The sequence below is a fragment of the Eretmochelys imbricata genome, chromosome 15 (assembly GCF_965152235.1).
Source record: "Eretmochelys imbricata isolate rEreImb1 chromosome 15, rEreImb1.hap1, whole genome shotgun sequence".
In the NCBI taxonomy this organism is placed as follows: Eukaryota; Metazoa; Chordata; order Testudines; family Cheloniidae; genus Eretmochelys; species Eretmochelys imbricata.
Window position 1 is genome coordinate 30,163,145 of NC_135586.1, and position 106,093 is coordinate 30,269,237.

The window sequence follows — 106,093 nt, forward strand, 5'->3', positions numbered from 1 at the left end:
GAGCCGCATTAAGCTAAGGAGCCAGGGACCTGGGTGAGCAAAAAGGGCACGAAGTTAAGGATATTTTACCCTCCTCGTAGTTCTTGCGGTTTTCCAAGTGTTTCCCTCGCCCCCGTGGTAACAAGAGAGTCTGAGAGGGCAGAAGCAAAATGTGACTTACCTCGGACCGATCCGAGCCAGGGCCCCTGTTCTAATTTGTAAAAGAATCCACACCCGCTTAACAAACCCACCCTCTCCCCATCCCCAAATACAAGAGCTTGTGATCTCCCTCCATCGCTCTCAAACCAGCTAAGCAGTCACGAATCCGCCTGGGCACAAATGTAAAGCTAGCTGAGCACCCACAAGCAATTTCTTCTTTATTATCAGGAGATGAATGGGGAGCCATTATGGTGTCTTCAGGCTCTGGGCAGTCTGCTCAGAGGAATGGTCTGTCCCGTCCCCCCCCACCCCCACCCCCATCCTCACCCCACCCTCTGCCCAGGTCCCATCACAGGAACATTCTGAATTCTAAGATTTCCAAGGTTGTGGTTTTTTTGGTTTGGTTTTTTTTTTTTTTTTTTTTTTATACTGTCAATTATACCTTTGTTCTGTTGTAGAGGCAACTTGCAGGTGAAGAGAAGTAGAATCACATTTAATGCATCTAGCCATTGTACCAGGTTGTAATTTGCATACTTTATTTTCTTTTTTAAACAGTTCAAAAATGTTCATTATGGTCTGTTATTCAGTATGTGTAATTATGTGTTTAATAGATTTATTCATTTTTAAAAAAGCGGTTCTACATTACAGAAAATACAAAGTTTTTTGATGTTTAAAGGAAAAAAAAAAAACCCCACCCCAACGAAACCCAATGTGATTGTGCTCAGAAAAGAGGTACTGTATCCTTAAAAGGCCTGTTCAAGCACTAAGTGCATTTACAAATCTCTGAGAATGTTTTTTTATACTAAAATTGACCATTATATTCTACTGTGAGAAGTGCTGTCTGCACTATATTGTTTTAAAAATGAGAGAAAACGGAAAAAAAAACAAAACAAAACCCACAAGCTGTGTGTCCGAATGTTGTTTTCCCAAAGTAAAACCAGGATATCATCGGCTGTGTGCTCTGGATTTTGTTCGCTGGCTGCGGCTTCTCCTGGATCATGTCAGCCCATCTGCAGGGGTGGGGGCAGGAATGGCGAAGGCGGAGAGCGTCAACGAAGGTTCCCGGGCACCCACTCCACTGCGTGCTCAGGATTTTGGCACTTGCGGCAAGTAAGACAAGGAATTTCCTGACTCTTGGCGGGGGCGGGCATGAGAACAATCTGCAGCCAGCAGGGTGGGTCTTGGGCAGCATGAAACTAGCCTTTTACTGATTATTACCTGACCCTTCAGCCTTGACCGGACAGTTGCATTGGGTCCAGTTACTGCCCGGCTGTGTCCTAACCAGCTGATAACACTGTTTGGTTAGACCTGTGCTGACTGGCCTCATGCCGAAGGGAGTCATACTGAGTCTGGGTCTTTCCAAAGTTAGGACAACTGGCTGGAACTGTAGGGAAGTCAGCTCCCAGGTCCATTCGCATATTCCCTCTGGCGCGTTGTCTGTTTGGTGACCTGCTTCCCCTCCCAGTGCCAGTGAGTGTTTGGACTGTTATATCTTTAATTCACACCCCGCTCCATTCCCCTCTCACAGGGCAGCATGTGCGTTACTGACAGGACTTTACACAATGCAAGAACATAGAAAGACAGGCTCCTGGGCCACTATGCTTAGGGCCAATTCTCCTGTTGGGTCAGCAGAATCAATTCCTCCCTTTGTGCATGTCTGTGCCCCTAAAAGATGGAAGGTACCTGCTCCTGCCGTCCGCTCCCCCAGCTTTAAGCAGAGCAGGTGCTCACTCTCGATTTTCTGTATTGGAATTTTCAGGCCAAGATGTATCTTGCTCATAACCGCCGTCACCCTGCAGAATTCCAAATTGGATGCAGTACCACCTGGATAACTATCAATCATTTTGACTTGCCCTAGGAATTCCCCTGGAACCGAGACATAAAAACTGTCAAAGCCAGGATGGTGGTGCTGGGAACTGCGGCTTTTAGAAGAAAAGGCAAAGAGAAACAAAGAGAAGGGGCAAGGAGGTGCCAGGATATATAGTGCTACACCATGGCCTGTTGTCAGTCGCCTGCGTCTCAAGTGGTGGGTTGCAGGCTTAGCTGGAGGAGCTGAACAGGCTGGTGGCTGGGGGTTTTCAGCTATGGGACAGAGCCAGGTTAAGAGAGCTTGTCCTTGGTGCTGCCCAGGCACCAGGGTGGGAGAACAGTGCCCACTGCAGCTTGTCCTTGGGACATATTCGCTCTGGGCTGTCCCCACAAAGGGAAGCACTGCATTGTACCCTTTCGTGGGTGTGGAGGCGATGGTCCAAGAGGTCTTTTCTATGTAGGCCGCTCAGATTTTTAGGGTGCTTGGGCATCAAAGAAATGTCTGTAAATAAATGTCTAATGCTGGTGAGCCATTAATCCAGCCTCGGTTCCAGCATCTGTGTCTCACCCAAACCAGTGCATTAAACCAAACCGGGATACACCCCCCACGCCCACATACGTATATTGCACTTAATGTTTTTACCGCCGCTTGCTGCCAGACACCTGGCTCTCTTGCAAAGCACGTGCGCCTAGCAAGATGCTGAAACATGGCACTCTCTGAGCCCAGCTAACAGTGGCAGTGTGGAAGGGAGAGCTGTGCTGGACAGCTCAGACTACGGGGGAGGGAGGGAAGAAGGGAGCACAACCTGGACTATGGTTTATCAAAAACCAATCGCTCTCCCGGAGGCTTGGATTTCTTGCGCAAGTTCTGTGGCCAAAGCTGCCTTTGGCTTCCCCAGCAGCGTGCCTGGGTTGTTGGAGCTGATGGGGTGGGGACGGGTTTGGCAAAGGCGGGTTAGGGTGAACACAGCCTGAGCAGTGAGGTTTGCAGGCCCCTGTGCGGCTCCTGGCATGTGGTTAATGGGGGGAATGGCTGGGAGGGCGGGGACCAGCTGCCTGGGCTGGTCTGAAATGGAAATCTCCCTGGGGTTCTGTTCAAGGCCCCTGCATGGCATCTAGCTGCAGAGGCAGCCGGGCTAGGGCAATCCTCGCTTGCCCTGCAGACCTCAACTGGCTCCATGGGGGCCCTGGGCCCTGACAAGGCTCTGAAGGCTACAAACTGTCCTGCCCAGCGTGCCATGTGCTCTCCCCACCCTGCCCTGGAGCAGTAGTATATTCAAACTGCCCCAGCTGAGAAATCAGCTGCGTTTTTCCTCCCCTTTTCCAGGCAAAGCCCCCTGGTTTTCCCGTCTCAGGGGAATGTTCTCACCTCTTTAGGGGGCTGTGGGAGGCAAGGGGCTTTGTGTGAAAGGAAGGCAGGCTCCACTCTATTTGTGAATCCACTGTCTCTGCTAACTCCACTCAGTTCCACCTACGGTGACCCTCTCCACTCTGGCAGCGGCAGCAGATTCCTGGCCCAAACAATGAGCCGCTTGCATTAGGATAATAGTATTAAATTCCAAATAGATTTCAACTCCAGGCTGCTATCACTCGGCCCCTTGTCTCCCTCAGCTGTGGAGACAGTGCGACATATGGTGTTCCATTATCTGAGCCTACGGCCTAGCAAAAAGGCCTTAATGCTTAAACAAACAGGGAGGCGGCCTTCGAAGGCTCTGCGTGTTCACTTGAGGATAGCATTTGATCACAAATCTGAAAGGAATTTTGTTTTCACTTGCTCACCCCGCAGTGCTCAGCACCGCAGAAAGAGGTGGCTTTGTTCTTCCTGTCGCCCAATAACGGGAAAGAAACAGCCTAATAACAATGCTGATTGTGCCAAATGGTTGGATGTTTATGCATTGAGCCCGGCTCCCATTCAAGGGCAAAAATTCAGCACGGAGACCTAGGAAGGATTTGTTTGTAATTCTGCACAATACACAGAGGAAATCCTGGAAAAATATGGGTTGGTTCCATATTTCACATCTTGTTACTGCTATTTTGTTAACCAAATGAGATTTGGCCTAGCGGAGAGGGGGCTTAGCAAACAGGGCTGCTGTGTATTTGAGGATACAGTTCGGTCGGGGAGGGGGAGCTGTGTTTTCATCGCAGAGCATGAGATAATTTCCAGCGCCGTGAGCTCAGCCCTTGTGACTCCAGTGCTGCCTTCGCTTGATCTAGGGGAAAATGGTTCTTGCCTGAGCCCTACTTTGCATTTTGCCAAACTGCCTCCATTTGTTTCTCCCTGGCGCATGCGGCAGGGAGGAGGGAGCCTCAGGACACACGGTTTGATTCCCTCTGCTGGTGGAAAGCTGCTTCTAAAACCAACTAATAACAACCCCCCTGGCCTAGCAGGTTCCTCGAAAGCAGCTGGGTGTAACCTGGGAGGAGAGCAGCAGCAAGGAGCTGAGCAGGAGTTTAAATCACATCTGCCCAACCACAGATGCAATAACCAGTAACGGGTGGACTATTGCAGTGCTCAGCCTGGTCCTAGTGCTCTTGAGAGCATTGAATGCTGTCGCCCTTCAATAGCTGCGTGCATGGGGGGGTTCGGAAGCTTCCCCCAGATTCCAGGGCTGTTTGCAGTGAGGTTTGATGGCCCCAGCCAGCGGCCACCTGGGACAGACTGAGAGCAGGAGACCTGCCGAAGCCGCCTGGGGACGGTCAATGGAAATAAGACCCTGGCCTCAGGGAACCTCCAGCTTCCTCACATGGGCTGGGGGCAAGCTCCTGTCAACCCAGGAAGCACCTGAGAAGGCATCCAAGGCGTCCCTTGCTTAGCGAGGCCTCTGGCTGTTTGGAATAGCGCCCCCAGACCCCTATGGGTCCCTGCCCGCAGCACCAGCCAGCTGCTCTCCCAGGGCTGCCCATTCTTGTCTTGATATCAGCGTTTCAAGGGCATCCTGGAGAGCGGCTAATCCTTGAGGGGCGGAGGCAGCAGGCCGGATTCGTTCCTCTCTCCAGCACTGCTGGGGGGCATCAGGAGATCGGCTTCTTCCTATCGGCTTCCATCTGCTGATTTTGACTGGAAAAACGCTCCCATCCCGCTGCACCCAGGGGACGCTGTGATGCTGAGGAGCTCCCTGCCCGCCACATAAGTCAGTCACGCTGCAGTCCTTTGCCCTGTGGCTTTTGCTGATCTCCCTGGCCCCAGTTCTAGCCTGGCTGTACATAAGAACGGCCACACTGGGTCAGACCAAAGGTCAATCTAGCCCGGTATCCTGTCTTCCCACAGTGGCCAAGGCCAGGTGCCCCAGAAGGAATGAACAGAACAGGGAATCATTGAGTGATCCATCCCCTGTCGTCCATGCCCAGCATCTGGCAAACAGAGGTGAGGGACACTCAGCATGATGTTTCATCCCTGCCCAATCCTCTAGCAAAGGAAATCAGCAGGACTACTCACATGAGTAAAGTTACACAGGTATGTCAGCCTCGACAGGGTTTGCAGCCTCCCAGCATTCGAGAAAGTTGATCTAGCTTTTGCCTCTCAGGGTTACATGATCAGCGGCAAATGTGATCTATGTATGAAGCATGCATAGATGATGAATGCATTTCTGTAACACACTCATCAGAGCTGGATGGAAAGCAGAACAGCGGAGAGCAACGCGCTTGTGTTCCAGTCTGGTATTGATTTATTCAGAACACGTGGAGAGCGATATTGCACCACAGTTCTGCTTTGCTGGTTTGTCTCAAGGAAACCTCTCTGTGTTTGATTCCAGCCACTGACGAACTGGAATTCACACGCTCCTAAACCAGCAAACACCCACCCCCTCCCTCCTGAAACGCCCCAGCCGAGTTAGATCCGGGGTGGCTGGGTTCCTGGCGGCCAGTGAGTACAGCAGGTTGGGAAAAAGCTGATCAGTTTCAGTTCAGTCAAATGAAATTAAAAAATTGCACGAGCCTTTTAAGAATATGGCTCTTTCTGCCATGTCAAACGTTAATAGCCCGCGAGGCCAGTGTCACGTGCTCGCTTTCTCTTTGGGTAGCGCCAGGTAATTGAATTAGTCTAACAGGAGCTAGTGGGGGTAGCTGTGACGTGATCATAGCGGAAATACTGCTGCTGTGAGACCCAATCCTGTACCGGAATCAATTCAGCCTTCTCTGTGCTAGGGACTTTTTGCAAGAAGTCTCCCGCTGTTTCTAGCACCCGTTCACCTGCATTAGTGACCCCAGGAGTTGCAGCTTAGACAGGCTGCTCATGTGTCCTCTCACCCTCCTCTGAGCAGGTCTAATCAATCCAGTGCTTAAAACAGCAGCTGCAGCCTGCCCACACTGGGACCCATGACATCGCTTAGCCTGGTGGAGCTCAATAACTGTTGTAGAGGAGGCTCTGTGGAATGCATTGATAACTGAGCACGTTCAGTATTGTGCTGGATCCAGGTTCCAGTGATGAGCACAGCACAGGGATTTAGTGCTGAGATAAATCCACCCATTTGCATTAATTTCCCACCTTGAGTTTGTTTTTAAAAGCCTGTTTCCTGTCTTATTGCAGGGGTTGGGTTTGGTTGTTTTTAAGGAAGCTCCAAGAACTCCAGAGCCTGATTATTTTTTGTTTTCACTGAAATTGCTGCAGCCTTTGGACTAACTCTTCTCAAACCTTCCTACAATTCCTTCTTCCCATTTGACTGCTCTTATCTCGGAGTCTGAAATACGTGCATCTCTGCTGCTGCCGTTGTTGTAAACGGGTCTGAAGCAGAGCAGCCCTTTGCGTGTTGTCAGTCTCGATGTTGTGTAGCTCTTTAATTTAGCCTTCCATAATTGTTCGACTTGTAACAAATAACAATAATAAAGTGACCCCATCTCTCAGGCCACGTCTACGCTCACGAGCTTCCAGGGGCACTGCTGCGTCGATAGAACGCTCGAGGAGCCGCGCTGTGCCGACGGGAGACAGCTCTGCTGTCAACATAATAAAACAAGCTCACCGAGCGGTGGGAGAGCGTCTCCCAGCGACACAGCACTGTGCACGCTCGCTCTTATGCCGGCAAAGCTTTTGTCGCTCAGAAGTGTGGAAAAACCACCCTCCTGCGTGACATACGTTTTGCTGACATAAGTGCTAGTGTAGACAAGGCCTGAGTCTGCATCTTTGCATCTGTCTCCTTCCTTTCACCCAGACAAGAGGCTGTTCTGAGTTGTATCACCTGTGTCCCTTTGACACTCCCAGAGAACTTTCCATCAGAGCATCTCTAGACACTTCACTCGGAAGTTCCCCAGTTAAAACCCTCAAAGGGAAACCGTGAAATCAGAATCATACATAGAAAAATATTCTTTGCCTGTGTTGTTAACCCTTTGCACAATCGATGCTATTTGATTGCATTTCCCCTTCGACTGGTCAGTTTCGTTATAGAACCGTAGCATCTAGCCACCCCAGTCATGGATCAGGACCCCAGCTTGCTAGGCGCAGTGTGTAAACGTAGAACAATGGCCTGGCCTCAGGCACTAAGGCCAGGTTTCCAGCAGTGTGGGGAGATAGTCAAATGATGAAAGAGGTGCCTTGTCTGCCCCTTTTGCAGGTACTCTGATGTCTCCCGGTTGCCTGAAGGGATTGGAGAGCGTTCCTTCCAGAATGGTAAACCAGTGACATTTGTCTTATTTGTTCCCTTACCATAACTGCGAACATGTTTCTCCTGATATTTATTGCATGCTAGGAGGGGAGCTCTCTGTCACATGCAGTGTAACTAGCAGGACAGCCAATCAAGGGAACAAAGAGAAATTGGGACACAGAGGTTAATGCTACTTGGGGAAAGGGACCGAAATTGCCTGCCTGGCACGTTAAAATTAAACTGTCGGCAGGAAAACCTTTGCTTAGATCTTTGCTATTCAAAAATGCCGCGTTAAAAGAAATGTGACGATGCAGCACATTCGTGCCTTCGAAAGGGACTCTGGAAAGTTGTGCCTGTTCTCTTGAAGCGCGTGAGAGAGCACGAGCGTGAGCGTGCGAGCGTGTGAGAGAGAGCGAGCGAGCACTCTGGCTGCTGGAATAGGGTTGTTGGCTTGGAGCTGAACATCTCACACCCTGGTGACATGGGTTTCCACGGCAATGCCATTTGTGTGCCTGGCCGGATACCGTTAGCACAGTGGAGCAATCGTTCTCCTTTCAGGGCATATTGCTTTTATCCTGCTGCCTGATCCGCGTCACTAGAACGATGCTGAAAGGAACATGGCTCAGCCTTACGAGCGTGTCACTGCCTACGGAGAGGGAAATGGGAATCTCTCAGCCTGTGGACAGATTAAAACCTAAGGGTGTACAATACAGCCTGGGCCATGATTTACCACACACCAGAGTGAGCAAATCTCACCTTCCTTCTGCTAAAGGGACTGAGTGGTCCGCTCAGGGAAGTAAGGAGCACACGCTATAGTGAGAGAGATTTTGGTTTCATTTTGTATGCTTCATTTTCCTCTTGATGAATTATGTGAGATGTGCCGGGGACTGGGGAGAATGGTTTTCACACAATGCAGAGCACATAGGTGTCGTCACACCTCTTTTGGCCTCCTGGGCGAGTTACTTGCTGTTCAGTAGATACGACGCACTGTCATGAAACCAAATGTCCCCCGCTTCCCAGAGAGTGATTCAGATTTTAACAAAAAAAAAAAGAGAGATTTGTATTATGCAAGTAATGCAGCTGTGCATTGGAGAGCCAGACTTCTCTGGAACCAGCTCCCTGCCCCAACACACCACATGGTGGGTGGGTTGTGCTTGCAAAGCATGCAGTTAACATGGACCCATTTCACACTGTGTTATGTTCAAGTGCATTAGAGAATGTTTTGTACTTGCCAGGAGAGGCCATGTGAAGCAGTTAGTCCCCAACACACTGGTGCACGCTAGCATTTACACGCCTTTTATGCAAACAAAAGTGTCATGGAGAGAAGCCCCAGGTGAGCCTCAGACCCCAGAGTCCTGCTCCTAGTTCTTCCCTGCTCAAACCACTAGATTAGGTCCCCGTATTTTAAAAAAAGTAAACACACCATGTAGTGAGCGCCAGGAGAATCTCACTGTTTCAGATTAGTAATAGAGGTCACTCAACATGTGCCAAAAGGTTACAAATATTCTTATCAAAACTGAAATGAGCGATCAGGCTTTATCTCCTGCCCAGCAAGCTTTAGGCTGCCTGATCTCCCAAGCATGGCTGGAATGGACAGAAAACAATTTTCTACGAGTCCTCTGAAATATTATTGCCAGGTGACACCTGATTTACTGTTAATCTCGTAAGAACAGCATCTGACCCTGGTTGCCTCTTTCCTTTTCTTGGGTCTCATTTCTGAAGGACATAGCAGGGAGAGGTGGATGTGGAAGTAATGAATACAATTGAAAGAGGCAAATTGGTGATCCATGTATGATAAAGCTATCCACTGACCCCATAAATCAAGCCGGGCCCATATTTCATTCCTCAGAGACAGAACTGAGGGACTTAAGAAACCAGAGCCTTCCCAGCTTCTCTCAACCCTGATGACTCAGGAGAGTGCACCATGTCCCCAGAGAAATCGAAGACCAGTGCTGCAATCCAGCAGCTTCTGTGAGTTGGACCAAATGGGCGACGTTGCATCAAGTGCTTGATTATCGGTGATTCAAGGTGGCCGGGCAGCGCGCGCTGACCTCTGGGTAGGATCCAGCCTGGTGAGAGCTCAGTGAGACACATCAACTGAAGTTTAGACAAGTGAGCAGGGAGACAATCTTGGCCACTGATTGGGTGAGACCTGCCAGAGGTGAAAATCTACCTCCCACCAGTGCTAAAACCTGGAGTTAATTTCACTGGCAAAAATGCCCTTGGACTTGCCTGCAGGACAATATGAATGAGAGGGTCCAAGCTGCTGAATTTGAGACAATACTGTGAGTGTTCGGATAGCATGGCGATGGGCTCCAAGGACCCGGAGAGAGGAGTGAGTAGTGAACAGTGTCAGAGCAAAGAACACAGGAGCTAACCTCTGCTCCCATTACCAGTGGGCATTGCTTAGAGATTGCCCCACACCTGCGCATTGCCTCTCAAATACTCGGCTCCCCAGGAGCGGGGGAGAGGCTGCAGTCGGGGCTCATCTGCTCATTGGCAAAGCCAAGAGATGGACTTGGAAGAAACTCTGGAGAGGAGGCTGTTTCTCTGCTCTGGTTGGCCTCCTGCACCCTGGCAGAGGAGACGCGGAAGGAGGGAGGAATGGATGGCAGCAGCGCTGCTGTGACGGTTCTCACCGATGCAGGGGGAGCAGCTGTATTGCTGAGACTCTGTGATTCGGTGCCTCTCCACGTCCGACAGAAGGCCCTGAAGAAAGGTGGGGGTGCAGGCAGCTAGGGCAGAGTTGCTGCAGGAAGGTGAGGGTGCAGGTGTGTAAGGGGGGCTGGCATTTGATGGTGTAATGATGGCAGTGTAATGCTATGCACAGCTTGGGGAAGGCAGCTAGGCTGGATGGAGTCGAGCAGGGAGGGGGAAGCTAGACTGGGCTACTTCACCTGTGTTTATAGTCCCTGTTACTTGGTTCCCCCGGGCCAGCGCTGGGCTGGGCTGGGCTCTGGAACCACCAGCCCGGAGGGGTTAGATCACATGACTGGGGGGAGCCAGGCACTGGGTTTCCAGATCTTGGGACCAATGGCGCTTTCTTTGAAAGAGTGAAACCGTTTCAGCACCTCCCCCTGAGCCCTGGGGGCCAGCCCCAGGCCAAGCTCAGTGACCAGCCACGGGCTGAACTCAGGGCGAGATCGGAGGCTCCAAAGGCCTGAGCCGTGGCCTGGCGGAAAGGCCCCCATTTACTCAGCTGGCATGGGATCAGCCCCCAGGGCTTCATTATGCGGGCTTGGTTTGTAACGAGCCGTTTGAGAAGGGCTGCCACGACCCCTTCCCGAGACGCCATCTGCACGAGATGGGCAGCAGCTTCTGGAGACGCTAGCAGAGGAGAGGCCCAGTCAGGCGTGGGGAGCCATACCCGAGCGAAGTGTACCAGTGCCCGGCAGACACGGGCCCACTAGGAAAGCGCGTGCTGGGCCGCCCAGCCTGAATTCCCTCACTGCGCTCTATCCCCTCCAGATTTCCATGGGGCGACTCGGTGCTGGAACAGGGCCGGGAGCGAGCAGGGTTCCCTCGGCCACCAGCTCTGCCACAATTGATGCCGCTCTGAACAAAGGTCTCCCAGCCGGGCCCGTTCCTCACACCACCCTTCATTCCGGGATTAGCCTTCCACTGCCCTGCCTGTGACACTCCTGCGACGACCACTCAGCTAGAGAGACTCCTTTCCCTCCGCGGGGCAGCTGTGCTGCTTGAGCCCCCCCTCCCAGACCCCCAGGAGGCTCCAGGTGCATTCACCGGCTTCCTCAGCGGGCAAATCTCCACTGGCATGGACAGCTGGTAAAGCACCATGGGGCGCTGGCTCCTAAGGCCTGTCAGGGGAGCAGCTTGTGAGGCAGGAAAGCCAGGTGCTGCCAGCTTCCCATGCTGGCTGGAGGATGCGGTTGTCGTCCCCCAGTCTCCTGACCCCTTGTTTGCCTGCAGGATGAGAAGAAATGTCGGCCTGCTCGGACCTGGCCTTGGCAGCGCCCGACGCTTTGTTTCTTTTCTCCCTGGAGTTCTGCTCCTCTTCCACCACCCTGGCCGTTAATGAGCCGTATTAAACCACAGCGGCTGACGGGGAGCAGCCGGCCCAGCAAAATGGATAGCAGCCACTGCCCTTCATGGGGATTAGAGCAGCGAGCGTGCAGAGAGATCCAGCCTCCGTTCTGTTAAAGGGAAGTGGAGGAGCCAGGCACTGTGCCGGTGAAAGGAACCAAGGCTAGAACAGTGGAGTATTCAGCTGATCTGGGCAACTTCTCATTTGAAAATTCTCCTGGCAAAGCAAGCCAAACGGCGAACCCAGCTCTACATGCTGCTAGCAGGACTCAGGTTTGAGTCAAGTGGGAATCAGTAATGCGACCTGCCTATCTAGGTGACTGCTTTGAACCGGACTTGGGTCAGTCTCCAGGGTGCTCGGTCCAGCCCCTCACGTCAATAGTAAATTCACATCGAATGGGCTAGAGCCGCAACTGGTGTGAATCAGTGTTACCCCATTGACTCCAGTACAGTTACGCCTGATTGACACCAGCTGGGGATCTGGCCCTTTTGACTCCAACAGACTCTACGACCAGTTTGCACCACCTCAGGGTTTCCCTCATTGACACCAGGGGAGCTATGGATGATATACTCCTGCTGGGATCCCGTCTCCTAGACAGCCTGGGCAGGTGCAAGGACCAGGCTTTGCTGCAGAACTACGGCCTGATGGTCTCATTCCTCACCAACATCAAGCTGGAGCGCAGCTTCTCAGTGGTGCATGCAGGATTCGCATGAATGACAGGTCGTAGCGATCGCAATGCCATTTATTGGCATACATGGGCACTAAAGCCCTTTCTGGCTGCCCTGCGGAGAAATTTCCATTAGGCTTTCATTTGATCTCTAAGGCCAAACATGAAGAGAATGAAGCTTCCTCCCTCGGAGAATGGAAATCCCCTGTGCGTGGGAAGAAGACCTGGATTCCAGTGGCTCAGTTCAGATCGCGGGGGAACTCCACTGCATGGTGTCATCTTTGACTGGGGACGTGAGCCAGTTATCCCGTGTTGCAGTGTTACTCCAGCCCAGTCCAATTTTCCAGTCCCTGCTTTGTGTGTGCTGGCGTTAAATAGCTGCACGGTCTCAGCATGGTTCAGCTTTTAGACTAAAGGGTGTTGTTAGTAACACGGGGGAGGAGACAACTTAAGAATAGAGGAGTCTTCAAAACAATGTCCCTTGAGATGGTTCTTGGGCAGGCTCTCTCCCAGCAGGGCTCTGACAAGAGTGCATGTGTGCCACCCGCATATCCACACGCTCTGGGTCTCTAGCCCCAGCTTCGTGTGTCCCCCTTTCCACCCAATCCACAGAGGCTAGTATGGATCCATTACAAGCCCTAGCTACAGAGCCTGCTCTTCAGCTTAAGCTGTAGAGATTGTTTCCCGCTGTAGACGTTGCAATTGCAATCACTGATGGCAGCTGTACCCTTGTAGCCTGTGTTGTCATTTCCACCTGTGCAGATGCAAATGGCTACCCATGTCCACGGCAATGGAGAATCCGCCTGTCTCCCCAGAACACAAACTTTCCCTTCCTCAGCAGCTCGCTGTTGCCTGGCACCTGGTCACTGCCTGACAGACAGCTCCAGCTTCGTGACATTTCTAAATACTTCACATATTTCAAGTTGACAAGGCAGAAGGACAATGAAATCAAACTGCACTTGTGGCCACGGAGTGTCCGATCTTGTTTGCGGGTATGTAAATCTCTGGCTCTCTTCCCCTTGGTGCTAACGGCGGGTGCTGTTCTTAGTGGCTGGGCTGACGCGATGCCGTCCGGCTCAGAGATGCCTGCGTGGAAGGCTCTCAAAGAAACGCTTATGTTATTCTGTCCTGAACTAACCACACGGGCCTCTCGCAATCTGTCCAGCTGCCACGTGGGCAGGAAAAGGACCATGTGATTTCTGGAGCTCTCGTTGGAAGCCTGCGCACTAGAGGGAGAACACGAGGCCACAAAGCAGGTGAGAGCGAGAAGAAGACACGCATGAGAGTCTTTCGTTCAGCCGGCAGAGAGATGATATCCATGCATCTCCCCAGCCTGGCCGCTGCAGGGGGGCATATGGTTGCAGAAGAGCAAGGAAGCCCCATCCCACTTCGCGTCGGCACCGTGCTGTCTGAGCGTTAGAGAAAGAGCATGGGAGGATGGTGCGTACTAATCTCCTTTCACAGATGGGAAAACTGAAACCCAGGGAGGTTAAGCAACTTCACCAAGGCACAGTGGACAGTGTCAGAGCCAGGAGAAGAGCCCAGGAGTTCCTGGCTCCCAGCCCCCTGCTAAAACACTGTGCACGGAGGTGCATTCCCTGCCCATCCATAGTGATAGCATGCCCAGTGCAGAGTGGTGAGGAGAGGTTGGCAGCGCATGTTGCTGACCCTGGATCCCAGGAGGTGTCTACACCAGCCTTTTGTCCCTCACACCCCCTCCCACTGCTGGTGCAGCCCTACTGTGACAGCAGCGGGGAGAGCACTAGTGTAGACAGGGCACCAGCAAGCACCGTTTTCTGAAGACCTGCTCTGGGCGCGGGGTAGGGCACCAGTAGCTGCCTGGGTCCTGTCTGTGCTGTTGCTACCCCAGGTGGAGTTGCACCAAGGTTGGAGGATTTTAGAGGGCGAAGGCTAGCGCCAACCCAGGCTAGGAGTTTGAGCCCCAGGAGCCCTGGCACTTTGCGGACTGGGAAGGAATGAGGTTAGCCCCTGGAGCTGCTCTCTCACTCCCACTCACTGCCCACTCCAGGGGGCATTCTTCCCAGCTCTTCAATTTCCCATTTTCTCCAGCCCCTCCAGGAAATCTGCAACCCAGCCAGGGTTGACAGATCTCAGGCCTCCAGCTGCTCAGGATCCTGCCTGCCAGACTGGGGAGATGTGCTCACAGAATCTCTCTGCAGTGTGCTCCTGCCCCTCGTTGGAGCAGATCCTGGGGAAAGCAAATGTTGGCTTCCTTTATCACTTTTCTGGATAGCTCTGTCATTCTGAATGGCCGTGCAGGCCCCATCCCACTTTCCTGATCTCCGCCGCTCGGCAGCAGACAGAAAAGGCTGCATCTCTGTTTGGTCTCTCTCCGGCTGTGCTCTCCGAAGGGGTGTCAGTTACAGGAAGTGGGATCAGCGGCTGCTCTCAGAAACACGGCACCATACACCGATCTGGACACCAGCTGCTCCGCGTTCAGAGGGCAGCCTCAGCGCGGGAGGAGTGATACAGGCTGAGCTTTATCTGCTGTCGCTGCGAACTGGCTCTGAGGGCACCTTGGTTACCCTGCCCATTCCCAGATGTTACCAGCGTCCATGACCACAGTGACTGGTCCAGATCGGAGCACGCTAGGCGGGCACTCTCTAGAGCAGTTTTGTTTCCGGGATTATGGTTTTTTAATGCTGAGCGCTCTCTGATAAGCACTTGGGACAGAGAGAGCAGGGAAGGAGGGAAAAGCAGTGAAAGAAGAAGAGCCAGTAAATTATTTGAAGGGAACTTGCTGATCAAAAGCTGGCCTGATAATTAGCACATTTTCACGGTACTTATGAAGGGTTTTTTTTTTTTTTTTTTTAGTATTATGCAAAGCATTAATCAAAGATTGTACATTAATAACCAGCCTGTATACACACTGTATCTCATCTGCTTAATGATCCACATGGATCATATGCAAAGGGGCTGCCATGCTCCGTTTCCTCTCCACTACAAACGGACTGAGGTCAGGGCATTTTGTCGTGTGAACGAGCACACACGTATGGCACTGCCCACAACTTCTGCTAAGGAACCTGGCCTGGTTTCCACCCTGCCGTACGCCCGGGCCTTGCCTACTGACTTCCCGTGAGTCAGACCTGCTTTGGCCGGGGCTGACTTTGGACACCCAGTTCCAAACTGATTGCAGCTTGAAGTGTCCTGACCAGGACTTTGGAGAGACCAGGCCCCAGGGAATCCACCCCAGGATGTACAGAGCCCCATGTATCGGGGAGCAGGACTGGGGCGCTGTTGGCGTATGTGAATGCCCACGCAGCGCAGACCTGATCAATAGGGCTGGTGGCGAAGTGCCGCGTTATGGAGGTTCAGAGTGCCCCGCTGGACGGAGCTCCTTGGAACTGGGACCCAACGTGGCGGAGTGATGTGGGATGAAAGAGACTGGTTCCCCTGCCATGTTCCAAAGAGCGAGGGACACGCGCACTGCACCCTCGCACACAGGGACTGTCAACCACTCGTGTGATTTCCTGCTAGCCAGGAAGCACAGGGCAGCTACGACCCAGTCAGCACAGAAAGCCTTGCAAGCGCCAGCAGGGTGCGCTTCGTGTTCCTAAAGCGAGGTGCTGGGTGAGCTTTGTCCTGCGGCGTTGGGTCTGGTGACAGCAGAGCCAGCATGCAGGGAGCAAACCAGGAGCGAGCAGGAAAGCTACACCCTGTTTAGACTCCAGCAGGGAAAGGGATCAGAATGGGGCTCGACTTTGGCACTGTGCTGGCCTCAGCGGCAGCTTTGAGGGGCCTGCAGGACGTGGAGAGACCCTGGGGTTCTCCCTGCCTCGTTAGCTAACTGACGACATGTCTAGGTTCTCTTCCTGTCTCTGCCACTTGCTGGCTCTGTGCCCTTGAACAAGTCAGTTACCTTCTCTGTGCCTCAGTTTCCCCATCTCTGAAAAGGGGATCATTACACTTCCCCACCTTTGAGATAGAGGGGTGGCAATAACTGTGCTGGGGAAGCTGTTCTGCTTGGCTACCTACCTTCCACTGACCCTCCCTGCGTAAGGTCCCCGATGGAGCAGCTGGCTCCCCGTGCTGCAGGGTGCCGGGGCTGCTCTGTCTGATGCTGCCCTGCATAATCTCTGTGCACAGAGAGGATTGAAAGAAGACAAAAAAAAATTGACTTTCAGTCAAAAGAGAGATCTGAGCTCCTCCTGAGCCAGCCTGGACACTGCAGCAAGCACCACGGCGAGGCAGATCTATCTGTATGAACAGGCTGCGTTGACTGCAGACTTTCACCTCCACCAAAAGAGTCCCTAAATTCTACATCCCTGCGTCCTGGCGTTTCATTCCTTGAGTGGGGTCCTTCTCCCCGCTGGAGCAGACTTTGCAGCGAGCCACTCTCTGCAGAGAGGAATCCCTTTGGCCAGGATTGGAGGATGATTACAATTAATATTGCTAGCTTGCATCTGGCATCTGCATAGTGCCATTCATCCCAAAGGATTACAGGGTGCTTTCCATAGAGCAATCATGTCATCCACCACTGAAATGCAGCCATCTATGGAGTGGAGCATGGCAGCTCTCCTAGAGCTTAGGGGTAGGAAAGCTCCCATTCCCGTCTCCCAGCAGCTAGCACTGGATTTTCTCCAGTCTCCCCTCTAGGGCTTCATCCAGTTTCAGCAGAGAGAGGCGTGAACCAACCCCCTTCTGTCCCCCCAACTTCAGCTAAGTTTCTATCTAGATGCAGACCCATGTGGGTCTAGATGCTGTTGCAGCCAGCCATCCTCTAAAGCCTGGCTCTGACCCCAGACCTGAGCTCTGCAGCTTGGGCCTGTCGCGAGCTGTAAATCTCCCATGTGATGCAGCTGCTGCTCTTTCCTTTGGGAGGATGAGATTAACGCAGCTTTCGCTGGCAGGTGGTGACTGTGGTGTCCCCGTGGCCAGCCCCAGGGCTTGGTTTCTGGAAGGGGAGGAGGAGGTGATCTGGGTTGGGAGGGCAAAGTTGCGGCTTCAGAGGAAACAGCGGTGAAGGGAGAGAGGGTTGAAGAGAAATGCGAGTAGCTCTTGAAGATGTGTGGGGTGAAGACTTCAGGCTCCCCGTTCGAAAGTGGCTGTGATGGGGAAGGTCTCTGCCTGGTGTTGCCGTTGCTGCTGGCTCTAGGGGATGGAGGGATCGCTTGATGCTTTGCGCACCAACCCAGAGCTTTCTGCTTGTCCCCACTAAGAGTCTTTCAAGTCTCTGCTACCCTTTTGCAAATATTTCCTTCAGGGAACTGAGGGCTTGTGCCAAGTTCTGGGCGCTGGACTGCTCTGCTCAGCCACAGGATGGAGAGGAGCCATGTAAGCTCTGGAGGACGCCCCCTGAAGATACGAGTTCCTCCTTCTCCTACCCCATCCTCTCCTTGACCTTTCTGCTGCAGGGCCCGCCGGCAAGGGGCTGCGTTGGTGGCGCTGGGCCTTCCAGACACAGACACCTGTCTGCTTCCAACTCCTTTCACAGGGGATCGGCATGACTTTGGGTGGCTAGTGTCCCTGGCAGAATTAGTGGAGAGACAGAGCTGTCTGCTGTCCTCGTCTCCTCCCCAGGAAGCCACCAAGCACCTGGCTGCCATGGCACTGGGTGGGTTAGCGAGCGGAAAGATGTCCCTGTAAAAAGCTGCTCCCCAGCTGCCGTCACCGGACGCTGGTGCCCGAGATGCTACGATTTCCACCCCTCCTCGGAGGGGAAGCGAATGCGGCCTCTCAGCGCTAGAGTGTGGCCAGTGGCATCTCACGGGGGCCATTGTGTGGGGGAAGGTGGGTTATATACCTACAGGGATTGATTTGCTTTTATGGGGGCCTGGGCCTTCCCCCTGGAAGCCTCGGCTGCCCTAGTGACAGCATCACGGAGCGGCTGGGGCGTGGGGCTCGTGTGTGTTGCTTTCTCCGGTTCAGACTGAAACAGGCACTGCCTGGCTGGCGGGATTGAGGATCACGTGGCCTATGCATCCGCCACTGTCTCTGGCTCCCAGCCTTTGCCCGGGTGATTGATTTCCATGGAGCCGAGCGCTGCCTGGCCGTTCTCTAACCGCGCAACCTGCCCAGGAATGCCCGTGGCGGAGCTGGCTTGGAGCGGGATGGTGTGGCTGGCGCGGGCATGCGGTTATGGGGGGATCTGGTTAGCAGCACAGGAGTGGCCAGCCTGGGGCAGAGCCAAGGCCTGTCTAGGGGTCCCCCTGTGACATGCTTGCATGCTTTGCTCGGCATCAAGCGCAGGGAGCTGGTCCATAAGCCACAGGGCGCTCAACCCGCTGCTCGGCTTCCTTCCACACCCGGAAATCTGATTAGTGGCGTTCGAGGGGTTAGTAGCAGGAGGGCTAAAAACAGGCAGCCCGTCCTGACACCTGTGGACCCCAGCGCAGTCGCTGTCCTACATTACAGCCTGCGGGCGGCAAGGTGTCGGCCCCAGCTAACGCGCAGGGATTACCAGCTTCGCTTGAGCCCAGCAAAGCCGCTTACCTCCCCGAGGAGGTGGAGACAGAAGGGCAGGTGCCCTTCGCGCTGTAATACCCTGAAACCCAGCTCCAGCTGCAGAGAGAAACCGAAGCCTCTTGGCTTGTGCCAACCCTTGTGACTATTGGGAGGGCTGGGTGTTTATATTGACATCAGGGCAAAGCCGTTAGGCTCTGACTCCCCATGCCAAGTGACCAGGAGGAGTTTACTGAGCCTCAGAAAGGGCTTCCCCTGGCCCAGAAACCATTCCCACCGCCTCTCGTGCTCTGCCTGGGCCCCCCCAGGCTGCCACTTTGCTTTGCTTCAGATGAGAAGATGGGTCCAGCAACCAGAGGGGGGCGGGAAGCAGCTCCAAACTCTGTTCCATCTGGGCCATTATGGGGATTTGTGTATCTACTGTGTGGGTTTTAAATAGATCTGTAATGTGGGGGGGGGGGCGGGGGTGAGATAAAATGCAGGGGTGTGTGTATTTTCTATTAACCCCCCCCCGCTCTCAAATTGGCACACACCAAGGGTGAAGTAGCCTGGGGCCCCTTAACTCTGCCCCTTGCATCGCTATGACTCAGTGCACAGGGAACGTCTCAGTGCTGGGAGCCTTGACTCTCTAGGCAATACCTGTGATTACTCAGCATCTCTCAGCACCATGTGCAGGGAGCCCTGGAAAGGCTCTTGTCCGGCCAGGACCCAAGCAGCCAGTGCGGCACGGCAGACCACAATACGGAAAGGCGCCACCCACGTGGCCTGCGCAGGGGCTGAGATGCTCATCCGGCTGCCAGGGAATTGTACTCATGCCCCATGAGCCCCCAGGATGCCCTGATTTGTGCAATGCCCTGCGACTAGCTCTCGGTGGCTGGCGCAGGTATTTCGGCAGGCAGAGGCTGATGGCTCGGCCACACTGGTAGCAGGAGCCTGGAGAAAAGGAATCAGTGTTTGCCATTTGGGGAGTCATGTGGAGGTTTCTAAGAGGGTCTTGCAAACATGAGACAGAGCAGAGGCTCTGGGAGCTGACCAAGCCATCCCACTGGGGCACCCATGGGGCACCTTTTTGCCCCTTTCAGCCAGCTGAGCTTCCTCGGAAGGTCTCGGCGTCCCCTTTGGGTGCCAATCTTTGGAAACAAAGCTGTGTGTCCAGAATAGGAGGCCAGTTTTTCAGTCTCCATCTCGGCAGCGCCTGTCCTGCGGGGTCCTGAGCTCTGACGCGGCTCCTTCTGTGCAAACCGGCATCGGTTTCGACTCCTTGCACAACAATCTCTGGGGTCAAGTCCGAGAGGAGTCAAAGTAGAGCCAGAGATGTGGGCTGGGGCTGGGGTAGTAATTGGGATGGAATAGGTGGGCGAAAGGCATTAACAGAACCCTGTCACTGTCCATCGTTAAACAGTGTTACCCAAGGTCTACGGTGTGGCTTGCAGAGACCGCAGCCTGCTTTGTACCACGGCAAACACCCCATTAAAAGCCCTTTTAATCTTTTATTAAACACAGAAAAGAAGGGGGAATGGTGAAAGCATTTGAAATGTCAGGTATTAAATACACCTTTCATTCAAACAGCGTCAGTGGATCCCTGTCCCTTTAGCTGGAGGCAGTTTTTAGTAGGAAAAAGATCTCTCTGACAGGCTTTTCGATGGTATCAAAGCTGGCAACAACTGTCATCCCCGGTGGCGTCTGGGATTCAGATGGAGCTGGTAGGGTGGCGATGTCATCTGAGTCCCTCTCTCTGGCCCGTTCTGGTCAGGAGCCCTCTGAGGCCTGTGGTCCCAGGAGCCTCTTGGAGTGGCAGACGCTCACTCCAGTTGCCTGAGTCTGTTCTTTCTCTCTGTTCTTCTTTTGTTCCCCACAAAAATCTCTCAGACGTGAAGGCCAGAAGGGACCATCATGATCCTCTAGTCTGAGCTCCAGCACATCGCAGCCCGCCGAACCTTACCTGCCCGCTCCTGTAACAGACCCCGGACCTCTGGCTGAGCTGCTGACATCTCATTTCTAAGGGCCCAGAATGGCAGGACCGGGGGGAAATAGCCCATCCCCTCATTATTTTGTCCACCAATTCAGCCAAATATCCAACATGCCAATTTTGGCTCATTAACTTCTGGCTCCACATCTCCTGTTTTTAACCAGCCTGATTTCAACATAGCCCTGGAATTGTGTCTCGGGGCCTTTTTGTCTACGCTGACCGGGTTAGTCCGTCTCCCTTGGCTACCTGTCCCCATCAGCACTTGTCATTGTAGGTGACTGGAACGGCTTGGGAGCGTGGACATGCTTTCCCCAGCTGAGCTCACGAGTCGGGTGACTCCCTAGGCCCAGCGCTCACAACAGGCCTCGGGCCGGGTCTGGGCCTGAGCGAACAGTGCTCCCAAGCAGGGCTGCCTTGGCGCCCCTGCTTCATCCCTAGCCCCTGCCCAGATCTGCTCCCATTCGGTTTCACTGGGCATAGGACCAAGCCCCAGTTCTGCAGGCACTAGGTCAGTCATAAATGCCAGCGCCATGACACCTTTGTGGGCTTTTCTCTGCTTTGCTCGATGGATCCAACCTGCTGCTTGTTACCCGTCATGAGCAGCAGAAGCCGGCTTTCCCCTCATCCCAGGGGAACCGCCGCTGCCAGCTGCACGTGGGGCTCCTGCACTGCAGCCCCCAGAGAATCTGCTCCCAGTGACCCCGAGGGGGGACAGATGAGATGGGCGAGAGCATACGGAACAGGACACCCTGCTCCCCCAGTCATGCTCCTCGCCTTCGGCCTCCCCCGGGGATCTGCCCTGCTCTCCCTTCCTCTTCAGTGGCTCCATTACCCCCGGGAGAGGTGGTGAGATGCTGGCAGGGCAGCCCCTGGCAGCACACAGATGATGCCCAGCTGTACAGCTCCTTTGATGCAGACACACCGCGCACCCTTGCCAGGAGAGCAGTGTGTGGCTCAAGTGGAACGTGGGCATGCTCAATGGGGTGCTAGCCAGGAGGGGAAAGGTTTCAAAGGGCTCGGTGGGGCACTGACCTCCTCTCCCAGCAAAGGCATCTGCTCTGTGCCCAAATCCTGGCAAAGTGATGTGATGCATCAGGGGCTTGCTGGCCTGCTCATTAAGCCTGCATGTCCCAGGAGGGTCAGCATTTCCAGCCCCAACTAACAACACAACTTCTCTCCTGCCCCGGACTAACTCCCTCCTCCAGTGGGGCAGGACCCAGGTACGTCAGTGGCTGCACCCTTCCAGGCCAGTGAAACTCCCAGCCAGCTACTGGTGGACTGGCCCTCTGGGAGCAGGAGAGAGTCTCCCATGGGGAAAGGCCATAAAGGGTGACGAATGGATTCTTTGGCTTGTTTCTCACGGAGGACTGGGGCTGGGGCTCGCGGTGCCAGGATCAGCAGCGTGCCGTCTGCGTATGCAAGGCATACATTTCATGCTCCAGGACTGACTAGGCCCCCGGGACCATTCCATCCAGCCCCCAAATGCACACGGAGGGCGGCAGTTTTGTAGAACAAACTGGCATCCTCCACACAGTGTGACCTCACGCGCACAATACATACGAGGTCACGCCACATGGAGGGCACCACTTTGCATGAAGGTGTACAATTGCATGCCTGACTAAAATGTCCCAGCATGCTACTGGTCAGGATTCAGTGTAATAAAAGTCTCCATCCTGCAGGGACCCCGTGGGAAGGGTGGGCACAGCGGGAACTTTACTTTGGTATCAGTTTCCCTCGATAAAAGGAATTCAGTGAAGAGGCCTCTACCATATTTACCACCACATGATAAATCAGGGGCTAGCAGCTCTAAGGAGCAGTGTGATTCATCTTGCAGGTCTAAAAGTCATTACATTTCATTATGAGGTGCACTGGGTTTTTATTATTTAGCAGTTTAATTCTCCCCTCAGATATATCCATCTTGGCAGATTTCACTGTACATGGGAAGATTTCAAATGTATAATGCACAATGGCCGTGTTGCTCTTTAACAGGTGCCTGCCTCTATCAAGTATTCATTTAACACAAGCTCCGGCAGATATCTGAGAATCAGACTGCGCCAAATCAGGTAAGTAAGTCGACACTCACAATGAATACAGACATCTCAGCTAGGAAACAGCAGCTGGCAATGCAAAAAGAAACACTCTTCAGAGAGCCCAATGCAGGCATGTTCTGAGTACCAGGGCAGTGTGTCTGTGTGTGCCTGGAGTCCTTGTACGGACTCATAAATCCCAGTCATCACCAGATGGCACTTTTGTGGCCATCAGTAACTCATGGTATGTGTCTGAACTCTTATCAGAAGCAGTTGCTAGGAGGCTTCCTATGGGCTCATTTTAATCTCTTTGACCTGATCCTTCTTCCAGGAAGAGCTCAAAGCACTTTGTAAATGTCACATTACCCATCACTGAAAGGCAGCCACCACTGGCATGGGAGGCCGTAGCTTTCTGACAGCTCACATCCAAGGCTCTGTGACAGCTTAGAAGAAGAGGTGGCTAAGGATTTGATACCATATTGAAACTGGAGTATGGTAGATTCTGAGAGATGCAGACTCCGAGCGCTCCACGTGGAATGGCAGCGACAAAAGAACTAACCCACTCTTGGAGAAGGGAATGTCTGCCAGTGGTCAGAAAACCAAGTGTCACATCTCACCCAAAAGGGGGAACCGCCATGAGCGTAGCACCCCTTTACCCTACACAGAAAAGGGCTCCCTGCACTGCATTGCCACACGTGGGTTTTCTTTGGAGGTCTCCCCTCCTAGCAGGGCTGGGGAAGTTCAGTGCTTAGCAGGTGAGATCCCCACTCTCAGGGTACAGCCTGTTTCTGAGAATTAATCAGCTGCTGCAGTTAAGGAGCGATGCCATCCAGGGGCCTGCATCACGCTCTTCTAGCATGCGCTAGCAGGCTCTCTGCGAGGCTAGGACATGCACAATGAGCAGTTTAATAACGTGTCAATGGAAAAATAATGACATTTCTGGTCTGCAAATATCTTTCTATTAAAATAATAATAATAATAATTTTAAGGAAGGAGCCGATGAAGCTGATATTAAACTTTGAGTCTACGTGGACTCCTTGAGAGTGAGGAGACAGGCAATATAAATTGCACTGCTGCAAAAGGACTTTAAAAAAAACAACCCATCTCTCATTTTGATTGATATTAGCTTCACAAATTAAGCTTTAAATTTATCTAAAAATAAATTTGCTTCCGCACTCTGCATTCCTGATGACAAGTGCTTTTCTCTTCTCTTTGTTGCACTCTGGCAGGTTTGTCATCACGGTATCAGCTTCCTAGGAAGAGAAGCTCTTAAATGAGTTCTGAGGGCCGTGCGTGCGGTGGGGTGGGGGCCCGGTGAAATGCTCAAGGGCTGCATCAGATCTTCAAGGAGACGCCCTGGGCTGAGAGGTCTCATTAGGGGGGCTGCCTGGAGGCTTTTTCTCTCCCCCCTCAGAACTACAAACCCAGCTCCACACAGTGGGAATACGCTGTAGTCGGCGACTCCCTGGCACAGACTGGTCCTTATAGGCCTGTTGGTCTTTGGGTGTATAGCGTGAGCTCTCCACCATGCATATATCGACTGCTTTTTCAATCCTCGCTTTGTTTCAGTTAATGTGGACCTCAGAGGTCAATTTGCTTTGAAATTGACCTTAAAAGACATCAATCTGTGTTTATTACCCAGTCGGTGTTCCTGCAGCATCCGATTTGTGGCTAATGCAAGGTTCAGGAATAATTGACAAACTATTGAGTACAGGCTGAAATACATTTCATGGCCTGACCCCGTATCTGCATGCATCGTTACTGTGCTGCTACCTGGCCACGGCACAATCGGTTGTCCTGAGCGACAGAAACCAGCGCTAGTATTCCAGAGGAACTCCTCCTTTGCTGCCCAAGCTTGCAGTGACCTTTGGGCATACGGCTTGTCATCTCCGCAACTCTCCCCCTTGTCTCCAGCAAGCCAGGATCCCTCCCTAAAACAGCTGCACCCAGCCCCTGAGCCAACCCACTCCGCAGTCAGTCCAGTGCAGAGAGTTTGGGGAAATGGCGCCTGCAGAAAGAGTCCATGGGAGACCCCCAGCTTCTTCAGAATCTGGACCTGAGCCTCAGTATCAATGTGAAGAGCATGCAGGTGTGTTAGATACCTCAAGTGCAGTCAGTAGCCAGCCATGGACTTGGGCTGGCCCATAGCAGGGATCTGCCTGAGCCTTCTGTCCCCATGTTTATGGGTGGAGTCTGCGCTCCCCAAGGTGCCTGTCTCTCTAATGTAGCTAGCTCAGATGTGTGTTTGTTGCAGGGGCCTGGGGAGAAGGTAACATCTGCTCCTTATGCATCCCAAACCATTTTGAAAACTACGCACATCCGTTCCCTCAGCTTTGGGACATTTAAATCTTCATGGAGAAAAATAGGATTTTTCAGTTTAATTGAAAATAAACCAATCTCCTGAGCTTTAGCTCGAGGCACCCACTATGGTGACAGCGATGAGGCAAGGAGGAACTGCAGGATCAGTGCATCAGATTTGCTGTGGCAGGGGGTATTCTCAGCAAGGCCCTAAAAGGTCCCTTTGCATGTGCACAGCTCTAGGCCGGGGCCGCCTCTGCCTCATGCACAGGGTGCTAGCTGGCCAGGGGACTAGCAAGTGTCCTCCACAGTAGGGTGGGAACCTGACTCAAAAACAAAGTTGATCATTGTCAGATATTATCTTGCCTGAAATCTGCAGCCGGCACAGCTCCTCATTTGATTATGCAGCCTGAGCTCAGAGCTGAAACCATCAGCCTTTCCTAAGTAGTGATAATGAAACTTATTCATTCCCTTGCCCTGGGGACATAGTGACACCACACTATGAGAGCGCTGTGTAAATCACATTTAAACAGAGCCAGCACAGTTAATGCTAGGGGCTAGTAATCAAGTTTGAAGATGAAGTGTCCCCTTTTTTGCAATCTAATGTGCTTAGCAGCTTGGGTTTTCTCCTTCCCCAGCACTGGTGAATGGCGACCTTTGCTATCAGGCACCAACAGGGTCACAGTCAAGTCAGGGGACATCTTCACGCTGACAAGAGGTTCGGGTGCAAAAGGGCCTGTCTGAGAGCTGAGGTTTTGCAGGCGGTTCTGGTGGGAACCTAAGAAGAGGGAATGTGAGTCTAGGGAAACAGCAGGCCTGTGTAATGTGGACAAAGGGGTCTGGTTTCACTGGGGCTAGGAGCTTGTTGCTGTAAATGGAGCCAGCTCGCAGGCGCTCATGGTGATATTTTTTTTCCTGTGTAAGATGCGGGTATTTATTTCATCTGCAACGTGGGTCCAATCCAGGCGGGACAGGTCCTCAATGGGCCACGCTCCAAGATGGCCAATGAAGGGCTTCCCAATGAGGCCAGATGAGCGCAGCTCCTAACCCTCGGCCCACCCTGGTTCACTCTGCCACCGTTCTGTTGGCTCCCTGTACGTTATCCACGCCCCAAGCGCACACTTTAGTTAACCCCCGTGTCTCTCTCCATCCTGCATCGCTCTCTGGAGAACCGTGCTCTCCTTGCAGGACCAGCTCTGACTTTGGCTACGTCTACACTTGGAGCTGGGAGAACGATTCCCAGCTCGCACAGACGGACTCACGCTAGCTCTCGTCGAGTGAGCGCGCTAAAACGAGGAGCGTAGCCGCAGCAGCAAGCCGCCGCGCTGTGTGACCACCCCGTGGGCCCCGGGAGGGTTTGGATTTGGGGTGGCTGCCGCTCGCTGCTATCCCTGCTACTGCAGCTACACGAGTACGGTTAGCGGGCTGGCTTGCTGAGAGCTAGCGCAAGCATGTCTATGCGAGCAGGGAATCCCACCCCCAGCTCCAACGGTAGGAGCAGCCTCTGGGGGTGACCCTCAAAGGCCTTGGAAGTGCTGGGGTCACCTACGGCAGCAGTTCCTTCCTGCTTCCCAGTCCTGGGACCCTTGCACTTGCTGCCTGAGTGTTTACGACAGCAGGCGTGACCAGCAGCAGCACTGGACGCTCGTGGGGGCAGGCCTTGTAGCTGCCTGAGCGTTCAGCACCGAGGGGTGGGAGCTTCCAGGCTGGTTTAACCGCTGGAAAAGCCACGGATAGGGGCGAGCTTGCACTCTGCTGGGGGCCAGGCAACCCGGCCTTATTCCAGCTGGGCTCAGGAGGCCAGTAGGTAACAGCAGCAATGATCAGCTGGGCTGCCCCATTTCACCTGCCAGGAACCGTGCATCCCCTGCGGCCCCTCTGCGAGGCGGAAGCATGAAACAGGAGCATCAGCGAGAGGAGGGCGGGGGAATCTCTCCCACCCCCGAGACGAGCACGTTTGGTGGAACGGGCCCAGGAGCTCTCTCTGCTCTCCGACAGCCGTATTGGGGGCCCAGCATCTCCTGCAGTAGCTTGGCTACAACTTTTTGCCCCCAGGAAATGCACTGTGCAAAGGCCAGGGCTGGCCCTCTGCACGGACCCTGGCGGGTGTCTGGGACTCACAAGCTCTGCTCCACAGGCCGCCTCCCATCCCTGGCTCCCTGTGCTGCTTCCTTAGCTACCCCAACCCTTCCACCTCTGCTGGGTTTGTCTTCCTTCCTGTGGGCATGAGACCCAATGACACGGGCAGGCCAGCTCCCTCCAGGCCCTCGCTGGAGCACACCGCCCCCCGGCGCCCGCCCAACCCCAGCCAACCACACGCCCTTGTTTTTCAGGAATTACATTTGTAACAACAGCATTGCAAGTATTGCCTCTACTTCCACATCTCCCTTCCAGAACTGCCCCCCCCCCCCCAGCCACTTTCATCAGCCCCGCTGCATTGGGCCCTAAGCCCAGTCTGCCGGCCCTTTGCCCCAGTTCTGTGCAGCTGGCGCCCCTCTTTGTGGGCACCGCATCGCCGAGGCCCCACTGCCTCACTGGAGGGCTGCTTCAGTCTCCAAGGTCTCTCGCCAGGAGCAAGTTTTCCTTTAATCTAGGCGTGTCCTCCTTTCAGTTTAGGACCCCGGCTTCGCATACCATGTCTTTGGCCAGCCCTTAATCAGCCTCCCCTGCCTTTATGCTGTTTCCTCTCCAGTATTTTGCACAGCGCTCCTAGCCCACCCAACCCCCTTTCTTTAAACTGTGCCTTCCTTCACCTCTTCCGCCGGCCAGTCTTACCTGCCAGCCGTCTTAGCATCTTCGGTCTAGGCCTGGGCGCCAGTAAACACAGGGGCTTTATAAAGACTACGCCAAACTCTCCGGATAGTGGGGTAATTTCTGAGAGCAAAAAAATTACAAGCCAGAGATCACTCAGCCTGCTAAACCAAGAGCAACTGATATACGTGCAACTCAGTCGAGTTTAACATGCACAAAATGAGTTGGTTGGTGGGGGGAGGGGGAATCACATGTTATGAAGCCAGAAAACATTGTTTTAAGGGCTGGGGGGGGGGGGCAATTAGCAGTTTTGGGTTTGAAATGGCTTTTAATTAAAAAAAAATCTCCCACTATTCATCTTCAAACAATAACCACAGCTAATAATAAGGGGAGCGGCAGTAATGCACTGTTCATAGCCATAAGAGGTAATTGTTCAGTTAAGATTTTACTGAAGTCAAAAAACAAAAGCCAGCATATTAGAAGAGACAGCCCAGAAAGTCTCAGACTAATTCCTTCCACTTGTACTTCAGACTGAGGGCTGGGGGGTGGGACCTTTCCTGTCAGCCATGCCTTGGCGTTACAAAATGCAGGGGAAAGCTAAGGGGTGTCTTATGCCAACAGAAGCAGGTGGGCCAGCACCAGGGGTTGCAGAAACTGAACTGTGTCTTACGTGCTTCAGGGCCACGGCTTTGTGCCCCAAGGGAGTGGGGGACGCGGGCCTAGCTACCTGACTGTCCGTGTGCTCGCTCACCCTTCGCCTCAGCCACCGCGCACTCGGTACGCTCCCTTGTTGTGCCCTGCGTGGGAGAAGGGCCAAGTCTGTCACTCGTTTGTGCAGCACCCAGCCTGGGGGGCCAGTCCTTTCTTCAGGCATGGGACACGATAGGACTAGCTCGTTCAAGCTGCCCCGCTCTGCCCCCCTGCCTGTCTCAAGTGGATGTTGGGCAGCATGTTCACCACCCCGCCCCACACATGCTGCCGCCAGCAAGCTCCAGCGTGCCCCACTAGCCCCCTGCAGAGTGGGGTCCCAGTCGGAGAGCGCTGAGCTGTGTGCCTGGAAGGTTGCAGGCCAGCTGTGTGCTGAAGGAGCAGCCCTGAACGCAGATGGAGAAAGCGGGACCTGCAGAGCTTGGATAGCACAGGCACTGGCTTGGCCCCAGTCCCCTGTCATTGACCCCTGAGCTGCAGGGACCCCAGGAGGGCATCTCCCAGGCCTGTTAAAGCCTAGACTCTCTGTTGAGGCTGACTGCACAAGAGCCCATCAGTGCCAGCAGCATCTCCCGCCATCATGCTGGCATTGCGTGACATCAGACGCAGGCTGATGGGCACGAGGGGAGGGGCCTGGCACAGCGGGGGCACGGCCAGGCAGTAGCTGCAGACTTGCCAAGCATAGAGTTATAGACAGGTTGGCTGGAAGGACCCTCGAGGGGTCAGCAAATCCAGCTGCCCAGGACTGAGTCAACCTGGCCCAGCCCTGACGGGTTTGTCCAACCTGGTCTTAAAAACCTCCCATGGCAGGGATCCCACAACCTCCCTCGGAGGCCTGTAACCTTGAGAGTTAGACAGTTTTGCCTAATATCTGACCTAAATTGCCCTTGCTGCAGATTAAGCCCATCTCCTCTTGTCCCACCTTCAGTGGACAGGGAGAAGAATCCATCACTCTCCTCTGTATACCAGCCCTTGACATAGGTGAAGACTGTTCTCAGGTGTCTCCCGTCCCCTCTGCTTTTCTCAAGGCTAAACAGGCCCAGGATTCTTAACCTTTCCTCAGGCATCGGGTTTGTTTCGTTTTCTCACTGCTGCTGCTCTCCTCTGGACTCTCCGTATCTCACACCCTCCCACCGCTGGGGAGAATCCGCCCGGCTCTGAAAGGCTGAGGCCATTTTCCGCAGCGGCACTGCGGGTTTCATGGCAGCTTCAGCCCACCAGCTTGGCATTTGGAAAGTAAAGGGCTGGGCTGGCTGAAGGCAGCTGACAGCTCTGCTCTTTGTACTCCATTGCTGTCTGCTAGACAATGCCACCAGTGCCGGGCTTGAATGAACTGACTTTCGCATTTCTAGTACCGATGACTGACACCACCTCAGTACCAGCGTCTGCAGCCTCCCTGCTGGCGTCTCCTCGGAGTGTGAGTGTTTGACTTGCCATTCAGAGCCAGCAGCTCGGGTTTGCGGGCAGAGGGGAGGGAAATCAGACCTCTCCTGGGCCGTTTCCAGCCTGACGCGAGCTGGCCCTGCGGAGCCCTGGCTGTATGGCACGAGAAGTGAGATTCAGTCTCCGTTGTCTGGCTGTCATGCAGTGTGTCAGAGCACCAGTGCCAGCCAGAAGTGTCTTCTTGTGACAGGCCCCAGGTATTCAGGAGTCGCCACGGCCCGTTGCCTGGCTAGGATGTCCCTGTCCTGCGTGAGGGCACTTAGGGGCGTGACATGGGCACCGACACATGAGGGACCATGGCTGGAGCTGTACGAGGCTGGCGGTGTTGACCCTGTGCCAGTTTGAATGGCCCCGGAGCAGCCCGCAGCTGAAGGCGAGCTCCATTCCTGGCCCTGTTGGAGTGACGCCCTGTCACCGTTGTGGCCAGGAAGCTTTCTGGTGAGCTCAGTGGTGCAGCATGGCTCTTCAAACCCTGCCCCATGCCAGGCTTTGGCCCAGCCCAGAGACGCAGCTCTCCACCCACAAGGGAAAAGCAAGAGTCGAGCAGGGGTCAGAGACAGGGACCAACCAGCTCCCTGGCCCAGTGGGAGTCAGCGTGCCTGGGCCATGCAGCCAGACCCCCAGCTTTCCTACCAATGCGGTCTGGAACCAGTGCAGACTGCCTCTGTCTCACTGCTAAACCTCCCCTGTGCTATCCCCTCCGGCCCACCTGCCATCTCCCTGGGAATGCCTGAGGGAGGCAGCTTGACCTGGCACCATCCCCATGGGCTCGAGCTTTCCCTGGCCCTTAGAAGGGGGCTGGGTTGCCAGTCCGGGGCCCTCCCTGCTCTTGGGAATGCTGGCACGCTGGCAGGAGGTTCCCCGGCCACTCGGCCAGCCGTGGAGACGCTGGTAACGGGGACGGGGCAGGGGCGTTCAGCCTCCATGGCCCATTTTGTTCTTGGCCTCCTGGCTCAGCCTCGCCAGGAGGGGTGGGCGATTCCTGTCAGGAGGACATAGTCCCCTGGGAATTGATGGGGCTGACCCAGCAAGGCCACCCGCGTAGATTTCAGCGTAGGCCCCTCGCTCTCATTGCCAGCTCCTTTGCTGATCTCAAGAGCCCTAACGCCATCGTCTAGGTCCAGCGCACACGCAAGCATCCCAGGAGGCAGAGCCCCACAGGGGGAGGCCGGCATTAAAGGTAAGCTTAGAAAGCTATTGGAGGGAGACGGGAGAGGATGGAGCTGCCTTCCCCTGTGGCTTAGCGGCCTCCACAGTATAAACATGGGGCTTGAGAAGATAATTACACCTCAGAGAGCGGGGGTGACCTCCAGAGACTTTCATTAGCGCCAGCAGCCTATTGGATTTTCCTTCTCCGAGCGGTAAATCTTCCTGGCTTAAATGAGGATTTATAGACATCTTGTTTGCTTTAAATAAGAATTATATTTTTAAAGGCAGATAATTAACAGGTGAGGCTGTGACTTTATCATTCAAAATTCAAAAGCAATTAGGGTAAGTGGCACCTGCTCCTCTTGGATGGCGCAGGGCTCAATGAAACACCTGGGCAGGAGCCCAGCGGCTGGGGAGAGGCTGGGAAAGGCCAAACCTGGCTTGTGAAATGGCTCTGCGTTCAGGGAACGCTGCTTCAGGCCTCAGGCGTCAGTGCTAGAGCAGGGGCCCGGGGCTCAGGCCTCCTGCGTGGCAGCTCTGACCCCTGCCACTCACGCACTGTGTGCCCTCAGGCAAGTCACCTGAGTCCGTGAGTTTCAGAGGCGCTGAGCCCCCATGGCCCTGGCTGATGTCAGCCCCTCTGAAAATCACGCCCTTCGGCCTCTCTGCAGTTCAGCTGTAGAATGGGGACGCTACGCCCTGTCTCATCCTGGGAAGACAAACCCTGCATGGGCCCAGGCGAGGAGGTGGGTGAAGGTCTAGCCCTGGAGACAGGGCTTAAACCAGGCTTCCCTGCAACACCAGCCTGCAATATCAGGCCTGGAGGAAGGCCCCTGCGGCCAAGGACATAGGAGAGTGTGAGCAAGCTTTGGAGCAAGGCTGCCTGGGCTGAGGGATTGGGGGCTGAGGCAGAGAGGAGCCCATGGGTAGGCTGAGCAGCCAGAATGAGGAGCCCTAGGAGACACCAAGGCTGGACATCTTGTCTTCTTGTTCCTGTTACTTTAAGGTGGGGTGAGTTTTGACCCACATAGGGCATTTGTGGAGAGTAGCTTGGGGCTGGCGGGAGGGTCAGTGGCTCAAAGGGTGAGGGTGAGGCTTTGCCAGTGAGTGACCATCAGGCCTGTTACTCCTATGAGAAGTGTGCAGCTTTCCTCGGCGGCTTGTCATACCCTTTTGGCTGCCGTTGCCATTTTCCTGGATGCGGCTGTCGCAAAGACTGCCTGGGTGTTTCAAGGACATTAGCACACCTGTTAGATGGAACTGCTCCAGCTCCCGGGCTGGGTGGGAAGCAGCTATTCATCACACAGTCCTCCCCCACCCCTCTGGTTTAGAATCAAGCTCTGCCACGCAGGGTCTGGGGCTTTGAACACACAGCCGGGACGCCATGGCGCTCAGCTTGCTCCTGGTAGCTATATTTCAAACAGAGTCATTAAACAATGCCGGGCCAGTAAGCCGGGCGCCCCGCTACCCTCTGTCCATGCCTAGGAGTCACCCCGTGCTCATGCCACCAGCCTCCCCCTCCTGTTTGATACACTGCCATATTACAGCTGGTCACTAACGGGGATCTAAGCCCTTCTGGATGTTTTCCTGCCTAGCGTGGTGCCACAAGGTATCCCTGAGGCCAAGCTCTTAACAGGTTCAAAAAATACACCTGCCTACATGTCACAACAGTAGGCTCCACCGGTCCCTGCCCCTGGACCACACGCGGGGTGAAGCAACTAGCTTACGCTGTGTTTTAAGTGCCGCATCACAGAGCGTTGGTGAGATGAGATTTAACTAATAGAAGTCCTGTGCAGCCAAACAGTCCTTCCAAAACTGGAATTACAGCAGGGAGGGTAGCGCTGTAACCAACTCGCCCAGGATGGGAATAAAAACCAGGCAAATGAGGGAGCACATTGCAATAAAAACGCAATGAGCTTCTCTCGGTCTTGTAAAGTGAATTGTGCAATTTACGACCGAAATCCCTTATTCTAGAAACATTTATCAACCTCATCTTCTTTTTACTGCCCAAAGGCAGCGGTGTCATTCAGAAATATGATGTGGGGGGGGTGAGTGACCTTGGGAGTGCACGGAAGATCTGGAAGCAGAATCTTAAGAAGCGAAGTCAGGGCCTCTCTCAAAGAAAAGCTGCATCGGTGTCAAAAGCAGGTCGGCTTCGGGGCTGAGGACCCAGCAGGCATGACCCCATTTCTAATCCCCTGCTCAAACAAGTTGCGGGCTGGCTGAGTGGTAGAAGGAATCCACTTACAGTATTTACCCTTAAAGTTCACCTCACTTGGTTAGTTCATTTCCACTGTGCTCGTCTGACGTGCACAATTTATGCTGCATTCCATCACGACCCACGTGCCTGTCATGCTCAAGTATGACAAAATGATATTATGACCCCCCGCTGTAATTGAGTTTCCCTGGTGCCAGTAGGTGCAGCAGGCAGCCTTTGTTTAGACGTATTTATTGCCTCTGGATCACCCACTGGAAGCTGATTTCCCAGTGCAGAGTCATTACGGCCATGTGTTTGTTTTGCCTCTTTTTCCCTGCTGGCACATCTGTCACTGCCAAATCCCAAGCGCCCACAATGCCCACAAGGGAAGGGGGCTGCCTACAAAATGTGGCTCACAAGCACTGTCCCAGAACCCACCTTCCAGCCTCTACCTCTGCCAACCCATCACAAACCCAAGGCCGCCAAGATGTGAACATAAGAACGGCCATATTGGGTCAGACCAAAGGTCCATCTAGCCCAGTATCCTGTCTTCCGACAGCGACCAATGCCAGATGCCCCAGAGGGAATGAACAGAACAGGTAATCATCGAGTGATTCATCCCCTATTGCCCATTCCCAGCTTCTGGCAAACAGAGGCTAGGAACACCATCCCTGCCCATCTTGGCTAACAGCCATTGATGGACCTATCCTCCATGAATGTATCTCGTTCTTTTTTGAATCCTGTTATAGTCTTGGCCTTCACAACAGCCTCTGGCAAAGTGTTCCACAGGTTGCCTGTGCGTTGTGTGAAAAAATACTGCCTTTTGTTTGTTTTAAACCTGCTGCCTGTTAATTTCATTTGGTGGCCCCCTACTTCTTGTGTTATGTGAAGGAGTAAATAACACGTCTTTATTTACTTTCTCCACACCAGTCATGCTTTTATAGACCGCTATCATATCCCCCCTTAGTCATCTCTTTTCCAAGATGAAAAGTCCCAGTCTTATTAATCTCTCCTCTTACGGCTACCGTTCCATACCCCTAATCATTTTAGTTGCCCTTTTCGGAACCTTTTTCCAAGTCCAATACATCTTTTTTGAGATGGGCCGACCACATCTGCATGCAGTATTCAAGATGTGGGCATACCATGGATTTATATAGAGACAATATATTTTCTGTCTTATCATCTATCTGTGCCGTAGGGGGATCTTCCTTCAGCAAGGTGAGAGCTAACGAGAGCTGGGCTCCAATTGCAAGCCCTGATCTGGAACTAAACACACACGTGCGTTAGCCAAGAATCTTCAGCTCTGAACCTGCCTCGCTGGTTCTGGGGGGAAGCTGCAGCGAGAAGGGACCTAGTGCTTGGATGCAGCCCACAGGGGTAGAAACCTTGCAGAATAACCCATGTCACACATCCAAGATGGCGAAAATCTCACAAGATCTGACGGCCCACTGAGCTTGCCAACATTTTGGGATGAACTCTGATGAAAACAGGTCCCCAGATTCCAATGCCCCCCCCCAAAGCACTCATGAAGTATAATGAAACGGATTGCAAGCAAGGCGATTTTGGTGGGGATTCCACAAGCCCTGCCATCTTGGGTCATTGCTGAGCACGCCCTTTCCATCTCTTATGCCTCACTTCTACGCAGCAATGGCTCTGCCATGTCTGGCGAGCAGGGAGACCTGCTTGTGGCTGCACAGGTCAGCTGGAAATACTTGACTGTGAGGATGTGAATAAACTCTGCTCATCTCCTTGGCCAGAGTGGGAAATTAAATGTCTGCATCCATGTATGTCCTGCACTGACAGGGAGTACAGAGATGTCAAGGGCAAGCCCTAGCATCAGGGACTCCCTGCGTTCCGTCACCCTCCCAGGCAAAGAGAGCCTGGCCATGTACGTGTTGTAGCTCACAGCGTTAGTTCTTCATGCCCTGAACCCAGAGCTTTTGCATTCTGCTTGCAAGTTGTATAGGAGCCTTACAGTGGTCCTGGTGCTGAGGACCATGAATTAAGCTGACAGCATGAATGGGCAAGAAATGACTCTTTAGTTCCAGCCGTAAGTGGTACTTCGATGTGAGCAGGAAGGGTCATGCACAGAGCTCCCAGCTGCAAAGCCATCAATGGAAGGTCTGGTGGTGTAGGGTTTGCCTGGCCATGTCTCCAGGGAGGCAGGGATTGCTCCTTTGGACCATGCCTGGAAGTGCTATTGGTGTGGCTAGGTTATGATTGGTCTGCATGCGAGGCTGGGCTCTATATTACAAACTATTTGATTCCCTCATTTCTGTTGTATTAGGTTGTATTCCCAGCCAACCAGCCTACCCGCCGGAGGTCTGGGCCACATGACAACTTAACCTGATGCAAACAACTCTGGGCAGAAATCACCCTTGTAAACAGATCTCCCCTCCTCCACCCAATTCATCCCCAGCGTCTCCTTCGAGACCCGCTGCAAACCCCACTCAGAACAACCCCAGCCAGGCCTCTCTGGCCCAACCCAGAACAAGGATGTGATGGCACCAAACTGCAGTCCCACTTGTGTCAGATGGTGCAAATCCCAGGCCAGGCTCCCAAGCCATGAACGGACTTGCCGCCTGGAGGAATAGGCATTCTTAGCCCTCTGCACACATTACCTAATTAATCCTCCCTGCCCCTACCCAGGCTGGTCAGGTTGTCATTGACACCACGTGTCACCACCCCAGGTTCTTCTCCCCATCATACAGATGGGCAAACTAAAGCAGAGCCACTTGTCCCAGGCCAGGTCACAGCTGGGCTTAGACCCTGGCCAAGGGGCTGTGGTCACAGAGGCGAGCCACCCCCACTCCCCACTCACACAGCGTCATCTGGGCTCGGGGACACTCGTCATGCCCACAGCTGGTTTCAGCCATGGCGCCCAGCAGCTGGCAAGCCAGTACTGGCATGTCTCTGCTATGGGCTGCTGCAGAGAGAGGCGTCCAGAGGGGCCATCCAGCGTGGCTGAGCCGTGCTGTCGCCAAGCCATTTCTGTGGTGCAACCGTCGGGTCAGCAGGGAGGCAACCAAGCAGCTCCCGAAGCGGGTCAGCCCAGGGCTGGTACGGGACCAACACAGCAAACCCAGCTGTCTATCCCTACTCAGCGCTTCTCCCACCATGGCCCAGCGAGCTTGGGACAAGCCCATCACAGACCAGCTGAGGGTGCCGGGGGGGGGGCCAGGGTGACAGGGTTGAACGTCCCAGGAGGTGTCCGGCGAGCTGGCTCCATCATGGTGCGAAGGCAGCCCGTCAGAGGCAGCCAGCCTGGAGAGTCATTCCGTGGGGGGCCTTTGCTTTGCCCATGGGTTCATTACTGCAGTGGGGGGGGGTATCACTCCGAGCCCCCACAAACCATGATTGGCACTGGCATGACAATCTGGCCACTTGATCCGTAACAGGCATTGCTGCGCCCTGGCTCAAAAGAAGTAACAAGTCGCCATGCCAACAGATGAAGCAAGTGAGGCCCATGCGAGGGATGGGCCTTCCTTCGATGCCATGGTGCCCCTTGGGGAGCATGGGACAGGGGGAGCCCTGCTCACAGAGCCATAGGGCTGGTGAGCATGGAAGGTATCCGGATGGGACCCTCCCCGGTCACTTCCACGAGCATCTTTGGCCCCTGGCCTCAGACGGACTGAAGGGGTCTGTGGTTCCCTACATACTGCCCCCCCCCCCCACCTGCCTTCCCCTCTACAGACACCAACATCCGCTCAGCAGGGAAAGCCCCATGGCCGCCACGTCCTGGGCCCAGCTCAGGAGGCGGTTTGTGCAAATTGACCCTGGGTTTGGCCAGAGGGTGGGGGAGGGGGCACACACCACCGCGCCCCCCCCCCCCCACCGCCCCGTTCCCCTCCACCCCCCGGCCAGGCCTTCTTTGAACATTCTCGTTTGACCAAACCCAGAGCGCAGCTCACTGAGACCCACATTGTGCCACGCGACTCCCCGGTGCAATGTGACCCAGCCTGGCCACCCCAAAACAGAGACACCCCCCCACCCCATGTAACTCAGGTCACGTAACACAGCTGGACACCACCCCTCCCCTCCCCCCAATTCCCTGGGCGAGGACAGGGACGTGGCAGAGCATCCCGGAGAGCTGATGGGAGCCAAAGGCCTGAGCCGCACGCTGGGCCGGGGAAACGTGGCCAGACAGTGTTTGGCTGAGGGACCCCAGGGAGTGCAGGAACCCCACCCGTGGGCACAGAGACACATGGCAGGGCCAAGGAGCCCAACTCTTTTCCGCTCATTCCCGCAAACTGTGAACTGGGCCCAGCCTGCTGTTGTGTGGTGTGTGGTGCCCTCCAGTGGCATCAGGTGCCAAGCACCGCTCTGCCTTTCCCTGCTTCCAACGCTGCGGGCTGGGAGCTTTGTGGCTGTGTAGCTGAGCACCTCGTCGGAGCCGCAGCAAGGCTGGCGCCATGAGGGCCAGGCTGCTCACTCCAGTTTATTCCTGCGTTTCTGCAGCTGGCAGGGAACGCCCCAGCCTGGGACGTGCCCCGCCACCCCCAGTCCCATAAAGCCGGCTCTGCCCACCAAATCGCCTGCAGGAGACATGCTTTCTTGTGGGCTGTCGCCCCTTCCCTGGCTGCTGGGGGCGGTCAGGAGAGATTTGCACCCTTCTTCCAAGCTACACAAGCCCCTGGGTTTGTCACTTTTTACTGGAGGAAACCAGACATGTTCCCAAACCAGCAAGGTGACCGACACACACTTTTTCACACCAGCCCAAGGTGCTTGTCACGGGCCGGGACAAGCCAGAGAGGTTTGCCCCAGGTTTTCAATGAGCCAATGCCACACGCTGCTCCACTGACCCACTGTGTGTGCTATTCCAGCCCTCTGAGTGGGGCACCAGCCCAATCACTTGCTCCCTGCCCATCTGTCCCCTGCTCACGGGGATGGGCTTGCTGGGGCCAGCAGGGCAGCCTGGTGCTATGGGCCCAGCTACAGGCTGCAGTGCTTTGCGATCCACTCGCAGACAGCACCAAATCAGCACATAGAGTTTATTGTAACCTCCGCTGAGAAACAGCGAGTTCAGCCTGCGGGAAGGGGTTAATTTCCTCCCTGCACACAGCGCACTTTTAATTAAAGTATCCATCAACACCAGCACTCCTTGCTGCAGACTGTAACCCAGGGCGCCCTGCTGCAATCACCGTCTCCAGGACCCCAGCTTGAATTAAAGAGTCGAAACTTGCCCTGTCAATAAACTTGAATGAGATTGTGAACAAGTTTCACCCACGTAACACAATTTACAGCTGATGGGGAAGAAAAGCCCTGAGCGCTAGCTCAGCCAGGCAGCTGGCTATAGGGAAAGACTCACACACTGAGAGCCTTGAGAGGTCATTTCAACAGTGCAGTAGATTCAAAATCATCATGTTTATTGCTGATTATCTACTTATCCTCGGCTTGATGCTGCTGCCATTCCCACTGATGGGAAAATGCCCATTGCCTTAAATAGTGCAGGATTGAACCCAACGGGGTGGGGGGGGGTGTTACATTCCTTTTTTACACTCAATTCCCCTGATAACTTCCTCAAGCCCAATTTAAAAACCCTGAAGTTCTCATCCCAACTCAGGGAGCTGTCTGTTCTGAGGACAGGCAGCGCTAGGCCAGGCAGGAGGCGATCCCCACACGTCTCTGGTGCACCCAGCAAACCATGACCCCAATTTCCTGCTGCGCCATCAAAGCCGCCATCAGAATTCTACCCTGAGGATGGTAGATTTTCACCCTGTTCCCCACAACCCCTGAGGTAAGATAGGTCTTGGACTCACCGTGGATAGTGTTCTGAAAACACCCGCTCAACGTGCAGTGGCCGTCAAAAAAGCAAACAGAACATTAGGAACCATCAAGAAAGGGCTAGATAATAAGACAGAAAATATCATAATGCCTCTATATCAAACCATGGCACGCCCACGCCTGGAATAGTGCGTGCAGCGCCGGTCCCCCACCTCAGTAAAGATGGATTTGAATTGGGAAAGGTGCAGAGAAGGGGAACAAAGCTAATTATGGGGTGGAACAGCTGCCGTATGAGGGGCTGTTCATCTCCAACAAGCGACAAGGAAGGGGGTTGTGACACAGGGCGAGTGAAGCGGGAAGGGTTATTTACTCCTTCTCATAACACAAAAACATGGGACCCAATGAACTTAATGATTGGGTGGCTCAGCCTGTGACCGCCAGATGCTGGGACTAGATAATGGGATGGATCACTCAATAACTGCCCTGTTCTCTTTGTTCCCTCTGAACCACCTGGCACTGGCCGCTGTCGGAAGATGGGATCCTGGGCTAGATGGACCCTTGGACTGATCTAGTGTGGCCATTCTTAGGCTCTTAAGCAGTAGGTTTAAAACAAACAGAAGGAAGTATTTCTTCACCCAACGCAGTGTCAAGCTGTGGAACTCATTGCCAGGGGATGTTGTGAAGGCCAAAAGTAGAAGGGGGTTCAAAAGAGACTTGGTAAGTTCATGGAGGAAAGGTCCATCAATGGCTATTAGCTAAGGTAGTCAGGGACACAATCCCATGGTCTGGGTGTCCCTAAGCCTCTGACTGCCAGAAGCTGGGACTGGATGACAGGGGATGGATCACTCGATAATCACCCTGTTCTGTTCATTCCCTCTGAAGCACCTGGCACAGGCCACTGTCAGAAGACAGGATCCTAGGCTCGATGGACCATTGATCTGACCCAGTGTGGCCGTTCTTAAGGATGCGAGAAGCTACCTGACCAGAAGTGTTGGATTGCAAAAAGGCCACACGCACCACAGCACAGGCCTCCGTAGCAACCTCGCCTTGGGGCACCAATGCCCTGGGCCACACGATCTTCTCAGCCATGCCTGAAGAGCGACTTTCAGATGGCTCAGCTTACAGCAGGCGCCCATCCCCTTCGCCATTGCTTTTCACAATGCTAGTGGCTGCAGCTACCCACGTGCACACCATCGCTCCCTCCTCCTCCTGCTGCTGCAGCGGTGTGACATCACGGGCCCAGCAGATGGTGGGTATGTCATAGCTACAGAGATGCAGCATCAGGGCACAGGCAGGGAGCAGACAGGCTGTGAGGAAGGATGTTCATGCTGAAAACACTAAGGCCCAGTCTCTGGCAACTTTCTGTGCACAGAGGAGAGCAATGAGCTCCAGCCTGCGGGACTGGGCCCTACGGGCAGCCAACAGAGCCAGTGGGGGTGAGGAAGCGCCGGGCCAGGAACAGCCCCTTGTTTTGATCCCATGGAAAAGCGCCTCTAATGCCCAACTGGAAGAATTTTGCCTGCCAAGGCATGAGCTGGGCATTTCCCTGGCACCTAACAGTGTAAGTAAGGAACGCAGTGCTGTGCTCTGCCCTGGGGCCCATCAGCGGCACAGGGAACCACAGAGCCCTAAATGCAGACGTCTCAGCAGGTAATGCGAGCACCAATGATCCTGTCTGCAACTGTATTTGTTGGTTGTAAATCTGCCCCTTAGCATGAGCATGATTTGTGGATTGCTGGAGGCACGGTGCCACACAAGACGCAGGAGAAGAGACAGCCCCTAAGGAGCTTCTAATCTACAAAGAGAATGAGACAGACACCAAATGCCCTGGGTGCCCGTGGACGGATTTAACACAGGGCACTGCCTAGACGTTCTCTGGATGAGCTGCAATCTTATTTTGCCATTTCTAAACCACAAGCTCTCCAGTTCCCCTCTGTATGACACAGCCTGCAGGGTCTCTCCCGTGCACTCGTCAGAGGAGACCACAGCTACAACTGGTAGAAAATGAAGCCCTATTCGCGTGAAAAAAAAAGTCAAGGTTGGGTTCACTGTGACAAGGTCAAAACAGACCCATTTTCCCTCGGTTTCCAAACATTTTCACCATCCTCCCCGCCTGCCCCAATTTTTTTCTGAAAAAAAAAAAAAAAGGAAAATGTCGCCAATACTTAGTCCTGCCTGAGTGCCGGGGACTGGAGCAGATGACCTCTCGAGGGCGCCTCCAGTCCTATGATTCTGATTCTATGATTTTTTGATTTTCTCTTTTTTGGCCATTTTTCGAAACAAAAAGTTTTCATTTGCAAAATTTCAACCCGTTCTAGTCCCAGCCCTGTGCCGGGACAGGAAAACACCTCGTTCCAGAGGAGAAAAGCCTCACCGGGAGTGGGATCATCACGTCCTTTACCACCTCAAAGGAATATTGGATCATGGACACAGGGAACTGATGCACATAGCCGGACAAGCAGACCGTATAGAACATTATATCTGAGCCAGTAAAAGGCCCGTGAATACTGGAATAAGACTTCCCCTCACACCGTCCAACAGCACAAGCAGAACCCATTCCATGTGAGCGCCTGAAGAGATGGGTCTACAACAAGGAACCAATATCTGAAACCCTTAGAGCTGCAGAAGCTCCCAGTCTTTGCCCTCTGAGGGCCACATTGCCCAGAGCCTGAGACACAATCCTACTTCATCTTTAATATGACGGGGCGGCCCATGAGAACTACAGCCTCCCCGTATGCACTGCTCCAGGGTCAGGCTACCTGCAGCAAGATGGTGCATTGCAGGATGAAACCTGCTGCCTTCTGCTCTGTATTAAAGATGCGTGGCCAAGGGCCAACATCATAGAATCTGTGATGGCCACTCACAGATTAGAGCGTTCAGCTAACAGAAGGGATTCTTGGCCAGTAAACCAGCACCTCCCATTCACAGCTGATAGTCAAACAACAGGCTCACCTGGCCACAGAGAGGAACCTGAGCTGGCATCTCTTGGACACTGACCCTTGGGATTAGCCCTTCAGCAGATTTCTACATCTGCCACCAGGGAGCCTGGGACACACTCTCAGAGCTGGATCAGCAAATAAAACACGGAGGCAGAGGGCGTGGTTTGGTTTTTATTACTAAATAAATAGTTGTATAAATCTTGTGCAAAAATGTATATGGCGCAACCACTGGCCTGTTGGATGTAATGGATGTAATGGATAATGCTCTCATCTCTCCTGCTCCCTTTCGGACTAGCAAAATATTCCTCCCCACGGATGGTACAGTCGTCTCCCGATAGCTAGCGAGAGGGCAGTGCTTAGCAGCTACTTTATCACTCCCTGGTGAAACTACTCTCAGGTTAGGTGGGTCACTCTCCCGGTGTCACAGATACCAGCTGGAAAGTCAGTGCTGCAGAATACTGGCTCTTCCACTCTCCTACCTGAACCATCAAGACTAGTTCTCGTGGCTTCTTTAAAACTTGACTCCCATCTCTCTTGTTAAGGCTGGAAACTTGGCTAGAGCTGGCCTGGGGAGAGCTACCAGTCTGGAGACTAACGTCTCAAGGGGAGTCCATCACGAGACGGTTACAACGAGGCTGGACAAATCCCTGAGGCAGCAAGGAACAATCCTGCATTGGCAGTGGAAAGCAAAGGGAAAGGAACGGGGCTACCAAGCCTTCTCCATCACGAACGCCTGTGGTTTTTACCAGATGGGATTTGGAACTGAATGGAATGCCCCACCGTTCAGTAGAAAGGGGCCCAAACTCCAGTTGCCTGCGTCTCTAGTACAGTGGGGCAAAGGCTGGCAAATGGCAGTGACAAACATTCGTTTGAGTAAACATCAGGATTGTGCTTTGCCTCTCCACGGCCCCCCCGCTGTACTCCTCTTGAACATTCTCACAAGTGACATTTTGGTCCCAAGCACCTCCAAAGAGAAGAAATGGGACACAAGTACTTATGCACAGATGGCTTTGCACGCTGACTGCATGGCACGAATTTGCACAGGCATTCACCCCCTGAATATTCAAGGACCAACTTGGAAGATTTCCGTGGGCGTGGGAACCATCCGGTCAGGGAGCAGAAACAACGCCATGTGACTTAAGTGACCAGTCACAGAGGAGGAATTCCAAAGAGCACGTAGCGGACACAGTGGGCACAGGGCAGAGCCAGCGAGCAGCCTTAAGGCTGAGGAATGGTGGCCGGGGCCATGCCTCAGCTGATTGCAAACAAAGTTGTAAAACCTGTGTCTGTTGGCAGCTAATTCACTGGCTCTTCACCCAGCTTCGGTGGCCTTAGCTTCTGGACAGCTGGCATCACTGCCCCAGCACATACCTTCAGGCCCTTTGTCAGCACAGAACTCAGTGCCAGGGGAGACCGTGGACGGATGAGCCCCTTGGTGCTAACAGAGCCGATGCCCTGTGGGTAACAGCAGCGATTCCACCGCACGGAGCCCTGTCCCACCAAGGCAGGGAGGGAAACGGGGCAGCTCTAACTCCAGCTCTGTCAGGAAGGAGCACTGGAAATGATCACTGATTAACATACTTTGTGCAGGGAAACGGGCAGCCGTGCCATTAGCCTGCAAGGTACCTGTGGCACAGAGCAGGGTGAAGGAGGGAGCTGCCTGAGACAGAGAATCATAAAATCTCCAGATTGGAAGGGACCTCAGGAGGTCATCTAGTCCAACCCCCTGCTCAAAGCAGGACCAATCCCCAATTTTTTTGCCCCAGATCTCTAAATGGCCCCCTCAAGGACTGAACTCACAACCCTGGGTTTAGCAGGCCAATGCTCAAACCACTGAGCTATCCCTCCCTCATTCAGGAGGTGAATGACCCTCGGTCCAGGTCTGCTCTTCAGAGAGCCACGTTAAGGTGAAAGCAACCTCTGCAGGGAGAGAGAGGGAGCCCCGTTGCCCAGGGTATTGGAAACAGGCTGATCTACGGCCTGGAGAACACGCTGTAAGGAACATCCCTGCATTGAGCAGGTTGATTTCTAGGCTCTCCCGCAGCTTGTGCAGGGCAGGCTGGATCCCTGGCTGTGGTTCTTACCCATCTCTGTTCTCTAGCCACTCTCAAGAGGGCTGGCTAGGAAAGGGCTGGGGAATCTGCACTAGGCCCTGGGACCAGGGTGTGCCACTGGGCAGGGCGTGTGCTTTGGCTTTGCCGGGGCACCCTTGGGGTCGGGTTTGCCAGCACTGACATTTGCAGAAAGCAAAGGTCAGGCTTGAACGCCGGCTCCTGGGAGGAGGCAGCTCAGACAGATTTCCTGTCCGTCGGCTGGACAATGGTGTCCCCTTCCCCAGCCGATTGTTGGGGGAGCTCGTGCAAATGCCGGCGCCCCTGGAGATCCGCGCATGGCTGAGGCTGGGAGTGGGGTTCCTTGTGCACAACACGCTCACTGGTGACACTCACTAGGCACATGAGCTCGTTCCCCAGGGGACACTGGGCAGTTCCCCGTCCAGCTGGAATCCTGGTGCCAAGGGCATGGGTATGCACGGCGTTCCCACTGAGACGCTCTGCACGCCGACTGGCTGCTGCCCAGCCAGGGGAGTGCATACCAAGGGCAGCCCAGGCACGGTGCCCGGGAAGTGACATCTCAGCACCGGCCGGTCTCTCCACCAGGGCCCCCGCACACACACACCAGCATGTGCAGGATGAGAGCCGGGCATGGGCACACCGTAGGGCTTGGGGGTGGCAGAGTTAGATGCTGCCCCGTGAGCATCTCATGAACATTCCCTGCAAATCCCTCTTCTCTCTACAGCCCTGCTCTGCACGTCACGACGGTCAGGCTCAAAGGGTTTGGAGCCAGAGGCTTGGCGCTTGGAAATAACAATAGCAAAATGATTATTTCACCACTGCTGTGTCTGAGGCAGCCAGGGCCCTGCTGGACGAGCCCTTTCAGACCCAAGGGCTGCGCGCAGGGCTCCAGGAGAGAGCCGGGGGCTCCGGCGATGCGCTGCATGCCGCTGGCAGGAGGGAGGCTGTTTCAGAAGCTCCGTTGCTGGTTGGTTCCTGCCTGCGTTGTGCACGTCAGCCCCGCTGCCCCACGCCGGGGTCTGTGCATGGTGGGCAGCAGAGGACAGAGCCGGCGCTGGCTTCTCCCTTCATGCCTGAGCCCACTGTTAGATGTAGGAGTCCTCTTTCCGCCAGCCTGAGGGATGCCCTTGCTTCCACTCGTGCCCATCGGACATCCCCCTGTTCTCCAGCGGGACCACCACCTCCTCCGGCTGCGAGCTCTTATTCAGCTCCACCACCCGGGGCACCACGCTCGACCAGCGATCTGCTGGATGGGGATGGGGAGAGGCCATTTAGTGGGAGTTACCCTGGCCCGGTAACTCCAACTCCCTCCACCCCCCAGTCTGGATCCTGTGGGCTCGTCCCATCCCACCACACAGCCCTCATCTCTCCCCCTGCCTCTGCTCCTGCGCTGGCTTCCTCAGCCCTCTCGCTCACTGCTGGGATGCAGCTTTGCCTGCCGTGATCTCCGCGCCCGTTTCAGAAGCACGGCCAGCACTGCTGAGCCCAGCCAGCCCCCGGCCAGAGTCCTTCACGCCTGCTGGGACGCAGGGAGGCCTCTGCCCCAATGTCCCCATTTGCCAACACCCCCGCTTAGAGATCAGCCAAAGGAGGCTCCCCCAAGGGCACACAGCAGGTTACACTGGGGGAACATGCACATGGTACTCCTTAACTCCCATGAGATCCCAAAGGCGCCACCAAGGGGCAACTCCCCCCTCCACCCCCGGACCCCAGATCCCTCCCATAGAGCAGTGCCTTGGGTCCCCCTGTCCCACCGCTCACCTCTGCGCAGCCGGCCCACGGTGTGGGAGAACCCGTAATACTGATCGGTGTCGTTCTTGCCTGGATCCTCATTGATGATGCCCAGATTCTGGTTCCAGTGAGACCAGTTCACCTCATCGACCCTGTGGGAGAACGAAGGCACTCCTGGGGCAATGGCAATTAATTGAAGTGGGGCGACAAGCCCTGGAGCCCAGCCCCGCGCCCTGCAGCGGGAATTCCTCTGGGTTCTGTCCTGCCCTGGTCAGGCTCTTACGCGGGCCCATCGCCACGGTATCTAGGCAGCAGGATAAGAGTGGGTGCCCCTGGACAGTGGAGCTGCGGAAGGGTAGGTGCATGGTCCATGCAATGACCAGCAGGAGACTCAGTCATTGCGTTTCCCTCTCCCAGGCTGCTGGCATCTGCTGTGGGGGAGGCGGCAGGGACGAGAGCAGCCCCCTGGAGCAGCCCGCTGAGGCACAGGGCAGCCTATGCACTGGCAGACCCTTTAGCAAATGGCAGGGCTCAGCCTACGTCCAGCAAATGGGGCCTGGCACTGGGGGAGGGGCTGGGGTGTAACCAGAGCCAGGAATCTCTCGCACCAGGTGTCCCCACTCCCCAGTGATCTCGAGAGAGCCCATGAACACTGGGTGACATACCAATGCCAGCAAGCTGGCTGCATGAGAGTCCCCAGCCATGGCACAGGCCTGTCACAACTCATTTAGCACAGCCTTGCACCGCGGCTCTTCCCAATGCAGCCCCCTGCCCCAGGGTTCACCCAAAGCACCATGACCTGGAGCCTTCCCATGCAGCACGTCGGGGTGAGATAGGCTGGGGGCGCCCGTCCGGTTAAGCGGCACCAGGTAGCGCCTTTGGGAGACCAGCTCCCGAGCTCTGGACAAGTCGGGCCCTGGCTTTTGTCTTCCCTACAGGTCCCCCAGGACTCACTCTGCCCACTCGCTCCGCCAGAGGCACCCGTGTCATGGGACGGCCCCGATACTCGCAGCCGAGCCGCAGCGACACCGTATCGTCCATTGAAAGACAACCAGTGATTCAGCCCCACAGAGAATGGCAGAGGCCAGTCTGCCTGGCTCCTGGTTAGTACAAACTACTCGGCTCTAACGAGGCCTAATTATGAATCAATGGAGACAGTCCATGAAACACTGTCACACCTGGCAGTGAGAGTCCCTCCTTCATATTTACTTGGCTGCTTAAATACTGACTGGCCCCCGCTGGGAGCCGAGCCGGCCTCATGCCTTCATTGCTATGCAAAGGACCACACCCTTCATTAACAGTGCAGCCGCAGGAGCCCATCAGCTTGCAGCACGTTTGGAGCTGGGGCGGCCTCAGGATGGAGGTTAACTAGCCCGATGGTTCGGTTTGTTTATGGGTGTTGTGGGGATGGGCCCAAGGCTGGGGTGGGTCTGGGCTTCCCAGGGGGTTTGGGTCTGAGCCTAGGTCGAAGGCACTTGGCGAGGCACAAACCCAAAGGGCTTGTAGTCCTCTGAGCTACTGGCCAGCTGATTCCCTGCTGGCCCCCCAAGCTTACCTGAAACACCATCTCCGGTCCGGCGTGCCATCGGTGCCCTTCCCCACGGTGACCATCTCCCCCGAGCGGAAGGCTTTCCTCAGGAACACCGGGAAGGACCTCTCGATGTCCAGGATGGTGGTGGCCCACTGCACAGGGAGGAGTACACAGGCCCGTCAGCCAGAGTGGAACCAAACGGGGGGGCTGGGCATCTGACCCCTGGCTTCCAATGGGCGTTGGGCACCAAACTGCCCGGGGGGACTGTGGGAAATCCCACCCCAGTGGTCACACACTCCCTCGGATGTCCCTCAGGCTGGGATCTTGCTGGGGTTAAGGCCAGCTACGCACTGCAGGGAGGCATCACTCAACTCCACAGCTTCGCACCCATTTCACCTCTTCCTCAGGCACATGAGCTCCCCAAAAGGGCTCAGACAATTACGCCAAGCTCCCCACAGCCAGGGTCATCCTCAGTTCGTTCAGCATCTCCCTGGGTTAGCGGCACAGGCCAGTCCTGCCCCTAGGTACCTGTGTGTGACACCTGATGCAACCGATGGAAGGTGCGTGTGTATATGAGGGCAGGAGTGTCCCTCCTTCCCATGAGGCTCCATCAGGGGAGACACCCCAGTCTAGAGTGCAAAGGGCAGGAGAACAGGCCACTCTCCTGCTCTGGCCACGCAGGTGGTCATGGACCAGATGGGACCTGCCAGGTCATTTCCATGTCCAGTCCCTGAGCAGGGGAAGTGAACATGGCGATAAAAATGCCGAAGCCCTTTCTACACCACAATTTCCCCCTGTGTTACCCCCAGTAGGTGCCAGCTGGAAGAAGGGGCTGACACAGCCTAGCATAGGGGCTGACACCCTAGTGTCCAGGACTATGGACCTGGTGTCCTCAGCAGGACGTGCACGCTAATGGATGGGCCATCAGCAGCTTGGGCAGCATAGAGCAATGGATCTCAGCCTGGGGGTTGAAACCCCAGGGGCCACCAGCAGCTCGGAGGGCAGTAGGCCTCAGCTGCTCCTATTCCCCATCTCCAGGGCTCCACTGCACCACCTGCATCGGGTGCTCCGTAGACGCTAGAAGCATCTCATATATGGCCGTTCTCTCCTGGGGCGGGGCATGGAGTCAGCATGGAGGATTCTGGGGAGGAGGCCAGCCTGCGAGCAGCTTAACTTGGCCTCGGCGGGCCCCCTGCATTTGTCCTGACAGGGTGTCCCTGGCAGCCAAGGCCTGGCCAGACGTTACCTGTAGCTTCCATATGTGCTTGCTCTCCTTGGAGACCTGCCCCACCGTCTCCCCCATCAGAGCAATCAGCATGTTAAGAAGCAGCACGAAGGTAAGGATGATGTAGGTGACTAGCAGGATGATGAAGACGCCGGGGTACTTGGCGCTCTCGATCATCTCCAGGTCGCCCATGCCAATGGTCAGCTTGAAGAGATCCAGCAGGAAGTTGCTGAAGGTCTTGCTGTCCCGGCAGGATGGGTAGGCGGCCACCGTGCAGTTGGACTTGTCTTTGTTGCAGGCCTCGGCACTGGCACAAGGGTTCAGGAGCGAGACCAGAGCTGGTCCAGGGAGAGGAGGGAGGGATACGGGTGAGATCCAGAGAGGACTCAGCCAGGGGCTTAGCTGGGAGAACTGGCCAAGTCAAGGTCACCACCTCTCTGGATGACTCGTTAGGCTGTGTAGAGTTAGCCGAGCGCCGCCTTGCCGGGAGCCTGCACCTGTGGGGACCTGGGCCCCATGCTCTGCCCTCATCCCGGTCCAGCCCAGAGAGCTCCCCGCATCTCCCAGTGGAAGAGTGAAGGCTCCCAAAGCCCAGGGTCAGAGAGCGAGGGCGGCATTCCCTGGCCTCCCTGCATAACTCTCTCACTAGTGCCGCGGGGTGCAAAGGAAGGTAAATGAATGGCCAGCTGGGGCACTCAGCTCCTATACCACAGCCCGGGCCACACTGCGTTGACGCCTCTGTCCGCTGGCACACGAGCCATTTCCCCACCGCTCCCGTTCCAGGGGATCTGAACAATAAACCCTGGAGAGATTCCTCCCCCGCCCCGCCCTCAAAGCCAGCGGAACTCAACCCGTTGTCTATCTGCGTTCCCACGGGCCAGTGCCAACATGCCGTGTTTTCCCTTTAACTCGGGCTGAGGTTCTCCAACTCGGCTGAGCATTACGCCAGGGCCCATCCTGCTCCCTGCTGCTTTCCCCGCTCCACGCACCGAGCTAGGACCCTCCACAGCTCCCACGGACGTGCCGCCTACCTGAAGCATAGCCGATCATGAAGAGCACGTAGACCAGGAGGAACCGGAAAAGGTCTTTGAAGAGGATCTGAAAAAATCCCAGAGGCAGAGCTTAGCTGTGCTGGGATCAGAGCCAGCCCCTTACATTCCTGGAGAGCCCCGCAGCAGCCACTTCACTGAAACGCAGCCATCCCTGGATTATGCCTCCCCTGACAGGGTGATGTCCCACTCCTGTCTTCTGCTCTGTCTACACAAACTCAGAGACACCCCAGGGCAGTTCATTTACCTTTCCTCTTCCCACCCCCTTCCTGCCCATACACGACAATTATTTACAGCTTTAGTTTCTCCTCAGTTCTCTGCTGAGGAGAGGGAAGAGCTCTCTCTACCCACAGATCCGTTCTGGTAGCTGTGACGAAGCGGGACTGTTCTTAATGTTTCCTCTGAATAGTGTGCTGGTGCCTCAGTTTCCCCTGTGCAGTTCTTAAGTCTCTAGGGGGTGGGATGAGGGTGTACGATCATTGCAGAGCCCTAGAGGGCAGGTGTGTGCAGGGGTCTGGACACAGAGAATGGCCGACACCCTGTTTCCTGGCCACTGATGGCCTGGCCCTTCCCCCCTGCAAGGTGAGAGCTAAAGGGCTGGAGAACAAAGGAATCAGGTGACCTCCTGGCCCGGGAAAGGGACAAAGCCCAGAGGAGGAGGGGCTGGAGGGGGAGTCAGTTGGGGCTGGCTGGGGAAATGGAGTGAAGTGCAGACGTGGTTGTCTGGCTCACTGCCCCTCAAAATGGACCCCGCTGAGGGGTCCTGTTCTCTCCACCTACAAGCTCTGTGTTAGACCATGTTCCTGTCGTCTAATAAACCTCTGTTTTACTGGCTGGCTGAGAGTCACGTCTGACTGCGAAGTTGGGGGGCAGGACCCTCTGGCTTCCCCAGGAGCCCTGCCTGAGCAGACTCGCTGTGGGAAGTGAATGGAGGGGCAGAGGAAGGTGGAAGCTGTGTGAGCTTTGTGTCCTGAAGACAGTCTGCTCACAGAGAGGAGACTTCCCCAGAGTCCTGACTGGCTTCGTAGGGAGCTATTCCAGAGCGTCGCCCCGGGACTCCGTGACAGTAGCCTACCACTCTCTCCCCTGCACTTCCTTCCTCTGCCTTCTTATACCTTCTGTGTTAATGGGCCAGTCCGCTCATTTGTCCACTCCCAGCACATTCTAATCCACTAATTAGGCCCCATCAGGTCCACCCTGGGGGGAATTAATTGGTGTTTACGTGACCAGAGTGCTGGCTTCAGCACTCTGTCACACCTGTTTAACAGCACAAAGATATGCCATAGGAGCACAGAAATTACTAGGTTGGACTGGACCCAAGGTCCATCTAACCAAGTGTCCTGTCTCAGACAGGCCAGCACCAGATGCCTCAGAGGAAGGAAAAAGAACCCTGCATAGGTCGATTGGGTTAATCTGTCCCCAGGAAGGTCTCATCCTAATCCCTAATAGCTAGAGATTGGCTTAATCCCTGCAGCCTGAGGTTTAACATCCCTTCCACCAGGCTCTGTTTGCATGCAGCAGTTCAGGACAGGCCATGAAGACGACTCCTGTATCCAATTGCAACTGCTGGGGTAGCTGAGGGAGAAGAATGGGATTGGCTGGAATTTGGCCAGGACAGAGGTTAAAGCTCCATACACACCTGCAAAAGCACCAGGAGACCCTGGACCCAGGCACATCTGTTACCATGATTAGGTGCATTATCATACCACTGAGCTGGGGGCTGCATGGACACATAGTGAGAGACAGCCCCAGCCCTGACGAGCTCCCAGAGTAAACAGTATCACACACACACACCCCCATTCACACACAGGCCTGGTCTCTGCCTGACCTTCTGAATCATGATGCTGTAGGTCCCTGTAAGTTTCAGGCCTCTGGTGAAGTAAAGTGCGTTCATCCAGCCCAGGACCAGGGCAAAGACCATGACAGCCAGGTAAGCTTCGATCCCCGTCAGGTACAGCGCTGCTGTGATAATCACCAGCACCGAGTAGATGAAGCTGAGGAAGAGCAGGAGGATTCAAAGGCAAGATCAAAACATCCCCCTGGAATGAACCAGCCCAGGAGGGTCGAGCTCCTGCACTCTGCCAGTCCTGCCCCAGGGCACCGTAGGAGCAATGGGACTGGCTACCGTCCCATGGCAGGTACGCCTCTTTAGCAACTTCCAACGTGCCTTACGAGGACCCCCGGGGCCTGTGGAGCACAGCGGGCAGCGTGCTGCAGCAGTGTTTGTGTGGGGATCCGGAGCATATGCAGTGCCCTGGGAGCTTCAGTTCCCATCTGAGAAACCCACACAGAGCACAGGGCAGGGCAGGGCAGAAGGAGGAGATCCCTGCTGGGATGTGAACCCGCAGGTGCAGGGACGTCAGGCTGCAGAGCCGTCCCCTCTGACGTGGCACCCCTCGCAGGGGGCAGACCCAGCAAAAGCTGGGGAGAGTTCTGCAGCCGGGGAAGGAGATCGTGTCTGTATTTCTTCGCACACCCGTCTCCTCTCTCAAGGTGTCTATTGGGATCCCCGGCCAGAGAGCCAGAGACGGCATACCGGGAGCCTCTGCGCTTTTGTCCACTACCAAGGAGACTCCATCAGCGCCAGGCTGGGCTGACATCTCCCCGAGACAATACGGCTGATCCCAGCCCCCGGGCACCTGCAACCAGCACTTCCCTTCCAAATGCATGTCCAGGGCTGGGGGGTAGATGACGTCTCACGGGCGATGGGTGGGGTACACCATGGGCAAAGGGCATCGTGACTTACTAGAGCAGCTGGAAGGAGCCATCTATAAAGAACGAATTCACCCCTGGACACTTCTTCATAAACAGATCCTTTAGCTGAGGAAGAAAGAAAAGAAGGTGGAGCCGGAGCTTGGGGAGGGGCGCACACTGCGGCACCCGGGGGGACGCGGACGCATGGGTGGAGGCAGAGGCTGGGACCGGCTGGGGCGCACACAGTGGGCAGCACAAGAGGAGCTGGCATCCCCGCAGGGTCCTTACAGGGCTGGAGGCAGGACTGGCCCTGCTCCACCCAGAGGAGGGGAGGTGAAGGAGGCTCAATGCTAAGGCTCAGTGCTAAGGAAGAGCCTCTAACCTGACCCACCCCCGCAGGAATGGGGGCAGCTCTAGGTTTTATCCTAAATTTGTAAAGGCAAAGCCATCTCGTTCTGCATTTAACCCTTCCCCTGCTGTGCAGGGAAGCCAGACCTATGGGCGTGGGGACCAGGACCGGCACCACGAGAGATTCAGATAAGGGACAGACAGCAGGAAGGGGCCGCCTCCCAGGCTGGTGTGAGCGGATGTGGCCCCATGGCGTAGCACCGCCGGCGTCCATGGTTTACACCCGCTGGGATTGGGCCCTCAGGGTGCCAGCTCCCCACAGTGAACCAGAGGACGTTTTAAAAACCCTTTTGGGTGTGTTAAATACCTTGAATCAGAGCTCCCAGCCCCACGGACCACCCCACCCCACTCTGCCTCTGCCTTGCCCCAACTTGGTCCCCCAGGGAAGCTCTGGGGAGACTGGCAGGAGCAGTCTGAGGGCTGCAGCCCAAGGGGCAATTGCCAAGCGCAGTACAGATGTGGCCTGGCAGAACAGGCCCTCAAGGGAAGGGTGCTCAGAGATTCCTGGGAAGGGTGTGGGTGCCCGCTGAGCTCTCCCGGTGCCAGGCAGCTCGGTGTGGTCTGTTCTTGGGGAAGCGTGTGTTGCGGGGTTTGTGGGTCTCAGAGTCGGGCCCTGCCCCTTGCGTGTGTGTGAGACAAGACACCCGTGCACGTGCAGAGTGGCAGGATGGGGGACACTTGTGAGGGCTGAGGGGCATGGAGGCTCTCGTGCGAGACAGAGGGAGCACTTGTGCGAGGGGGTGAATGGTTTCCACTTACGTTGGTGAAAAAGAACAAGACTCCGGTGAAGAGGGTTATGATCTCCCCGGCCAGGCGCAGGTAGTCAATGGTCGTCGTGTAGGGATACGGCGGCTGCAGAGCGGGAAAGGGATGAGCCGGTGCTGAGAACGTTACCCCCAAATCCCAGCACTATGGCCTCCTACAGCGCCATGCTCCCTGCCTCCCAGTGCTGAGGCCAGCCTGCCCCAGGCAGAAACGAGAGCCCTCCCCTCTCCCAGGCGCCGTGAGCCAGACGCTGCCCAGGACACACCCGGCGGGGGCACCCGGACAGGCTCACCTTCCTCTACAGGGTCAGGCACTGGCCACTGCCACAGGCAGGGATCCCGGATGGCCCAGTGCTCTGAGGTGCAGCCGGAGGTGGGATCCAGGGCTGTCTCCCTGGCCTGGGCTGTAGCTCCCAGGGGGCAGGGGGACCCCCCGGGGGTTAAACAGGCTGAGCTCTGGGGGAACCACAAGGGACTGCCCGGAAAGCTCAGCTCTACGTGCAGTCCAACAGCGGGAACCTGCTGCTCCTGCATAGACCCACAGCAGCCGCCCCGAGCCCCAGGGACCCGGCGGGCCGGGCGGCGTGAGACTCACCGTGCCCTCCATGGGGCGGTGGTAGGCGACGAGGGTGAAGACGACCATGGCGCTGAGGTAGGAGATCACGCTGATGTAGAAGGAGACGGCCCCGAACTTCCGCCACTTGTCGCGCAGCAGCTCGTTGATGGGCTCCACGGCGAGCATCTCGTAGCGGTTCTGCAGCAACCCGGTGCGTGAGTTCAGGGCCACGCAGACGGGGCGGCCGTGCCCGCGGCCGGGGGGATGGAGACGGGGCGGCGCTGGCCGTGCCCACAGCCGGGGGGCATGGAGACGGGGCGGCGCTGGCCGTGCCCGCGGCCGGGGGGATGGAGACGGGGCGGCGCTGGCCGTGCCCACAGCCGGGGGGCATGGAGACGGGGCGGCGCTGGCCGTGCCCGCGGCCGGGGGGATGGAGACGGGGCGGCGCTGGCCGTGCCCACAGCCGGGGGGCATGGAGACGGGGCGGCGCTGGCCGTGCCTGAAAGGGCATGGAGACGGGGCGGCGCTGGCCATGCCCACAGCCGGGGGGCATGGAGACGGGGCGGCGCTGGCCGTGCCCGCGGCCGGGGGGCATGGAGACGGGGCGGCGCTGGCCGTGCCCGCGGACGGGGGGCATGGAGACGGGGCGGCGCTGGCCGTGCCCGCGGCCGGGGGGCATGGAGACGGGGCGGCGCTGGCTGTGCCTGGGGGGCATGGAGACGGGGCGGCGCTGGCCGTGCCCACAGCCGGGGGGCATGGAGACGGGGCGGCGCTGGCCGTGCCCGCGGACGGGGGGCATGGAGACGGGGCGGCGCTGGCCATGCCCACAGCCGGGGGGCATGGAGACGGGGCGGCGCTGGCCATGCCCACAGCCAGGGGGCATGGAGACGGGGCGGCGCTGGCCGTGCCCGCGGCCGGGGGGCATGGAGACGGGGCGGCGCTGGCCATGCCCGCGGCCGGGGGGCATGGAGACGGGGCGGCGCTGGCCATGCCCACAGCCGGGGGGCATGGAGACGGGGCGGCGCTGGCCGTGCCCACAGCCGGGGGGCATGGAGACGGGGCGGCGCTGGCCGTGCCCACAGCCGGGGGGCATGGAGACGGGGCGGCGCTGGCCGTGCCCACAGCCGGGGGGCATGGAGACGGGGCGGCGCTGGCCGTGCCCGCGGACGGGGGGCATGGAGACGGGGCGGCGCTGGCCATGCCCACAGCCGGGGGGCATGGAGACGGGGCGGCGCTGGCCGTGCCCGCGGCCGGGGGGCATGGAGACGGGGCGGCGCTGGCCGTGCCCGCGGCCGGGGAATGGAGACGGGGCGGCGCTGGCCGTGCCCGCGGCCGGGGAATGGAGATGGGGCGGCGCTGGCCGTGCCTGACCTTGGGTCGTCTCTGTGCATGAACCAGGCTGCATCCTCCCAAAATCTTCACAATGGCTGAGGCATTGGGGGCTGGGTCCTGCAAGGGGCCTGTCATGCCTATGGGCCCTCGTTCGGCAGCCCAGTCCCACACCAGGCTGTGTGCCCAACCATTTGTTGCCTCCCTCCCTGGTGCCATCTCAGCGCTCACCTCGATCTTACTGTTGTACACCAGGATCTCCAGGACAGACACCTCCTCCCCACAGGTGTCCAGTGAGGAGAGGTCGTAGAGCGAGGAGTAGACGGGCCCATAAGCCCAGTCCTTGAATTTTCGGGAGAGGTGGCGGGCGTCCTCATCCGTGATCTCCCTGCGGATGATGTGCTGGAACATCTGGAGGATGGGGGAGGATGGTCACCCACAGCACGATGTGTATAGAAAGTTACACTGCTCAGAGCCCCCCGCTCTCTGCTCAGAGCTCCCCGCTCTCCCTGCAGCCCTGAGCTGCCGGGCACCGGGATACGTTGCTCAGATGCCCCCGCTCTCTGCTCAGAGCCCCCTGCTCTCCCTGCAGCCCTGAACTGCCGAGCACCGGGACATGCTGCTCAGAGCCCCCTGCTCTCCCTGCAGCCCTGAGCTGCCAGGCACCGGGACACACTGCTCAGACCCCCCGCTCTCTGCTCAGAGCCTCCCACTCTCCCTGCAGCCCTGAGCTGCTGGGCATTGGGAGACGCTGCTCAGAGGCCCCCGCTCTCTGCTCAGAGCCCCCCGCTTTCCCTGCAGCCCTGAGCAACCAGGCACCGGGACATACTGCTCAGAGCCCCCCGCTCTCTGCTCAGAGCCCCCGGCTTTCCCTGCAGCCCTGAGTAACCAGGCACCGGGACACACTGCTCAGAGCCCCCCGCTCTCTGCTCAGAGCCCCCGGCTTTCCCTGCAGCCCTGAGTAACCAGGCACCGGGACACACTGCTCAGAGCCCCCCACTCTCTCTGTTGCACTGAGCAGCCGGGTGCAGGGGTTTCCAGTTGCTCTAAGTCCAGGCCACTATTTTCAGCAGCAGCTGCTGATTCTGGGCACCCAACTTTGGGCCAGGTTTTCAGAGGGGCCGAGCCTCTGACTATCTGACACGCCAACCCAGAGTGTCCCACACTGAGCACCGATAACTGAGGCAGCCAGCCAGAATCAGGGGCCAGCATGGAAAGATTTGGCTTTAATATTCCCACAGCAATTACTGTGTGATGGAGGCTCTTCCCCCGCTTCCTCTCTACCCCACACCTGTTTTACCGGCCTGGATAGCACCTCATTTCCTCAAGGCCCTGGGGTAACTTTTCTGCTTGACCATGATGGGCTGGGCCCCCCTATGATGCTGCCCCAGAGTGGCCGGGGTGGTGGTGCTGGGGAGTGCCGTGAGACCCCACGAGGCCTGCTCCCTGGGTGGAAAGGCGCAGCAGTGACCGGCACAGCTGTACCACTGTTTCCACAGCAGTAACGTCATACAGCGCCTGTTAATTCCCAATCCCCGTGTCGTTAACTGGAGACACACACACGCACCCCGCCACGGTCCCAGCTGCACGGTGCTGGGGGAGGGGGACGAGGTAGAAGAGAAGGGCAGTGCACACTCGAGACACCTGAGATTCATTAACCGAGCCTGTTAATGGGCTGCTACACTTATGCCCAAGATCAGGGCCCTCTTCACCAAAGAGCCGTTTGTCTTGCAAGGTTCCAGGGCAGCTTCTTAAACACCCACACCCCCGCTGGAGACCTGCGACCGGCCGCTAGGGGGAGGCAGTCACCAAATCACAAACCAGCCAGGCCCCAAGTCCCTCCCCAGCCCTCATAGCAGTGCACCCTGGGGCAATCAGGGGAACCAGCTCCTGCTGCGGGTGGGTGGGTGAGCACCCGTGGGTCCTGCACATGCCTGTCCCAACACGTGGTGTGTCATCCGGCGCGTCGAGCACCCCAACAACCATGCGGGTGAAACCAGACAATCCCTGCGCGCTCAGATGAACTCCTGCAGGACAATGCTAACAGAACAAAACCCCACAGCGCCCAGGGCAAACCTCACCCCACAGCTGCCCTGCCAGCCCTCCTCCTCAAAGGACACCTGCCTCCATTTGAAGTGGTTTCTCGCAATATGCGCTAACCCCTTATGCGTAACAATCTGTCCCACCCTGTATTTAGTGGGACCCTCTGGGAAGAAGAAGAGCTCAGAGCGGCTCGAAAGCTTGTCCCTCTCTCCAACAGAAGCTGGTCCAATAAAAGATATTACCTGACCCACCTTTTCTTGCTCATATGCTGGACCTACAGGGACTTGGGGGTCAGTCCCGGGCTTCCAGCCCCGTGAGCCGAGCGCTCGACTGATGTGCTGGGTTGTTATCGATGCACAAGGATACACACTCGCTGAGCGGAAGTCGTGTACACAGACTGCCCCCCAATACGGAGACTGCACAGTCACCCCAGAACGCAGTCACCCCTGCCTAGGAGCTGTATGCTGATCAGCATCTCCTGCCCTTCTGGGGGATGCCACTGCCATCTGAGGGAGCTGCAGGGGCAGTGGGGGAAGAGCGGCCCTCGCCCACAGGCTGGCAGAGCTGGTTGTGCCCTTTCCCTGCGGCAGCAGCTGGAGGGGGACAGGTATGACACGCCCTTACCCCGATCTTGCCGATCTTGGCCGCCATCATGAGGGGCGAGAGGCCGTCGTTGTTGAGCAGGGCCTCCAGGTTGGTGTTGGGGAAGAGCTTGGCGCACTTGATCAGCAGCAGGTCGTACACCTTGGTGACAAACTTGGTGTTCTCCCGGGTGTTGTCGGCGATGGCCACCAAGGCGTGCAGCACCGTGTTGCCCCGCGAATCCTGGCGCCGCAAGTCTGCTTTCTTGTGCGCGTTCTCCGTGAGGTAGTGGACGATGTGCGGCTGGTTGGTGCAGGCAGCGAGGGAGAGGGGCAGCTCGCCTGGCACAGGAGAGAGCACGACAGACGTCAGCCTTTCTCGGCCCCGCCACCCTCAGAACCGGGCTCTGGGCACTGGGCAGCCAGCTAGGGGGAGCCAGGCCAGAGGCCTGAGGAGAGGCAGCCGGTCTGCTCCCCCAGGCAGCGAGGGAACAGTGGTGAAGTAATCAGGAGCGTGAGTGTGTAACGGGATTGCACACGGGTGCGACGGCACGCACAACGTGACTGCGTGTGAGACTGTCCTTGTGACCCAACGGGGAGATCCTGCACAGACTGGTGTGGACCAGCGCAAGGTACTGAGAGCGTAAGGGATTGCACACGGGTGCGACGGCACGCACAACGTGACTGCGTGTGAGACTGTCCTTGTGACCCAGCAGGACGATCCCACACAGACCAGTGTGGACCAGCGCAAGGGTTGTGTCTCCACACAGGAGTGCCAACGCTTACCATGGCAACCATCCAACAAGCCGGGGGAGCCGCTCACCCCCCGCACGGGGCACCCTGGGGAGAGTCACATCATCCCCGGAGCCTGGCCAGTCCCACACGGTGCCAGGAGCAGTCATGCCCACGAGCCTCCTGTTCTCACCCCCTTGCACTTGGAGGCGTCAAAGGGTGCAGTGGGGCAGGGGCACCCAGCTGAGGTCGCGGTGTGGCCAGGCGCAGCATGCTGCTGCTCCCGTGGCTGAGCCGGGAGGGCCCCCTGTGAGTTGCCTTTGGGGTCCCCCCTTCCCACTGGGGCTGCCAGGGACATCCAGCCTCCCCCTCCCCGCCCAGCCAGCCGGCCTCAGCCCTGCGCCAGGGACCCACCACGGAAGGGCAGGTCATTCTCCAGCGACGTGTCAGTTCTAGGCCCCTGCCGACATGTGGGAGGGGTCCATTTTGGGGTGGTCTGTGGGACACAGAGCTGGTGAGACCCCAGAGCCCATCTCCCAGGCCAGCAGTCAGCAGGCAGACAGGAACGCTTCCTGGCGCCCACAGCCGGGAGCTGGGCCGAGGGGCGGGCAGGTCTGGCTCATTACCAAGCCCCCCATCGGGGCGTCCCCCTCACTGGAGGTGGCTTCTCTACCCGCTCTTCCAGCGGGGCCCCCATCAGCTGAGGACGTGGCCTTTCCCGTGCGCAGGGCCGGGCAGCGCCCCCCACTCACCGAAGTAGAAGTACCCGCCCTCGTCCTTGGGCTGGAAGAAGCGGCCGCGAGCCTGGGCGTGCACGTCCGCCCCCTTCTCCACCAGCAGCTCCACGTAGTGCTTGCAGCGACGCTCGATGGCGATGTGCAACGCCGTCTGACCTGGAACCACACGCAGGCCCGTCAGTGCCCCGAGCACCCAGCCCACGCCGAGCCGGCGTCACGCCCCCGACGCACCGCGGGGAGGGCAGGTGGGGGGGGTGAACGTGGCTCTGCCCCCGCCGCGGCTGAGCTCCCAGCAGCCCGCCCAGCGCTGGCCGTGGCCAGGAATCCCACCCCTGTCCCGGGTCACAGCTCAGCCCCCACCTCGGTAGTAGACGTCTCGGAAGGGCGAGTTGATGAACTCCCGCATGTTGCCCGTCTTCTCCGCCACGGCCAGGAGCAGGGGGATGGTGTCGTTCTTGCCCCCACTCAGATTGAGCAGCGCTTTGGGCAGGCAGGTCTTCCCCGTCGAGGGCTCTGCAGGGGAGCGGAGGGGCTGTGAGAGAGGGAGCGGGGTGGGCAGGAACAGCCTGACGCTCAGAGCAGGCATGTGCCCACCTCCAGGGGCTCCACCTTCACCTGCTGCTGTCCCAGCCACAAGCCCCCAGGAGTGCCTGGCCCAGGAACACCTGCGTTCAGAAGCGTTTCTTGTCCCAGGGAGGGTCGCATGGGGGCTCAAGCCTGCTTGTGTGGAAGAGACACTGGTTCCCCAGAAGGGCAGCCGGATCTTCAGGGGATCCCACCAGCCCCCATGCACTCACAGGGGCACGGGTAAAGGCCGCACAGCCAGGCTCAGGGATGCCAAGCTGGGCACGCACAATTGAGGGCGCACGCCCAACTTACCGTCACTACACGCTCCGCCGTGCTGACGGCACACGAAGCACCCAGCCCAATGGACGGGGGGCGGTCTAGATTCTGCACTAAGGGCACCGGGCCTGCATAGCACAGCCACTGGCTTCCCCTCTTCTCCCTTGTCCTGAGCTGGTATGTTCAGCTCCCCCGCCCCGGCAGGAAGCCCTAGAGCCAGGGCTCTGCCCGTTTCGCAGCTCACCTCGAAACTCCTCGTCGGTCAGGCGCTTCTTGTGGGTCAGCAGGAAGGGGAGGAGCCCGTCCAGGCCGGCAGTCGAACCCCGGGACACGATGTCGAAGAGGATGGGCCGGTTAAACACCTTGAGGACTGGAGGTGGGTTGGGGGCTGGGGCCTTCGGGCTGTGGGTCTGCTTCCTGGAAAAGGGGCATCGGTTCTACAAACAGGCTCTCAGAGCGCAGCTCCTCCTGCCACCAGCGCCGGCCTGACGCCTACAGGGCCAGGAGCCAGTGCGTGAGCCGGCCACTTACACTGACACTTCCTTTACTACAGCCTGCTCCAGGTGCTTGGGTGGGCCACCTGGTCTCCTGGCCCTGGACTTCTCCTCTGCCCCACAGCATTGCGGTTACCCAGGTGCACAAGAGGCAGCGTGATCCAGCGGACAGCATACTGGACTGGGAGTCAAGACAGGGGGACTGAGCTCTACCACTGACTCTCTTGGACAAGGTGCTTCCCTGCTCTGCGCCTCAGTTTCCCCATCTGTAAAATGCAGGCAGTAATACTTGGTCGCCCGTGTAAAGTATTTCACTTCCTATGGAAGGAACAGAACTCAAGCTCCCCCCATTACACCACTGATTCCGTCATAGCCGGATGTTTCTACTAAACTGATCAGCAGTGCAATAGTTAACGATGCTGACATGTTAGCTGGTGTCATTAGGCTTCAGAATTAACACACACCATTGAGAGGTAAGGGCCGATTCCCACCTCTCCTGGGGGTTGCTTCTGTTTCAGACAGGCAGCCCTGTGCCAGGTCACATTAGAAATTAGGCTAGACATTTACATTTAAAATATGAAGAAAAATTAAAGCTTAAGCTTTCCAGAACCTGACAGCAGCACCAAAGCAGGTCTAATACAGCTCAACCCGCCCCTCATGCCTGGCCCTGCAGGCCTGCCCCTCACTTCACAGGGCCCAAGATCATCAGCACTTGAATTTCCTAATGCCTCCCAGCTTTGGAGGCCACCTGCCCCTCAGGGGACCCTGCATGCTCTGAGAGAGGCCAGTCGACACCTGCTTGGCAAGGACTTTGCATCACAGAGGATCCAAAGAACAAGCCTGGGCGCTGGTGCATGCAATTATTTCCCAAGACACATATAATTTTAGCATCACTATACACGCAGCCCCTGTCCAGCTCCTCGCTGCTGCTGTCAGCAAATCCAAAATCCTCCCCTTCCATTCCAGGAGCTGCCCAAGAATCCCAGCCCCAAGAGGGGACTGCAAGGAAGACGTAACTCTAGCTGGCTTTGCACGCCGAACTGGCTGCCTTGAAATCCCACGCAGGCAGTGGGTCTCAGGAGATTAGAGAGACCAGGTGGGTGAGGTGATATCTTGCATCGGACCCAGACCCTGGGAGGAGAGCTTGTTGGTCCAATACAAGATAGCAACAAGGTGGGTGAGGAGCTATTTGAAATCCTCTGGCAAACAAGCGCTAGGTGAATGTGACCCCGAACGCTACCGTAACCCACTCCTGCTTAGAGGCTGCAGCCAACCGGGCTAAGCAAAGCAGCTGTCGCAGCAGCCTGCTGCCCCCGACCCCAGAGGGCACCAGAGAGACACAGTCCCAGGGTGGAGAAGTCACAGCTCACGCTGGGGAGGCAGCCCGGTAGCCAGGTGGTTCGTGCTCCATGCGGCCACGCAGGAGACAGGGCTCGGGTCCAGGGCCAGGTTTCTTGCCCCCTGTGCGAGTTACAGTGGCAGCAGGCGGATGGCCAGAGAGGGGAGGGCTGACTGATTAGGTCCTTCCCCAGAGCAAGGAAGCGTAATAAGACTGCAGCGCCCTCCTCTGGTTACACTAGGACCAGCACCAACGGGCCTCGGGATGCAGATCTGCCCCAGCACCGAGTGCCTTCTGCCCAAGGGGCTTTGCAAACCTTAATGCCTTTAGCCCAGGCAGACAGGTGAGCAACATTTCACAAAGGAGGAAACAGGCTCAGAGATGGGGTGGGGGTGACGTGGGCCAGCTCCCTTGCTGAAGGCTGGGGCATGGCTAAATGCCATTCTCCAGAGGATACAGGCCCTCAGGCCAGTTCTGTGGACACAAGCCGGGCTGGTTTGGGCACCTCTCTTGTCTCAGCTAATTACATCTAAACAAACCGGTTTCAGGTAAGCCCCAGGCCTAGCTGGAGGGGAAAGCGCAGCCTGACCTAGGCGTTCCCCCTCGAGTCAGCCACTTACAGAACAAGGCGTCATTAAAGGAATTTCTACCTCGCTTGGCGAGGAGCAAACCGGGACCTTTGTGCAATGGAACGAGCTTGCCCACTCTGCGGGGTCTGCATGGCTGGATCGGCCCAGCCAGTGCTGCCGGCACAAGAACCAAACAAACAGCGAACCTCACGGCCCCGGGCTGGCTGGGGTCTAGCCTCAGAAACCACGAGCAGCAGTTGCTTGCACTTCCTGGTAGGTTACAAGCAAACAACTCAGCTATTTGGGAGGGACCATTCGGGTGGCATGCGGGGCCAGAAATAAGAGTGACGGGGGGATATGTGGGAAGGGAAAGTGTGGCTAAATGCCAGGAAAACCTCCCTAGCAGGGAGATCACCAGATTGTTTGTATCAATGAGAACCTTGGCATGGCGCTTTATGAACAAATCCGCCATGCTCCCAGCCCCAAAGAGCTTCCCCCAGGGCCGCGCCCCAGGAACAAGGGGAAGCGTCTTCCTCTGCAAGGCTGCTCCAAGCTCTGGGGACAAATCCTAACCTGGCGGAAGGGGGCCCAGCACCCAGGTTGCAAAGCTCAGACCACCTTCAGGGGACAGTGGGGGAGTGGTGTCTGGGTTCATTTGGCAGCTAGCCTGGGTGCACAGACCCCACTCAGGCCAGGCCCTACCGGAGAACGTCCACAAGCTTTTGGTCCTGCCCCTATGGAAGTCAGAGGCCAAACTCCAGGGGGGGCAGGATGGGGCTTTAGACCTGCCGGTCCGATTTCAGTTGTAGCTAATATCCCTGCAGAGCGGGTGGGGGGCAGTTAGACCTCGGGGGGGGGGGGGGGGAAACAGTCAATACAGGCCGGGGGCTCCTCCCGTGGCTCAGTGGCATGGAGCCACACTGTGCCCGTGGGGGCGACATGAACGCACACTCCCCTCCGAGCGCTGGTCTCTGCCGTGGCACCCCAGCCCTTGGGAATGGAAGTGATCCCAGCAGGCGGGGGAGGGCGAGACCCCCAGCACCATTCAAGGCAGGTGACTGTGTCACAGGGTCGTCCAGACACACACCCCTGTCCTACAGCAACAGCCCCGATCGCTGCTCCGCACACACGTGGCTGCTGCGGGGGCTCAGGACCATGGCTGCTACAGGTGGTCCGGGATCCTGCCCCACCCCACACGTATAAAGGAACCAGCGTGGGGGAGAGAAGCCGGGGGCAATTCGTTCTCAGCATCTGGAAGAGTGGCGTCGGCCTCTGTGCTTCGTACAGCACCGTGCGCAATGACAGCTCTCCAGCCACCAACAGTGCCTACGAAACCTGCTGGAAGCGTCTCTTCCCCTCCGATCCCTGCCTTCCCCGCTTCCCGGATTCACCTGTTCTCTGGCCTGGGCAATGCCCCCCAACTCCTAGCCCCTTTTACCCTAGGATCTGACACACACACACACGCACGAGCGAGAGTGTTGTCATCCCTTTGCTACAGGCCATGTGGGGACAGTGAGAGCCAGAGGTGGGGGTTTGGCCCTAGGCCACCCAAGGGTGGCATTCTGACAGCCTGAGCATCAGGACACACTGCCTCCCAGAGCAGGGACCAGAACCCTGGGTCCTGCCCCCCAGCCCCTTTGCTCTAAGCAGTCCTGGGTCCCTGTCAGTCCTCAGCACCTGAGGTCTCCTGTGTGGTCATCACCCTGCGAAGGACAGTGGAGTGCAGGATCCCAGCAGGGCAGGAGCTGTGTCCTGTGCTGTCTGAACGACCCCAGGGGGAGCGGAGCCGGAGTCTCTCCAGCCTATGGCGTGGCCAGCCCCACAGCGCGGGGAGTTTCTCCAGGACAGACCGGTGCATTGTCCCCCACTGCCTGTTCTGGGGCGGGCCGGGCCTCCATGTCCCCTGGGATCATTTCCTGGCCCAGCCTGGCAGGGAGGGGGCAGGGAGCACTCCTGAAAAGCCCATTCATGCCGGAGCCCGGCTTGCCACTCCCAGCGAGGAAAGCCAGGCTGCACAAGGCAGAGGTGAGACAGCCCAGCACAGAGCCCTCTTTCAGGGGAGCGTGCGAGAGGGGAATTGGCAGCCAGCAGCCCTGGCAAGTGCCAGTACCTCCCAGGCCAGGCTGCCCGCCCTGCCCTCCAACGTAGCTCGCTCAGGGGACGGTTCCACACAGCCCTGCTCCCTGCTCCTGCTGACCACCCCTGTCCCGCTGCTCGCTCGCAGCCCCCAGATCTAGCTCTGCGTGACCTCCGCCGGCCTGCGCCGGGGTTCAAGGTCCGTTCCAGAACACGGCTCCAGCCCATTTTGGTCTCGGCGCTGGGGTTCCGCCCCCCGGTATCAGGGCTCATCTCTTCCTTACTTCAGGGACAAGTCAGGCAGGTGCGTCCTAACACCAGCCTGGAGCACCCGGAGCACCTCCCACCTGGGGAGGGAGCACCACGGGCTGGTAAAGGCAGTGCACTGACGGGCACCCAAGGGCATCCCAGCTACTCCTCCTGCCTGGGACACAGGGGAGGGGAAATCCCCCTGCCTCTGATCGTCCCTTGGGCTTCTGGAGCTTCCCAGTCCCGCTACAAGAGCCTTACCACCTTCTGAGCGGTCTGCCCAACTCACTGCTACCTTCTGCCCCTGGGGAGCCCCTTCGCTCTGCAGCCTGCCCCAGCTACATTTCCCTCCTGGGGCAGAGGTTTGCTTTGCGCCAGGTTGGAGGGGCCTGGCTATTGTCCAGCTCCCAGCAAGGCTCCTTTAGGAAGCTGGCATCCCTGTAACCCCAGTGCCCCTCTTCTTTGTAAGTGACGGTGGAAAACGTTCAACCAGACACAAGCAGGTGGCATTAAGCGAGCACATTCAACATAAGCACTGCAGAGCCTGCTACACACATGCAGCTGCCCGGTGCTATACATACTCATGATTGTTACTAGCTGACACCTGTGAGAAATTACCAGGTTGGCAGAAATGCCCTTGCTGAGCGCTGGGACTGTGATATCAAAGGTAGCAACCCCATCCTGCCTCTCCGTGTCCCACTCTCTTAGTGTGTTTGCTTCCTGCCGTCCTAGCAGCTCAGATAAATAGCTTTCACAGCAAACATCTCAAAGAAGGTTCAAATCCACGGCAAATATTTGCAACAAAAATGTGGATGTTTTGTAAAAAGTAGCATTAAAATAAAATAAACATGGCTCGGTAGGGCACCTGAGCACCAAAAATAATAGAAACAGGAGCCCAAAGCTCTCTCCAGCACTTCTTGAACAGCAACAAAACATCAGGAGCGAAAAGGCTCAAAAATTGGATTGGCACAGAGAGACGCTGGATTGTGAGGCTGAGAAAGGCAAATGCCCCAAGCTAGAGCCTGCTGATATTTTTCAAAACTTTGAGTAAATGTTGCATTTGGAGATTCTGAAATTTGAAAAATAAATGGAAAAATTTTGGACATTTGCTCACAAAATGCTCCCTTTTCCCAGCCACCTCTAGAGCAGGTAAAACCATTTAAAATTGAAACAGCAATTCACAGTTCCGCCCTCCTTCTCTCCTTTTCCCAGCCAGCTCTCCCCTGACCCTGGCTGGCATCTCGTGGCTGGGTGCCCCACAGAGCCCTTGGCACGGAGAGGTGCCAGCATAAGCAGACATGCTACCCGTAGGGGACGGGGTGCCATACTCACTCCCTGATCTTCTTCCGCCGGCGCTTGTTCTCGCTGGGGTGCTGGCGGTAGGTGCCGTAATCAAAAAGCGAGTCCATGGGGGCTTTCTTGGGCCCTGGGACGACAGAGGACTCGTAGATGGTGGACTCCAGCAGGTCTCTGGGGTTGGGCACGCCCTTTTTGAAGGCCCCGTGGAATTTCATACGCAGGTTTTGCTGCTTGCTGTCCCCCGATCCGGGGGGGAGCTGGGCCGCCTCAGTGGGGCAGGGGCTATCCTCGTTCTCAAACAGGTTGGCCAGAGATGAGAGGGGGAAAGCGTCATTCTGAGGGGAGCCCTCTTCGCCTTGGGCCTCGCCGGCCTCTCCGACGAGGAGCCGGGGGGGGTCGTCAGAGTCTGCCATGCCGCCCACTTTGGAAGGGCCCCGACCCCTCCCTGCGTGCCTGGAAGAGAAGGGGTGGGTGAGAGCGTGAGAAGTGACATGGGGTGGGAAGGGGAGTGTATGCAGATTGAGAGAGACGCCCTACGCAACAAACCCTCCCAGCCAGGCATCAGCACCAGAGATGCACCAAGCTAGGCCGGACCCTCCTCCGCCTCGCTCAGCTCCACCCGCTGCGGGGGCGGGAATCCCGGGCCCCCCAGCTGTGGGGCACAGCTTGGCCCGAAGCGCCAGAGCGCCCTGAAGAGCAGCAGCTCTGCGTCAGAGGGAAAGGAAGGGGCAAGGCCAGAGTGGGGACTGTCCATGTGCCCGGGCAGAAAGCCAAAGGGTGGATTAGGGATCCCACTACGCTGCAAGGGAAGAGGGGGATTGCCCTGCAGGTAGGAGCACCCCGGAACTAGCCAGCACAGATCACAACAGGAGCACAAAGATGGCGGCGTGGGCTAGCGGCTCCAGGACAAGCCGGCCACAGAACCCATGGGCTGCCTGCCTACGCTGAAGCCCTTGCCACCAGGTCTGCTCTGCTATTGTTACCAGTGCTAGCTAGAGTAATGCTAACACAGGTACGTTCACCCCCCTTTGCGGTGTAGACACCCCCTTACACGGCCCCGAAGAGGACCGAGAGCTCCCTGGGGACGGGGGTGGATCAAATCGATTCAACCCCTCTTAAAACAGCATAACCCGGCAGACAGGGTGAGCAGCACACATCAGATTGCAGGGCCCCTGCTCCCCTCACACCTTTGCCTGCTGGGATCTTGCAACAGCTTCCTGGGGCTCGCTGGCAGGAGGGATTGTTCCTAGCCAGCTCCCAGTCCCCACCCCACTGCTCCTAGTGGGAGGACTCCCTGCACCGGGGTTCAGTCCTTCCATGCTCGGGGAGATCACAGTCTGCCCGCGTCTCACTTCTCCCGCACATTCAGTAAACGTGCTTCCCCTGCACTCGGGGCCAGGGCCCCCGGGATGCAGGGCCAGCCGGGCGGGCAGCTAGCAAGCCTGCGCCAGCCGGGTCCCCTTATATCTGCAGATCTGCATGGGATCCAATCGGCTGCGGGCTTCGCGTTTCAAAGAGCTGCTGTAATGAGAGAGGGCGAGCCCTGCCGCAGGCCCTGCCTTGCCCAGATGTGGTTTTGCTGGGCACAGCCCAGCGCAGGGGAGAGAACAGGCTCTTCTTTCTCCAGCCCTATAAATACCGACCAGCCACCCCAACCCCCCTCCCCCACACAGCGGGCTCAGCAGAGGGCTGGCATGCGTGTGAATGCTAAGGGCCCGATTCCAGTCTCATGCTGGTTTCACACCCGGGCTGCTCCGCTGACTTCCCAGTTTTCCCAGGTGTAGGTAAGGGGAGGACCAGGCTTCCTGGGCCCAATTCACTGTCACTCTGCCCCTCGTGCGTGCAGTCAGTTACACCAGAGCAGAGCAGGGTGAGATGCTGCCCCCTAGTGTTTCACACTCGCACTGCACAGGTGGAAATGGTGACACAACTGAGGGGCAACAGGGCATCTGTTTCAATCAGACCCTGAGATGGAGGCTTGCAATGGGATGGGGGAGGAGATCCAAATGAGGGCTCCGTGGCAGGGGAGGGACCTGCGTGTTGATTGTCCTGCAGCTGGAATTCAAATCCACGTCCCTGATTTATTCTGGTGCACAGGAAAGTTTGCAAAAGAAATGACCAGCAGGCAGCAAGTTCTAAGCCACAGCCAGCTACGGGAGCCAAGGTGTTGGTGTCTGTGCTGTTGTTGACAGGCCCCGGCAGCTCTGGGAGGACAGAAAAAGCAGCCTGGAAACATGTCATTTTCTACTTGGTTGCAGCTTTGTATAACAAGCCCTAATGTGGGGCTTTGCTCTCCAGGCCTGGGACTGGAATGTCTGCTGGATAACATGCTTCTAATTATGTAGCATGTCATTACTAGAGAGCCAACAGGTTTCAATGGCACAGCAATCCTGGTGCCGTGTCATCGGAAATTCAGCGTCTCCCCACTCGGTATCAGGAATTATCCCAGCACTGAGCAACTGAGGCATCCCCGCTGCCTGCCGGGCTGGGGCAGCATGCCTGTCCCGCGTGGCCAGGGGAGGTGGGATGGGGAGGAAGGAAACAGCAAGGAGAAGAGAGCCAGAGAGTCACCAGCCTGGAGCACCATTTGTCCTGCCTTACCTAGCTTCATCCACTCGCTCAGAGTCTCCTCTTCACTCTGAAGGCTTTGCCCAGCTCCGTACCCACCCCCATCTCCTCCTGCTCCTCTCTCTGGGTCAGCCACCCCCTCTCCTCCTTCCACACCACCCAGTTCATCTCCTGCTCGAGGGAGGTCTTGACTCCAAGGAGCGACCCAGCCTCGGCATTTGGCTTTGTGGGGCTCGTCCATATTGTGCAGCTTCCCCTCCGTGCAGTTAGTCTGTCGCTACACTGGGATCTTGGGCTTTGCAGGCCCCCAGCCAGGTGTGAAGTGCTAAGCAGGCCTTGTGGAGCTGGAGAAACCTGGCTTGTAGAGAGGGGCTTTTCATTCCTATGGGAGCACTTTACAAAGGGGGGGGGGTGTCATTATCCCCTTTAAACAGGGGGGAAACTGAGGCCCAGAGAGGGGATGTGCCTGGTCCAAGGTCACCTAGGGAGCCAAGATTAGAACCCAGGTGTCCTGGCTTCCAGTCCAGTGTCCAACCTCTGTTCCCTGCATCCCACCCTCTCACCCAGAGACACCCTGGGCAGAACCACTCTGGATTCCCAAAGCAGGGGCAAACGAGCCAAGCCCGAAGTGTTGGGGAAGTCCCAAGTAGTTCGCTGCCCCACTCTTCCCCTTCCTGTGCTACCCCTGCTCTTCCTATGCTGGATGGGTGCGCGAGAGGTGTGCCAAACCCCATGGGAAAGGCTCAGGGTCCCCCAGCTGGCCGAGGAACATGGGGTCTCCAGCCCACCTCTGCAGAGCTGATCCCGAGCAGAAGGGCTGATCCCGAGCAGACTCAAAGCCCCAACCTCCGGAGGGTCTCTCAGCACTTCCGAACGCTAGCTAGAGCCACGAGGCATTTGGCGCTTTACACACGTGGATGAACAATGCATCCTCACACCGCAGCGCCCCCGGAGCCTGGTCACAACTATTCCAATGGGGAACCAATGCCCAAGGTCACCCGTCCCCACAGCTAGGGGACAGAGTCAGAGATAGAAGTCAGAGCTCCCAAGCCCCTGAGCTGGCCTCTAAATGACTGTCTCTGGCTGCCCTATGTCCCCCTCCCCGCTCACCCGTGTCTTTGTCCCATCTTCAGATTTGGTTTCCTTTCGCTGACATTTCCCCAGGTTTATCACCATGGTGACTCAGCCCTCCCAGTGATGGCACCAGGACCTTTACACCAGATTCTCCTCCGAGGCACATTTACACTAGCCTCTTTCGGGAGGTTTCCCACTGGCGCAGCTCCCGTGGTGGTTCCAAGCAGTAGGGGGCACTAGAGCAGCCAGGGCACAGGTGGTCACCCATGATTTAACCTGCAGGTCAGCTAGACCTGCTCTGAGCAGGGTCAAATACCACAGACGTGGATGTGCATTGGACATACCAATGTGTCCGCCCTAGTCCACACCACTGTGATGATGGGAGAGTCCAGTCTAGACACTGCCTAAGAGGACAGCTCTCCAGCTTCCACTGAAGAAGAAGAAGAGGAATATATAGCTCTTATCTAGTGCTTCTCATCCATAGATCTCAAAGAGCTTTACAAAGTGTGTTTAAATTAACGATCATTAGCCCTACTTTGCAGATTGAGAAACTAAGGCACAGAGAAGGACAGCAATTTACCCCAGCAGGCCAGTGGTAGAACTGGGACTAGAACCCAACTCTCCCAAGCCCCAGTCCACTGTGCTAGCCACTAGACCACACTGCTTCCCCAATACAAGACAGAGGCCAATGCACAATGCCTCCCTCCTGGCTCGAAAGGCAGCAGTCAGCACAGAGGGTCTAAAGCCCCAGGAGATAAAGAGTAAAGTTAGCTTTGGTCATCAAGCTAATCGCTCCCTGGTTCCCTTTGGTGTAAGGGCACCACACAAACTTCCTGCCTGACAAATTCCACACACATACGTCTGCTAACACAGCTCAGTCACAGCATTGACCCTTTGGTGAACGCAGGGCCCTCTGTAGACTCAGCGGTATTCAGGTTATTGACAATGGGGCAGATTTTCAAAGGAACCAGTGGGTGCTAGGCACCCAACTCTCCCTGACATTTACTGGAGATCATTTACTGGAGGTGCCTAACTTCCCTGGGCGCCTTTGAAAATCCCAGCCAGAGCATCTCTAGTGTCATACAAAAAGTACAAAAAAACCCAAAACCCCGCTGGGCAAAGCCCAAACAGCTGTCACCTCTTCAGACAAACCTCCAGCCCAGGGCAAAGCCAATAACCATGGGCCCTGCCAGCCACCAGTCAAAGGGACCTATTCTCCAGCCCAGCAACAACCATGGGCAACGGACGCAAGAAAGCAGCCCTAGGGGTCTAGGCAGAGCTGCCCCGCCCTGGCCAAGTGTAAACACAAGGCAGAGACATAGGGCAGAAAGCAGTAGCCCAAGTGCTCCGGGTCTAGAGGCCATGCCGGGCTTTCACTATGAATACCTACAGTCACAGGCTCCCACTGTGCTCAGCCGGCAGCAGTCCGGAAACTGCCACCACTCCAAGGGTTAATTTAAACACACAGTAAAATTCCATGGCAGATTTTACGGCTGCATGTTCCAGGCAGACTAATCTCCTGAGCATCCCTCCAGCAGGGGCCTGCGGGGTGGCACCCTGGCTGCTGCCTGGATCCTACCTGGTCCCCAGGCAGAGGGAGGATTCCATTCCCCAGGGCTGCCCAGCCCTTGTCAGCGTCAGCCCCAGGCCACTAGCTCCCTGCCCCACTCCTTAAAGGAGCCCAGGGCCAGGGGCTCCCTCCCTGGCAAGGCAGCTGTGCGGTTGTTCTCAGTGTCTTTCATCCAAACAGCTTGTTCAAAGGGGATCTAAGAACTGTGGGGAAGGGATCCAGAGAAGTGCTCTGGAGGGGAGGGCTGGCCCTGGGAAGCTGTTTGTCTTTATGGCCCACTCCTGCTGCTGGGGAACCAATGGGAGTTTCCCCGTGGATATACTTGGGAAAAGGCTCAAGCCCTCAGTGAACTGGGCAGGGTCTCTGCAGGCTGCCACATGCGGGCCATGTTCCCAGCTCTCTCCCAGCGAGCATGCCCACCACATTCACCTTCTCCTCCCCGGGGCTCCTGGAAGAGCCTTTCACACCTTTATGTGGGATGGATCCTAGTTTATAGCACTGGTGTCTTGATGGCTAAGTGTTAGCTGGGAACAAGCCCTCCCCACCATCCCAGGGCAGGATGGCATTTGGGGGGATGGGAGGACTCTATGTCCTTCTGCTCTTTTGCTCATTTTTGGCTCCTCGAAGTCTGGTCTGACTGGAAGAGGCGAGGCAGATCCCTGGCTCCAGACACCCAGCCATGACCCCTTGGTTTTATGAACCATGGCACCAGATATTTGCAAGCCAATGGCTCTTCAGTCTATCGGGAGCTTGTGAAAGTCTCGTGTGCTCCCGTGAACGGCGGCTGCCCCTCTGCTCACCCCTGTTTGAGTGCCAGGCCATGCAGCCCGAGGGATGCCACCCAACCCAACATCCCTGGGATCTTCCCAGTACTGTCAGGGCAATCCCAGACCCCAGGAGCCACATCGGTGGGACCCCAGCTACTAACAGACTCTAAGTGACACTTTGCAGCACGCCCCCCTAAGCAATTTCATCACAACATGGCCGACACCATGTCCTGATGCCGGACACAGCGGTGCCAGGCCTCTCCAGGACACCCCAACACAGCGATGCTCAGACGGGGGAGCGAGAGACGCACACGGTTCGTTGATGTGTCTCCTGTGGCTCTTTGCAGGAGTGATAAAACACTGGGTGATTTAATTATTAACCAACCTAAGCTATTAGCCAATCAGGATGCTTTTAAAAATTAACCAATTAAGTTATTAACTTATTTACTGTGAGAATATACAGATATAAACTAAATATTTGCCCGTCATGCTGTATAACTATGAATCTACAGCACTAGAGTAATGAATTCCCATGAGTGTGGCTCTTTTGGGTAATGCTGATCCCTTACTTGGCCCCTGAACACCCGAGGTCTGATTATCAGTGCCCCTGCGATGTGAACCTGCCGCAGCACCCGACCTGAGTGATTCAGTGGCTGCAGGTCTCAGCCCTTCCAAAATGCCCTGGGGCACAGGAAGGAGATAGTGATCTGGGCGCTGCATACCAGGGCCAGCAACCTAAGTGCTCACGGCTCAGTGTGAGATTTAACAAACCGGTTCCGCTGCACTGACCCCACATTGCCTTTCTCCGTTTCCTCTTTCTTCTCACACACAGTGGGAGGAGGGTCAGGGATGCCCAGGCAGCCTTTGCTTTACAGTCCTTTGTTATTTAATCATGCCATTTGTATCTTGCCCCCCATCGTACGCCCCATTAATATAGGGGCATCACAGCTTCACCCACCACAGGGGTGAATAGATCACATTGTGATGTACATCCCGGGGTCGGGTACACAGAGGCCTCTCCAGCACTGAAAGTCAGGAAACTTTCCACGAGGAAGCTGCTGCGATGGGAGAAGCAGGTGCAACAGGACAAGCTGGTGCAACGGGAAAAACCAAAAACCGGGGCAGTGGGATGCCACGGGGGCTAGGTCCTTCCATGGAAATGACCTTGCCAGAAGCAGCAGAGCAGAGGCAAACATGAGATTGAAGATTCCTCTGTGGCTGGGCTGTGCCTGGCCAGAGTCACACAGGAGCGGCAGGGTGGCACGATTCTAAACAAACCATCCACATCCGGCATGTCCCATCCTCGCACCAGTGTTGGCTTCCAGTGAGTGACGTCCCCTGGCCCGCTAGCCAGCAGCGCTGGCTGCGTGTGCCAGGCGCGGGGCACTCTGCTGGGCAAGACTCAGGGCAGCAAGTGCTATGACCAGTGAGAAGCACTTGGAGGGCCAGGCTCTTAATAAACACCATTGTGAAGAAAACCAGGGAGTGGGTGGGGTAATAGGACAGGGGCTCCACGCAGAGGGCCTGCCTGGGGCTCGGTTGGGAGTGCTGTTGTAGGAGGATGAGTGCTGCTGGCTTTGGAGTGAAATGCAGTGGAAGTGTCGGAGAGGGGATGGATCTGACAGCTGAAGGATCGGGAGAAGGAAGGGGGCCTGGAAGCAGGGAGAGGAGCAAGCAGCCAGGCTGGGGTGCATGAGGCAGGCAGAAGGCACCATGCTGGTAGAAGGGCAGGAGTTCATTACAAACCATCAGGAATTTCAAAGAGTGTCCAGAGTACAGCTTAGAGCTGGGTTAAAGTCACTCTAAGGGCCTAGCCCCTAACTGACACAGGCCGACAGCGAGCAAGCAAAGCTCTCTGCCAAAGAGAGAGTGAAGCCTGGCAGCCAAAAATCTGCCAGGGGAGTCTCACCCGGAGACCCATCTCCTTGCCCAAGACCAAGCAGAACATGGAATGGTGATTCCAGGCAGTCAAATGCACCGGGCGCACTGACCGCAGCCACTCAACCCCATCAGAATTGGCAGGAAGCTCAAGTCAGTTTGGCATGGACTGGCACGAGCATCTCAAACCAGTAATAGCTCAGGCAGACGTTTCTGTTCAGTACGAGAAAGCTTTTATTGTAGATTTTATTGACTGAAGTGAGTGAGGTCCAGAAAGCCTTGGGCAGGAGGCACCTTATAAATATTTATTACGATGACATCGGTTTCTCTCTCTTCTAAACATGAACCTCCTGACTTGGGAGGGGCCGATCCCACAGAGCCAAGTCCCGAGCAGGCTGGAGAGCTACTGATTCCGCACCGCCTTGAGGGAGCCAAGGCAGGCTGGAAACAGATCAGGAGTGCCCCTCTGTGCCGGGCGTGTGGAGGAGACCGCCGGGCACAGTTTGTTGCGTCTGATGTGGTCCCGCGTTGCTGTAAATGTGCAGCTCGCCCCACCCAAGCTGATGACAGAGCGGCAGGAGGACAGAAGCGAGAGCAGAATAACAGGCAGCTTCAATCTGGTCGTTTATGTCTCTGGCCCTTTTCTTGGCTTCTTTGTGTAGTAACATGGGAGGAGATTCAGTGACAAACAGGGTATTTAAAGGAACTGGGTGGATCTGCAGATTGTGACTATACGTTTACTTTGGTCATTCACAGCCCCCCCTTGCCAGCAATAGATCCCTTGGCTTTCCCCTGTCCCGCAAACTCAGGCATGTTCCCCTGGACTTGATGTTCTGGGTCATATAAGGAGGGGGGCCAGAGCTGAGTGCAGAGATCTTGGAACTGCAGCTGCACGTCTCTGCACTGCAGGGCTGGAGCAATGGTGGGGGTTACAGGCTCCCTGCCCAGTTCTGTTGTCACTTCACCTCCTGCAAGCCTGCTGCAGTCAGCACGGGCCCAGGAATTGAGTCCAGCTGCAGGGAGATTCCGGCAGATCAGACCCCGGTTTTTACTGCTCAGCCCTGGTGTCACACTCCTCATCTGAGGCTCGCTAAGCGCGGGAATGGTGGATGTCATTCCACCACCCCCACTTGACTAGGGTGACCAGATAGCAAGTGTGAAAAATTGGGACAAGGGGTGGGGAGTAATAGGCACCTACATAAGAAAAAGCCCCAAATATTGGGACTGTCCCTATCAAATCAGGACATCTGGTCACCCTACACTCGACAGATGGACACTCAGGGCACATCTACACTGCAACAACACACCCGTGGCTGGTCCGTATCGGCTGACTCGGGCTTGCAGCACTCTAAAGTTACAGTGTACATGTTGGGGCTTGGGCTGGAGCCTGGGTTCTTGGACGCCAGAGGCTGAGGGTCCCAGAGCCTGGGCTCCAGCCAGCTGGGATGTCTACACTGCAGATATCCCCATGAGCCTGAGTCAGCGGACATGGGCTGGCCACCAGTGAACACATACTCTCAGGGCCCAGAGGGATGAAGTGATTGGCCCAAGGTCACACAGTGAGTTAGAACCAGAGCCAAGAAGAGAAGCCAGCTCTGCAAAATCCCAGTCCTTTGCTTTAACCATTAGGCCATGCTTCCCCTTGCTATTTATTACTTTGTAGCTCCCATGTGGTGCTTCAGAGGATGCACGCAGTCTCAATTGACACCAGGCCCTCTATGATGCCCAGCACACTCGTCAAATCCCAGCTGGGATCATTCCACTCCACCAACCAAAATTCCCCCTGCAGACTCATTTGCGTTCAGGATTCCCCAAGAGGACCTCAGCAATTGGAATACCTGGTGGAACAGCACTCGAAATGTGGGCCGGTGTCACTTCAGAAACACGGCCCTCCATGGGCTGGGAGTTTGTTTTTTGCTTACTCTAATCTAATCTCCAAAAGGAGAAAAACAACTGAACAGCCTCACTAGGTAGGAATTTGGCTTTTCCCAGCCAAGCCCATTGTCACGTTGATTCTTGAAGGGTTCTGTGCCTCTCTGTTTGCTGCCAGGAAAACTGGGCTCTGACTCACTGTGTGGGGCAAACAAGCACAGCTGTGTTTAGGCTAGGCACAGTCACTGGGACTCAGGAGATCAGAGACAGGTGGGGCAGGCCCACAAGTCGGGGCAGGGGGGTGTTTAAAAAAAGTTCCACCAGCCCTTGTCTCAGTGCAAACTTTTTAGGAAACACCAGCCTTGATTTCAGTGGCAACCATTTTTTATTTGAATGTCAATATCCGCTCCCGCCGGGTTTGCACGCCAGTAATGCGGCCGATTCCTTGCAGAGGAGAACGAGAATGGGACGGAACGAAGGCGAAGCCGACAGGTCTGTTTTCATGGCTGGAGCGGAGCGAAGTGCAGAAGGTGAGTCAATGCCAGGCATGACGGAAAATGCAGGCAGCTTGGTAAGATCCGGGGGTGTTCTTAGGGACACCGGGAGGAAGTTTGCTTTGGAAACTGTGTGCTGATTATAACTGGCCCCATTGAGTGGAGAAGCCCCAACAATCCCAGCGGCGGACGGGCTGCCCGATGAGGTGATGGCCAGGGGATGAATTGGATTTCATTGAGCTTTTAGTTTATTTGTCTTTTTTCCAGATTTCCCCACCCTGCAGGTCATCCTGTTTTCTTAACCAAAGCCCACTTGGCACAGTCTTGTCGGCTCCAGGCCGGCTCCAGGCCTGAGCCCAGGGCAGGCAAGAGCCTGTGTTCTCTGGGCCGATGCCTCTGTGAGGTCAGAACTCCGCACAGAGCCGCACTGTGCTCCTTGGCCACCTGCCGCCCCATGGAGAGCGCTGCCTCCAGCCCGCGGCCAAAGCCCTTTCCAGCTAAAGGCCCCTATTCTGCTACCCTTCAGTAACGAGCTCCCGCCAGGCCACCTCAGCCAGCGATCTCATCAGCTCTCACAGCCTAAGCAAAGCCAGGCTTGGCCAGGGCTTTATGGGAGACCTCCCTGGAAAACCCAGGAAGTGTGTTAATGATTCAGCAGGTGGTACATGAGTCCTGACCCTTGCGGCTGTTAAGAATCCGCTGGCCCTTTTATTTCAAGAGCAGGGAGGGGCGTTAAGCCCAGCATCCTGGCAAAAGTCCACTTTGGGCGATGACATGCCAGCTGCCTGAGCTCCCCAGGAAGTTTCAAGTGTGTACAGGGTTCCCCTTCGCTTCCTGGCCAAGCCGTTGTGTAGTATGTTGCTGCATAGGTGCTGTGCTCCATCCCAGATGCAGCTGCCTTTTCAGCAGAGCTCCTGTATGTCAGATCCTGTTTGTAGCGGCCTTTGGGCTCTTCTGGGACAAAAGGCTACAGAAGTGTGAGATGTGGCCCCCATCGATATGAAGCACAGACAAGATCCCGCCATTGAGAACGCTCTGCTAGCAGCTAGGAGGGGCCAGCTTGTGTCCTGGCACATCCACTCCTGGTGCTTGAAGGGCTGGCCCAGGTCCTGGTGCTGTATCAACTCTACGAAGCCTCTAACGCCAGAGCATCTGGGTACCACTTTGTGCAGCCATTCAAACCTCCCTTCCACCCCACCTTCGCAGAACACCACTGTTACACATCGCTCCACGGGTCATAACAGGCATTGAGTGTAGGCGGTGTCCAGCCCACACCGGATGTATTCACCATCAGTCGTTCTCCATCTCCTCAGAGTCCTCCAAGTTCCTTGCTCTGACTTCCTGGTCCCCTTTCCGCTCCTTTGGTTATAGCTCCAGCTCCTTCCCAGCTGCTCTGTGAAGCAAGTTGATGGTCTTAGTCCAGTTCCTGGTGAGACACTTGTCCACGTCTGTCAAGCCACCAGCACAACTTGTGTTAAAGCTGGTAAAATATCTTTGGGATTGCCATGGTGTCAACGTGCCCAGGTATCACGCTGGAAAATAGACCACTGCTGCTGTTAGGAGACCAAATAGCAGAAATGGTTCTCTTTCATCAGCCTTTGGCTAGGAGACCCTGGACAGGGGCCTCCGCCTTCAACTGGGAGACGGCGACCCCTGCCCCCGGACGGCGGCCTCCGCCTTCGGCTGGGAGACCCGACCTCTCCCCCTGGACGGGGGCCTCCGCCTTGGAGACCGCGACCTCTGCCCCTGGACGGGGGCCTCTGCCTTCAGCTAGGAGACCGCGACCTCTCCCTCGGACAGGGCCTCCCTGCAGCGATGCAGGACCCTGCCACCTCTAAAGACGAATGCCACAATACCCTCTGCACAGGGGCACTTGGGAACCGCAGCTGCCCACTCGCTGGGCCGGGCACCTGTCACAGCTGTGCCCTGCAGTCTGCTCTGCATTCCAGTCCCTTCCCCGGTGCCCTGCAGGGGGGACGTTCTGACCTTTATAGCTCGGGTTGTGGACACACCTGAAATCCCCTCTCTGCCCCAGATGTCAGGACAGTGGGGAGCCCGATTTGAGAGTCCCTGCACTATCAGCTCGAGGCTGTCAGCTCTGCAGCTCAGTCCCCGGAGCTAGTTGACCTTTCGGTCACACTCAGAGGCCTGTTTATTTGCACAGGCTTTTGACAGAGGGGACACTGGGTGGGGTCAGAGGGTCTATTTCCCTTGGGGCAGGGGTGAGCAAACTTTGTGGCCTGAGGGAACAGAAATTGTATGGCGGGCCATGAATGCTCACAAAATTGGGGTGGGGGTGGGGGTGCGGGAGGGGATGCAGGTTCTGGCTGGGGTGCAGGCTCTGGGGTGGGGCTGAGAGGTTTGGGGTGCAGGAGGGTGCTCCGGGCTGGGATCAAGGGGTTTGGAGAGCGGGAGGGGGATCAGGGCTGGGGCAGGGGGTTGGGGCGTGGGGAGAGGCTCAGGGCCATAGTTTGCCCACTCCTGCCTTGGGGGCTGGGGCAAGCTGACTGCCCGTGGGGCTGCAATTTGCATGGAGCCAGGTGGTAACAGGGCTCCATTCTTGGCTTTAAATTTCCAAAGAGACTGGCTGACCCATGCATGCTCCAAATCCAAACAGGCCAGCAGATATCCAGCCATCTCCACGCTGCCTGCAGGTTTGTCCCTGAGATCAAGCTGGAAAGGTGGTGAGTGACCCAACTTGGGGGAGCTACAAGCCACACACCAGGCAGGCTCGAATTTTGGATCCAGAGTTACAATTTGTGGTCGGCACCCTAGGCTTGAAGGGCCCCACCCGCTGCATGAGAAGCACCAGGGCAGAATGAGACTGACCTGCCATTGATGCCACATGACTCAGCAGGAAGGGAGAGCCGTGCAGGCTAATCACCGTCATTTCCCCAGGCACACACAGATTAGTACTGTCCCAAAGTTTCTTTTGGAGAAAAAAAGGAACCCCTGCAGTCTGCCTTGTGAATTAGCAGCGTCTGGGTCGCTCCCGTCCTTGGCATTCAAACCACTGCTTCTCTTATGAGCCAACAGACGTGTTTCCTCTTTGGAAACACTTGACACAAAAGATTTAAACTTTCACTGTCTATGTATCCTCTCAAGAGGAGCGGGACAATCTCACTGCAGACTTCGAAGCACTGAGAGCCAACGCAAGCGGAGAGTCACTAATAATTATCAATGCCAATCACAAGAAATCACAAACGATTTCTGGCTCTGGACTCTGGGTCTGACCTGTTGTACCAGGCAGGGGCTGTGTTGCTGTGTTTTGTACAGCGCTAGACACACTCTCGGCTCTTAATAAATAGAGAATTATAATGCCAGCGAGCAGGACAGTTGGGCATGCAATGGCTATAGGCTTTCCTTTGGGCTCTGGAGAATTCTACTTCACGCATTTACAGTTCATAGCCATCAACTTGCAAACCAGCTCTTCTGGAAAATAAAAATGAAGGCTTTCGGCTGGCTCAGGGGCTTGAGACATTGGCTTTGGTACCTCTGGACGCTGGTTTGACTTCGACTTCAGTAGAGACAGAATGTTACCTCCTGCAGCGATTGCTTGTTGGCCTCTACGAAATTAGTTTTTGGTGTCAGACTAGTCTTTGGTCTCAGGCTAGCTCCTTTCAGAACTACCCCCATCACAAAACCCACCCTCCCACTCGGCACCCCCATCTGCAGCCTCAGCAGAGAGGCCAAGGGGTCCAGATACTGAGCTCCCCACTCTTCAGGGCCTGGTGAAGTGACTTTCTGCTCAAACCACAGCCTGCACTGCACCTGTCCCATGAGGACATAACGCCCTTCAGTCTCCAGGGCTGTTGGCTGTCAATAAGAAAGAGGTCTGACCCCACAACAGCATGGCCTGCCTCGGACTGGGAGTTGCTCCAATAAGACCCAGGGTGGACAAGCAAATGGGATCCCTTGAGATTTATGGGCATTGCCTACGAATGCCAAGAATTGGTTCAATAATGAATTCCTGTAGAAAACTAAGAAAACAGCTGATCAAATTGCTCCCAAACAAGCACGCTCCCTAATCTACCCTGGAGATTCACCCCCCCGCTAGCCATAGGGCATGCCGGCGGAGTGACATGAATGCTCTGGAAACCAGCCCAGCTGACTTTGTTATCATACAGACAATCTGGTGAGTCTGAATGGTTGCTGAGATATTAAAGTGAAAAGTAGGGTGGGTGGGTGCTTAGATGGATAGACAGACTCCCATTAGAGTGGAAGAAGGACACACTGATACCAGCATGCTGGGTGTATCAGAAACACCCAGATGAGTTGGACAGACAGATTAGACATAGATCCCTCTAGGTTTGCAATAAGGCCTCAGAGAGAGATTGCTGGAACTGGCTGGTGAATTTCTGGATTCTCAGCCATAAGGAAAGGGAAAGCAATCGTGCATGAAGTGGCGCCAGGCAGGTCAAGAGGAGCTCCCTCTGTCACCGGTCAGAGAGCTGCAGATTTAGCCTGCCGCGCATTTGTGGGTTTCAGTGTGCTTGCAGCCACTCCTCACCACATCCCAAATCCTGTCACAACACGCCTGGCTGCACCAGAAAGCAATTCCCCTCCGTTAATCCACCTTCTGGCCCAGTGACGGTGCCTGCATGACCACTGCGGCGTCTGCAGAGTCGGCTCCTCTGTTCCCGGCCACCACAGAGATGCCAGATAAAAAGCTTTTCCGACAGTCCCTCTGTGCTGAGCCCCAGTGACACAGAAGAGCATTGAAGAGGGGTTCTGGAGCCCAGTAACCGTGACATTGCCTTTAGCATATGGAGCGTTTGCTCCCATCAGCCCAATGACTGAATTGCAGGGAAACTCACTGCACGAGGCTATTTCACCGACAATCTGCAACAGAGATTTCAGCCAGGCAGAAACCATTGCACTGCTCACCACTGCCTCAGGTAGTGGGGTGAAACACACCTCCCCAGCCGTGCCACTCGCATGGTGCGGCCTCAAGGACGCAACCGCCTTCCAGCAGGACTTGCCATGAGTGAATGCTACTGTACTTCGTGCCAGGACTGCTGCTCCCTGGAGCCCTGGGCTGGGTCTCAGCTCCCTCTGTGCGGTTCTCTGTAGAGTCTCATAATCACCGCACTACCTGCTCTGTGCCAGCCGTGTGTTCCCTCTCTCCCCAGGGGAGGAGGGTTTGGAAGGGAGGGTTTGTTTGGGAACTACTTATTTATCTCTACCCAGGCTGCTGCATGTTTAGGAGGGGAGGGAAGGGCGAGGAAAGGTGCCTTGCGCTTTAAGGAGAAGGTGGCAGGATCCTGGAGCAAAGTTCCAGTCGCACACATGGACCAAGCCTGCTCCACAGCAACCGCCCTGGGCAATGAAACCGACCTGATCGTGTCACTCCGGACACCCCCCTCAGCCCCCTCCCCCGACACGCTCCAGCTCCCTCCCTCTGGACAGTGACCTGGGCGCGCACAGAGCCCCAGAGAGGCCAAAGCCCCAGTGGAGAAGAGAAATGCTGCCCTCGGCAACACAGGGTGTGCCCCCGGAGAGAGCGCCCCTAGGGAGCCGAGTCCTAGGGAGAGGGGGGTCCCCAGGTGCGTGCTAGGGAGCCAAGCCCCGGGGGGGGGGTCCCCAGGTGCGTGCTAGGGAACCGAGCCCGGGCAGGGATCCCCAGGTGCGTGCTAGGGAACCGAGCCTGGGGGGGGTCCCCAGGTGCGTCCTAGGGAGCCGAGCCCGGGGGGGGGGTCCCCAGGTGCGTGCTAGGGAGCCGAGCCCCGGGGGGGGGTTCCCAGGTGCGTCCTAGGGAGCCGAGCCCGGGGGGGGTCCCCAGGTGCGTGCTAGGGAGCCGAGCCTCGGGGGGGGGTCCCCAGGTGCGTGCCAGGGAGCCGAGCGCCAGGAGCTCGGGGCAGCCCGGCGGGGATGCTGGGGCAGCCCGGCGGGGACCGGGCTCGGCGGCCACCCCCCGCAGACGGCTCTGTTCTGTCTCCCGCGTCCCGCCCAGCCCAGCCCCACGCCGCGGGCAGACGGGACCCTCCCCGGTACCTTCCGTTCGCTTCCCCGGCGGAGGCGCAGCTAAAGCCGGCGGGGCCCGGCCCGTCTGCCCCGGAGCGCTGGGGTCTCTGGGGCGCGCCGCGCTGGCTGTGACCTGAGTCCCGCCGCCCCACCCCGCCTGGCGGGAGGGAGGGAGCCCGGGCCGCCCCCCGGCCCAGCGCCAGCCCCTGCGGCGTCTCCAGCCGGAGCAGCTCAGGTTCCCTCCGAGTGCACCGCCCCCTGCCCGGCCCGCCGCGCCCCGACCCTGCCCGGCCCCGGGGGACCTGATCCCTGCGCCCCGGCCCTGCCCGGGCCCGGGGGACCTGATCCCTGCGCCCCGGCCCTGCCCGGGCCCGGGGGACCTGATCCCTGCGCCCTGGATCCTGCTCTGCCCTGGCACAGGGGGACCCGATGCCTGTTCTCCAGACTCTTCTGTGCCTGGCCTGGGGGGACCAGGACCCACCTTGCTTCCATACTGCACCCCCGCTCCAGGGGAGCTCATTAATGTGAAGGGGACTGGAACAAAGACAGGAGGGCTAGTGCAATGGGAATGCGGGTCAGGAGATGCCAAGTAAGAGCCACCCAGCTCTGCCCATGCCCCTCCCTGAAACACCCGCCTTGGTCTCTCCTTTCCTCACCAGAGATCCAGGGATTTGCCTGGTGACAGAAGCTGGGACCTCACCCAGCTCTTCCCACCAGGCCACCCCAGTTGTGCGAGCCTGCCCCTTCTTACAACAGCCTGATCAAGAGACTCGCTTCGTTTGTATGGGGCTGGGTGTCACCGAGCCCGGTGCTGGAGGTGAGGCTGTGGGGAACTTGGGCTATGAGAGAGAGAGAGCGCAGCGAGCTGGGGTAATCCCCTACCTGACTCCTCTCCCCTTGCTCCAAGCCCAGCATTGTCAGCTCTGCTGTCTATGCCAGGGACCCCTGAGGCTCCGAGCTGTCGATCAGGGTCCCTTCTGGACAGGCACTGTGTGGGCAGCACCCAGGACATTGGGGGTGCTATTGCCAAAGGATAAAGCAGAACAAGCAATTTTCATTCCAAGCAAACTGAGGAACCTGTTTAACATGAGTGTAATAAGGCCCATTGCTGGGTAACTGTACTAGGCTGGTGGTGCTGTATAGGAAGCCACCATGCAGCATCTGGGAAGAAACCTATTGACCTCTAAAGATGACTTCTGTTCCAGACAGGCCACTCCCTGGACGCTGCTGTCATAAGCCTACCAGGAAAGAGCAATTGCTAGTTTACTGCCCTGTGCACATACCTGGATTGTGGTCTACTAAGTCGAGCTGAGGGCTGTGAGTCAGGACTCCTGAGTTCTTTTCCTGACTTGTTACCAACTTGCTGCGTAACCTTGGGCAACACAATTGTGCTTGTTACTTTAGGTGTAAATGCATATAATGCCTACTTCAGAGGCCTTCTTCATTTAGGTGAGTTGCGATGGCTGGGATTGCTGGATGGACAGCAGGGCAGGAGGGTCTATAACCGCTAGAGAACTCACCCCGCTTCCAACCTGGAACTGGCCCCAGCATTCCTGAATCTCAGCATTGCTTTGCTGTCTGCGAGACCTGTGAAACCGCCCCCAAAGTGTGTGCTTCCATCACCCCCTTACCACAGGTCCACAGCGGCTCATTAAGCAAGCACTGTCCTGGACGCTGAATGCGGCAGGCATGCTGTGCAAAGAATAATGTGATCATGTAATTAAAGACTGCTTCACAGTGCATATCCACAAGGGGGTCAAATTAAGCCTGTAACTCTGGTGTCATTGTTGAACATAGCACATTAACATGCATGGTACTTTCCAGACAAACGCAAGCCAACGTCCCCAGCCCACCGTCACTCACCGGTCTGAAGAGGGGATTCCTGGGGCACTGATGGTTATTGTAACTGGGGCAAAGTGGAAGCGTATCAAAGCTCTGTGCTCACACAGAGCAGAGCAGAGGCTGCCATAGCCAAGGCTGGAGCCACTGAGCCTACGGCATTGAATCCACAGACAAATGTATTTGCGATAATGGATAATCATTTTGTCTGACTGAGGCTGGTGCATAAAAGCAGGGGTGAAAGCTGAAGACAGAACTGTTATTGAATACTGGCACTGCCTTAGCTATAAATGTACTGGGCCAAAGTCTGATCCTGTTTACAGCAGCTTAAATCTGGACCAACTCTGTTTAAATCAGGGTGGATTTACCCTGGAGTAGGTGACAGCAGAATTGGATACATCACATGCACTAGCTAACTACAGCATAGACTGTTGCTAACCATGTGGCAGTTTACATATCTTACTGTTTGGGAGTTGGGCTTGGCTGACGGGGTTTTTTAAATTCTGGTCAATGAACAATGAGCTGCAGAAGCCAGACTGTAAAGTGAACAAGAGCAAGCATAGGAACACATGGGTTTATTTTTAGGTTACTTTAACCTAATAGAACAGCTGGGAACAAGCAGGACCCTGTGCAGTGGGATCAGCCAGATGCCCATGGACCACCAGCAAGTGCTGTGATGCAATCAGTGGTCCGTTGGCCCGTTTAAGAATTGCTCTGGAAACTGGGGCCGTTCCAAATGTTCCTGGAATGGTGTTTGTCACTGATGAGGGGCCTGACCTGCTTCTATTGAAGCCAGTGTCTGTGCTCCCACTGGTGAACAGGATAGGCCCAATCATTAGTGTGTCTAGCCACTGTACGCACTACGCTCTCCCAGTCCATCCCTTGCTTTCAAATAATCTGATGTCCCACCAAACTCCATTGAGAATCACTTTGAACACAGATGCCCCTTGCTTGTGTAGGTCACCCGTGCTTGTCACCTTCAGAGAGGGCTGACAAATTGTTGTTTGCTTTAGAAGCCCGTGTACAGATAAAGCAGAATTCCTACCACGATCTCGCAGCAGCATTCGCCTTTAGAGTGACGCAATACTGCTGCCTCCTTCCCCATAGTTTCTCTCCAGGGAGGTCCCCGTTAACGCTGATCTCAGGAGCGAGCAGGTTTGGTAGGGTGCTCAAAAAGGATCATCAGTATATTCACACCAAGGACCAAAAACATAATGGGGGTTTCGAAGTCAGCCACTTCGAAAGGCGAGCTCCATCCCTAACATAGGACTGGCCTGCAGGCAAGGATACTCCATCCAGGCTATTGGCCTGATTCAGTGTTGCAGGTTTTCTCCTTAGATTGCAAGTTCCTGTTTGTGCTTTTTGGCTGGACAGCATCAAACTCACGTACAGGCCTGTGTGCTGTAAGAATCATGCAAATGGCCTGTTGCCTGCAGGGTCCATGTTTTACCTGCCCAAAGCAACCTACAAACTCTGGGGGAAAGAATCTCCCCTCAGGATTTGCTGATTTCTCTAGAATCTGTTTCAATACACCTACACCCCTTTGCTCCTTCTGCTGGGCTAGGGCCCTTTGCTGTGGAAGTCAATGGGCTGCATCTTTGCACGTCAGACACGGAAAGACCAAAGATGGGCAAATGTCTCCCTTCAGCTCCACGAGGGGTTACATTCTGCACAGCCCGATGAATGCTAAAATCAGCCCCTGGTCAGCATCCCAGGCAGGAGACACAGGGCCAAACCCTTACTGCTCAGGGCCCAGGGCAAGCGTGGAGAGTGCTCCTCACACACGGGGCAGAGCTTTCCTGCAGCTTTACGAGGAGTTTGCCCCCTACCACACATGGGGGGGGGGGGAAGAGAAGAGAGGAGCACTGAGAACAGGATGGTCCTGCTGGTGCTCTTCATGTCAGGCAGGGCAGGGGGGTACCCAGGTGATATTAGCTTGTCCCCGGGTTGGGTGAGCATATGTAGGGGCTGGCTCCTCATCACTGCCCCTCTGCTGCGTGAGCCAAGGCAGAATCGACACCCTAGGACTCCAGCAATGCCACAGAGGTGATAAACGTGGCACTGCCTTGGGATGAGTGGGGGGGAGAAGAGACCCGCCTAGAGGGAGTGAAGCTTCACTCAGTGCAGTTGCTCTGTTTCAATATCAGGGAGGACTCACACCTCACCCTGAGCAGCCGGTGAGCCCCCCCTTCAGGGAGACTAGCCCCCCAGCCCCACTCCTTTTGCCTAAGCCACCCCCAGCCTTCTCCCCCACCCCCAGAGAAGACCCAGGCTGGCCAGCACCCTCCCAGCTGTGCTGCACCTCCCCCTCCTGAGACCCCCAAACTGCCCACCCCACCCCAGAAAGGCTCAGTTCTTCTGAAGAACCTGAGCTTTTGAGATGCCCCATGCAGGGTCTGGAGCCAAGAGGCAGTAGGTGTTACTCAGCTTCCTGAGTTCATCAGTAATCCCCCTGGACTCCAGAGAGATTACTGATGAACCCAGGAAGCTGAGTAGCATATATCCCTCCTCAGCCTCTCTGGACCCTGCATGGGGCATAAGCAAAAACTTCCCCTGCAAATCCCACAACCAGCTGCACTAGGGGAGGCTTAGCCTGCCCTGCCCTTCTATACCCACCACCTATGCACCTTGCTGTAAGATGGCTGCCTCTCGCACCGATCAGGCATTCCCCAAGCTCCATTCTTTATCTGATTGCCATGCTGACAGCAGCTCTCTGTCTGCAGGCTCAGAAATGGCAAGCCCTGAGTGTGGCTTGTGACTGAGCTCCTTTTCCTCCCTTCCATGGAATAGGGCTTCCTGCGTGCCCTGAGACCAGGAACATTTAGAGGGAAGCTTGGGTTGGTGCTGCCCTGTTCTGTAGCTCACAGAGGACAGTGCTGGCATGTTCCAGCAGCACTAAATTTGCTCTGAGATCAACAAAGTATTAAGCATGGGATCAGATGAGCACCTGGCCAGATTTTAACCAACCCTTTTTCTCCTAATGCTGAGCATGTGGATGGAAAAGCAGAGCCTAGTACCTGAAAGCGTAGCTAGATTCCATGGAAGTACTTTCAACAGTGTAGAACTCTGTGTCAAGTTAAGATAGCCAAAGTGTCCTGTAAAAAAAAAAAAAAAAACACACAGGCAGTAAAAAGCAGCAGGCAATTTGAGCCCCATTACTCTGCACCTCCACACTGGTAGAAGTGTGAGGAGCAGGATAGTCAAATAAAGTTTAAATAGCAAAACATAAGTCAGCTGAACTAAAGCTAGATCCTACTAAACAGCAAATAGCCCCATCTGCTGGGGAGATACAAGGACTCTGGAACTGAAATAGGTAATTTAGCTACTAGGATTATCTAACTCCACATCTAGGACTCCAGACGTTTGCGGAGTGAAGCGTCACATTATCAAACAGATGCTCCATGTAAAATTTAAGGGAACAGGTGGGTGAGGAGACATTTTTGTACCTATGGCACCAAAGGAGAAGGAACTTCTCTAGTCAGACGACATCAAAAGAAATTTTCAAAACAGATGTTTCATTTTCAGCATTTATTTTAAGTTCTTTCCCCCCACCTCCAAAGTCCTAAGGTAAGGCTCAGTTGTGCTGCAAACCACTATTAAGGCAACTTGCGTCTCTGGAGCAAAATTTTTAAAGAGACATATGGAAGTTACAGGTGGTTTAATTTGGAGTAACTGTCCCTGAAGCAATAGTTAGGCAAAAGAAACCATTCCCACACTGGAGAAAACTCAGAATCTTACAAGATTTCAATGCGACTCAGGGGGGAAATCACTGAAGGCTTATTCTCTTGCAAATTTCTGGCATTATTTTTGAGGCTTCTTAGTCACTCAGTGTAATCAAGCTGTTTAATTACATTAACCCCACTCTTTTCAGCGCACAGGACATCTTAGGTAACTGCTGCAATGAGAGTACAAACTCCTATGGTATCTAAATATACAGACAATCCAAATTATACACCAATATCTTCGTAAGATACACGCTTATTGAAAACTGAGGCGGAGGCAGAGCCAGACAATAGCAGCAGCTAAGCATTGTTGTCAGTTACACCTCATTCCCCCAGACACGTTTTAAAGAAATATGTTAAGAGTAGAAAGTTTCATTGCTCCCCAGTTGATAAACAGGTGTTTGAAGTTCCATGAAGATTTGAGATACAATCATGATTTTATTGCTCTGTTTCTATAGAAAACCAGGCTATTCCTTCCATATCCAGGCCAGGAATCAGTCACTTGATGAACGGGAGCAGCCCCAGTGCTCAATGATTTAGGGTTCCCACTTTAGGATTAAGGTAGTGTGTACTTTATACTTGGTGGTAGGCGTCCTGTGCAAATGTTAAGCTTTGTAGTTCAGTTCTGCATTCATTTTTGCGTACATGTCATAAATTGCATCCAGCATAGGAGTGGCTTTCGCTAGGAACTGGTGGATCTTCTCTAGAGTCTCCTCCTCGTTCACTTCTTTTCCTTTCTCAAGAGCCTTCAGTAAATCCGACTTGTATGGAAGAGCATAGACGGATCCCTAAGAGAGGGAGAAAGCACTTGTCATGAAACAGAGGTAGGCAGGACACCTGGTGCGCTTCAGAGTTCACACTGGTTTTTGTACGAACGGATGATAAAACGAGCCCCTATCTTGGGCTGTATGTGCCCTAGAAGCTGCATGGGCTCAGCACCTTTAAGCAACAGGCCCACAAGTCTTAAAGCTAAAGGCAGGTGCAAAACTTAGTTTCCTTCTAAATTGCCTAATTTACTTCCCCATGATAGAAGATTAAATCAGCACTATCTCCCTTGCCCCCCGCCAAGACACCCCCCCTGAGCTCACCGTAGTCCATTTTACTGATGAGCTGTCAGCCACCACAAACTTCCACTGCCTTGCCCAGGCTCCCATTAGCTCTATTAGGGCCCATCCCGCCCCGCCTGAGTGGAACACTCCCAGCTCTGCACCAAAGTGAGTTCTTACAAGCGTCGCCGAGACCAACAACCTGCCACACAGAAGTTGCTGTGACAAGCGTCTACAATGGCAAACTTGGATAGCAACCCCACTGGCTACTCAGAATTGAGCATCTCCTTGGGATCAGGGATACTAGCCCAGAGCCCACAGGTCCCCTGAGGGGGTCCCAGACATAGCACCCACTGGCCAGGATTTCCAGGAGTGACTCATGACAGAGGCCCAGGGGCTGGGTTTTCAGCAGGCAGGAGCTCTGCACTCTAAGTCAGGTTCCTTTATGGTGTGTCAGCAGACTCCCAAATCCTGAGACACTTTGGAAAATGGTGTCCCCTCCCGGCCAAGCCAAGGAGAAGCAGCGGATCAGCGCCTAATCCTGCACTCCTTGTGCAGGCGAGACTAACAGCATTTACAGAATGAGCATCTGGGCACCGATTCCCCGCAGCCTTCACCATGAAGCGCTGCGTCTGGAGCTAGGCCCGCCCTGTCAGTTGGGCGTCTCTCCCCCATTCCCTTTGGAGGCAAGCACTCACTGAAAAGACCTTCTGCAGCATCCAGCCATGATATTTTTTCAGGGCTATTTCATAGGCTTTCAGTGCATTGACTCGGATGAGGTTCGGGTTTTCCTCATCCCTCTCGCCATCCGAAAGGCTCTGCAGGAGAACTTGAATGAACTTCAGGCCCCTGAGTGATTGAGAAGAGCACAGAACAGGCGTGAGAGGTTTGCACTGGACACACAGCAGTTCATCAGGGCATTTCACAATTCAACTATCACCTGTCAGCCCAAGTTATGAGAGAAACAGCATCTGCCAGCTTGGCAACTCCCTGCAAGTGTCACCCATGGTACCAGTCTCAAAACGCCTCCCCGAGGGAGGTTAACAGGCTGGGACTGTAGCAGGCCCCGATCGCTGGCCGGCCAGTCCCAGGACTCTGGATTTCTTGCACCAGGGTTTTCACATGGCCCTCTCCAGAATTTACCATTCCAGCCATGTATGCATCAGGGAACACACATGGTCTAGGCCAAACTTTTTTCTTTCTGAGGCCCCCCCACCCTGACATACCATAAAAACTCCAGGGCCCTGGGGGGGTGAGGGGAGGGAACAGAGGAGACAGGGGCAAGTTCAGGGCTCCTGGCTTCAGCCATGGGGGTTCAGCCTCAGGGCTCCAGACACTGGGAGGGTTGCTTGGGACTCTGGGCTTCAGCCCCATGGCTCTGCTCATAGCTTTAGCCCCTGGGGGGAGAGGAGAGGAGAGGAGAGGGGGGAAGGACATGCACTGGGGCTTGGAGCTTCAGCCCTGTGGCTCCGCTCCTGGGTCCTGCCCCACTGGGGCACGGGGCTTTAGAGCCTGCAACGGGTGCCAGGGCTAGGGGCTTCAGCCCCATGGCTCTGCTGACTTTAGCCCTGCTGGAAACGCAGAGGCTCAGGGCTCCCTCTGGCTGTGCTCCCAGCTTCAGCCCTACAGGGGCTCAGGGCTCTAGACCCATGGGGGCACCAGGGCTTGGGGCTCTGTGCTTCCGCCCTGCAGTTCTGCTCCCAGCTTCAGCCCTGCAGAGGCGCTGGGGCACCAGGCTTCAGCCCACCGCGGGCGGCGAGGGGAAGGTGGGGGAGTTTGTACACGCCTCAGGGCTCCAGATTTCAAGCACTGGGTGGAGGGGTAGGGTGGTCCCAACTTCAGCCTCATGGCTTTGGCTTCACTCTTATGGGGAAGGTCAGCCTCGCTGGGGCTCTGAGCTTCAGCCGTGGGGCCCCGCAGCCCCCTGAAACCAGCTCACAGCCCCTAGGTGGGCTGTGGACCCCTAGTTAAGAACCACTGTGCTAAAACAGACTGTACATATGGAGGACAGCAGCATTGTTTTACCAGGTGACAGACATACTGGAGGGGGACAAATTAACAGCAACAGAGTTTTAACTAGGCCAGAACCAAGAAGAGCGACTCATTCTCTGTAGTGAAATGAGCATTTTGCACGTGAGTCTAGAGAGCCAGAGAGTTACATCCACAAGTGTGCAACAGCCACAGAATCCACATTTCACCTTTTTAGCCACATTAGTGCCAGCGTTGCACCTGTTTTCGGCCACGCTGGTCCATACATTTCCTTCTCCACTTCCAAAATGTTCTTTAGTGTTTTGAACTTGGTAGGATTTGATTCATAAACTGCTCGGATTTTCTGAAATTGACCAAAGGAAAGATTTCAGAGCTCTGCCTGAAAGCAGTCTACAGCCTTAAAAACGAGTGTATCGCAATTAAAATGCACAGTGCTGATCTCTGCGCTCCCATTAGAGGCAGCTTAGCAACGCACAGCGACATTGCAGGAGGAGGAGGGAAAACGGTCTAAGTATCTATCCAAATTCAGGGTGTTTAACATTGGTAGACAGCATCACAGCTGTATATACGGGGAAGTCAGGGATGAACTAGCCAAAAAGCATGTTTGCTGGAAACCCAAATCCACAGAACCGCAGGCTCTGTCCGGAAGAGGCTCCCATTTTATGACTGCAATGTAACGAAGAATACTCCCAAGGCCTACTGGACATTGGCTCGGTGCTCATGCCAACTCTGGTCCTGGTATTCGCTGCTCTAGGCACAGTGGGGATTTCAAGCAGAAGCAGCTAACTGAAGAGAGGCCAGCCAACGCAGAGCCAGATCCGGTGGAAAGAAACCAAAGAGCCAGTGTCCATCCTGAACTTATACAGAGGTCTTGGCAGGGGTACAAAGCAAGAAGCAACCCTGGACCAAATGCTCCTCTGCTTGAAACAGTGTTGAGAAACCCAGCGTCCCCCTCTTCTCCATCTCCAAGTCACAGCTTGCCATTCTGACAGCTTCACAATGGAGAAATTCGCCCTATTCAAGTCTCCCCAGCACAGCACAATTAGTGACTGTAGCCTTTAGTGTTGGAGTTTGGTGGCGTGGTGCAAGTACCACGAGAATACAGGTCTTGAAGAATCGGATCTCAGGGATACCCCTTCCTACCTTGATATTTCCAGCAAGATCTGCTTTGACTGGCGAATACACTATTGGTGTCCCAAGGCAATCTAGAAAAAAAGTAAAAAGTGAGGGCGTGTGTCAGGAAGGCCAACAGAAAGAGGCAGTTTGTGTCACAGAGCAGATGCCCGAATCAGGGCATCCAATCAGATACCTCTGAAATACAGTCCAAAGGCAACAGATCCAGAACATTTCACAGGTACAAACAAGCCAGGGTGAAACAAGCAGGAGGTATCTGCAAACAGCCGAGCTACAAAGGGGGTGTCCAGTGGATAAATAACCACACGCACTTGGGGCAAAAAAAATCACTGGCAGTTCTACTGCTTCTATCTTCACAGCACTTCGGGGACAAGCCAATTCAGCTTCAGCTCTTACTAGTCGGTACCACCAATTTACTGGGGCGGGAAGTGAGTCCTGCTTAAGATCAAAATGCTCAAGGCAGTCAGCTTGGTAATACTGTATTGCCACATCACTTTAGACTGCCCAGTTTCATCTTCACGCTGTCTCTCGTCAGCTGTTCAGCAAGCTTACACATGTCCCAGTTTGAATGCCTTCCTTTGCTGAGGAATCTGACTTCCCAGCCCCCACTCTTTCTGGCCTTGTCCTCACTACTCAAAAGGAGCAATGTTGGCATGAGCTGTCCGGAGGGAAGAACGCAGGGACAACAATGTACTTTAGTTTTACCACGAGGTCAACCCCAGGTGAGTGTCTAGCGCTAGCCACGCCCAGCTTACCTCACTATAAAACTGAAGTGGCATGTCTTCATTGCACTCTTCCCTTGGGACAGCTCACACACTAGTTACCATGAGGTTAGGCACACCAGGTTTTAGCAATCTATGGATTCGGATTACTTCCTCTCTTCTGTTGCTGTGAACCTTATTTTAATCAAGGCTGGTTAACTGAAGGGCAGCGCCACCGACTGTTAGTTATGTTTCAGTTACCGTGTAACATTTCTCTGACCCCTGAACAATCCTTCAGAGAAATCCTGGACCTTATTTGCATAGGACTGGCAAGGATATTTCGATCCAGCAGAGATGCTAAGGGATACAGACCCTTTACCGCTAGGTCACGGGCCTGAATTTAGATTGAGTTGAAACTGACCAGGAGTGGGGGGGGTCCCACTTGGACAAGCACGCAAGGCAGAAAACCCCAGCTCCGCGGTCAGCCCCTTCCCAGCAGTGTCGGAGGCACCAGAGGCTGAATGAGATCCCACTCACCCTTCCCAGCACTCCCACCAGGCCGGGGCAGAAGCACACTGACAATGGGAAAGAGGGAATGACGAGAGCAAGACAGAGCCAGGTCAGCATCATGGCTGCCCAGGACGCTCCTGCACTTCACTTTCATCAAATTCCCTTTATTGAAGCCTGAAGCTTTAATTCCTTGTGCTTCAGCCAGATCCCCAGAGTTACGCACAGAGATGGGGAAGGGCACTGGCACACTTGCACGGCTAGCTCTTGAGAACATCTCACCTAAAGCGAAAAGTTACTCCAGAGGACAGCCCAGCAGAGCACCAGGGGCCAGAGCCCTCATACAGTGAGGGCCATGTGGGCAAGTACCATAAGCATTTGGGAACCATTTTCACACCATCTCACTACTTTACCCAACTTGAAGGGTGTTTATGTTACTGTACTGTGACTTACGGAGTTCGAACAAAGGGTTTCCATAAAATCAGTGCATCTAATTAAAAGATACAGCAAGTCATTTATAGTGGCAGGCAATCAAGACAGCCATTATACTGCTTTATACTCTGCTTTAGTTGGGGGACTTTTGTAAAGCAATTCTCCCACAATAGCAGACATTGTCAGGAGCACGACCACTGAGGCAGCTCCTGGAACAGGACACTAGCTATTGTCTGATGGACATTTAACTTAGCCACAGATTCCACCCGTGCAATGAGAGATGGATGTGGCCTGAGAACTGCACATCCTGACATCAGGACATGGAAAGGCAGCAGAATCAGCACTCCGGGTTTGCCACTAAAGAGCATCAACCCAGGAAATGCAACTGGAGCAATGCACGCAATATGCCCGCCCCTCAGGGGCTGGGGCCGCCTGGTACAATGTAATCCCCACTGGCAGTGTGCCTTGGGCACCACACTCCCCACTGATTTTTCTGCATGGGGCTGGCCAGCTGCTTAGAAAAAAGTTGATGTACACATTTCATGACACCCCTGCCCCTCCCCCACCGATGGAAATACCTAACAGGCTACAGAAACCCTATGAGCCAGCAACCTGGGACCGCCAAGCCCATCCACGCTAGACAAGTGAACTGGTTAGTTGTTTCCATGGGACAAGCTCCTGAGGCACCCCACCCCCAATCCACAACACACTGATGGGAGAGGAGTCTGACCTAGGACATACATTACTGCAGCACCTAGAAGCCCCAGTCCATCATTGCAACAGCTGAAAAGGAGAGGACACGGGCACAGCTTTGTCATGCTATATTCAAGCTGAAAGCCAGACTTCCAAAGGAGATGGCAGCCGGGCGAGGTGCAGGGTCGGCTGGAGGGAGACGGGTCAGGAGCAGAGGCAGATCCTGAGCCTTCGGCATCAGGATAGTTGAGATCGTGCAAGTGAGCTCACCCAGAGAGTGTAGAGGGAGAAGATGGAGAGCAGAGCAGAATCCCCTCCAGGAACAGCCAGACAGGGAGGAGAACCAGGTAGTAGTCAGGAAAGCTGAGGGGGGACAGGATGCCAGAAGGAACCTGGGCCCGGCAGGACCAAAGCAGCAGTGACGTCCACGGCGGGATGGGCTGAGAACGAATACCCTCCATGCAGAGATAGTGGGTTAGGTGGGCAAAGTGCTGTTTGCAAAACCCCTTCTCTGGCTCCCCACAGCCCATTCTACTTTGGGGAAAGGGCCCAGGGCTGCCCAGAAGGGAGCCACCAGACAGCCGTGGTGAGATCCCAATCAACCAAAGCAGCAGCCATCCTGGGGGGGCATTGCTTTCCAACAGCCAGACATGCCCACAGGCGGTTTCTTTCTTCCCACCATTAACTTGTTATAAATTTCAATATACACATACAGCCCCCCCCCCCACATCCCTCCATAGGCAAGCTTCTCAACATATTAACCCGCTGCTACCTAATCTTTCAAGATTTGATTATACAGCATATGAATCAATCGTTTGCATTACAGTTTACAATTGGTTTATAAAAACCAAACTAGTTTTAAATCTTATTCTGCCTTATTCTACATACAGAGAAACTGAAGGGGAAAACATTTATTAGCAGAAGATAAAGAAGAGAAGCAAAATTCAGAGGAAGGGCAAGAAGCAGGGTATGCATTTAACAGAACCATTCAGATCCTTCTAGGCAATCATCCTACATCTGAGGGTCTCTGTTATGGTGTCCAATTCTTTCCATAGTAGTCTGGCTTATGTTGTCTATGCTCCAATCGCTGACTGCTTTTTGGATTCCCATGTTTGAAGCACTACTCCTTTAGCAATTATTAGTGCTCTGCTGACACAAAGGTTTTCAGATTTATTCAGCTTCCAATGAATATCCACTAGGTTTTAAACTACGTGGTTAGCTTGTAACAGCTTTATTTGACAGGAAAATGTTAATTCAGCAATTAAGCTCTGCCCAAAACCTGCGGGTCTAGAGGAGCATTCCCAGAGTTTACAGCCATAAGCTGCTTCTTGCTCCCATAAGATCTAAAAGGCACCTATTGCAGCAGCCTGTCCAAGGATACATTCAGCACAAACCCTGTCCTGTGAACACAACTGCGCTGCCTTTCACATTCCTGTTTTACCAGTTTTAGCTCAGTTACTCAGACCGTTTCCTTCTGCTTTTCGTCGCCCCAGAAGGCGGCATATTGACTCTTGCTGGCTGCCTGACCCTAGCAGCTTTTATGCCATTTAGTGAGGCGCCACCTTCCTATTTCATCCCAGGAAGAAATCCGGGAGAAGCTGGTGATAAAGCTGAGGGTGAGGGGGATAATCAGCCCTCTTTCCTGGTTGTGCTACACCAGACACTTGATTTGCTCACAATTTAACAGCACAATATCCCGTGTTAAAATATCCCAATGCCATTCATTGTGGCCTAATAAAAATCAGGATTTTTAGGGCTTGTCCACACACGAGTTATTCCAGAACAGATCACACTTGAAATCCACACCCTACTTTGATCCGAATTAACTTACAATTGTAAACAAGCCCTTAAATTACGCTGCAGATGTGTCAGTAGTTACATAAGACCATCATTACAGGGATTTGTGAAGGAGATGGCTGCTAATGGCTTCACTGTGGTTCTGTTGCGTCTATAATGCAGGTTACTCTGGATACTGCTCCCTAACACAACACTTTCTGCACTAAGGGAGTTGGGAGCTCAGTAAGGTCGCAGTGTGATAAAGACAAGCCCCTATTGCTAGGATCATCTGGCTGCCCTATGCTGTGTTTGAGGGTTGCTGGTGTGAGACAGACTGCTCCTCTCACACAGCAAAGCTGGTCTGCATTCCTGAAGGGCTGACCCAAGGAAAGGAATCCTGGGAAATGGAGAAGGCTCTTGGAGTGACAATACATGCCCATTACTTCACTTCAGGCTGAAATCTGGTCTATTAAGCTGCCCTCCCACAGCAGCATCCTAACAAAGTCCTCCCCCAGCCTGATTTGGGATAGCGCCCTAAGAACTCAACCAACCTCTAGTATTATGGAGGGACAGAAGCTATGAAGTACTATAAAGGTCACTGCACAGAAGACTGAGCTTCCAGTGACCCGGGAGTGAGGGGGAACAGGACAAGGACAGCAGTCTTTTGGTTAAAGCACCAGACTCCAATCTGGGTTCTATCCCTGGCACTGCCCCTGATTTCCCAGGTGACCTTGGTTAAATCGTGGTCTTGTGTTGCTGCTCAGCTCCCTCTCTGATGTGGTTGGGCTAGCCCAGGGGGCTCTTACAGTGACCAGTTTAGTTTGACTCAAGGGAGTTTGAACTGTGTGCTTCGGCAGTTTTCTCAACTCAGTAGTTTAGCCAGTTGGATGGGGTCTTTGCCAATTAACCTTCTACTGCATGAGTTGTCCAGTGATGCAACCCAACCAGTCATTGGATTACGATATGATTGAGTCAGACCGCATGTGGGATGATCCCTTTGTAAGAAGTTTTGGTTCTCACCCATGAGCACTCCCCGCAGGCCAATAGCAATGATGGGCGTGCCAGCTAAAGACCTGCTTGGTACTTTGGGGAGGTTTTAATGCATCATATTTCAAACAAACAGTCTACTGGGATGCAGCTAGGGGCCTGGTAAAGGGCGACATTTTTGTTCAACAGATCTGCTGCTCCCCTCACGTGAATTCAAAGTTACTGGTTTTCGCTAAAGGCAGCAAACAGTGTTAGACTCTTTAACCAAACTGTTAACTTGGCTCCAGTAACAAAGCCAAATCCTGCCTTCATTCATCTGTCATAGACAACATTTATGGTGCTGCCAGAAGAAAAACAGCTTTTCCCTTGTACTCTGAGAAATGACAGCCACCGAGACGAGCATGGAGCCTCTGCTGCCCTTTCTACACCGCTGCTTTGTGGCACGGGGTTTCCCTTCACACAGACTGTTCTAGACCCTCCCCGCACCAAGCTGGAGGAGGTTTTGTATGATCACAGATTCCAGGGCTGCAGGTGTAAAACAGCTCCACATTGGAAAGAGAGTCTCCCTCCCCAGTCAGGGTTGCCAACTTTACTACTGACCAGAGGTTCTCTCACTCAGCAAGCATCCCTGTCCATCTCTGGGCAAGGGGTTCAGCAGAGCCAGGGAGCTCAGAGGGGCTTTTGTTTGGTGTTTTAGACAGATGGCATAAAAGTAACTCTTCAGCAGTATTGTAAATGGTGACATCCTACTGAGCCCTAACTCCCTCCATTGACTCCAGGAAGCTCAGACATGAGCGGAACAAGGTCATACAGTAGCATCTCTTGCTGAAATAGCCAATGATGTTCTTCCAACAGCTTTACCTAATCCCCTGGCCTCCAACAGCCAGGAGGAGCTCAGCATGTTACAATGCAGCGGGACAAACAGGAGAGGCCTACAATGGAATACAGCGTGACCAAGTGGACTGAACACAGAACAAGGAGCCAGCAATGCCCAGGCACTAGCCCTGGCTCCACTACCCACTTGATGTAGACCACAGACAAGTCACTAACAATTATATACATTTAAAAGGCACCCATCACCAGAGCAGTGGAGTTCCACTTAATTTATGTTCCACATCCCAACCTGGTCAGTCAAAAGACAATTCCCGCCTCACTCAGAAGGATGCTGCCAGGATACTTCCCACCCCACAGCACTGCAGAAAGGTTAATGCTCGCTCTTGTGCTGTTACCCACATTGTCCAAGCCATTAAAGAAAAGAGTTGTTCTTCCCCTCCTATCCAGTAGAGTCATTCACCTCCCTGCCTGTCAGTGCTTACCTAAGTCATGCTTATGCTGCCAAATCACGTAAGAGTAAATATTGGGTTGGAAGGATGGATTCATGTTACAGAGTGCAACATACCTTGCGGATTTTTCCTCTTGATCAGAACAATAGCAACAGCAACACCTAGTAACTGCCGCAGCTCACACAAGCAGTCACAACTTAGAGACCTCCTATTGTTTTGAGTGGGGCTTGGGATCATAGTTCTTGCTCTAGATTCCCTCACAAATATTGGTAGCCTTCCAAAGACAGTCACTGTTAGCACACTGCACAAGTTCTTTTTATATACATTGCACACAAAATGACTCAAGGGTAGATGCCTCCTTCGCTTGGACACCATGCCACAAGAGAAAGCAAAGTATCACTGGTTTCAGAGTAGCAGCCGTGTTAGTCTGTATTCGCAAAAAGAAAAGGAGGACTTGTGGCACCTTAGAGACTAACCAATTTATTTGAGCATAAGCTTTCGTGAGCTACAGCTCACTGCATCGGATGCATTCAGTGGAAAATACAGTGGGGAGATTTATACACATAGGGAACATGAACAACTTCAACAAAAAACCTTCCTATAAAAGGGCAGGGTTGGTGACAAGATTCAGTTACACTCAATTATGAAGCATGCTACTTATCCGAGAACTGGCCTGATTCCTAATATGCTGCATTCCACTTTCTTGTGCAGAGTAATTTGCAGGACAGATAGCCACACAGGAACATACCAATGCTTTTGGCTGTCAAACATTTATATTAAAACATGTTTAATTTACTTGGACAGGACAAACCCACATGCTCAGGGAAGCAGGTAGCTTTCCTAGGAAAGTACCATCGCAACAGCTGCAGAATCTAAACTTCCATTCTAGCCCCCCGATGGTAACAATAACTCTGCAAATGCAAGCAGAAGGGAACTGATACAGTCCTACAGATCCAAGGCCTCTGCCAAGCTACAGCAGAGTGAAAACTGAATTATTCCATCAGTTTTATTGCTGCTAGTCAGAACTCTGGGCAGCAATGAAACTAACAGAATCAAGTCAGCTTCCTCACTGCTGCTCAAAAGAGCTGTAAGTCAGTCTCCCACAAATGACAGCTCTTGACCTATTAGGGGGTTACAGGAAAGGTGTAGGTGGATTTCCTGTCACTGCCCTCCCATGTCACTCCTCACCCCATGCATGCTCTGGAAGCATTCTCTTCCCCTCCCCCGCTGCACTCACTGCTGCTGGGCCAGGGAAGTGGGATCCAGGCAGCAGCAGCACAAAGGAAGCAGCTGGAGCCAGCAAGCAGAGAGGGAGGAGCTGGCTGAGGCTGCAGAAGGGGGAAGGGCTAGGAGAGCAAGAGCAAGGGAGGACTGGGGGGAGCCAAGCAAGAGGCTTGGGGGTATAGGGAGGGGAGAGCAGGGCCCTGGAGGGCTGAGAAGAGGAGCAGCAGCAGGGGAAGACAAAATGCAGTTGGTGAGTCACCCCAGTAAAAAGTTGGGCAATGACTAACAGCTGAGGCAAGCACTGGAGATATCCACTGGGAAGGCAGATCAAAACCTGAGTTCAGGAGACAGGCAGAGTCACTGACCCCCCTCCCCTGCAAAAGCCAGGAGGCTGGGGGAGGGTCAACACTTGCAAAGAGGAGGATGCTGGGATTCCAATGGAAGTAGCCTGAGAAGGTAGGGGGCATAGAAATTGACTGCTCACCTGGATATTGCCCTGGTCAGTATCTTTGGCTAGTAGGTTTAATCCTCTGGCTTTTAGGTGTGGGGTACAATTGCCAAACTTTGCGAGTGCCTAGGTGGGAAGGAGGGAAAGCTTTACAGAAAGTACAGTAGTGAGAAAAGGGTTGAAAACTCGGTTTAGGGAGAGAGAGATGGATGAAAGGATGAGAAAGCAGTCAAAGACCATGCAAGAAGAGATGCCCCATGACTTGTTATAGAATAGCACAGGGAAGCAGAATTCACCTCTGTGTGGGGTGAAAGAGCAAATCTTTAGAAGGCAGATGTACCCAAGGTATGAAGTTTAACTGCCATCACTGCTTGAGGATCAGCTGATCAGAGGAGGCATCTTCCAGGAATCCCTGGAAGTTAGGATCCACCATACCCAAACCTTACATGAATTCTCAATCAGGCATTCACCACAGTCCTAAAGCTTGGGCAGGATGACAGCTTGTGCCAGGTCTCTATCTCCTTTCCTGCCACAGTAATAATCATAAAGCCTGTTCTGCTTTAGCTGCAACCCTGTCCTGCAGATGTGAAGAGTGGGGTTTTACTTTAAACATCCCTGCTTAGTTGACCATGCAGCCTGCTCAGTTGAGTGCTCACTTACCAGCCAAGTCCCGAGAACTGTCCCCTTCACCTCAGAACTGATATGCAGATTTCAGCCCAGAAAGGGAAACCATTCTTACATCCCAATCACTGAACAAGACTGATCCAGTAACTTGCCTGCTAACAGCTGCATTCTCTTCGCACTCAGCCCCATCCCCAGGCTCACGTGGAACTGAATGTCTGTCTCAGGAAGCAGAACAACATTTCAGGTAGACTTTTTTTTTTAGTCTGACCTTCTGTGTAACACAGGCCAGAGAAAGTCACCCATAAATCCTGCATCAAGCCTTGTGGCCTACTGGTCAACTCCCCTGGGGTGAGCAAGTAAACAATGTATCGTCCCATCAATGCCTGGGGAGCTTGTTTTCTAGGACATGCTTTAGACTGCCAATTCCTTGGGGAACAGGCAATGTTCTCCCATTTAAATCCATTACAGGGGGTGCTGCCAACTCAGCTGAGGCAGAATAACTGTGATGCACTTTTCCCCAAGCGCCATCAGGATATTTAATGCCAGGGCGTGGGGGGCTGTTCTTGTAAATGGAGACAGTCCAACTACAAGCCTGAGTATTATCAGTAGATTTGGGGGAGCAGGGAAAGAAGGAATATCATAACCCCAAATCCCCCTTTCCTTGAGGGGGTAACTGAAATTATGGAAGGCTACTGATGCCGTTTCCTGGGGTCAGGCAAACACTCACTTGTCCTGTGGCTCTTCCTGATACACTTTTCTGGACACCGAGTTTCCCCTACAAAGCCCCTGTGGACCCAACACACTATGTAGCCTTAAATGCTGCCTTCAGACCCCCCTCACCTTATTCTAATGCAACTAATTCAGATTAATTTTAAAGAGGGAGACTTCTGTTTAACAGTCACCTCAGCCACCTCCCAATACATTAAGATCTGGGAGAAGTGCTGGAAAAGTTTGCCATGATCAGAGTCCGAGTTTAGAGAGAATCGTAACTTTACACCTGCCTGTGCCCCTCCTCTTAGGGCATTGTAACAGAACCACAAGCCAAGTCTCCCATGCTCATGAAAACCAAACAGCCCTCCCCTCTGCCCTCCTTTTAGATCAAGGTTGTGCTGGGTTTGAGGCCAGAAACAGCAAGCAGTGCTTTAAACCCCAGAAAGTAAAAGCTTCTAACAGAAATACTGGCAGACCCATCAATACAGGACTCTCAGTGAGATTCCTAGACAAACAGACCATGGCATCTCCACACACTTAAACTGGTGACCATGTTTCGGCACATTTGGCGGATGTAACCATGTCTTACAAGAACCCCATATGCCGTTACAGAGCTGTGTAAATTAACGCAGAGCCCCTTGAAAGGAACCCCAGTAATTTTTTTTTAAACTAATCGGTGGCAGCATTCCCCCACAAGCCGGAGAGAAAGCCTTCTCTGAAGGCTGTGCTATAGAGCTGAAGTCGGGCAAGCAGTTTAGGTAATGTTAAGGGTGTGCCAAGCTTTTCTATTTTCCATAGTCCCCCTCTCTCCAGTCCACTCAGGTACAAATTCATTGCATAGCCAGACCGTACGCAGGTACAAAGACTGGTGTAGACTAGGCCTTGGCATATTACGTTTCTAAGGTGTTGACATTTTGTGTCAAGTGTTGCTCACTCCCTTGTAGAGCCTTCCTGTTCAGCAATAAGCTGTAATTGGTATAAGCAGCTTTATACCAATATAACTGATCCACACTAGGCACTGTACATCTTTAACTGGAGTACAGCCATCTCAGGGCTCGTCTGTACACACAAGCTGTACTGCATTAATTACACCGTTTTCCCTAATACAACTTTCCTTCTTACATTTAAAAGGCAGCACATGAAACACCAGAGCCAGTGCACTGGCAAAGTGCTAGAAATGCCTTAACTCAGAGTTAACGAGCCAGCTGAACCCTCCCATCCACACAGAGCCTCTCCAACGAACTCCCACGGGGGTTGCTAACCCTCACACCTCTCTGGACACAGCTGCTGAGGATCTGGTACAAGGTCTCCTGACTCAGCTCCAGGCGATAAGCACAGTGTGCCAGACAGTACAGTCTGACCCTCTGTCTAACTGAGCGCATCCGAGACAGCCTGGAGCATCCTGACACTACCTGAAACAGAAAATCGAGCATTGTTGAGAGGGCTGGGTACACGAGGGCACAGCGAGCCAGCGAGCTGCAGGGCAAAGACCAAGAGAAGGATCCCTGAGCTAGCAAAACTGCTGCTGTGAGAAACTGGCTCAGACTTGAGAGATATCCGGGGCAGATGCACCCTGTGGGCTATCCGCAGACAGGCCACTGGGTCGGACTTGTCCCCAAGGCAGAGCAGCAGCTGTGCTCGACATCGGTCTATCCCAGGTTGGGCTGCCAGGGCTGACCTGGGCACACATCTCCCCTTCCCGGGACAGGGGCCCAAGCGCACAGGGCGCGTTCGGGGCCGGCATGTCCACAGCACCCCGGGGCTGGAGCAGGGTCTGTTCAGCTTCAGGCCCAGCCGCCTGGCAGGGAGCAAAGGGCTCCCCTTTGCCTGCGTCCCACCACAGAGAGCTCAGGCCCAGCGGGCGGAGGGTGAACGAGCCGCATCCCCGGAGGGGCGAGGGGGCTCAGCTTGGCTCACCAGGTTCCCCCCCCCCCCCCCAGCCCCGGCCAATCCCATGGGTCACTTCCTCCCCACCAGCCTCCCCCCTTGGCAGCCACTTCCCCCCCCCAGTGCCGGCCAGTCCCCGGGGGCCGCTTCCCCAACTCCCCCCTTTGGGGGGCCTTCCCCCCCCCCAGTGCCGGCCAATCCCACGGGTCACTTCCTCCCCACCAGCCTCCCCCCTTGGCGGCCACTTCCCCCCCCCCAGTGCCGGCCAGTCCCCGGGGGCCGCTTCCCCCCCAACCCCCCCTTTGGGGGGCCTTCCCCCCCCCCAGTGCCGGCCAATCCCACGGGTCACTTCCTCCCCACCAGCCTCCCCCCTTGGCGGCCACTTCCCCCCCCCCAGTGCCGGCCAGTCCCCGGGGGCCGCTTCCCCCCCAACCCCCCCTTTGGGGGCCACTTCCCCCCCCCAGTGCCGGCCAGTCCCCGGGGGCCGCTTCCCCCCCCAACCCCCCCTTGGGGGCCGCTTCCCGCCCCCAGTGCCGGCCAGTCCCCGGGGGCCGCTTCCCCCCCCAACCCCCCCTTGGGGGCCGCTTCCCGCCCCCAGTGCCGGCCAGTCCCCGGGTGCCGCTTCCCCCCCCAACCCCCCCTTGGGGGCCGCTTCCCGCCCCCAGTGCCGGCCAGTCCCCGGGGGCCGCTTCCCCCCCAACTCCCCCCTTGGGGGCCGCTTCCCGCCCCCAGTGCCGGCCAGTCCCCGGGGGCCGCTTCCCCCCCCAACTCCCCCCTTGGGGGCCGCTTCCCCCCCCCAGTGTAGGCCAGTCCCCAGGGGCCGCTTCCCCCCCCAACTCCCCCCTTGGGGGCCGCTTCCCCCCCCCAGTGTAGGCCAGTCCCCAGGGGCCGCTTCCCCCCCCAACCCCCCCATTGGGGGCCACTTCCCCCCCCCAGTGCCGGCCAGTCCCCGGGGGCCGCTTCCCCCCCAACCCCCCTTTGGGGGCCGCTTCCCCCCCCCCCAGTGCCGGCCAGTCCCCGGGTGCCGCTTCCCCCCCAACCCCCCTTTGGGGGCCGCTTCCCCCCCCCCAGTGCCGGCCAGTCCCCGGGGGCCGCTTCCCCCCCAACCCTCCCTTTGGGGGCCACTTCCCCCCCCCAGTGCCGGCCAGTCCCCGGGGGCCGCTTCCCCCCCAACCCCCCTTTGGGGGCCGCTTCCCCCCCCCAGTGCCGGCCAGTCCCCGGGGGCCGCTTCCCCCCCTAACTCCCCCCTTGGGAGCCGCTTCCCCCCCCAGCCCCGGCCGGCCGGCCCCTCACCGAAGAAGGGCGGCAGATGCGCCACGGCGTCCAGGAAGGGGCCGGTCTCGATCTCCCGGTCCGCCGGCACCACCCGGAACTCGTGCTCCAGCAGCAGCGCCATGGCTGGGGACGGGGCCGCCGGCTCCACGCGCCCGCCCGCCAGGGCTCGACTGAGCGCGCGGGGCGGCGCTCGCAGCAAGCGCCGCTGCAGGGCGGGGCCCAATTGCCGGGCTGTCCCGTCCCGCCCAATCCCCGGGCTACCTCCGCCCCAGCAGCCCAATCACCGGGGCCCGCCCCGCCCCCGGGGCTCCCGGACCCGCCCATTCCGGAAGTGAGCATGGGCAGAGGACGCGTTGGGCCAGCCTCGCCTCCCCCGGCCCCGCGCGCCCCCTGGCGGTGACAGGGCGCGCGGCAGGCGCAGCGCATGGGCTTGCCACAGCAGCGCCAGGCGGCAGGCCTGGCCCCGGGCATGGGCCTGCGGTGTGGAGCCCGGGCCCTGGGACGTGTTATTTACCCCTCCGTGTAAGGCACCAAAATGGCCACCCAATGACATCCAGAGACAGCAGGCTTAAAACAAACAAAGGGCAGAAGGGCTTCACCCAAGCCAGGGTTAACCTGTGGAATTCCTCGCCAGGGGATGTTGCCGAGGCCAGAAGGATAATTGGGTATAAAAAACAACAACTAGGTAGTTCATGGCAGACAGGGCCATCCATTGCTATTAGCCAGGCTGGTCAGTGATACAGCCAAGTGCTTTGGGTAGCCTAACCCTCTGACTGCTAGCAGCTGGGACTGGCCAACAGGGGACGGATTACTTGATAATTGCCCTATTCTTTTCATTCCCTCTGAAGCATCTGGTATTAACCACTGTCAGAAGACAATGGATACCAGGGTAGATGGACCATTGGTCTGAGCCAATGTGGCCGTTCTTATGATAATTTGCCTGGTACTGAAGTTAGGTTTACCAGCCTGTAATTGCCAGAATCATCTCTGGAGCCTTCTTTTAAAATCTACATGAAATCAGCTACCCTTCCAGTCATCTGGTACAGAGGCTGATTTAAGTGATCGGTTACATATACACACCACAGTTAGTAGTTTTGCAATTTCATATTTGAGTTCCTTCAGAACTCCTGGGTGAACACCAGAGCCAGTGCTAGGTATAAGGAGAGACAGCAATTGCTTAGGGCTCAGAGCAGCTCAAGGGGCCCCCCCATTCACTTTTTAGTATAAGAATTTGCCTAGCACCGACTCCAGTGAACACCATCTGGTCCTGGTGGCTTATTACTGTTTGACTGATCCATTTGTTCCCAATCCTCCTATATGGACACCTCAGTCTGGGACAGTTGCTCAGATTTGTCACTGAAAAAGAATGGCTCAGGTGTGGGAAATGCCCTCACATCCTCTGCAGTGAAGATAAATGCAAATAATTCATTTAGCTTGTGTGCAACAG

The 106,093-nt window shown here is 55.5% G+C and overlaps 2 protein-coding genes across 4 annotated transcripts; both read right to left on the minus strand.

The window, feature by feature from the left end:
- Positions 1–42,021: 42,021 nt before the first annotated feature.
- TRPV4 (transient receptor potential cation channel subfamily V member 4) lies at positions 42,022–82,491 on the minus strand. 3 transcript variants are annotated; one of them, XM_077835037.1, is made up of 16 exons: positions 82,399–82,491; positions 66,215–66,634; positions 60,400–60,572; positions 59,673–59,825; positions 59,328–59,468; positions 57,887–58,185; positions 55,451–55,630; positions 53,930–54,088; positions 53,330–53,422; positions 52,215–52,288; positions 51,297–51,462; positions 49,451–49,517; positions 48,441–48,757; positions 47,219–47,346; positions 45,694–45,815; positions 42,022–45,175 (listed from the first exon to the last, which is right to left on the minus strand). In XM_077835037.1, the coding sequence occupies exons 2-16, from the start codon at positions 66,592–66,594 to the stop codon at positions 45,018–45,020; spliced, it is 2,610 nt and encodes an 869-aa protein (XP_077691163.1). In that variant the 5' UTR covers positions 66,595–66,634; positions 82,399–82,491; the 3' UTR covers positions 42,022–45,017. The 3 variants fall into 3 exon arrangements, with proteins under 3 accessions (XP_077691163.1, XP_077691162.1, XP_077691165.1); XM_077835036.1 differs by having other exon boundaries at positions 42,022–45,178; XM_077835039.1 differs by lacking the exons at positions 66,215–66,634; positions 82,399–82,491 and adding an exon at positions 65,501–65,568 and having other exon boundaries at positions 42,022–45,178.
- Positions 82,492–87,720: 5,229 nt separating this feature from the next.
- Positions 87,721–104,825, minus strand: GLTP (glycolipid transfer protein). Its single transcript, XM_077835216.1, has 5 exons — positions 104,665–104,825; positions 92,108–92,169; positions 91,174–91,307; positions 89,674–89,824; positions 87,721–88,717 (listed from the first exon to the last, which is right to left on the minus strand). Exons 1-5 carry the CDS (start codon positions 104,765–104,767, stop codon positions 88,535–88,537), a joined length of 633 nt encoding a protein of 210 aa, XP_077691342.1. The 5' UTR covers positions 104,768–104,825; the 3' UTR covers positions 87,721–88,534.
- Between the last annotated feature and the right edge of the window lie 1,268 nt (positions 104,826–106,093).

Coding starts and splice junctions, on each gene's coding strand:
- TRPV4 (XM_077835036.1), bottom strand. CDS start 66,594: ATGGCAGACTCTGACGACCCCCCCCGGCTCCTCGTCGGAGAGGCCGGC. Junction 60,573..66,214: donor CGGCGGAAGAAGATCAGGGA/GTGAGTATGGCA, acceptor CCCCTTTTCCAG/GAAGCAGACCCACAGCCCGA. Junction 59,826..60,399: donor GACCGACGAGGAGTTTCGAG/GTGAGCTGCGAA, acceptor GCTCCCCTGCAG/AGCCCTCGACGGGGAAGACC.
- GLTP (XM_077835216.1), bottom strand. CDS start 104,767: ATGGCGCTGCTGCTGGAGCACGAGTTCCGGGTGGTGCCGGCGGACCGG. Junction 89,825..91,173: donor GCACTAATGTGGCTAAAAAG/GTGAAATGTGGA, acceptor TCAATCACTCAG/GGGCCTGAAGTTCATTCAAG. Junction 88,718..89,673: donor TGCTGCAGAAGGTCTTTTCA/GTGAGTGCTTGC, acceptor TCCCTCTCTTAG/GGATCCGTCTATGCTCTTCC.